This window comes from Carassius auratus, chromosome 18 (genome assembly GCF_003368295.1).
Source record: "Carassius auratus strain Wakin chromosome 18, ASM336829v1, whole genome shotgun sequence".
Classification (NCBI taxonomy): Eukaryota; Metazoa; Chordata; class Actinopteri; order Cypriniformes; family Cyprinidae; genus Carassius; species Carassius auratus.
This window is the reverse complement of record NC_039260.1, coordinates 13,566,632-13,710,810: the sequence shown is the minus strand read 5'-3', so window position 1 is coordinate 13,710,810 and position 144,179 is coordinate 13,566,632. Positions and strand designations below refer to the sequence as shown.

The following is a 144,179-nucleotide window of genomic DNA, read 5'->3' as shown; positions in this document are numbered from 1 at the left end:
CAACAGGAAAGGTGCTCACACTGGACGAGGAAGCATTGTACTGGAACTTTGAGACAAAAAAAGTAATTAACACTGCATGTTAATCATCTTTTTTGCAGATACATAGTCTGAATACTGGTCAAAGTTATGATAAAACAAATGAGAATAAATTAATGAAAAGATGTTATCATGTAAAACAGATGACAGATACATGACAGATTATGTCTCTTTCAGCCCCCACGGTCTGTGTGCAGTGAGAGCTGCCCCCCAGGAACCAGACGTGCCAGGAGGAAGGGTCTTCCTGTCTGCTGTTTTGACTGCTTGCCATGTGGAGATGGAGAAATTTCTCATACAACCGGTGATGACAGTATAGACAGTAAAATAATAATAATAATAATAATAATAAATAATAATAATAATAATTTCCTATTTTAACATTCAAATATATTTTATCAAATGTAATTATTTTTCCCTCCTTCAATTTTTGTCTCCCCAGATGCTGATGAGTGTACTATATGTCCTGATGATTTCTGGTCCAATCCAGATAAAGACAGGTGTGTTCCTAAAGAAGAAGAATTTTTATCATATGATGATGCTCTGGGAATCTCTCTGACCACTGCTTCCCTGCTTGGCACCTGCTTCTGTGCTCTTGTGTTGGCCATCTTTGCTCATCACCGTAACACTCCCATAGTACGCGCCAACAATTCAGAGCTCAGCTTTCTGTTGCTGTTATCACTTAAACTGTGTTTCCTGTGTGTGCTACTGTTCATTGGTCGGCCAAAATTGTGGACATGTCAGTTAAGACATGCTGTGTTTGGCATAAGCTTTGTCCTGTGCATCTCCAGCATCCTGGTCAAAACTATGGTGGTAATAGCCGTATTCAAGTCATCTCGACCAGAGGGTAAAGGTGCAATGAAATGGTTTGGAGCAGCTCAACAAAGATGCACAGTTCTGGTCCTAACAGCACTCCAGGTGATAATATGCATTGTCTGGCTTTCAAATGCTTCTCCAACACCCCATAAAAATAGCCAGTATATTAGCTCCAAAATAGTATATGAATGTACCATTGGTTCAGTGGCCGGGTTTGCAGTGCTTCTGGGATACATTGGCTTCCTAGCAGCAGTTAGTTTCCTGTTAGCTTTCCTGGCAAGGAACCTTCCAGATAATTTTAACGAAGCGAAGTTCATCACCTTTAGCATGCTGATCTTCTGTGCTGTGTGGATTGCATTTGTCCCAGCATATGTGAGCTCACCAGGGAAATATGCAGTAGCCGTGGAGATATTTGCCATCCTAGCTTCTAGTTTTGGATTACTGGTTGCCATATTTGCCCCAAAGTGCTACATCATCCTTTCACATCCAGAGAAAAACACTAAAAAAAACATAATGGGAAGAGAAACACAAAATAAGTAGCTCTACATTACTGTGATAAAAATAAAAAATAAAAATATTAGAATTCTAATTTGACTCCCTCTTATACTTTTGAGTTTCATCTTCATAAATAAGCAACACCTTTTTGTGTGATGTATTAAGCACTACTTATTCTGAAGACACTTTTAAACCAAGCAGCTGTCTCAAGCACTCAGTCTTTAGGCAATAAAGTATTAAAGCAATAAAGGTAAATGGAATGCAACACATAAACCCACAAGGGGTAATACATGTACAGAGAAAAGGCAAAAATAGGATTGCTTGAAATATTTTAACACGGTTAAATCTAGAAATAAAATGCATTTTCTGAGGAATGTGGAGTGATGAAAGGTATGAAAGGAAGAGCTGAAAATGTTCCTCTTCCATCAGCACTTAACTGTATCCTGATCAATAAATAAATAACTAATCTTTCTCTGTTTCCACTATTTTTTAGTCCCTCTTTTTCTGTTTGTACTATTCTAATGTCTGAAGCATTGTCTCATGTTTATTGTCATTTTATGAACATTATCTTGTTGTATTTCTTATAAGTAGTTAGTAAGTCACTTTTGATAATACAAAAGCTAAATTATTAATTAATTAGTTAATACTACTACTACTAATAATAATTATTATGATGAAGTAGTGAAGAGTGGGGCACAACGTAAAACTTTTAGACATTTCAAGTTTGTGTAAATCCACTTGGGGTTCAGAGTAAAAAAAAAATATCCACAGTAATATCACACTTTTCTAGTACAAATATGTCACTTTGTTTCATAATAACAGTGTATGTTTTTTCTTTAATTACCATATATATATATATATATATATATATATATATATATATATATATATATATATATATACAAACTAATATAATATATATATATATATATATATATATATATATATATATATATATATATATATATATATATATATATATATATAAACTAATATAATATATATATATATATAACCAACTCTTTACAAAAGTGTTGAATCATTTTCAGGAGGGGATTTGACTATTGTTTCCTTTTGCTCATTAGTCAAAAATGTAAAACACAGAAATAGCATGTTTGCAAACACGGATATGAGACAAATTAGACACTTGGTAGACAAAAGCAAATATATCACAATCTGTTGACACTTTTATAAACCCAAATGAAACATGCATATAGCACAAGTTCACGAGTAGGCTTCTTGTCCACAACTCTACAGTTTATATCCTTTTAAGCTAAACTAATAATAATAATAATAATAATAATAATAATAATAATAAAGATGTTACCGAACAGGGGGGATTCCAAAAAGCAGGTTATGTGACATACCTGGGTATGTTTAAGGGTAAGTTCGTGGATAACCTCAACGTTCGGTTCCAAAAACAGAGGTAACTTTCTGGGTATGTATGTAACCATAGCAACTGACTCTCTGAAGATAACCTGCTCGAGAGCAGGTTATGTTTCAGTGTAACTTCGTTTCAGAAGGTTGGTGAGCATGGCGTGCCCTTTTGACGAGGATCCTGTGGACGTTGAAGCACAAATTATACGAGGTTTTTTTCATCGGGAGAGGGTTATAAGACCGCGTATTGATGTGTTTGCTTACCCTAATGAATATTTAAAAGAGCGTTATCGTTTTTCAAAAGATTCATTAGTTTATTTAACACGTCTTTTAAAACCGCATATCGCAAATGTGACAAACCGCGGCTCTGCGCTTAGCACAGAAAACATTCTGTGCATAGCACTTAGGTTTTTTGCGTCTGGCCATTTTTTGTACAGTGTGGGCGATTCAGAGCATGTGGGAAAGGCAACTGTGTGTAGAGCCGTTCGTACAGTGTGTCTGGCACTTAAACAGTTGTTACCCACGTTTGTACAGTTCCCTGGCCATAAACCTCTGCTTGTTATTAAAGACGAATTCCACAGAGTGGCAGGTTTGTCCTTTGTAGTAAAATATATGACGCATATTTAATATTTAGTCATATTATTAATATCTATACATGTATTCCTTATGCACACACTTCATACTTCCAAAACTTTCTGTTTCAGGGTTTCCAAATGTAATTGGGTGCATTGATGGCACTCACATTCCTATTAAAGCTCCATCAATAAATGAGGGAGACTATGTTAATAGGAAATCTATTCATAGTATCAATGTGCAGGTAACAACTTAATTTTTTCCCCTTCTTAAAATCATCAAAGTCATTACTTTTTCCACTAACTATAGGTAATATGTGAGGCAACCCAAATCATCACCAATGTCGAGGCAAAATGGCCAGGATCTGTGCATGATGCCAGAATTTTCCGTGAGTCATCATTATGCCAGACATTTCAGCAGGGTATGATTTGCTTTATACAATTTTTGTTTTTTCGTTTTTACTATATTTGTGTTGTACACTTCAATCATTACAGGACAGTACAATGGTTACTTGCTGGGGGACAGAGGATACCCTTGTCTGCCCTATTTAATGACACCCTACCCTGAACCTGAGCCTGGACCACAGACACGGTTTAACCTGGCTCACAGCCGAACACGGGCCAAGGTGGAGATGACTATAGGGATCCTCAAATCTCGGTTTCAGTGTCTGCGTGGGCTCCGGGTTAGTCCAGAGAGGGCATGCGACATTATTGTGGCTTGTGTTGTGCTTCACAATATTGCCACTATAAGAGGAGAGAGCCACCCTCCTTGTATTGAGGAAGATGGCCCAGAGGAACACCGACAGATTTTAGAGGCCAACAGAGACGGAAGACTTTTGAGAGACAGGATTTGTCAAAATTACTTTTATTAGTTTTTTTTTGCACTGGTCTGCCAGGCAGTTTATTTCTTCATTTCCTGAAAAACAATAAAAGTAAAATTCATTAAAATGTTTTTTTTTTTATATTGCTTTACACATACATACATACATACATACATACAGATAGATAGATAGATAGATAGATAGATAGATAGATAGATAGATAGATAGATAGATAGAGACAGACAGACCACTTTTAACATGCAACAGATTAATATTCAGACAAGTTCTCACCTTAAGGCGATTCTCAAGTAATTCTATTTCAAGTGCTGCTTTTTTAATGAGGAGCCTTTTCTCTTCCATTTGAAGCTGTATAAGGTCCATCTCCATGTCACTTTTTCTTATTTGTTTTTGAAGATGGACCTTATACAGCTCCTTTGCTGGCAACTAAGGTGGAAAAATGTAATAAATGAGATTGTTTGGTCAGACAATAAAATTAAAATATGGACACATGGACACAAAATCTTACCCTGCTTAGATTGTGTGCTGAGGCTGAAGGACCCTCATCTGTGGGCAAATCCCTAGGTATGTACTATGAAAGGACAATGACAGTTTGTTACTCTAATGCAAAAAGGGGCCATACATCATAATGGTATGCATCATACCTCAGTGGATCTACCAGCATTGTCCACTTCTGTCACAGCAGATGTGGTCTCTTCATCGTCATCATCATCTTCATCCTACAAGACAAATATTCAAGTATACATTATTTGGCAAAAAAAAAAAAAAAAAAAAACCTAAAAGTACCTGACAACAAATCACTTACAACTGTGACAGACTGTGTTCTTTCTGGAGAGTCCAATAATACAATCCGTCCATCAGTATCTATAAGAACACACAACCCGTTAAATTCTCAATATTATCAAAGAAAATAATACATCATATGCAGTTAAATAAAATAAGCCTACATAAATTAATCTTGTTCAAAAAGCCTTTAAGTGACAGAGATAGTAATTTATCAGGATAAAAAATGAAAACAAATCATAGAGGTAAACTTACATTTCACCCTTTTTTCACCATCACTTGTGGTGCATAGTATGTGTGATGAACTGCCCCCTGGAATGCCAGCAACCACTGGTCGCCCTTTATTAAGGGACAGAGCCAGCTCCTCAGATGGGGTGAGGGGAGGTGGTGGTGGCCCCCCGCCAGTTAGACGGGCTTCAGTCTTTTTTCTGTTAGCTGCATGACAGAATGAATATACTAAATCCTGTTATAAAAATAGTTCAGTAATTGTGTAATCAAATATTACCTTTTTGCAGAATGTTTTTGTGTTTCATTTTGACTTGGCTTAAAGTTCTTGTGGCTCCAGAAGGATTACACCTTATTAAATAAGAAATATACATTATTATTTCAAGCTAAAGAAATAAAATGGCAGGAAAAGTAAATGCTTTCATAGTGATTTAACATATTCAAAAGTATGTATAAGTCATACTTCATTATTTTGCATTTCAATAAAACGGGAGCCAATACCAAATTTGTAATTTAATACACTCACGCATTTACTCTGTCCGTTATTTTTTGCCAAGCCAACTCTCTTGCTTTAGCCGATGCAGCTGTATTGCTTCTTTTTAATATTATTGGCTTAAACTCCTCATAAGCATGCATTAAAACTTCCAACTCCGCCTCTGTGAAATACGCGGCTCTCTTTTTTTCGCTTTGAGTTTCCATGGTGACTCGTGAAATCGGCGATCCATTGAAAATGTCTTTATACATGCACCGTGCACGCGCATTAACTCTGGGTAACCAGTCAGAGGTTGATTAAGCTAACTCTTCTCAGGTGTTTTGGAACCGACATACTCATGGTATGCCTGTTTGGGGTAAATCAACCCAGAGGTTATAGTTTATCAAATGGTAAGTTAACCAAGCTTTCTGGAATACCCCCCAGTTCTTTCTGCTTTGGGGTAGGGAGGAAATTTAAATACCTGATGAAAAAACGAAAAAGAATGTCCCCAAAAAGAGAAAATAATATAAATCCACTGGATCAAGGCCCCACCAAAAAACTGGTTATCCTCCAGCTGTCAGAAAAAGTCCAAAAATGTATATCTTTTCAATGAACCTTTTAAATCAGATCGCAAATCAGACCAAACGATTTGTTTACAAATTAGAATGATCCGATTGCAGCTGTTCTCGAGTCAACAACTCAACGGATTTAAATAAACTGTTTAGTGCGAGTCTCCAGTGAACTGAATTCACAAGTAAGAACCTGGAGATCTTGTGAGCGCGCGCATCTGATGCTGTTAAAACTTATAAATGTTGAAATGTATTTACAATTAATTATTATAACTGAAAATCATATTTAGGTCAAAACTCAGTTGTTTGTGAACTAAATCTGCTGTAAAAAGTGATCTGTTGAAGCCCACTGAAATGCTTGAATGCAGATAATGCCATCACATCGTTCGGTGGTGTCTCTATATGTTTTAGGTAAAATAAAAGAAATAATAAAAAATAACAAAAACCTTTCAATAGCACAGATTAAATAAAATAACTCATGCACATTCAAATCCCCGCTGCCAAAATGTTTTTTCGATTAACTAGACGAGTAGACAGATATGAATGTTTATTCATAACTGGAAGTTAATAAATATTGTTAGCTGATGCTAACTGTCTAGCTAACAAGCTTCCTTGTGCTAAGTTGAGGTAAGGGGAGGGGGGATGTGATGTTCAGAACATGGTAACTACAGTAATTAAGTGGAAAGTAATGCGCTCTGGGGGCATTTGGCCAGAGGTGCTTTTACACCACAGGCAAGGTTTAAGAAGGAAGAAATCATTATGAAAATATAATCATATTTTCCTTAAAATGTTCTTCCTGATCAGACCTTATTCTCATGCCATATATAATTGTGATGTTCTGCAAAACAACAAACTTTAAAACACTTTTTTTCATACTGGTGAAAATCAGATGGTCAACTCTGTTTTATCTTAGGTACATCGCAGTGTAAGCTTCTAAGTGAACATTAGGCCCAATTCTACCCCTTAGCCGTTCCCCTTTCCCCTACCCCTCTGTTTCGCACGTTCATGTGAAGGGGTAGGGGTGTCTCGATTCTCTTTTGGTTGGAGGGGTAGGGCCCCTCAAATGAAAATCTTCATTTGAAAGGCTATCTGGTCCTTTCCCTTACCCCTACCGTAGGGGTAAGGGAAAGGACCAGATAGCCTTTCAAATGAAGATTTTTTGGGAACACACTTCAAACGAAGGGGTATGAATTATCTCAGCAACATGGCTGCTACAGCGAACAAAAAGACACATAAATGTAAGCTTTTTTGGCATAAATAAAGATTTTACCGAAAAGTAATCATTAGTTTTATGTTAAATTCAATTGTGAGTTCATATTAACAGTCATGTTACTCAAAGACGTTTGCAAAAAATCGCTAACATTTGCTAACGTCATATCATTAAAGACTGCGAGATAGTGCCACAGCATATTTTCTTGTCTGATCAGGGTGATAACTGCCGTAGACACTGATGGGGGCAAATTCCCCCAATAATTAGAAATCGCTAAACCATTTTCTCAAACAGAGAGAGAGAGAGAAAGAGAAATGGAAGTAGCATGTATTTGTGTGTGTGCGTTTATCTTTTTAGAGTGAGTTTACTTAAAAACAGCAATTGTATTCTCCCTTTGCTGGAAAATATAATGTAGCAATTCTAAACTGTATTTAATAAAAGTCGCGGGGCAGTGTTGACAAGTTTATTTTCTCCTTGATGTGTGAGCTGAACGATTTCCGATATGTGTGTGTGTCAGTAAGCAGCTCATTAATACAAAACGATTTTAAAATAATAAAAAAATATAAAGAAATTAAAGGCTCTAATGCACACCAGTATATGTGTGTATTGTAAGAGCTAGACGACGAATGATGTCGTGTGATGGCATAGTAGTGGTGTCCCAATCCTTATGGGAAGGGGAAGGGGTATAAAATAGAATTGGGATTGGGCCTTTCTCCATATCAACAACAACTTATATCTTGACTCCATATAGTGGTTATTTTGGGAAAATCCCAGTTATTTTGAGCAGTAGGATTATAAAAAATATTTGATAATATAAAATTAAATTAAGTATCCTATATAAAAATTAGGGGAGCTCCGATCACGATCGGCCGATCTTTAATGCGCATCTCATCATTAAAGCCGGTTTTCTAATCAGCGGTTAATTCCATCAGGTGCGTGATTTCACATAGAGCAGCTGTTACTACACAGAGCCGTTGTTAACTGAGAAAATGCGCCAAAAAACGCTGAAAATTAAGTGGATTTGCGCATCTTCTCTATTAACAACAGCTCTGTGTAGTAACAGCTGCTCTACTTGAAATCAAGCACCTGATGGAATTAACCGCTGATTAGATAACCGGCTTTACTGATGAGATGCGCATAACGATTGGCCGATCGTGATCGGAGCACCCCTAATAAAAATGCTAAATCTATCTTTCAGTGCTTTTTTACTTAAGTACTTAAAAAATCTAGTACTTTGGTACTTTCATTTGAGTAAAATTTAAAAAGGAGTATATTTACTATACTTTTATTATACTTTTACAGTTTAGTCAAGTACTTGATTTGTGTACTTCGTCCAGCACTGACAATAGGGCTTTGGTGCCGCGTTGCATTCTGGGACGTGGCGGCCATGTTGATGGCCTCGCGAATGTACATTTACATTTACATTTAATCATTTAGCAGATGCTTTTATCCAAAGCGACTTACAAATGAGAAAAATAGAAGCATTTAGGTCAACAAGAGAACAACAACAGTATACAAGTGCTATGACAAGTCTCAGTTAGTCTAGTATAGAACGCATGGCCAGGTATTTTTTATTTTTTGTTTATTAAATGAAAAAGACATGAAAAGGAAAAGTGCTGGTGTTATTAGGTTAAGTGCAGGCGAAAAAGATGAGTCTTTAGATGTTTCTTGAAAATGAGTAAAGACTCAGCTGTACGAATTGAGATTGGGAGGTCATTCCACCAGCTGGGCACAGTCCAGGAAATGGTCCGTGAGAGTGATTTTTTGTATTTCTTTGGGATGGCACCACAAAGCGTTGTTCACTTGCAGAGCGCAAACTTCTGGAGGGCACATAGGATTTAACCAGTGAGTTTAGGTAAGTTGGTGCCGTGCCAGTGGTCGTCTTGTAGGCAAGCATCAGTACCTTGAATTTGATGCGAGCTGCTACTGGTAGCCAGTGTAACCTGATGAGGAGAGGAGTAACATGATCTTTTTTTGGCTCATTGAAGACAACCCTTGCTGCTGCATTCTGGATCATTTGCAGAGGCTTGACAGTACATGCAGGAAGGCCCGCCAGGAGAGCATTACAATAGTCCAGTCTGGAGAGAAAAAGAGCTTGTACAAGAAGTTGGGTTGCTTGCTCTCACAGGAAGGGTCTAATCTTCCTAATGTTGTATAAGGCAAACCGCAGGACCGGGTCGTTGTAGCAATGTTGTCAGTGAAGCTTAATTGATGATCCATCACAACTCCTAGGTTTCTGGCTGTCCTCGAAGGAGTTATGGTTGACGAGCCCAGCTGTATAGAGAAGTTGTGATGAATCAATGAGTTAGCTGGAATCACCAGGAGTTCAGTCTTTGTAAGGTTAGGCTGAAGGTGATGGTCATTCATCCAGCTAGAAATGTCACTCAGACAGGCTGAAATGCGAGCAGCTACCGTCGGGTCATCTGGCTGGAATGAGAAGTAGAGTTGGGTGTCATCAGCATAGCAGTGATAAGAAAAGCCATGCTTCTGAATGACAGATCCTAAAGATGTCATGTAGATGGAGAAGAGAAGTGGTCCAAGTACTGAGCCTTGAGGAACCCCAGTAGCAAGGTGGTGTGACTTTGAAACATCACCCCTCCAAGACACACTGAAGGATCTGTCAGAGAGGTAGGACTTAACCCAGAGGAGAGCAGTTCCAGAGATGCCCATCTTTCTGAGGGTGGACAGGAGAATAATTCAGTAACCGAGAGCAGAGCAGTCTCAGTTGAGTGGCCACTTTTGAAGCCAGATTGGTTGCTGTCCAGGAGGTTGTTCTGTACAAGGAACATAGAAAGCTGGTTGAACACAGCTCGCTCAAGTGTCTTTGCAATAAATGGAAGAAGGGATACCGGTCTGTAGTTTTCAAGAAGCGCTGGATTCAGAAATGGTTTTTTGAGCAGTGGGCTTACCCGAGCCTGCTTGAATGCTAGAGGAACTGTTCCAGAGAGAAGAGAGTAGTTGATAATGTGAGTAAGTGAAGGTATGACTGAAGAAGAGATTGCTTGAAGGAGGTGAGTGGGGATAGGATCAAGTGGACAAGTAGTAGGATGATTGGACAGGAGAATTTTAGAGACGTCCATCTATGAGAGTGGGGAGAAGGAGGATAAAGAGTGTGTGTCGGTCATTGTGAAGTTGTCCTCAGTCTGCGGTGTGGAGAATTGGTTAATGATGGATCTTGTCTTATTTGTGAAGAAAGCTGCAAAGTCGTCCGCTGTAAGAGTCGATGGAGGAGGTGGAGGCGGCGGATTAAGAAGAGAAGAGAAAGTCTTGAAGAGTGTCCGAGCATCACAGCAGCTGTTAATTTTGTTGTGGTAGTAGGATGTTTTAGCTGTGAAGACATTTGCGGAGAAGGAAGAGAGGAGAGATTGATACACACTGAGGTCCGTAGAGTTTTTTTTTATTTCTGCCATTTCCTCTCTGCAGCCCTGAGTTTAGAGCGATGTTCACGGAGAACCTCGGACAGCCAGGGGGCAGATGGGGCAGTGCGTGCTGGTCTAGACAACAATGGGCAAAAGTTGTCCAAGCAAAATGTTAAAGTGGAGCAAAGAGTGTCCGTAGCACTGTTCGTGTCCAGAGCAGAAAACTGAGAGAGTGCAGGAAGTGAGGATGAAACCACAGAAGATAGGCGAGATGGAGAGAGTGAGCATAGGTTCCGTCAAAAGGTGACCTGCGTTAGAGCGTGTGCCACTTCAGAAGTAAGTGCTAGGTTAGCAGTAATGAGGAAGTGGTCAGAGGTGTGCAGTGGAGCAACTGAAGAGGTGTCCACAGAGCAACAGCGCGTGTAGATGAGGTCCAGTTGGTTGCCCGATTTGTGAGTCGCTGTAGTAGACACTAGCTTGAGATCAAATGAGGTGAGCAGAGTTTTGAAGTCAGCAGCCTGGGGTTTATTTAGGTGGATGTTGAAGTCACCAAGCAGTACCAGAGGAGTACCATCTTCAGGAAAGTTTGATAGCAGCACATCCAACTCCTCCAAGAAGTTTCCCAGTTGACCTGGGGGACGATAAATGACCACAAAGTGAATTTTAACAGGGTGGGTTACAGTAATGGCATGTGATTCAAATGAACCAGTACCTGTATGGCTGAAGATCAAATTTCCATTCTTTGGATATAAAGAGACCCGTACCTCCACCCCTCCCAGTGGTAGGAGGAGTGTGGGAACAAGTGAAATTAGTGGAGAGGGCTGCAGGGGTGGCAGTATCTTCAGGTTTGATCCAAGTTTCTGTCAGTGCCATGAGGTTGAGATCGGAATGAGTAGCAATAGAAGAAATGAAGTCTGCTTTGTTAACTGCAGACTGGCAGTTCCATAGACCAACTGGAATAGAGAGTGTAGTAGTGGAGGTCAGAGGGACATGTCGTAGGTTTGTCAGACAGGCCTTCCTGCGACCTACATAGCGTGCTCTCCGAGTGTTAGTAGTGATAGTAGAGATCTGAAAGCACATAGTGACTACAAGTGTAAGATATATTTGAGAACAAGCTATACAAAGAGTAAAAAAAAAGAGAAAAGCAATACTCAAGTGCCCTGTCGGTGTCCTCGCTCGTGTAAAATGTAAACATTCAGCAAGTCCAACGAGAAGAAGCAGAGTTGGGAGAAAGAAAAAAGATGTTAAAATCTTGAAAAGTTTGTGGGATTTACAGGGATGGGCTAAATATGGATGACAGGGACCAGTACGTGGACAAAATCTTCACTATTAATGGTTTGGATCCATATTAAAAATTCCAAACAAAGAGTGGAGCACAGAAGATGACTTGCTGCCGCACTTTTGCATTACAGATATCTTCAGCTACCTTGTTTGTTTTGTGAGCGCCTACACTTCAGAACAGTTCCGAAGCTACAAGTCATTGGAATCTCATGTGCAGCTGCAGATAATAAAGCCGGCAAACAGTATACAGTAATCCGGACAACAGTAAGCTTTGCTACACCTAGCTGCTAGTTTAGTAACTGTTAGTGCTAACAACCATTCACAAATATACTTTTAACTATGTGTTTCAAAAGTATAGTTAGTAACCGTGAACCCTCCTGTTTTTTTCCGGGGTTCTCATGTATTTGAGCTCTTTTCCCGCTGTCTTCACGTTTTAGTATTTTCCTGTAAAATATCACGTCAGCCCTTCAATCAGACCGGTCAGTCTCTGTACTGTTGTCCTGTTGATTTACCCTTGCCCTTCCAAGGGTTTTTTTTTTTTAAAGATAAAAGCGTGGTTGTTGTGAGAGCATGATTTCACGCCAATCTGTAAGCAAAGTCACGTTAGACCTAGCTTTACAACGAATTTTTGCTGTCAGCAGAGGGATAGCAACAGAAAGATGAATGTTAAAGGGGGGGGGTGAAATGCTCATTTTCACTCAATATCCTGTTAATCTTGAGTACCTATAGAGTAGTACTGCATCCATCAAAACTCCAAAAAGTCTTTAGTTTTATTATATTCATAAGAGAAAGATAGTCTGTACCGATTTTTCCCAGAAAAACACGACCGGCTGGAGGCGTGACGTGTGGGCGGAGCTAAAGAATCACGAGCGCCAGTAGGCTTTTGCGTTGAGAGCGTTTGGAAGCTGTGACATTACCGTGAGGACAAAACCAACCAAAACAAACCATGGCTAACAGTCAGATTCGGCGTATATTTATGATCCAGAATCAGATCCAGAGGCTGAAATTTAACAAGAGCAGCATCAGCAACGACGTCTCTATGTGGTATCCCTTACGAAAATTAACCATGGTTTTACTACAAATAAAACCAAAAAACCATGGTTACTGTAGTTAAACCATGGTAACCACAAATTAACCATGGTTTTGCTATATTAACCATAGTTTAACCATGGTATTTGTAGTAAATCTGTGGTTTTACAAATGGCAGTCAATACGCCAAAAAAACATGGGTTACTACAGTTTTACTATAATAAAACCATGGTTATTTTTCGTAAGGGATGTACTGAAACTGTATATATTTGCTTAGTGGTTTGGAAAATGACTAAGTTCCACTTTGTCGTCTTTTTTTTTTTTTTTAGCTGTACATGTGGAAAGTGCAGTTTGATGACAACATCGCATGTTGTTTACTTGATGTGCTTACGCGCCGATAGCTAAGAACAACAACACAGAGATATATGAAGCAGTTTTACTCACCGCATGCGGTTCCAACACACGATCGTGACCCTTTTTCGTTGGGACTGCATTATCCTTAAGAAATAAACGATGTGCAAATCCGGCGTCAAACTGGGCCTTGTTTGTAAAACAAGCATCTTCGAAATGCAGGGAACAAACAAAAACACTTGCACAACTCCGTTGATGCTCTGTAAAAATAAACTCCATCCACTGGTCCCTTAATGTTTTTTGTTTTTTTTTTGGTAATCTGTGCAGGGTTGTCTTGCCCTGGCAACCAAAAACACACTCCTTTTGTGACATTTCGCGACGCTCTTGCTCTGATCAGTGAATGTCTGTTGTGCTCTCAGTCAGTGCTCTGCTATACGGGAGCGCGCGCTCTTCCGGCAGAAGTGCCCTTAGGACCCATATAAGGAAATTCCACTCCATCTAACGTCACACAGAGCCATACTCGAAAAAAACTTTCCGCAACTTGTGACAAACCGGAAGGAGTATTTTTGGAACAGAAATAATCCTTCAAACGTACAACTTAATTTTTGAAACTTTGTCCATGTTTAGCATGGGAATCCAACTTAACAGTGTAAAAAACTCAGTATGCATGAAATAGCATTTCACCCCGCCTTTAAAATTTTCTTGCATTTTGGATGATTAACCCGGGAAATTTCCCTGGTTTCCAATGTTCAATGTTGAGAGGGAGTATGTCTAAACACTGCGCAGTAGTCCGAGTAGCAGTAAAGGAGGCCATCAACATTGTGCCACGCCACGTAATGACGTCACGACGCCCAAGCCCTATTACACAGAGCTAGGTTAGCCCAAAAAAAAACACCTCACCCCCTCTACAAAAAACAAAAACTTCCTCTTTAAAATGACTGGCCGTTCCCCACCATAATAAGAGTCCTTAGAGGCCAACAAAAGTCCCCCTCAAACAAAATGCATGTGCAAATTCTCAATATCAACAAACATCAGTGAGCTGCGTCTCAGGCCAATGACATCACTTCCAGGGAGGCCTCTTGTACACACCCCTTTCCCTTGACTCCACCCACACGTCAAAACAGTGTCACAAAGTGAGACACGCAGAAAAGTGAAGCACAAAAGGAAAACGTTATCGCAAGCTCAAACTTGATTGACACACAATATAAAAGAAGCGTTGCAAATAAATTCGTTGATATGACCATGGGAAATATGTAGTGCAAAATTATTGCTTTCGCACTGTTTCATTTATGTTTTGCAATTCTTTATTTTTTGTTTGTAAAAAGCTAAATTATTTTCCTCAATACTTTAATTTTCATTCACAAAACTTTATTTTATTTTGCAAAACTTTATTATTTTGCGTATATATGCGGCATTATATTGACTCCATAGGCATTCCAATTTTCCAAAAAGAACTTCAAATTTGAATTTGTTTGACCACAGAACAGTTTTCCACTTTGCCACAGTCCATTTTACATGAGCCTTGGCACAGAGAAAACCCCTGCACTTCGGGATCATTATTAGATCTGGCTTCTTTTTTGACCTACAGTATAGAGTTTTAGCCGGTAGCAGAGAATGGCACGGAGGATTGTGTTTACCGACAATGTTTTCTGGAAGTATTCCTGAGCCCATGTTGTGATTTCCATTACAGTAGCATTCCTGTATGTGATGCAGTGCCGTCTAAGGGCCCGAAGATCATGGGCATCTAGTATGGTTTTCCAGTCTTGACCCTTACGCACAGAGATTGCTCCAGATTTTCTGAATCTTCGGATGATATTATGCTCTGTAGATGATGATATATGTGTTTTCTCAAGAATCTGCTGTTTATTTCTCTTAATGTGCAGACTTTTATAGCATAAAAATGTGTATTGTTTTATTTGGTTGAATGCATGTGTATTAACAGTGTTTGTTTAAAATCTGTTAACCTGTGGGATGACGCCAGCGCACATAGGTGTTCTTTGTTCACAAAACACAAGAAAAGTTATTCTGATTCAGCCATGATCGGTGCATCACCCATTAATAATAATTAAAATTACAAGCCTCAGATTGGAAGTAGAATCTGAGATGTCTTTTCCAATCGATTCTTAAATAGGTAGATCTCGTCTTTCATAAAGGCCAAGGTCAGGGATCTTGGGCTTAAAAAGGTTGGTGACCACTGTTGTATGCTATATGATAATATATTCAGAATTCAAATATATTTTTTCATGCTTGACAAGCGACCATCCACGACACAGAGATAGCTAACTACTACACTATATAGAAAAAGTTAATAAATTCAGATGCACAGCCACAGAGTGATATGATTCTGCAACCGAGTCTGACCCAAATGTTGAATTTAGGTAAATAAATTATTAAATATTTTATAATGCATGCCATGCCAAAATCATGCACACCTGCTTGCTTGTCTGTTTAATTGAACTGTGTTTTGTTAACGTATATAACAAATAACTGAGTTAATGTTAGTTAATGTATTAATGTTAATTAAAGTGTTAGTTAGTTAGTTAGTTAGTTATTGTAAAGAGTTACCCAAAAAAAAATTTATTTTGAGCGTTCACTTGAAACTAAGCTTGTCCCCCGTTTGTTTAAATTTCAATTGTACTATTGCACTATACTCCTTCACAACTGCAATCTTGCGCTACTTGTTTACATTTCCACTGCACTAATTGTACATAGGGTCACACAATTCGAGGATGTGAAACATATACATATACCTCACTAGCCATTGTATCATATTGTATTATTTTATCACATTGTCCTATTGTTACAAATATATATTAGATCCCGCAGTTTAAATTTATACTGTTCCAATTCCTCTTGGTGCTATATGTGTGAATAACACCAAGGATTGCTACCTAATTCCGTTGTAGGCTCTGTAAAATGATAATAAATCCATGACTGACATCTAGAGGACATTCTGTGGAAAAACATTGTTAAAAAGAAGACATGGACAAGTATAGCTGATCCTTATACTTAAGTTTATAAAACCAAAGCTCAGCATGTTTAAAAAAGCAAGCCCAGAGCAAGAATTCCCTGTGCATGTGTCCATTATTCCATCAGTACTGTTTCTTTGTCTTTGTTGGGAGGGACAGGAGAGTGACGTCCTGGTTTCTAGGAATACCCACTTCACACATACTAATTTAAAGCAACACACACAATGTTCATCATAATTTAGTGAGCTGAGTGGGTGAGAGGCTCAGGAATAGAGAGAGATGTGGTTCACTCTGTATTTTTCTCTATGCATGTCATTTTATTGTATATCAGCAGATTCGATCCTCAGATCAGGTACTTGTTTGCTACAAGGACGATTCAAGCTGAATGGAATGTACAAGGATGGAGATTTTATACTTGGAGGCCTGTTTCATGTTCACTTTTTCACAGTGTTCCCAGATCTAAGCTTCAGAATGGAACCAGAACGACCATACTGTGAAAAGTGAGTTAGAATGACTGCATGAATATAAAAGTGAAAGATAGTAAGATTAAAAAATTTTAAATTATTTTTGCCCACATTTACCTTAGTTAATTTGCGTTTTATTTTTTGAAAGCAGTAATGTTTCTTTCACAAAGAAAATCTGTATTGAAAGCATTATTTATCCAAGTTTGCAAAATTGGAAGAGACATGAAATATTGTGTGAACTCTGAGGTATTATTGCTTGTTTTAGTCTGTCTTTTTGTTATTAATCTCTTTAATATCACTTTTTTTTAATAGATTTAATATGGAAGGTTTCCAGCATGCACAGACCATGGCTTTTGCAATAGACGAGATTAATAAGAATCCCAGCCTACTGCCTAACATCACTCTTGGATACCATCTTTATGACAACTGTGTGATGCTAGCAATGGCATTCCGGGCTGCCATGTTCCTAAGTAGTGGAACAGAGGAGTCCTTCCATGATCTCAACTGTACTGGCCCTCCTCCGGTGGTTGGAATCGTGGGGGATGCAAGTTCAACTCCTTCCATTGCGATTTCCAGTGTTCTCGGGCTGTTCCGAGTACCTATAGTAAGATAGGATGAAAAAAGTAAAAATACACTTCATGCTTATTTTATTTAATTTTTCTTTCATTCTTTCTTGCTTGCTTTCTTTTTTGTCCTTTTCAATCCTTTATAGCCATATTAAATTCCTGTCTCAGTTTCTTTCACAATTTATTCGCTTTTGTGTGTCTGTATATATATATATATATATATATATTCCCTGACATTTTTCAAGCTGAAAACTCAGCTTTTCCATCACTAACTTCATCCTGAAAAAAAAGTTATATATATATATATATATATATAATGCTTGATTCTTGGTAAGACGAGCACTTCCTATTTGCTGTGTATTTGCCTCTTTAAGATGAATCGCTTGATGTATTGCCCAGCTGTAAGTTGCTTTGGACAAAAGCATCTGCTAAATGAATAAATGTAAATGCAATACAATTTTGCATATATATATATATTTTTTTTTTTCTATGCCTTCACCTCTCCTTTTTTCTTCCCCTAATTAGGTCAGTCACTATGCCACCTGCTCCTGTCTGAGTGACAGGAAAAAGTACCCCTCTTTCTTCAGAACGATCCCCAGTGATGCCTTCCAGGTGCGAGCTATGGTTCAGATCTTAAGGCATTTTGAATGGACCTGGGTTGGTCTCCTCTACAGTGATGACGACTACGGCATCTATGCTGCTCAGTTGTTCCAGCAAGAAATGCAGCTGTTTGGACATTGTGTTGCCTTTTCTGAACTCCTACCCAATGATCACAACCCTAGAGATATTCAGCGTATAACAGGATTGATTCAGGCCTCTACAGCGAGAGTGATGGTTGTTTTTGCCCTTTCATCCTATCTGCTGCCTTTGATGGATGAGGTGGTGTTGCAGAACATAACAGGCAGGCAGTGGATTGCAAGTGAAGCTTGGGCCACTTCTCTTGAATACCACACTCCACGTTTCCTGTCATTCCTGGGGGGCACACTGGGCATTGCTATTAGGCGTGGAGAAATTCAGGGGCTTCATGACTTCTTGCTACATCTTTATCCCAGCAATGATCCACGAAATAACATGTTGAGAATCTTCTGGGAGAACATGTTTGGGTGCAGTTTTGAAACTGGGGATAGAAAGTCAGATGGAGAGCATTTGAAAAAGGTGTGTACAGGAAAGGAGGATCTGAACAAGACACACACAACATACACTGATGTTTCTGGGTTGAGGGCATCTTACAATGTCTATAAGGCAGTTTATGCCCTGGCACATGCACTTCATGACCTGATGCAATGTGAGGAGGGACGAGGACCATTTAGTGGGAACAAATGTGCGGACGTAATTAACCTGAAACCTTGGCAGGTGAGACCCAGAGGTATAGTGCAGATGCTCTTAAAGCATATCGAAGAGCTGAATGTGGAAAAGAAAAAGATATGCTCTATTTTAATTCAAATTTCAGATAAACATATGACACCTGTCCTGTCTACAATCTCTACAGTTGATTCACTACCTACAGAAAGTCAACTTCACCACAGGCTTTGGGGATAATGTGTCATTTGATAAGAATGGAGATGCTCTGGCCATCTATGATGTGCTGAACTGGCAGCCAAGCTCTGATGGGTCAATAGCAGTCCACAATGTAGGTGTTGTAAATGAAGGAGTGGCAACAGGGATGGTCCTCACACTGAATGAGGATGCAATATACTGGAACTTTGAGACAAAAAAGGTAACTAATATTGCATGATAAATGTCATATTTTGCAGATAGTCTATAATAGTCAATGCTATCAAACAAGAAAAATAAAAATAAAATAAAGGCCAACGTATCATTATGTAAAGAGGTAACATCACACATGACTAAATAACAGATGGTTTCTCTTTAAGCCCCCACAGTCAGTATGCAGTGAGAGCTGCCCCCCAGGCACCAGACGAGCCAGAAGGAAGGGCCTTCCTGTCTGCTGTTTTGACTGCCTGCCATGCAGAGATGGAGAAATTTCTAATACTACAGGTAGGAGTCATATTCCAAAATTTTCATATAATTAAAAGGGAATTTTCTTTTCAACTTAAATTTTTCTTCTTTTTTTATTGTGTCATTTGATAGATGCTATTGAGTGCACAGTGTGTCCAGAAGACTTCTGGTCAAGTACAGATAAGGACCAATGTGTCCCCAAAGAAGTAGAATTTTTATCCTATGAGGAACCTCTCGGAATCTCACTGACAAGTGCCTCCCTGCTTGGCGCCTGCTTCTGTGCCCTTGTGATGGTCATTTTTGCTTTTCATCGTAACACCCCCATAGTACGGGCCAACAATTCAGAGCTCAGCTTCCTGCTGTTGTTGTCACTCAAACTGTGTTTCCTGTGTGTGCTGCTGTTCATTGGACGGCCAGAATTGTGGACATGTCAGTTAAGACATGTTGTATTTGGCATAAGCTTTGTCCTGTGTGTCTCCAGCATCCTGGTCAAGACTATGGTGGTTATAGCCGTGTTCAAGTCATCTCGGCCAGAGGGCAAAGGCGCTATGAAATGGTTTGGAGCAGCTCAACAAAGATGCACAGTTTTGGTTCTAACAGCCCTCCAGGTTGTGATATGTGCAGTCTGGTTATCAACTGCCTCTCCAACACCCCATAAAAACAACCAGTATACTCGCTCTAAAATAGTTTATGAATGTGCTATAGGCTCAGTGGCTGGTTTTTCTATGCTGCTGGGATACATTGGACTATTGGCTGCAATAAGCTTTTTGTTAGCCTTCCTGGCAAGAAATCTACCAGATAATTTTAATGAAGCAAAGTTTATCACTTTTAGTATGTTGATCTTCTGTGCTGTGTGGATTGCATTTGTTCCAGCATATGTGAGCTCACCAGGAAAATATGCAGTGGCTGTGGAGATATTTGCCATTTTAGCTTCTAGTTTTGGATTACTGGTGGCCATATTTGCCCCTAAGTGCTACATCATCCTTTTACATCCAGAGAGAAACACTAAAAATGCAATAATGGGAAGAGAGACACAAAAGAAATAGTCTTACCTTGCCATAATGCCATAACTTTGGTTAAAACTTGTTTTGGTCATACAGACTTTTATACATTTGTCTGCTTCACATGTTTATCCACTTGAGATGTTCATCTTTATGAAATTGTATAACTTCAAAAAATAAATAAAAAAATAAGAGAACATTTGTCAGAACAGCCTGAATAGAGAGAAATCAATTAAAATTAAAAGTAATCAAAAAGTATGTATACTTTACATAAATTATTTACATATATTTTAAACACACGCACACATACACATTTTGGACTGACACAATTTTCAGAATGTTGGCTCTGTTTGCTACCAGAATACATTTAAAATGAAACAATTAAGATGACCCCGACCATACACACACACACCTTTTCAGGCACTCAAATATAATTGGACAAATAAATACAATCATAAATAAAACATGAATTTTTATATTCTGTTGAGAAGCCTTTGCAGGCAATGACTGCCTTAAGTCTGGAACTCATGGACATCACCAGAGACTGGGTTTCCCATAATGAAGAAATAGCCCACATATGTTCATGAAACGGCTTTTGAGTGTTTTTTCCATTTACTCATGGTCCCTTGAAAAAAGGGCATGCACATATTAGAGTACTGTTATTCCTAAACCTTTCATCCAATTGTGATGATAATATCCTTAAATTAAAGATCAGAGTGTGCACTTTAAGCCTGAATTCATTAAATATGTATCTGTAAATTGAAAATGTTTTGGGTCCCACTTTATATTAGGTGGCCTTAACTACAATGTACTTACATAAAATAATAAGTTCAATGTACTTATTGTGTCCATATTGTATTGTAAAACACTTTTGCTGCTATTGAGGTGGGATAGGTGTAAGGTTAGGGAGAGGGTTGGAGGTATGGGTAAGTTTAAGGTGGGTTAAGGTGTAAAGTATGGGTCAACAGTGTAATTATACATGTACACAGTAAAAAATGGGGTGTTAATATCTCAGAGTAAAGTTATTTTAACCCAGAAAGAGTATTTTCAACATTTTGGGGAGTAAAGCTGCTCAATCGGTGGAGTTAAAAGTGAGTGTAAAAATCTGCAGAAACGCAGTGACAATTTCAACTCTATAGCAGTGATGAATACCCGCCACTCTTCTGTGCTTGTTATTCGGTTGGCACGCATTTCGGTGGAGGAAGATTGAGAAGGAGCAACTCTATTGCTAGGTGAGTATCCTGTGCTGTCCACACCAAAACGCTTTTTTATTTTATTTTTTATTTACATAATTTTAAAAGTGTGTTGATATTAGTTGAGGTCATATTAACGTTACAAGTTATAGCAATCCGTATCGGTAACGTAACTGTGTTTCTTTATGTGTTGCAATATGTTCACGAATGAAGTTTGTCAGAATGATTTATGCTTAAAATAACGTTAACTCGGTCAATATAACAACAAAAGATTTAATACAGTTAATAGCTATTCTTAACTAACGTATTTTTTAGCTTCCCAGGCAACGCATGTAGGTTTATATATAACGTTACTGGTAATGTTAGCATGCCTCTGATAGTTAACGTTAGTCTCATTAAACGATAACTTAGATCACTGATTGCGTGACGTGTTTGTTTAACATGGCTTAACAATTTTAAACTGGTTACGGTTTGAACTAAAATAGCTAATGAGCTAGCTAACTTTGGCCTTTGGCACAGTTATTTGGTAGCTAATGGGACACTAGCCTAATTTGCTGCAGAAAATATATATTACGTTATATTTAACCAGCACAACTTTGTCTTCTTCAGTCGCCATTTATAACTGCAGTGTAACATCTAAGTAATGCATAGTGCATGAGAGAAATGAATAGGTAACTCTTAGTTGAACCAGCCCTAAATTATGATTTTGAATACATATTTTCTTTGTTAACAGGGACAAAATGCTGTTGCGTGTTCAATTTGGGGAAGAGCAGAAATACGTGAAGGTGTCTGAGCTGACATTCGATGCTTTCTTGAAAGAAGGTGGGTACATTAGGTTAAAGCTATAGCCTATATATTACGCAATGACAAAATAATACAGCTTTAACCAATTATGTCATAATATATAGTTAGGTCAATAATCAATTGTGTTGTGCTTTATATTTTCATTTTCATATAATTGGCTGCAGATACTTGTCTTGCTTCATTTAGGGAATACATGAGGCAAACTTAAATATGAACTTGGTTTCTTGTGAGAAGGGAATGCATGGTTTTTTATTAATTTTTTTTTAAACAGCATGTCTAAAATTCAACATACCAGAAAGCAGGCAGCCAGACATTAAGGTGTATGACCAGTCAGACACAGAAGTTGACACAGAGGTTTTTGAAGAAATAGTGAAGGAGTCACCTGGAACTCTGAGAATCATGCTGGGCAATGGAGGGCTTGGTATTCATCCAGACAATTCACAAATTAGTTTATTTAGTTTAAAGGCCGAAATGAGAACATTTATTGTCTTAAAACACCGATTACATTTCTTGTAATATGTTTCTATATTTTGTACCAATTTCATAATGAACAGGTGCCTCTCAATCATCATCAGGCTCGGGTACATCTGATGACACCGTCATCCTGAATTTCACAATGTGTGACCCTGTTGAAGAAGAAGCCGCTGCCGAAGGAAGCCAGCCTAAAAGGCCATGCCACATAAACTATGAGGCGAAAGCGGTAAGTAGTGGAAATTGCTAAGTCAAAGTTGCTTATATTGTTAAGTCCAATCTAAATGTTGTTTCACCATGGAAAGTGTTCTTTAGATAACAATTTTTTCCATCATTATTACATATGGTTTTACAATAACGGAAAGCACATTTTATTCCATCTATAGTTGATTGAAAAAATCTTAACATCAAAGCCTGGTGGTGAACACATTATGCATGAGTATGATAAAACCAAATCCCTGACCGATGCCACCAGAAGGCAGATGATAAACATACTTGCTGCTGAGATGACAGAAACACATGGGTAAGCATATAGCTGGGCTGTAAATAAACATTGTTATTATTTTACAAATATTAATTATGTAAAGTGTGTTGTGCAATGTAATTTGAGTGTAATGTTAACTTTGAATTCATATGCTAGAACATCCCCCCCCAAAAGTGTCAGAGTGATGTATGCACAGGGGATAGTAGCTTTGTTCCCCTATCTAGAAGACCCATACTCACAACATGGATATGTAAGTAAATGGGTTATTGCAAAATTATGCAGATATTCACTCTTTGAAATGTTAATATTACTCCTTTATAATTTATTTATAATTACTTAGGAACATTACTATGATCCAGAGAGTGGTTCAGGATACCTTGCATGGAGATTGAAGACAATACAAAGAAAAACAGCAGAGGAAAGGGGTGCCTCAGTCAGCAAATCTCCTAAAGGTATGTTTACTGATCAGTGACGTGATTATATTGGTGACCTGTGAATTGTACAGAAATTCGTTTTAAAAAATTTATTTTGTCTTAAGTTGGAGGGCCAGGTCGTGTTCGTCAGCCCTTCACCTTTGACAGAGAGCCATCTGATGAGGATGTGGAAGCAGCTATTGCCGTTTTGAGACACTCTGCTGATGAAAAGACTGTCCGTGAGAAGATGAAAATGACCTTCATATATCGGCAAGCAATGGTCAACGATGAAGCCAAATCATCAGATGTCTTCTTGGTCTTCCCACGATTTCTGGACACACCAGGACTGGTATGACATCTTAATTCACAACATCACCAAAATATCCAATGTAGCATTAGGTATCACTCATCACTTCTGTGTGTTACATTGCAGATAGAACAAGATTTCAGATTTCTGTTTGGTGAGGCCACGGCCAACAAATTCTTGGAGAAGTGGCCAACCACTTTTAAAGCAAAAGTAATAAAGGAATGCCATGGACTTGTACCCACCACAGAACTCTTGGATTTGATGCGCAATGCTGAGTCAGCTGCTGAAGTTGAGAATGGTATGAATGGAACTGTTTTACTTGTTATTGTGGGTTATGTAGGTGTGTAGTTTACATTTTTGTAATGGTGCAAGTTTGTCATTTTGAATGCTATGCTATGGCATAATGTTAACCAGGTTTTTATTTACTTATTTGTAGGCTGGGACAGTGACATGTCGGCCATCTTGCTGCTGCTACATCTGCTGCCACCATCTGCACAAGGTAGAAAGAGACCGGGAAAGCTTTCTGCATATCAAGCTGTAGATCAGCTCATCAGATTTCAAAAGGTATGCCTAAAGGGTTAGTTCACTTATAATTTTTATTTATTTTTTTGCTGATGATTAACTAACCCCCATGTCATCCAAGAGGTTCATGTCTTTCTTTCTTCAGTCAAAAATAAATGTATGTGTTCGAGGAAAACATTCCAGGATTTTTCTCCATATAATGAACTTCAATGGTGACCAACGGTTTGATGGTTCAAAGTCTCTCAATGTTGCTTCAAATTCTAGATATGATCCCAGCAGAGAAATAAGGTTCTTATTTAGCAAAACAATCAGTCGTTTTCAAAAAAAAAATACAACAATTGCATGTGTTGTAGAATCTCAAGATGCGCCACGCAATACGTCATGATGTCGGAAAGGTCAAATTTTGGTTAAAAAGTATATTATTTTTAATTATTAGGCGATCGTTTCTCTATATAAGACCCTTATTTCTCTGCAGGTATTGTCAAGTCTTTGATGCTACGTTGAGAAAGACATTTGACCCTTCATTTAAACACTCAAACCGTTGGACACCATTGAAGTTCATTATATGGAGAAAAATCCTAGAATGTTTTCCTCAAAAACCTTAATTTATTTTCCACTGAAGAAAGAAAGACATGAATCTTGGATGACACGGGGGTGAATAATTATCAGCAAAAACATTTTTCAAAGTGAATGAATTCTTTAACAGTTGTTTAAAATATATCTTTCCTCAGCTCAATCTTGTGCACAGTTGGTAGTGATCTGATCTATTGTCAGAAGTTAGTCACCAAAACAATTCTGTTGAATGTATTTTGTTGTAGGTTGGAACCAGTGTGCAGCAGCATCTAGACAACATCACCCAAAGCAGTCAGCCCTACCTTCTCGCCCAGGGATCCACACAGAGCACCATTCACTCCTACTTCATTGTGGTTGACAAGCATGCACTTCCATGCAAGGCAACAGGTTCAGTTGGAGCTTTTGACGAACTCTTTAAAGCCCATTACGTCTTTGGTACGTCATACAGTTCTTCCCTAAGCAGCTTTTTCACATTTGTGCAAACAACCATCTATAACATCGACATGGGGGAAACAAAGGAGACCCCTAGAGTTGCAGAATTGCGGGCAAGGATGGTGCGTTAGTTGAGATAGAGCTATGAAGTGTTTTCTTTGCAAAAGTGAACATGGAAGTCCAAACAACCTTGTTAAGCACTTTAAGGTAATTCATGGGCTATGTACGGGCAGGACTCTTTTTTTGAAGTGTGGACAAGAAGGATGCTCACGTTCTTTTGGTAGTTTTTCTGGTTTAAGAAAGCATCTTAATAAGTGCCATGGAAGCAGTTTAGTTGATTCTGTAGAATATGATCTTTCATATCCTCAATGTACCGTCAATACAAGTAATGTGTCTCATGTTGAACAGTCGACTGAATATTTAGAGGCTGAGTCACAGTTATCTTCCCCATACATTGTAAATAGTTGTTCAGCTGTAATTTCTGATCTAAAGGCGGCAGGTGTTGGTCAAAGTACACTGAATTCTGTAGTGATTTCCATGGAAGAGATTGTTCAAGATATCCATCAGCATGCTAAAGAGACAGTGATAAAGCATGTATTTAGTAATGAAAGAGAAACGGAAATGTGCAAGAAAGTTGAGGCGTGTTTTGAGGGGTTAGAGAATCCTTTCACAATTCTAAATTCGGAATACAAGCGATCAAAATTTATGACTGACAAGTGGGAAATAGTAGAACCACTTGAATGTGTGATTGGTTCGAGATTTGACACAAGACGAAATAAAAAGACTGGTACATATGATCAGGTAGTAGTTCAAGATAAATTCATGTATATTCCAATTTTATCTACACTGCAGTCAATATTTAAAAGTCAGTATGTTGCAGAAATGTTGCAAAGCTCAGCTACCAGCGACTCTAGACTGAGAGATATTTGTGATGGATCTTTTTTTAAAAGTCACCCCCTGTTCTCAACTGAGAAGCAGACAATACAGATCCAGATGTTCTATGATGACTTTGAGGTCGCCAACCCTCTGGGTCCTAAGCGAGGTATTCATAAATTGGGTGGAGTATATTTTACTTTAAGAAACTTCTCTCCAAAATGGAATTCTTTCTTGGCTAACATACACCTGTGCGCCTTATTTCATACTCAAGATGTTAAACGGTATGGTTTTAATGAAATTTTTGCTCCCATTGTTCGAGACATTAAACTGTTAGAGAGTGATGGTATTGAGATTCCATTATTCAATGGTTTTGTTCGTGGCACTGTAGTACAGGTTACAGGTGATAATTTGGGTTTGCATAGTTTGTTTGGTCTGGTGGAGTCTTTCAGTGCAAGGTACTGTTGCAGGTTCTGTTTAGCAGAAAAGGAGGACTTTCAGACAGAATTCTCTGAAGATTCTTCCAAAGTAGTTTTGCGCACCAAAGATATACACACTGCTCACTGTCAAGAAATGGCTTGTAATCCATCCCTTCCATACGTTTTTGGCGTGAAAAGGGCATGCATATTAAATTCATTGGAGTATTTTCACACGACAGAGAATTTCTCAGTTGATGTGATGCATGATGTGTTAGAAGGGGTGGGCCAGTACGAATTGAAGTTATTATTTCTGTATTTGAAGGAAAAACATGTTACATCAGCAGAAATAAATTCAAGAATACAAAGTTTTGATTATGGTTTCATGGAGAGAAACAACAGGCCTGTAGCTGTTAATTTAGGTGAAGGATCTAATGATTTGGGACTGAATGCAGTTCAGTCCTGGTGCTTACTTCGAAATGTTCCTCTTATCTTTGGAGATTTAGTAACTTCTATTGACCAACACTGGGGCCTGCTTCTTTTACTGCTTCAAATAATAAACATTATATTTTCGCCCATGTTATCTCAAGGTTTGTGTGTATATTTAAAACATTTAATTGTGGATCACCACACACTGTTTAAGAAGTTGTATCCTCAGAAAAACCTTTTACCAAAGCACCATTTTCTTATCCACTATCCCCGCTGCATCCAGAAAATTGGGCCTGTCCTGCATAGTTGGTGTATGAGGTATGAGGGCAAGCATAATTTTTTCAAAAAACAGCTTAAATCATTTAAAAATATTACTAAAACACTGGCAAAAAAGCATCAGAATCATATGGCATATAGTTGGCAAAGTTCAACAACTTTTAGTCGATTAGACATTGGTCCAGGAAAAATGGTGTCTTTAAATATGGTAAAAGGAGGTTCTGAAATTGCTATGGCAATGCAAGTGCCCAGTAGCATTCAGGTTATGAAGGTTAATTGGGCTAAACATAATGGGTTTGTTTATCGCCCAAACTTGGTTATCTGTGGCAAAGTTGAATCTGAAGTGCCCGTGTTTTATCAGATTGAGTCAGTTCTGATAATGTGTGAAAAACTGTTGCTACTCACAGTGCCTTTAGGTACAATTACTTTTCAAGAACATTTCCATGCATATGAGGTGATCAGAACAAAGCAGGATTTTGTTTTTTTTCATGTTGACAACCTGCATTACCCTAGGCCTTTTGACATACAAATGTCATATGGAGGGAATGACACAACTCTCCTTGTCGTGCCATATTGCTTTCTCTGGTAACATTTTTTATGATTTTATACATGTTTTTGTCAGAGACGAGGCAATGGGTTTGCAATGTAATTTCAATGACACTGAAATGCTTTATTTTTTCACAATAAATTGTGAGTTCTGTGATCTACTGTTATTGTGCTCTGTTTTTATTTGGATAGTAGTTGATATATATATAATTCATTAACACTGCATCTTATGATTCATATATTTTTTTTAAACACTGTAGAGAAATGAAAAGTAAATATTACACTTAGAAAGTGTCATTTTTTAAAATGTAGATAAATAACTCTATACTGTGTAATTATATTACTCTTAACAGTGTGATTAAACTACAGTGTTAAATAATTTTACACATTTCATTGTTATTTTTTACACAATATTGAGTAGAATTAACTCTAAAAATTTGACACTGACCAAAGAGTAAATTTTACACTGATTTTGAGTGGGACCAAATGTTATCTGAAACGGAGTCAAATTCAACTCTTTAGGAGTTAAATTAACACTTCTGTTTTTACTGTGTAATTACAGAAATTAAATACAGATGTAATTACATGTTTTTTTTTTAAATATAAGTACAATGTAAAAACATGTATGTACACAATAAGTACATTGTACTAAATTATTAATTAAAATGTAAGTACATAGTAGTTAAGGCCACTTAATATAAAGTGGGTCCCATATCTACCATGAAGGACATACACAATGGGAATAAATGCTTTGGCAAAATTAATGACAAATTGATCAACTATTACACTCCGAATAAAGGTTTCCATCATGGATGCAGCCTCATCCTGTCTCTGTTAAATATCAATATTAATGAACTGGCAAAAACTATTGAAAAGTCCTCATGTCCTGGTCTGACCCTATAGGGCTCAAAAATCAAATACACTAATGGGAGTTGATGGGCCACTGCTTCGTGTTTGTCATGAAAACTTATCATTCAAGAGATTTTAAAGTATTCAAACAAAAGTAGATGCAAAAGAACTTGACTCGACGTCTCAGACACGCAAGCACCAAATTTAGTTCTTGTCTTCTTGCAATTGAAAAACAAATAATAATAATAAATATTATATTATATATATATATATGTATATACACCTCATCAATTTTGAAAACGTTTAGGCACAAAAAGACATTAAAGAGCTTAATGGGGGAGGGGGGGGGGTTACAATGGTGTTTCGTGTATTCAGAGTTGTTCACAGTGTTAAAGAGATGGCTTCTCATGCTAAACATGGCCAAAGTTTTTTTACAATCATGGACGGAAGTCCTTATATGAGCTCGGCTTTTTTTCCGGAATGAATCGGAAATCTGTATTTTTCTTTTATATATATGATAAAACTAAAGACTTTTTGGATATATGAAGGATGCAGTACTACTCTATAGGTACTCAAGATTAACATGAGATTAGGTGAAACTGTGCATGTTATGTACCCTACCCTTTAATTCATAGCACCATACTGAGTTTGCCTGTTTTCACGCTTGTACTGACAAATACATACCAAATCACGTCGAAATACCTGTCTTGGCAAGTATCTTTGAAAAACTGTTTAGCCGGGTGCACACTGTGTGATTTTTAATAGCCTTTATGACTGGAGTTTATGCCGGTTAGAATAAATCGCTAGCATTTCATGGCCACAATTGCACAGTGTGCTGTGCTTTAGTTATGTCTTAAGTGAATCTAAACAGTTGAGAAAAAAATCAGATGTGTATCCTTATACTGTCAATATATAATCAAATTTGAGTGAAAATCATAAAAATCACCGGCGGTGGCTGGCAACTTTTTTCAAAAATGCTTATGGGGAAAGAGTTAAAGACAACCACTCACTGCTCTTGAGTGAATTACTTTGTAGTTTTAACAAGAATTTATCAATATTTCATTCATGCAGTGAAGACTATGCAATGATATTTTACATTTTATTATTCTGTTTCTGTACTTGAATGCCTCTCGAAAAAAAAAAAAAGTAAGATGAAAATTCTAAGCTTCCTATCACTGTTTATAAGTCCTGTACAAAAGGTTTAAATCCATCTAAGGTTAAAAAAACATTGTCATTTTGTCAAAATATCATTTTAAAATTACCTAAATTCTCAGAGATCGCCAAACGGTTAGCGCAAAGCTGTTCAAAAGATTCAGTTTCCTTAAACTCCACCTTTCGGTAGCATACTGTGTTCTAATTGGTCAACTGACATAGTCGGTTTTGATTGGTTGTTCCGCACACAACTGCACTGTAAACAATGCGTTAGCATCTTTTTGGGGTGAATTATGTCTTATTCCTCTCACCGCGAAGCAAACAATAAAATAAAAAACTTTAACAGTCTCGCTGCTTTTTCTTCTGTGTGGGTGTATTCAAACCACACGCTTCAGTTTGAATCTGAATAGTGCGTTCAGCGCGGGGGCGTGGTCACATTAGATATAATGAAGGGAGACGTGAAAAACGGACATCGCGTTTTTTTCATATGGATTACTTTATCACAGAATATCTGTTAGCAGCTCTTGTTTAGTTTTCAAGAAGACATGTCAAGCTTTCTATAGATATCTCTCTCATGTCTCTTCGTTGAATATTCACGGAGTTAAACTTCATTTTAATGACGTGTTTGTAAATGAAGATCAGCGCAAACAAAGGCTTAAGACAGCACACATACTGATACGCTCGGGAGAAAACAAACACATAACTTCATAATCATACTTTGCGTTGTGATTCGGAGATGCTTGTTGGTCCAAATAAAGTTGGTAATGAACCCTCTTTTATGGCCAAATGCTTTGAAAATCCCGCCTTGAACTCACCGAGATTAGAAAAGCAGTCATCAGTGAAATGTTGTGAACACAACAAAAGGGATTTGTTGTACTGCTCTGGTATTGTGGTAAAAATGAATTTTAGCCATTGGTTCTTCTGATCTTCATTCTTTGGCAGTGAAAATAAAACAAACTTGCCTTTACAATTAAAAACACACTGTCTCCTCGACATGATGCTATTACACCAACCAGAGCGTCTGTGTGGGGGGTGGGGCAGGTCGTTTTGTTTCTCCCAAGATGGTAGGCGGAGATTATTATGCAAAGTGTTCTAGTGACGTACATAGAGATAGGCAAAAGATTTGAAATCTATAACGACTCGTTTCAGCGATTCAGAGTTGACTCCTTACTTTAGAAGCCAATAACTTTATAAATTGTGCACTTTTTGGTTTAATTACTTTGGACATTGTTTACACTGATGGACAGCTACATCATACACTGTAATACAGGTAATTTTTGACTTCCCATCTGTGTGGCTCTTTAACATGGTTTAATTTTTATCTTTGTTCTAGGCAATGTATTTATTTGTGCTATTTATATGATTTCATGTAGGACACAATTACAACCTGCACTCATTGAACTATAGCTGTAGTGTTGTTTTGGTCACTCTAAAATGCCTTAGACAATGTCTGTCATCAAAGTGGTTTGGTATTTTTACCTCCCAGTCTGTCTTGACTGGCTGCGCTACTAAAGAACAGTCTCCCAACTCCGAAAGTAAGATGACATGACTGTGTTCATTGCATTTCCTCTACTTGTTCTGAGATGCAAGTAATTTATTATATAGGAAAAAAGGCCCACAGTTTAAAAAAAAAATCCCATAAAAAAAAAAAATAAATAAAAAAAAAATTACACAATAAGTAATGGTAATTTTCCGTAATTAAAAAATACGTTTTTTTTTTTTTTTTGCTGTAATTTTACATGAGATTTTCTGTATTTTCTTCAGATTTTAATGTTCAATAAGATGTTTTATATATTGTGGAAAGTTAAGGGAAAAAAAGCATTAAATTATCATAAAGTTTGAGCACTGCTTTAATAAAAAAAAAAATGTGACAATGCGTTTTAATAATTTGTTGACCTATCTGCAAGAATATACCAATAGTTTACTCAGGGCTGCAATTTCCTAATATTCTTTTTTCAAAACTGCAACAATAAATCCAGTATAACGATTATAGCACAACTGCAACTATATTCCAATAATTTGTCCATAGCTGCAATAGTATAGAAAATATTATAACAAATGATCATAACTGCAACCATATTCCAATTAAAAAATAAGCCCAAAAGTTAATATTAGATCATAACTGCAACAACACACAATAAAAGAATTGTTAAAAACTGCAACAATATAGCAGTTTGGTAAACAAATAAAAATTAATAATTAAATTGTCCTTAAAGCTGAACCACCTGTGAACAGATTAATCTCGACAACAGATGATGCATGAAAAGAATAAAATAAAATCAACCATGAAAGCAAATAATCATAATAATAATCGGCCGATATTTGTCATTTTTTTATATATCAGCATTGGCCGATATCAGTGTTTAGTAGCGCCGATTTAAAGTCAGGCACATAGACAGGCAGCCCAGTGTTATTGGTGCTGTAGAAAGTGCTGCTGCCGCATGTGAAGGACCCCAAGCCAAAACTTTTGGAAGATTCAACAACAGTCCTGGGCAGAGTAACGTAGCCCTCAATTACACTGCAGTGTTTGTGAGAGCAGCCAACTATGAAGGTATTTTTGAGACAAAACGGCTGAACACGTGTGACAGTGTGATTTGTAGTTGTAGAGAAAAGCCACACATGTGTATCAGTAAATTTGAAGTCACAGAGAGAAAAGTTTCTAAGAGTTGCAAACCTGTAGACTTTTTTTTTTCTCTCCCACAAACACAACACAACAGTTACACCTTCTCAAATTCTTCATTGCAGATGCACAAATCCTATTCTACAATTCACAAATTAAGAAACTTGTACGCTCACATTTTTTATACAATTGCTGCAGTGAATATGGAGCAAAACACATTTACACACCCGCATCAAGAAAAGTGAAGTCGTGTGAAAATTCAGTGAAATTGAACCTTCTGCATGTTGCTGTTTAAAACTTAAAAGTGTTCTATAATACAAACATTTTCAATGGTGCTTTCCACGTTGTTAAATTAATTGACGTCATAAAATTTTTGTCTTCACCTGTTTAAGGCAAATAAAAGCTACTGAACGCATTTTTAATAATGTTTACATGAGGTAAAAATAAAAATAAAAATTTGTACATATTGTGCAGTATTTACTTGCTACAAAAGATAGGACTATGCTATAAGTTTTTTTTTTTTTTTTTTTTTCATCTGTGCATAACTGATTTTCTGTTTATGGTATGGAATAAAAAAAATTTTAATCTACAGAATTTTCTGTTTTAATGTTGAAGAAAGTGTCCATAAATTTAACAAAAAATGTCATGGTAATTTTCTGCCAGTACATTATCTGTTTGTTTTTTCACAGAATTTTTTTTTTTTTTTTTTTTTTTTTTTTTTTTTTTTTTTTTTTTACAGTGCACATCAAACAATGGATTTTAAATGTTTTCACTCTATTTTAATGTGAAATATTGTATTTATAAAAATTTTTTTAAATAAATGAAGAGATATATTACATTGGTTTTCCTGAAGAAAAAAAAGTTACATTTCAAGGCTTCAGTCATCTTTGACCGCGAAGAAGGTAAGTGTGAGCCTTAAACGAAGAGGGCTAGACGGTTAAGTTTGTTCCTTTATGTGGTGGGCCTTTATGTGACAAGCAGCTTTTGTGACCAATTGTAAAGACCTTTCGTCATTCATGTCCTTTACTCAGATATGCAGACCCAGATATGGAGGAACTACACCATGCTAGCATCCTTAATCTTCCAACAACTCTTCTGGTCTTAAAATAAAATTAAATAAAATTTTAATGAAATTAACATCAAGTGAAAATACAGAGATCCCTTGTCATGTTTATTGACCCTGACAATCTCTGTAGTTGCATTTATCCACTTGTTAGCAGCCGTCTTTTTAAGGAAAATAAAAAAATATATATATTTAATAATAACAAGGGTCTAATGTGTTTCATGTCATCGAATGCTGATGTGCTGACTCAGACTTAACCTTCTCAGCTTGAGCTGGAACAGAATTGAATGAACTGACACCTGTTTTCTGATACTATCACTGTACCATGGTAATGCTACAGCATGTTTTTGCTTGGACAGTTTTCTTTTTTAAATGCTCAGAAAAACGCAAATACATGACTGACATCTAGAGGACATAAATATTAATTATTGCTCAATTATCTCATAATACAATATATATATATATATATATATAAGAAGAAGTTACAGTTTTGTTCAAAATAATAGCAGTACAATGTGACTAACCAGAATAATCAAGGTTTTTAGTATATTTTTTATTGCTACGTGGCAAACAAGTTACCAGTAGGTTCAGTAGATTGTCAGAAAACAAACAAGACCTAGCATTCATGATATGCACGCTCTTAAGGCTGTGCAATTGGGCAATTAGTTGAAAGGGGTGTGTTCAAAAAAATAGCAGTGTCTACCTTTGACTGTACAAACTCAAAACTATTTTGTACAAAAAAAAAATTTCTGGGATTTAGCAATCCTGTGAATCACTAAACTAATATTTAGTTGTATGACCACAGTTTTTTAAAACTGCTTGACATCTGTGTGGCATGGAGTCAACCAACTTGTGGCACCTCTCAGCTGTTATTCCACTCCATGATTCTTTAACAACATTCCACAATTCATTCACATTTCTTGGTTTTGCTTCAGAAACAGCATTTTTGATATCATCCCACAAGTTCTCAATTGGATTAAGGTCTGGAGATTGGGCTGGCCATTCCATAACATTAATTTTGTTGGTTTGGAACCAAGACTTTGCCCGTTTACTAGTGTGTTTTGGGTCATTGTCTTGTTGAAACAACCATTTCAAGGGCATGTCCTCTTCAGCATAGGGCAACATGACCTCTTCAAGTATTTTAACATATGCAAACTGATCCATGATCCCTGGTATGCGATAAATAGGCCCAACACCATAGTAGGAGAAACATGCCCATATCATGATGCTTGCACCTCCATGCTTCACTGTCTTCACTGTGTACTGTGGCTTGAATTCAGAGTTTGGGGGTCGTCTCACAAACTGCCTGTGGCCCTTGGACCCAAAAAGAACAATTTTACTCTCATCAGTCCACAAAATGTTCCTCCATTTCTCTTTAGGCCAGTTGATGTGTTCTTTGGCAAATTGTAACCTCTTCTGCACATGCCTTTTTTTTAACAGAGGGACTTTGCGGGGGATTCTTGAAAATAGATTAGCTTCACACAGACGTCTTCTAACGGTCACAGTACTTACAGGTAACTCCAGACTGTCTTTGATCATCCTGGAGGTGATCATTGGCTGAGCCTTTGCCATTCTGGTTATTCTTCTATCCATTTTGATGGTTGTCTTCCATTTTCTTCCACGTCTCTCTGGTTTTGCTCTCCATTTTAAGGCATTGGAGATCATTTTAGCTGAACAGCCTATCATTTTTTGCACCTCTTTATAGGTTTTCCCCTCTCTAATCAACTTTTTAATCAAAGTACGCTGTTCTTCTGAACAATGTCTTGAACGACCCATTTTCCTCAGCTTTCAAATGCATGTTCAACAAGTGTTGGCTTCATCCTTAAATAGGGGCCACCTGATTCACACCTGTTTCTTCACAAAATTGATGACCTCAGTGATTGAATGCCACACTGCTATTTTTTTGAACACACCCCTTTCAACTAATTCAACTAATTGCCCAATTGCACAGCCTTAAGAGCGTGCATATCATGAATGCTGGGTCTCATTTGTTTTCTGAGAATCTACTGAACCTACTGGTAACTTGTTTGCCACGTAGCAATAAAAAAATATACGAAAAACCTTGATTATTCTGGTTAGTCACATTGTACTGCTATTATTTTGAACAATACTGTACATTTCAGGTGTTCATTCACTTTTGACCACAAAGACTCCAGCTGCAACTCCCAAATGAGTAGCACCAGTGGGTTATTGTACTGATGGAGAACCTACTTTGGTGAATTGTTTAGGGCTCTTCTTTTCCTGCTCTATTGTTTGCAGAAAAAAAAGCCTATTAGATAAATCAGAAAACATAACCCAGTTGTTGAAAGGTTTTTACACTTGCACACACTTGTACACCTATAGACTTAATTTTTCTTCATTGAAGAGAGATAAAGCCTTCATGAAAAGAAAAGGCCTATCAAGAAAAAGGGGGGAAGTGGGTTATCCAAAGGGAAACATTGCACATTGATAATATATGATAAATCCTGTAAATTAAATATTTAATAATGCATTAAATAAATCCAGTGAAGGAAGATTGACTCATTGATTTTGTTTTTGTGAGTTCTGGTCTTGTGTTTTTATTTTACTCAAAGGTGTTTAACAGATTTTTCCCATGCCCCCCTTACAGCTACTGTATACCAGGCTAATGCCCATTATATGCAATTTTTCCTTGCTTTTTTGCTTTTAAAAATCTTATAAAATGCATGCGTGTGATACTAGCAAATAAGTTATATTTCCTGTTAGTGGTCAGTCAATAGCTGTGTGTGGTGTTTGTTTTGCATTTAAATAATTTCTGTGTTTTATTTCTCGCCTAGTAGTCTATAGTTTCTATAGTTTTAGTTCAAAGTGTGTGTGTGTGTGTGTGTGTGTGTGTGTATCTAGGTATCAAATACCAACAGATAAAAAAAGTCTAAAAGTGTCTTTGTTAGAAATCTTGTAATGGGCCATGTTTGGATCCTCCAACTGGACAATAATCTAAAAACAAACCTTAAAAACAACACAAAAATGGGCTTCTGCCATTCCAGTTGCCTGTCTTGCACCTTATAGAAAATTAGTGTGGTGAACTGAAGAGGAGAAGTACCATCATGGAGCTGGCAATCTGAAAGATCTGGAGTGATTCTGGATGAAGGAATGGTCTCTGACCATGTGTGTGTATGTATGTATGTATGTATGGATGTGTATATATGTGTGTGTGTGTTCCTAAAATGCGATAAATCCATTTAGAATAATTTGAGTAAAAATGTTTTCTTTACCAAGAAAGTGGCAAGATGAAAACCACTATTTTCTGTTTTAAACTTTCACATAGCATATTTAGGTTATATAAATTAATTACAGCAATAAAATAAAATGTCATCAAGAACATGAACAACATCACATTAGACCACAGAAATTGCAAAATGACATTTCCCTTATATTCAAATTCCAATAGTGCATTCATCTTTGCCATGTTAATTTCTTTTAGTTGTCTAGTGCTATGTGCTGTTAGCCTGCACCCCGACGCCCGCCTCCTCAACGCCCCTCAACTCGCACGTGTCAATGTTCTTCTTATTGTATTTTTCTAGTGTTCAAATAATCACTTATATGATGTCTAATTTTCTGTTTAGTGTTTTATAATTGAAAAAAAACAATATGCAGAGGTATGTTTAATGACTAAAAAAGTTTGTAGAAGCCTTCAATACAGTTGGTAAATATTTTATATATATATATATATTGTGGGGGGGTCTAGACATAGTCAGAAAAATATTTGCAGGAATCAAATTTTTCATTAACTCTTCTTCAGATTTGAAATAGAAACTCATTAGACATGTGACTTTCAAACCATTACTTTTCTAGATTGCTCCAGGACTGATTTCATGTATTTTTATATAATATAAACTAAAAATACAGTGTGGTAAAAAAAGAAAAAAAATGTCAAGGGACATCAGTGTCTATAACTTTTAATATTTTTGAGCATTATCAAATTTGGTTGATAAAAAGCACAAAAAAAGCCCAAAGGGTCTTTTTTCCAAAGTCACCAACGCTGGCTAACAAGTTAACAAAATCATAAATGGCATTAATAAAAACACTAAGACGGACAAGGTATAGGTATAGCTTTCATAATCGAATGTGATTCATCTATTGAACGCAATGTAAGGAAATGTTAGCTCTTTTCTTTAAGATAAGATTTGAATTGCTTTAATTGAAATGATTCCAAATGTAATTCGTGTATACTTCAGCGAGTGTGAAAATCTTTACACTTCTGTTTATTATTTCATAGACAATGAGAATACAAACAGAATGATAATTTATAAGCTACAAGCTAGGTAGCACAGGATATGGGCAAAGTTTAATCTTAAAATACACCACACAAGACAATATTTCTTTATAAATTAAACAAGAATTTATTGAGTTACTCTATTACATCGATCTAAAACCTAATGAACACACACACACACACACACTCTCTCTCTCTCTCTCTCTCTCTCTCTCACACACACACACACACACACAACACAGTTACAGAAGAGGATTTGCATGAAGTCCCAGGAGTAAGTTATTTGTTAGATTGCACCAAGAAAATCACAAAAAGAGATGTGCCTTATCTTTACTGCTTAAGATCAATTTGCACGTATTTCTTCAATTTCCTCTGAGCGTTTTCGTTGTTTGCAAGACTTCGAAGATTCTCAGCAGTCATGAAGTTACAACTGAATGGTTTTGAGTTCTGGATGACAAGAACGCTAGCGGCGTGTTGAAGTAGGTAGTTCAAGCCATGGCTAAGAAGGAGGCGCCCTGACTTAGTTCAGGCATTGGGGTTTTATCCAAGCGGATTTGGTCCATCCCACGACGTGATCTTCCAATCGCCTTGTTGCAAGGCGGAGCAAGCATTCCTTCAACTTATCACATGGGGCAATATCTTTGCAGGCTTTTGTTTAATAACTTCTATAACACGTCATACAACCACTCAAAAGACCATCTTTAATTCACTTCACAGTTTTGCATAGATCGCCGCCATTTGTTCAACAATAAACTTTCCATATCTTACACACATTTAAAAGCACTATCTGCAACATTACCTTAAACACATCAAACATATATAAGACATAAAATATATTATTTGTGAATATAGGCAAGGCAAGTTTATTTATATAGCACATTTCGTACACAATGGTAATTCAAAGTGCTTTACATAAAAGAAAGTAAAATAATAATGAAGAAAAATAATAACAAGAATAAAACTTTGAAAAACTTTTAAAATTATTTAAAAAAAATACTTATTTAAAATGAATTTAAAAAAAGTAAAAAAAAAAAAAAGATTTTACATAAAATAAAAAAAGGAATTGAAAATATAGTGCAATCTGTTCAGACATTGCACAGTGCTCATTCAATAAATGCACAGCTAAACAGATGAGTTTTAAGTCTAGATTGAAATGTGACTAGTGTTTTAGCACATCTGATCTCTTCTGGAAGCTGATTCCAACTGCGGGTCGGCATAGTAACTAAAGGCGGACTCCCCTTGTTTTGTGTGAACCCTTGGTATTTCTAGTCTCGATCCTAATGATCTGATTGGTCTGTTAGGTTTATATTCAGTGAGCATTTCTGAAATATATTTTGGTCCTAGGTCATTTAGTGACTTATATACGAGTAAAAGTACTTTATAATCAATACTAAATGTTACTGGAAGCCAGTGTAAGGACCTGAGGACTGGTGTGATATGCTCAGATTTTCTGGTTCTAGTCAGAATCCTGGCAGCAGCGTTCTGGATGAGCTGCAGCTGTCTAATGGTCTTTTGGCAAAGGCCGATGAGGAGCCCATTACAATAGTCCACCCTGCTGGTGATAAAGGCATGAACAAGTTTCTCCAAGTCTTGGCTGGAAATAAAACATCTAATTATTGCAATGTTTTTTTAAATGATAGTATGCTGATTTAGTTACTGCTTTGACATTGACTACTGAAACTGAGGTCACACCAAGATTCCTGACTTGATTTTTATGTGTTTGACCCCTAGAGTCAAGGTATGCATTCACCTTGAACACTTCACCTTTGTTTCCAAATGCAATGACTTCAGTTTTTTCCTTGTTTAACTGAAGGAAGAAAGTTCTGGTATATCCAACTATTCATTTCATCAATGCATTGGCAGAGGGAGTCAATGGGGCTGTAGTCATTTGGAGATAAGGCTAGATAAATCTGGATATCATCAGCATAGCTGTGTTAGGCAATTTGGTTCTTTCTCATTATTTGACTTAGTGGAAGCATATACAGGCTAAACAAGAGCGGTGCAAGAATTGACCCTTGTGGGACTCCGCATGTCATGGACGTCCACTTAGACTTATGCTCTCCTAGACTCACATAATAGCCTCTCCCTTCTAAGTATGACATGAACCATTTGAGTACCATCCCAGAAAGCCCGACCCAGTTTTCCAGTCTCTCTAGTAGTATGTTATGATCAACAGTGTCAAACGCAGCACTGAGATCTAGCAATACCAGCACCGATATTTTGCCATTCACAATTTAACCGAATATCATTTATAATCTTAATGAGCACTGTCTCTGTGCTGTGATGCGGTCAAAAACCAGATTGAAAATTGTCCAGGTATCCATTTGAGTTTAAGTATTTGTTCAGCTGATTAAAAACTACCTTTTCTATAATTTTGCCTATAAAAGGAAGATTAGATATTGGTCTAAAATTGCTCAAAATTGTGTTATCGAGATTAGTCTTTTTCAGGAGGGGCTTAACAACTGCAGTTTTTAGGGAGTTTGGAAATGTCCCAGAAAGAAGTAAGGCGTTCACCACTTCTAAAAGATCTGCTTCAAAGCAGTTTAGCACACTTTTGAAAAAAGATGTGGGAAGTGTGTCAAGATAGCAGGTTGATGATTTTAGGTGCTGCACTTTGTCTTCCAAAATTTTGCTATCAATTGCTTCAAAAATAGACATAGTATCTTTTCGATATTGTGGCCTATTCTGTCTGACATCTGCATTACTTGAGGATGTGCTAATCACCTTCCTGATATTGATGATCTTCTCAGAAAAGAAGGATGCAAACTCATTGCATTTGCTGTCTGAGAGCTTTTCACTGGGAATCTGACTTGGGGGGGTTGTCAGTCTCTCAACAGTGGCAAAAAGAGTACGAGTGTTGTTTAAGTTACTGTTTATAAGGTTTGAGAACAAATTCTGTCTAGCTGTGGCTAGTTTCACATTAAAAGCATGAAGGCTGTCTTTATAGATGCTATAGTGAATTTCAAGTTTTGTCTTCCACCACATCCGCTCAGCTTTTCTGCCTTGTCTTTTCATAGTCTGAACTGCTGTTGATCTTCTCCAAACTGATTTCTGTTTGTTTGTTTTCTTAATTACTATTATTGGAGCAATATCATCAATAACCATCTTAACTTTTGAGTTTAAGGAATCAAAGAGAATATCTGCAAAAATGCTTGGTATTAAAGATATAACCTCCATAAATAGTACACTTGTGTTCTCGTTAATGCATCTCCTTCTGACAGAGACCGATCTAGATTCAGTTGTAGCAGACATCAAAATATCAAAGAAAATACAGAAGTGATCAGATAGTGCTATGTCCCCATTAACAATGGATGAAATGCTTAGACCCCTACTGATGATTAAGTCTAGAGTGTGTCCACCTTTGTGTGTGGGTCCATGTACATGCTGAGTCAAGTCAAAAGTGTTTAGAACTGTTATCATTTCTTTTGTAGTTTTGTTTTCTGCATTATCTATGTGAATATTAAAATCCCCTGCAATAGCAAAACTGACATTCAGATAACATTCTTAGTGTAACACTGTTAAGTAGAAGACTTAGACCATTTAGCTAGAAAAAAAAATTGTTTCTAAACAGCATATTTAAATAAGTCCATTTCCTTCCAATTTCATAGCAATTGAATGTGCATTCATACATTTACCATTATTCGATTAGTACTGCTTTTTGCCTATGTTGGAAGGGGAGGGAAGGGTGACGTCCTGATTTCAAGGCATACCCACTTGGTGCCTGCTCGCTCACAGCAACACATAACCTTCATAATAAAATAATCAGCTGAGTGGGTGGCTGGCTCAGAAATAGAGAGATGTGGCTCACTCTGTGTATTTCTCTATACCTGTCATTTAACTGTATATCAGTAGCTTCAGTCCTCAGATCAGGTACATGTGTGCTACAGGGACACTTTAATTTGAATGGAATGTACAAGGATGGAGATTTTATACTTGGAGGCCTGTTTGAGGTTCACTTCTTTACAGTGTTTCCAGAAATGAGCTTCAGAACAGAGCCAGAATCACCATACTGTGAAATGTGAGTCAACTATATACAGAGGGGATCAAAATGAATAAGAATTGTGATGATAATAAATAATACTAATGAATACTGTTAAATAATAATGAATTAATTTGTAAGGGTCCTCCAATGATGTGTGCACTTTGATGTATTTGCAATGTATTAATGCTTGTATTATTATTTTTTTTATTTTTTTAATATATTTGATATCACTACATGTCAACATTTATTTTATTTCATTATTGTATTTATTTAATTATTCCATAGATTTAATATGGAAGGTTTCCAGCATGCACAGACCATGGCTTTTGCAATAGAGGAGATTAATAAGAATTCCAACCTACTGCCTAACATCACTCTTGGATACCATCTTTATGACAACTGTGTGATGCTAGGAATGGCTTTCCGGGCTGCCTTATCCCTGGCTAGTGGAACAGAGGAGACTTTCTCCAACCTCAACTGTACTGGCCCTCCTCCAGTGGTTGGAATCGTGGGGGATGCAAGTTCAACTCCTTCCATTGCAATCTCCAGTGTTCTGGGGCTGTTTCGAGTACCTATAGTAAGATGGGATGAAAAACTTAAAATACACTGTATGCATATTATTGCATATTTCAGTTATTTTTATTATTATGATTGTTGTTATTATTATTATTATTATTATTATTATTATGGACCCACTTTATATTAAGTGGCCTTAACTACTATGTACTTACATTTTAATTAATAATTTAGTACAATGTACTTATTCTGTACATACATGTTTTTACATTGTACTTATATTTAAAAAAAAAAAAAACTACATGTAATTACATCTGTCTTTAATTTCTGTAATTACATTTATTATTACACTGTTGACCCATACTTTACACCTTAACCCACCCTTAAACTTACCCATACCTCCTACCCTCTCCCTAACCTTACCCCTATCCCACCTCAATAGCAGCAAAAGTGTTTCACAATACAATATGAACAAAATAAGTACTTTGTACTTATTTTTTTATGTAAGTACATATTAGTTAAGGCCACCTAATATAACGTGGGACCATTATTATTATTATTATTATTATTATGTAAGTTTAGCTTTATGTATATCCTGAGACTGTTTCTTTTGAAACTTTTTCATTTTCTTGTATATAAGGGATTTTTTGATCTTCACTCTATTTTTCTGTTCCTAAGCCCTCTCTATCTGCCCTAATTAGGTTAGTCACTACGCCACCTGCTCCTGTTTGAGTGACAGGAAAAAATACCCCTCTTTCTTCAGAACGATCCCCAGTGATGCCTTCCAGGTGCGGGCTATGGTTCAGATCTTGAGACATTTTGGATGGACCTGGGTTGGTCTTCTCTACAGTGATGATGACTATGGTGTCTACGCTGCTCAGGCCTTCCAGCAAGAAATGCAGCTGTTTGGATTTTGTGTTGCTTTTTCTGAAATCCTGCCCCATGATAATAACCTGAGAGATATTCAGCGTGTAATGGGAGTAATTCAGTTCTCTACAGCTAGAGTGGTGATTGTTTTTGCCCCTTCATCTTTTTTCATACCTTTGATGGAGGAGGTGGTATTGCAGAACATGACAGGCAGGCAGTGGATAGCAAGTGAAGCTTGGGCCACCTCTGTAGAATCTCACACTCCACGTTTCCTGCCCTTTCTTAGGGGCACACTGGGCATCGCTATAAGGCGTGGGGAGATACAGAGGCTTCATGACTTTCTGTTACATGTTAACCCCAGAAGGGACCCAAAAAATAATATGTTGAGGATCTTCTGGGAGAACATGTTTGAATGCAGTTTTGAAACTGGGGCTAAAGAGACAGATGGAGAGCAAGTGAAAAAGGTGTGTACAGGACATGAGAATCTGATCATCACAAACACACCATACACTGATGTTTCTGGCTTGAGGGCATCATATAATGTGTACAAGGCAGTTTATGCCCTGGCCTATGCACTTCATGGCCTAATACAGTGTGAGGAGGGGAAAGGACCATTCAGTGGGAACAGATGTGCTGATATAACAAACCTTAAACCCTGGCAGGTAGGACCCACAAGTGTAGTAGCGATTCTCTCCAGGCATATAGAAGAGCTGAATATGTGCTCTGTATTATTTCTAATTACACATGTAACACCTGTCTTGTCTACAAACTGTACAGCTGGTTCACTACCTACAGAAAGTGAACTTCACCACAGGCTTTGGGGATCATGTGTCATTTGATAAGAATGGAGATGCTCTGGCCATCTATGATGTGCTGAACTGGCAGCCGAGTTCTGATGAATCAATAAGGATCTACACAGTCGGTGTAGTAAATGAAGTGACAGAAACAGGGATGGTGCTTACACTGGATGAGAATGCAATATACTGGAACTTTCAAACCAAAAAAGTAATTAACTTTGCATGCCAGTATCATCTTTATTGTCAATATATAGTGTAAACATGAGTCAAATCTATTAAAAGGCAAATGAGAATTAAATAATATAAAGGTCAAGTTTATCATTGTGTAATTATTTATCAATATCAGACACATGATGGGAAACACATGATTAATAGCAGCTGATGTCTCTTTCAGCCCCCACGTTCTGTATGCAGTGAGAGCTGCCCCCCAGGCACCAGACGAGCCACACGGAAAGGCTTTCCTGTCTGCTGTTTTGACTGCCTGCCATGTGGAGATGGCGAGATTTCTAATACAACAGGTGAGGAGATTATTGTTGGCAATTTTACATCTTTAAATATTATATTTTGTCATTATACATCAGTCGGTCTAAATACTCAATTCTGATATCTAATAAAATGGCTAAAATCTGTTTTAATGCAGATTTAAAATGTGCTGCTTTAATTGATGCACACAAACCCACATACATCACTTGCACACACTTGGGGGGGGGGGGTCGGAAATCACTCTCTCTGCACAAACATACAAATTTGTCAACGCTGCCCTGCGACTTTTATTAATAAAATAGTCTAGATACGACATAGCTACATTATATTCCTCAGCAATGAGGTGTAAAATCACTGTTTTTGAAGTAGTAGCTTCATTGTTTGTAGAGAGATGCACAGACACAGGTAATACACAGCTGTCATCTCTCTCTCTCTCTCTCTCTCTCTCTCTCTCAATCAATTGATAATTATGATAATTATGAATTAATGCTGTAATTCATTCAAATAAATGTGATTTTAATGCAATATTTTATCTCTGTGTCTGATTTGAAGCAAACAGAATGATGAATATAACTGCACCCTTCCGGTCAAATATTGCACTGTAAACATCATTAAAAGCTTTAACTTGTAAATACTGGCAAATGACCAAGGTATAAGTGGGATAATGCACAGCTAGCTGTGCATTAAACAATTTTAAGACAACCATGTTGTGCATTACAATCATTTAATTAACCCTTACTCACAAAATAGTTTAATTTTACATTTTCATCTTCTCTGTTTTTCTCACTCACAGATGCTGTTGAATGTACAGAGTGTCCAGATGAGTTCTGGTCTAATATGGATAAAGATAAGTGTGTCCCCAAAGATGTAGAGTTTCTATCCTATGAGGATCCTCTGGGCATCTCTCTGACCACTGCATCTCTGCTTGGCACCTGCTTCTGTTCTCTTGTTTTGGTCGTATTTGCGCATCACCGTAACACCCCCATAGTACGTGCCAACAATTCAGAGCTCAGCTTCCTGCTGCTGGTGTCACTTAAACTGTGTTTCCTGTGTGTGCTACTGTTCATTGGCCGGCCGCAATTGTGGACATGTCAGTTAAGACATGCTGTGTTTGGCATAAGCTTTGTCCTGTGCATCTCCAGCATCCTGGTCAAGACTATGGTAGTAATAGCAGTATTCAAGTCATCACGACCAGAGGGTAAAGGAGCGATGAAATGGTTTGGAACAGCTCAACAAAGATGCACAGTTTTGGTTCTAACAGCCCTCCAGATTGTGATATGTGCAATCTGGTTATCAACTGCCTCTCCAACACCCCATAAAAACAACCAGTATACTCGCTCTAAAATAGTATATGAATGTGCTATAGGCTCAGTGGCTGGTTTTTCCATGTTACTCGGCTATATTGGTCTTTTAGCAGCAGTAAGTTTCCTGTTAGCCTTCCTGGCGAGAAACCTTCCAGATAATTTTAATGAGGCAAAGTTCATTACTTTTAGCATGCTGATCTTCTGTGCTGTGTGGATTGCATTTGTTCCAGCATATGTGAGCTCACCAGGGAAATATGCAGTGGCTGTGGAGATATTTGCCATTCTGGCTTCCAGTTTTGGATTACTGATGGCCATATTTGCCCCAAAGTGCTACATAATCCTTTTACATCCTGAGAGAAACACTAAAAATGCCATCATGGGAAGAGAAATACATAAAAAATAATTTAACATTACTGTGGTGTAAAATTTGAAATGCTTTCTTAACACTTTCATATTGTATAGAGTCATTCTCATACTCTTTTGGTTATGTTCCCGTGTTGCCATGGCTGTTTACCTGATCATCCGCACCCCACACTTTAAGAACCAGTGGTTTAGGGTACATTTTCATCAAGCAAATATGACATTTTCTGCAATCCCTGCTTTTTGTTCTGTTGTATTTATTAACATCAATTCAAATGCTTTAAAATGACACTGTTTATTAAACTTCATTTACTTGCTCATCCATGTAAAATTGCTTGACAAATTTATCTTAATGAATTAGGAGAAAATATTTGATTTTAGAGAAAAATCTGTTTTTTAACATAATTTAAAACATGTCCTTCCTATTAGAAATGCATTTGATTTATTTTCATTAGTCACGTTGTCACCTTGGAATTATAAGGTTCTGTCTGCAGTTTTGAGATACTTCAAAGTTTTTGCATTCCATATACTTTGTAGATAGAAACTTTTTGTTTTCTAAATAAAATGTCCCAAAATATATACTACTTTAAAACATCACACAATGTAAATAGGTTGTCACAGAATAAGAATATTTGAATTACTAAATAAAATTAAAAAAAAGTTAAATAGAACCTTATAATTCCAAGGTGACGTTGTAGTAACACTGAATATTTTAGTGCTTTTTTGTATATACTTTAGTTACCATCAGTACACAGAGCTATAGGTGCCTTATGCTCATTTGAAGGAGACTGTATTTATTATCAGAGATTGAGTCTTGATCTAATCTTGAGATAACATCAAGTCTTGGTCTACTGAGAACATGCAAATGAAAAATGATATGTCCACAAGAGGTCCTCGGTGTACAAATATAAAAAGTAAAGCTGCGTTCTTTAGAAATAAAATGTATTTTCAAATAAAAAAAATATTGTCTTATAGGAATATTAGTGTTATCATTGATCCCACAGTTTCTTTCTTTTTTCTTTCTTTCTTTTCATAAAAATAAGTGGACCACTGACAATCTGCAGAGATTTCTAAATAATTTTGATAACACATGAATTTCAGTCTCGCAAGTCTTTTGATTTGCCACCCAATTATCAATTTATACAATTGTTCATGCTCTGTGTGTCAGAGTGGTGTCACCTCATCACAAGTTTTAATCTGGATCTTTATTCAAAATCTAATTTTCCACCCACCATGACTTTGCCATGACTTTAACAAGATACCCAATTGATGTCCAAAAATCCCACATTTTTAAATATTTACATAACATTTTTATATAATTGAATGTAAAATGTTTAACTATGCAAACAATACAATAATGTGCTTAAAGTCATGTAAGTCCAAGCATTAACTCTTGAAAAATTAAATAATTGAGTGTTTCAATAAAGCTATTACATGTAAAAAGTTTTTTTGTCTTTGTTGCTATATGTGTATTTGTATATGTATCGATATAGGGCTATACATGGTCCATGAATATAATGTATTGCAGTGTATGGAAAAATATAAGGTCTAGTTTCCCAAGTAAAGAAATGTATTATTTAATATAGTGCATAATTGTTATGGTTATATTTAGTTCAGTCTTTTTTGGTTCCAGTTTCATAGACTTTTAGTTTGTTCAAAGTCACTTTCACAACACTTTCAAAATATTTCCTGTTGGACTTTCTGGCTGGAAAACCTCAGGTAGAATGGGTCAGCAGCAACACATCCATCACCATTACACTGAACACTGAGGCCCCCCAAGGATGTGTGCTGAGCCCCTTCCTCTTCAATCTGCAGACCCACGACTGAACACCATAACACAACTCCAACCTCTTCTAGGGCTGTGCAAAAAATCAAATGTGATTTTCATGCACATCTCATCAGTAAAGACGCTCCTCTAATTAGAAGTATATCTCCAGCACGTGCGTTCAGATCAGGGTTGCCAGGTTTTCACAACAAATCCTGCCCAGTTGCTTCTCAAAACATGTCGCTTCCACCCGCAGACATGAAAAACAACCACAGACTTAGCAACACTGGTTGGCACTGGAGCGTCTTTACTGATGAGATGTGCATGAAAATCGCATTCGATTTTTTGCACAGCCCTAACCTCTTCATTAATTTTGCGAATGACACAACTATAGTGGGTCTCATTAGCAACAGTTCAGTGGTAACTGGGGCAAAATAGGGGAGGTGGTGCTAGGTTGGGAATGCTTCCTGACAGCCTGATGGATGAAGCTATCCTTCAATCTGCTGGTCCTGGCCTGGGGACTCCGCACTCTCCTCCCTCGTTGCTTTGCGAGTGAGACAGTTTTCATGAATGTCTTGGAGGGAGGGTAGAGAGACACCAACAATCTTCTCAGATGCTCTCACTAGTGTTGAAGTGTCTTCCAGCAGAATGCCTTGCAGGCACCATACCACACAGTGATGCAGCTAGTCAGGATGCTCTCGATGGTGCCTCTGTAGAAGGCACATGATGGGGGCAGGGGCTCTGGCTTTTCTCAGTTTGTGGAGGAAGTAGAGACACTTATGTGGTTTCTTGGCCAATGCTGTGGTGTGGTCAGTCCAGGAGAGGTCTCCTATGCACACCCAGGAAATTGGTGCTGCTCACTCTCTCCACAGTCGCACCATTGACAGTCAGAAGAGCATGTTGAGTGTGCATTCTCCTGAAGTCAACAACAATCTGCTTCCTCTTCTCCACATTCAGAGAGAGATTGTTGTCATTGTACCACCCAGCCAGGTGGCTCACCTCGCTCCTGTAGTTTGTCTCATCAGCAAAACACCTCAGACACCATACACAGCGTTTCCTTTAGATTGGCAGGTTTGAACGCAGGAAAATAGTTTATGCATTCAGCAAATTAATTTAACATATAACTTATGGTAGAGCAATAAGGTTAAGCAATTATTAGCATATTTGGCATGATGTCCGGAGGGAGGGCTCCAAACCCAGAGAAATCCGCTAAAGAAGCTTATGGTATGAGACAACAGCTAGACAGAAACCTGTCAGTACCCCCCAAAAAATATGCGTGTTGTGTAGAAATGTGGAGTGTGCACGGAGGGCCAAAGGAGGAGCACAGGGGGAGGCGAGGTGAGGGACTCTCACTGTGACCGATGGGAGCTACGGCTCTGCTGCACCAGAAGGGAGAGCCCCTTTTGAAGCTGAATACGTGGCGTGGTTTAAAGAGCATGATGGAGGGCTCTCGCTGCGTCTGAAGGGAGCTGCGGCTCTGCTGCACCAGAAGGGAGAGCCCCTCTTGAAACTGAATATGTGGCGTGGTTTAAAACGCAAGATTGAGGGCTCTCACTGCGACAGAAGAGAGCCGCAGTTCTGCTTCACCGGAGGGGGGAGCCCTGTTTGCTGCTGAAGGCTCAAGATGATGGACAAATGGCATTCACTGCGACAGAAGGGAGCTGTGGCTCTGCTGCACTGGAAGGGAGAGCCCTGTCCGATGCTGAATAAACCTAAAACTCGAAATCGACAGATGGAGGGCAGTATCAAATTAAGCAGGGCACTGCAAAGGCAGTATCAGATGAGCAGGGCACTGTAGGGGCAGTATCAAATTAAGCAGGGCATACAGCGGTAGCTTCAAATTTTATTTATAGTTAGATGGCAGCCTCACACTAACGTTTGCCGCCAGATGTAGAAGGATGGATAAGAGTTTATGGAGCCACACCAGCGAGTGACATTGCATGTGCCACAGTGATTGGTTGAGAAGAGGAGTGAGGCAATGGAGTGTGAGGAGCAGCCCAAACTTGCTGATGATCTGCTGCATCTTGAAGCTTGAGGGGAGCCGGAACTTGATCTGGAAGACAATGTAATTTTAAATGAAGTTGGGAGCTATGAGGAAGAGGAGCATGGGCTGCAATTGTTAGCAGAGGCAGCCTGACGTTTAAACCAGCCTCTGGGCTAGTGTCTGCTATGGATGCTGGAGGCAACTGAAAAGAAAAAAATTGGTGATTAGAAACGTGAGGAAAAGCCTGAAATGTGTGGGTCTGAGTTGCAAGCGGAGACAGCCTCACGCTTCCTTCAGCTGCTGTAGGCCACGGGAAGGGATTGGGACATTCTGAAATCCTGTGCAGTCTGCATGGCTAGCAGAAGCAGTCTCATACTAGTGTCTGCTATAAGACCTGGAAACCGCTGAAAAGGATTAGAAGTAACAGGAGAAAAGATGAAGAGATGTGAGGGCATGTGTTGCAAGTGTAAGCAGCTTTGTGCTTGTTTCAGCTGCTGTCGCTGTAGTCCACAGGGGCTTGTGACAGTGTTGAGTACTCGAGACTCGGACTCGGTCTTGGACTCGGTCTCGAGACCGTATTTTAATGGTCTCGGTCTTGTCATGGACTCGTGTGCATTTTGACTCGGTATTGACTCGGACTCGAACATATTAGGAATCGGACTTATGACCGAGTCCACTCGAGTCCCAATCAAAATATTTCATGATTATTACTGTATGTTAAAACCCTCTGGAGTCGTTTAACCCAGGATACGCGTTATGAGTTATTTTCTCCTGATAACCCCGAAAATAACTTAAATTACACTTTCAGTTTTAATCGTACAGATAAGAGCAATACATCAATCGTATCTGTAAAGGGTCTTTTTTTTGGATACAGACATAATAACAACAAAACTTTGTGCACTTCTTCATTTACAAACACGTCATTAAAATGAACTGTAACTCAGTGAATACTCAACGAAAAGACATGAGAGAGATATCTATAGAAAGCTTGACATGTCTGCTTTTAAACTAAAAAGTGCCACCGAAAACAAGTATTCTGTGATAAAGTAATCCATATGAAAACAACGCGATGTCTGTTTTTCACGTCTCCCTTCACAACCCATTATATCTAATATGACCACGCCCCCGCGCTGAACGCGCTAGTCAGATTCAAACTGAAGCGCGCGGCTTGAATACGCCCACACAGAAGAAAAAGCAGAGACTGTTCTTAATGTTCTTTTATTTTACTGTTTGCTTCGCGATGAGAGGAATAAGACATAATTCACCCCGAAAAGATGTGATGTGGTTGAGGATTTGAGATTTGGATTTCCTCCGAAAAAAAAGAATGAAGCACTTTATTCAGCAGAGATCATAAACATGAGTAAGTCTCTTTTTATTTATTTATTTATTATACTTGTACTAGTTTTCAAATAACGTGTAAACATTTTACTAGTTAGACTTTTTCCAAATACTTTTTCCAAACAAAATTCCTGACTAAATGTATAATCAAGTGAAATATTATGAAGTTTCAATAACAATACACAATACTATACCATTCAAAAGCTTGATGTAAATAATATAAATGTAACAAATAAATGTAACTGTAACAAATGTAACACAATGCTGTTCTTTCAATTTATCCCCCCTAAAAAACCCGAAAAATTATTCTCAGCTCTTTTCAACATTAATAATAATAATAATGATAATAATGATAATAATAATAATGAATGTTTTTTGTAGAAAATATATGATTTTTTAAATAATTTCTTAAGGATTGTGTGACTGGAGTAATGATGCAAAAAATAGTTTGAAAGTCAGCTTTGATTTTCCCTAATAAACTGTTTAACTGCTCCCCCAAGTGGATATTAAATTATGTTGTGAGATAATTAAATATATTCTAAATAAACTACAAACATAAAATTATATAGATTTATTTTGTCCTCACATTCTTTCTTGTAACTCCTCCCTTTCAGTGACACAAGCTGACTGAACGGCTCATTATGCAGCTCATTATGCAGCTCATTATGCGGGCCTTTGTCTTTTCAGGTGTAAATCACAATGATATTCATGGTAGTTGATGCCTACTCGCATATGACTTTTACCAACAAAAAGTGTCTTAGAAAATTTAAATAAATATATTGTTTTCTGTGAGTGAGTAAACAAGATGATTTCCACATAATTTAGAAAGAATAATTCTAGGCTACAAGCTCCAGTTCTCAACAGTCCCGGGAACCAATGTTATGTATGTGTTTTTTTTTTTTTGCCTTATTCAAGTGATTTAACATTTTTAGTTTTTCACTAAGCACGCATAATATTTTTTTTCTCAAAAATACAATCATGTACATACATGCATTTCACATATTATTATAGCCCAGTTTGTGCTGATTACAGTGAGATTAGAATTTAGCCAATTAGATATTTATAAGAAACTGAAAAAAGCACAAATGTCAGGGCATGACAAAACTTCTCCAGGCCCCAAAAATAGCCTTAGACTCCAGAGGGTTAATGTTTCTTTAAATTGATGTATGATTGACACATCCAATGACTGGTGATTTTCTTGTGATGTGAGACCATTGACTGTATAAAAACATGGACGTAGTGTCCGTGACGTCACCCATAGACTCCTGAAGTGTGTTTTTGAAGCCTAAAGTGTGTAGAGCGGGCCGTGTTATGTGAAAACGAGCACTTAATACTGACAAGTAACAATTCATAATTCTAATAAAATTACCTTTACACCACATACTATGTGGCCCTTTTACCCTTTATTGTTTCCCCCAAACATTTTACATATTCTTGAAGATTTCTTTAGGTCTTGTCTCAGACCCAATCTCTCTGGTCTCGGTCTTGACTCAGACTCGACCCTTTCTGAACTCGGTCTTGACTCGGACTCGACCCTTTCTGAACTCGGTCTTGACTCGGACTCGACCCTTTCTGAACTCGGTCTTGACTCGGACTCGACCCTTTCTGAACTCGGTCTTGACTCGGACTCAACCCTGTCTGGACTCGATCTGGACTCGCACTCGAATGAGCTGGTCTCGACTACAACACTGGCTTGTGATATTTGGGGGAAAATGCTGAAGATAGCTAGCAGAAGCAGCCTCATGCTAGCATGTGTTACAAGAGCTTGAGACCACTGAAAGGAAAGATAAATTACAACTTTGACAACATTAAAAAGTGATAAAAATGACAAAAAGATGTGCTTTTCCTCTCAACCCTTTGGAGACAATTAACGCGTAAACACGTTATGAGGCATTTTCTCCTGATAACCCCGAAAAGAACTTAAATTACACTTTCAGTTTTGATCGTACAGATAAGAGCAATACATCAATCGAATATAAATATAAATATAAAAAATAATATGTGTGGTCTGCAGCCTTTGTCTGTGGTGATCTTCATTTACAAACGCCATTAAAATGAAACGTAACAGTGAATACTAAACAAAGATACACAAGAGGTATATCTATAGAAAGCTTGACATGTCTACCTTTAGACTAAACAATTGCTGCCAAAAATAAATATTCTGTGATAAAGTAATAAATATGAAAACAGCGTGAGACTGATCTTCAAGTTTTTTTATTTTACTCTTTGCTTCGTGATGAGAGGCATTTAGACAGTGTGTACATCCGTGTCTGCGTTATTTGACACCTGATGACACACAGTCTTTGCGTCTCTTGTTTGGGCAAAGAGCACGCGCGCGATGTTCTTGAGGAAGCAATCTGTGTGCATTGCGAGCGTTTTTCTATGAAAAAGCTCCACTCTCGTCTGCCTCTCGAGGAAAGAGGGACAGCTATCTGCTTCCTGTGGTTTAGGACCCACCGCTGCTGAGGCACGGAGGAGAGTGAGCTCGTAGGGATCGCAGGTGGATCTCGCTGAGGAGTTTAGAGAGGGACTTTCCCTTCCGCGCTCTTCAGCGGCAGACGAGAGTGAACTTCAGGAGGAAGATGTGTTGTCATTAACCCTTACTGAAGTTAGTGCTCTGATGGGTTCTGCCGGGAAGAGCAGGAGATGTCTGAGGATGGCGAAGAAGCTGAGGCTGAGCCTTCTCAATCCTCCTGCCCTACGTATGTGGAGCTGTTAGAGGTTATGGATCGCGCCACGGCAAAGTTGGATTTGCCATGGAAGCGTGCCAGCAAAGTGACGCCACGAGGTCGCCTTGACGAGCATTATTTGTCTGATCATAGACCTCCAGCCTAGGTAAGCCTTCCATTATTGGCTGATTTGCATGCAGAAGTCAAAAAAGAATGGAAGAGGCCATTTTTTTCTCGTATCCATCGGTTTCAGCATACAAGTTATGCCAACATCAAGGTGATGTGTGAAAAAGGCTATGAGAGAATGCCCCCTGTAGAAGAGATGCTGGCTAGCTATCTCTCGGTGGGGAAACATCCTCTCTTAAATCTCCCTCTTTGCCATCTAAGCCTCTCCAGGATACATCCCCCTTAAATGAGCATACACAGTAGCAGATCAGGCTGTGGCTGCATTGCACACGATGGCAGTGCGTCAGGCTTATCAGGCTGATCTGCTGAAGGACCTGGATTAAGGCAAGGGCCTTTCAGCTGACCAGGTAGCCGAGCTGTGCTGCACCACAGACCTTTCTCTCCCTGCTTCCAAGAAGGCCGCCTCTGCCATGGGTAGGTCTATGGTGGAAACGGAGAGACATCTGGTAGACATCGGGAGGAAAGAAAGGGGATTTCTTCTCGATGCTCCGGTCACTCCTTCCGAACTTGTCGGTAACTCCATCGAGATGGTGGTCGAGAAGTTCAGGGAGGTAAGGGTGTGCTTAGCCTCCTTTAAATCCTTCATTCCACAAACATCCAGGTCCGAGCCCAAACAACAGAAGGGTCCTGGCCCGTCTCGATCTGAGGATCAAAGATGGGTACACAAGGCTAGTGTCGCAGCTCATGCTCCTCTCCCAGGGCAGGGGTAAGAGGAATCGTGGGTCATGTTGAAATAAGCAGGACCTGAGGGATGTGATTCAGATGAGGCAGCATTCTCGTCCGAATCTGAGCGATACCTAGATAGCTACTCATTCCCTTTGAGTGTTTTTAACTTCTGCTTTTATCCTCCCCTGCCTAATTCCCCTGTAACCACCAGCTCTCCACCTGATCGAGGTTAGGTATCATATTGGTATCACATTTAAAAACTTTTAGCAACAAACAACCTACCTTTAGCGTATTTACCTTAAAACTTGATTTGCAACACAGCCTGTAATGCTAGCCTTGCACTAGTGACTGTTTTACAAGAGCTGGAGACCTGGATACATGAGGCGCTGCGGCAGGAAGAGCCGTGGTGAAAAGTTGAGCCGAAGCGGGAAATGAGTGAGGTTTTGCTGCAGTGAGAACTAGGGCACTGCCCAGGCTCATTTGACGAGAGACGAGTCTTGTGCGGGACAATGGCATGGGCGTAGGTTTGGTCTCAGCTTTGGTGGTACTATTTGGTACTATTTTCCACAGACTATGCATTTGAAAGCCTGGTCAGTCACTACTGCTAGTTTTTTTTGTGGCTAGCTAGTTATTTTGCCTACTTACACTCTGACTCTGCTTTATGAAAAAGCTTCTTATGTCCCCTTTCTTCTTCTTGGGTGGCATCTACAAAGTACAAGTAAGTGGTCGGCATCGTCAACATGCGCGCGCACACAAACCACCCGCTCGCTGCTAGTGCAAGGACAAAAGTAGTCCCAGCCCGCGCGTGTAGCCTGTCAGATACCCCGCCGCCAATCAAATTACAGCGTTTCTTGTACTATCGTCGTCCTGGCCGTTAGAATCGATCCAAATAGCAGTGCAAAAATCCAAATAGCAGTTCAAAGGAGCTCGCTAAATATTGGTGGGAACAAATTTGTCATCTAAAATATTGATAGGGACTAGTACCTAGCGTCCCCCCCTAAACCTACGCCCATGGAAAATGGTGTTAACGAGCGAGGCGAGTTCGGGGCTTTGCTCGATCTATTGGCCGATTTGGATAATTTGCGGGGTGAAGAATAGATTGTATAAATCCGCTTTGTTTACCCTCCGCAAGAATGGTTCAGCTGAATAAAAAGCATTTGCTTCAGGCTTAAACACTATCCACTTTCCAATTGGATGATATATTGGCATGGCCGAATGATACGAGGAAGTTGGGGAAGATGTTGGAAGTCTCGCCGGTGGGGGTGAGGTTAAGCTTTGGCACTGTGGAGAGTGTGTTGCTGGTCGAGTAGAGAGGTTGCTGTGATGAAGCCTGGTGCTTGGCGGCAGTGACTAGCGGAAAAGGAGTAAGCGACGGAGGATACAAAAATCCCCAGTACGGGTCTCATCGTTGTATGGAAAAAGTTGAGTCTGTGATATTATGGCCAAAGGAGCAAAACCAAATACTGAAAAACTGTTGTGGAAGAGAGGTAAATTGATGAGAGCCAGCTGGGCCAGACATAATCTGATCGTGCTCGTCAGTACCTCATAAATAGGACGCGGCAGTATACTGTGGGAATTTGTCATGTCGTGTTATGCTGCATCCAGTCTAGCATCACTGATTATAATGAGTATTTTGTCATGGCGCGCCACTCGCATTCATTAGACAGGGTGTATTTAACTTTCTTATTTAGGCTACTTTCTTGTTAACTGTATTATTTATTTGATATTTATTTGAGTATTTTGCAGGCTGCATATTCACTGACGAAAGTGCTAAAATAAACGGTGAGTTAAATAGGGTGAGTTAGATGAGTGAGACAGTGTTGGACTGATTTCAGAGAAATATATTATATATATATATATATATATATATATATATATATATATATATATATATATATATTACATGCATGCACAGTTTTAAGGCAGCTTTAATCACTTTTTTGGTAACTCCATGACTTAACTTACCCCGCCTCTGCAGGCACATAGTTTATTCCGCAGTTTGATGTGAAAGGATATGGCAGAAAGGAAGGAACTCAGTATCAGTATCACTGGTGCTGAAGTAAAGTGGAGGGTGCGTCTGAAATGTTTCCCATTCTCAGTCATTCTGTGACTGAATAAAATAACTTCTTGCCAAGAGAAAAAGTGACAGAGGCAGTAGTTGTGAGTGGGGTGGCTCCTGGTTCTCCTATGGCCAGACAAAACCAGCAGTTCAATTCCAGGCTTCAGCAAAGTCACATTGTGCAGAGGACTCTTCTGGTTTCTGTAGTCTTGTCCCAGTGGCCGTCTAGGAGACAAGGTCTTTACTGGAGATCTGTCTCTGGGGCTCATCTAGTCAGGGTGTCCAGATGTCCTGTTTTTCCCGGGACAGTCCCGTAACTCAAATTTTAGTGTCCTGACTTATGCAAATATAAAGTCCTGTATTTCATCGTTAATATATATATATATATATATATATATATACACACACAGTGGGGATCGAAAGTTTGGGCACCCCTTGCAGAATCTGTGAAAATATGAGTAATTTTCAAAAAATAAGAGAGATCATACTAAATGCATGTTATTTTTTATTTAGTACTGTCCTGAGTAAGATATTGTACCTAAAAGATATTAACATTTAGTCCACAAGACAAAAAAATTGCTGAAATTATTAAAATAACCCCACTCAAAAGTTTGGGAACCCTTGGTTCTTAATACTATGTTCTGTTACCTGATGATCCTCGACTGTCTTTCTGTTTCGTGATGGTTGTGCATGAGTCCCTTGTTTGTTCTGAACAGTTAAACTGAGCAGCAGTCTTCAGAAAAATCTTTAAGGTCCTGCAGATTCTTCAGTTTTCCAGCATCTTTGCATATTTGAACCCTTTCCAGCAGTGACTTTATGATTTGGAGATGCATCTTTTCAGACTGAGGACATTTTAGGGACTCAAACACAACTATTTAAAAAGATTCAAACATTCACTGATGCTCCAGAAGGAAACAAGATGCATTAAGAGCTGGGGGGTGAAAACTTTTGGAATTTGAAGATCAAGGTAAATTGTACTTAATTTGTGTACCGGGAAACATACAAGTATCTTCTGTTGCTTACGAAGGGCAGAACTAAATGGAAAACTATTATATTTCAACAAAATAAGAAAAATTTGGCCATCTTCATCGTGTTCAAAAGTTTTCTACCCCCAGCTCTTAATGCATCTTGTTTCCTTCGTGAGCATCAGTGAATGTTTGAATCTTTTTAAATAGTTGTGTTTGAGTCCCTCAAACACAACTATTTTTTTACCATTTAGTTTTTTTTTTAACTAAATGTTAATATCTTTTATGTATAATATCTTACTCAGGACAGTACTAAATAAAATATAACATGCATTTAGTATGATCTCTCTTATTTTTTGAAAATTACTCATATTTTCACAGATTCTGCAAGGGGTGCCCAAACTTTCGATCCCCACTGTATATAGATAGATAGACTTTTTTTTTTTTTTTTTTTTTTGCTGAGGGATAGCGTGAGTAATCCTCTCATATGGAATAATCTAATAAAACTAGCAAGTCACCTCATAGTATATTTTAGAGGGAAAAAAAATTCCATCCAATAAGAGAAGGCAGAAGGACAATTCCATCCAATCACAATTCCCTTAATCAACGTGCAGTTAGTGAAGGCGGAATAAGACGTTATAGTTAAGTGTATATGAGACGATAGGACGGAAGCCGGAGGGGAGCTTGCCTCAGGTGCAAATATGTCAAAGAAGCGTGCGTGTACATTTAACGACGATCTTTAAAAAGAGTTTCAATTTCTCAAAAGAGAGTCACTATCAGAGGCAAGTAAATTAAGATGCGACATTTGTGGGGCTCGCTTTTCCACTGCCACGGAGGCCGAGCCAACATTACGCAGCATATGCACACAAAAAAGCACATGGACGCTGCTAAAAGTAAGTGTGCTACTCCAAGTGTCAGCCAATTTTTTGTGAGGCAAAGTTGTGAATCTGATAAAGTGCATGCAAGTGATCGACTTTTTGCATATCATTTTGTTATTCATAGCCATAGTTTTCAGTCAGCTGACTGCACTGCAAAATTTATTAAATTGTATGATCCGAAATTTTCTTCTGCTCGCAGTGAATCTGAGGCTATAAAATGCAACGTTCTTGGTGCTTTGTCAGAGGAAGTTTAGCATGATTTGGACAAGTGCTCCTTTGTCACATTAACTGTGGATGCATCCAACCACAGAGACATTAAATTGTTCCCTGTGCTTCATCTCTGCCGTCGGAGGTGAGACGTCAGATTTACAAACTGCCTACATTTCTCATGTCATTGAAAAATATGGCCTTGCTCAGAAAATAATTGCACTTTGTGCTGATAACACTAACACAAACTTTGTCGATGTTAAAAGAGCTGGTAAATGCAACATCTGGAGAAAGCTGCAAATTCAGCTAGGAAGGGATATTCTGGGCATTGGATGTAATGCACATGTAGCAAGAGAGGGCCATAGGAATTCTATGGGAAATTAAAATGCCCAATCAACATAGCCTGACTACGCCACCCTGAATCTCTCTCAGGGAGAGTTAAGTTAAATTATAGACACAGGTTCATTGTGTACTTATCAACAGAAGGCACAGAGACGTGTTTCTCAAATATAACATAATTCACAATTTATTGACAATACATGATATAGAAAATGACACCCCCAATTATGGGCCTGAATTTTTAGTCAGGGCAATCACACTTGGAGCTGTAGTGTTAAAATAGAGAACACCAACTTCAAGAAACGAAAACCAACCCAAAAGAAAAAAAAAAAAAAAAAAAAAAACTAATGGACACTCGAGGAGGACTGACCGACCGCTGGCGTGAGCCCACACTATCACCCCTGTGACATTCACCAGTACTCGTGCCTAAAAGAAAACACACACACAGAAATAAATGTGCACCACAGTGTACATGCAGCACCACAGGAGAGTATCCACCAAAGAGGCCACACCTGCGATCCTACCAGCACCCCTCAGTGATCCACTAAAACAAAAGAAAAAAAAATAACAAATTAGCTGGTCACTTTAAGAGACCATGAACGCATCCAATATAATACACATCCCATTTTTTTCCTTAACGGTTTACTTTCACTTAAGAAATAACTGACAGTTTTTTCGAGCATAATTTCCAAGGTGGATATTTTGACATATTTTGCATGTATTTGTCAGCACAAGAGCAAAAATAAGCAAATTTGATGTTCTAGTGTTTTGAGACGCCTTTCTCTGCGCGAGCCCTGAACACCATGGTGTTGAATTGGGCTCTTTCACATTTTTGTTTGTTCAAACTGCGATTTGCATTTGTTCGTTCCAGTGCAGGAGGAACTTAGAGGTGAACTTCGCAGAAGAGAGCTCGCTTCAGTGTCGCGGTCCGGTATGCGGCTCTCTCTCTCTCGTGCGCACCTAACGGCACGCGCTACTCTGTTCAGCTTTTCCGTGTCTTGTGTTTAATCCAAATAAACAAGACTGAACATCTAATGCTTCATGTAATTGCTCAATCAGTGTTTCAACAGTGGAAAGACATCGACAATACAGCATGGAAATAAAATGTCACATAGTATTTAATTTACCTCAGCAAGTCATCGGTGTCCTCAGCTCATTAATTCACTAGAGAAATGTTGTCTATTTTATGAAATATTACACCATATACTAATTTTACTAAACCTGTTAGTCTTATTTAAAATGTACAGTTCACAAGCTAAGAAACTGATGAAGAGTAGAAAGAGGATGAAAGGGTTGAAGGAATGGGATGATGGTCGGGTTGATCAGGGCATCTTGAATTGATGGTTTAGAGAGACTCAGAGTTGGGGGTACAATCTCTAGCATATTTTTAGGCCAGACAGTGAGGAAAAAAAACTATTATTAAATAGTACAATTAAGAGCCACACAGTCATGGTAGAGGCACAGTAGTTGCAACCAAAAGACTTGGCCTACAGAGGACGACCAGGACTAGTTTTGGCTGCTACCAGGGACACCATAATTAGCAGTGTAACAGGGCCATATTAATTCCCTGTCAGGATAGGTGACCGGTCTGGGATAGACGTGATACACTCAAAAGCACACACATGCAAGTAATTCAATCAATATTGTGAGGTGCAGTTTACCACTACAATATGTAGTGCAGTGTATGAAGATAGACCCAGGACCATCTCCTAGAAGCAGCTGCTTTAATACTCTGGAAAAAGATGGGAGGCAAGAGGTCGTTATCACTAGCAAGATGGATAAAAGGTATAGAGCTAGACAGAATCTTAAGACTATGTATAGTACTGGAACAGCCAATACCACAACGGTCCGCCAGGAGCACTAGACAAAAGGCCACAACAAAATAACAAAAGAAAGAAAATAAGGCACAGCTATCAATACACTTAAATTTAGGCAAGGCAAAGCAGCAGTAGCAGTCTGCCTCCATGTGACATACAAGATGACCAGTGGAAAAAGAGCCCTTGTACCAGTCTTCACGATCCTACATAAGTTACATACAATATATATTCATTTAATACATTTCTATTAAGGGTTAACAATTAACACAGCCATGCAATATAACAGGACAACACAATCAAACTCATTTTACATGTGTTCAAAGCTAGCATACTGGCTAACACACTGGTTCTACCTAAAAAACATTTACTTTTTAGATGCTGTGGCTTAATTGTGGTACAGCTACCCAGCAGGTGCTTTGCCCAAGACCTATGTGCAAATATGCTTCTTAAACTACGAGGCATGTCCAACCATGACACCCACGTAATGAAGCAGTAAAATGCACAAAAATACCTTCAGCAGAACACCGCACGACTACCCAGAAGTGTCTGACAACCCAGTATTAAACAAATAATACTAAATGCTTAACCTGCTACATCGTATAGACATCTACAAATACCTTGTTACACAAAGGAGCCACACATCCAAACAGCAACAAAACTGTAGAGCAGGGAATCTCTCTTAGCCCAACAGTGAATACTATTATATAGCACCCAGCCTGGCTGCTAATGAATTGTTAATCACTCAGCATCCAGCTGGGCACTATGACATCAGAGGGCAACCGTAGCTGCAGAGGGACAAACTTCACCCAGACTGTGACTACTCTGTTGGTTATATATGGTTAATGGTTGGAATGATAGTGTCATGGAGAGAAGATAAGCTGATTAAATTCAGCCTCTTTTTCTAGTGGCCTGACGACTATGTCAGGCTCTTGATAGGAGTTCGGAGGTGCTTTGCAAGTCAGTCTGCTGGTGTCGTAGGGTTATGAGACCAGGAGTGTGTCACGGGTGACAAAAACGCTCAACCAGCGGAACCCTCTTGACGAGTCATGAGTTTCCAGAGGGAATGATTTTTGTGCGACGCATCCCACTCCGGTTCCGGGTGTGGCAGAAACATTGTTCCGGCCTGATTAGCGCGAATGCACTGCAGGTGCAAGAGAGAGAGGAGCAGCGATCACATAGGCTTCCTGCTTTACAAGCTACAGATAAAAGGGCTATTCAGAGAAGTTTCAGGAAGTTGTTTTCTTTCCCGGAGCAGAGTGGGGCACAAGCTTGTTCGGGGAAGTTATGGGGGTGTGCAGGTTTCCTCTTGAAGTCTCCAGGGAAAAGGTTCCCTGTTGAAGATGTCGGCATTAGGAGTGTACTGGACTCTGGCGAAGCCTCATTGGGGTGAAGGCCGCCCATTGAAGTCTGCTGGAACAGAGTTCGCTTGTGGGAATTTGCTGGACTGATTTATCGATTGGATCTGCGCTGTGGATTTGTGGTGAACATCAGTGTGGTGTTTTTTGCTGAGAAGCGGTCCTCAACCCTTGTTTATACGTTTGTGGAAAGTTATGATATCTACTCCCCGTCAGAATGCCAGAGTGATACAGCTGAGCTGGAAGGAACATATTGCTGTGGAGAAAATCCCTTACCTGTCTACTTACCGTTTGAGTCCTGGAAGCATGCAGCATTGCTGTCTGGAAGTACGCAGCATCACTAAAGAAGTAAGCTTTTAAATCACTCTTTCTCTAATGTGCCCCGACGAAAGTATTCTGTGCTGTGAAGGATCCTTGCCGGTCTACCCACTGCCTTAGTCCTGAAGTGAGCCGCCCCATTGGTGGAGTCGCTGTCAAGGTGAAACTGTGACGTATGATCAGTATCTACTCGTAGCTGAGGAAGAACTAGAGGAGACTGAAGTCCATCACGCATGAGCCCATTGATATACTGTGTTCAATATTGTTATTCCTTGGAAATTACTTTTTGTCTGCGTTGTCCATCTGTTGCGGACCTGTGGTGTCGGCTCCTCATGGTGGGGTCGGAGTTAGGGGTGGCCGGTCGCCCGAGAGTCCACCCCGGTGACCAGTGTCTTGCTTGGCTACATCACAGAATGCACAGATGTGAATGCACCTGCATTTAGAAGAGAAGCAGCCCTGACAATGGCTGAAAGAAGGATGGAAGAAAGAATGAAAGAGGCGCTGCCGTTGTGGTGCTGTTGTTAGCTGCGAGCTCGTCCACCTGAGGCGCTGCCGTTGTGGTGCAGTTAGCTGTGGGATCGACCGCCTGAGGCGCTGCCGCCGTGGTGGTGGTGTTCGCTGTGGTTTTAATAATGCTATTTGAGCAGCAGTAACAACATTATGATGCTGTTGATGTCAAGTTTGTTAGAGATAATTAGAGACACAGGGCCATCTTCCTGTAAACCGCTTAAGTTAGCGTGGGAAAAAAGTATGTTCGGATGAAAGGGTGTTTTTGAGTAGAGTGTGTTGCAAGATGCAGGGAGGGAGGGACTTTGGAAGGTAGAAAATGAAAAGATTTGAAAATAGAATTGGAGGTTGAAGGGAGACCGGCTGGTCTGCGTGAGCAAAGACCAGAGAATACCGAAGACGTGTCACTCCTTTAGTTTGAATGGCATGAGGGACAGTGAATGGGCATCTGGAATTTAGAAGTAGCTATAGAGAATTATTAGAAAACATGGAGCCGTATTGCTGATTGTTTATTTACTTCTCAAGCCATACCAGCATATGTGGCTATATTTCATGCCGAAAATCAGTTGATATTTAATAAATCAAGTCAAGAGGGAACAATTTAGAATGTTAAATTTAACCAGCCTGCGTGTGTTTGGCTGTGAGCCGTATTGCTGTAATCAGCTGAAAGGAAGGGTATAGCAATGGATGTTTGGACGAAAGGATCTTTGTGAGTGTAGTTTTATGAACAAATTGTGAGTATAGAGAAGAGAGATAAGGTTGAGCGAATGCAGGTGAAATTAAATCTTGCCTGCCGCTAAGGGGAGCTTTGGTTTGATGCTGTGGAGGAGAAAATCTTGTGACATCACTTGTGACAGAGAGTATCTCCCTAGGAGTTGCTGGAAGTGATGAGAGCTCAAAGTTTGTCATTACAGAAGTTTTATTGATACTGAATATAGTATAAATAACGGTTTGTTATCTCCACGATTGAATTGGATACCTTGGATTTAAGTGCGTGTTGAAGGCGACCCATGGTTCCGTTGCCCTCTGCTCTGGATTCTAAAAGATGTGCAATGAGAGCGCTGAGGAAGCATCAGAGAAGTGGCTTGAGATGGGAGTGAGAATTCAGTTTCTGCGTCCAACAGCTCAGAATCCTCCCGAGATGAGATTGCTATGACAGCCATTGCGTAATTGAATATATTTTACCAAATAGCTTAGAATTTGTATTATAAGTTTATTTAAAAACTGCATTATGTGAAGTTTACATGTTTGTATACAATTTCTACAAAGGAGCGTCCGTTGGGCTTGCGGCAACCACAACTGACGAGCCCGGGCTGGACTCTGCTTCATCCATGTTGAAAGCTGATCTGGTGATCCACAGTGCAAAGTTGATGTATTTCCTCAGCAACCAGCACCGATCAGCTCCAGGCATGACAAAGTAGTTTCACTTTCATAATGATACACACAGCGTCTATGCGACATGGCAGCGGCGGCAATAACAATACTACAGCAAGAATAAAAGGTTGGGATTCTTTCTTTGTATGAACATCTGTGTGACGTTATGTGGGGGTTTGTTAGAACGAGCCGTTTTAGGGGTGTCTGGACAAGTCTTAATGTATATCTCTTTTGATTTGAGACTTTAGTCTTTGCAACTTTACAGATCCTCTTTATGCACCAAGTGCTTTTAACACTCCAAAGACCCCTTTAATGGATTTTAATTAAACACATGAAAGTGACCAAAATTACATTCTATTCCAGTTTTAACCTTAATCCTTCCCTCACGGGTCAAAACATGATTTCATGATTTTCAAGGATTTTCCTCTGAATCCTTGGCTCATGCCGATATGCATGAACAGACAGTTTGTATGATTCTTACCAAAATTGGTTCAGATCATCTTCAGATCATGGTGGCAAGTTTATTCTTCAAACCGTTCTTGAATAATGTGAAAACGAATTTGACAAAAAGCATGCAAAAATGGATTTGAGGCTTTATCTCTGTAACAGTTTGGTGTATTGAGACCAAACTAGGGGTGTTATTACAAGCATGTCCTGAGTCTACCTGCAGTGTTTTGGCACTGTGCCACCTAGTGGTCAGGAAATATGAAAAACGTATATAAATATGTTTGCTTCTGAATGGTTTGGCCCCCCAAAAAATCACAAAACTGGTCTTCTTAGATTAGGTGCAGCATTCTGAGTCGAATGATAACCAATTTTCCTATAGCAGCCATTTTGGGCATCGCCATTTTGAATTTTGTAATAAAATGCTATATTTTACAAACACATTGACGTATCATTATAAAACTTAATATGCTTATTTAGCACCATGCCCTGATGTTTTTTTTTTCTTTTCTTTTTTTCTATCTGGGGTGCCGCAAAGCATAACTTTTTTATATATAAATATACAGTAGTAAATAATGATGGAATAATGCAAATACATTAAAAACTTTCTTGTAAACACACACAAAGTGACTGCAGATAAAACTAAATTTAACTTGAGATCAAGACAATGGAGATGTCAAGTTTTTTTTAAAATTGATAAACTACAAGGGTAACACTTGTAACAATCCTGACTCACTGTCATCAAGTCAAGTTTATTTATATAGCACTTGAAACAAAATACATTGCGTCAAAGCAACTGAACAACATTCATTAGGAAAACAGTGTGTCAAAAATGCAAAATGACAGTTAAAGGCAGTTCATCGTGGGGAAAAAAAAACCTTGGGAGAAACCAGGCTCAGTTGGGGGGCCAGTTCTCCTCTCACCAGACGAAACCAGCAGTTCAATTCCAGGCTGCAGAAAAGTCAGATTGTGCAGAAGAATCATCTGTTTCCTGTGGTCTTGTCCTGGTGGTCGTCTGAGACAAGGTCTTTACAGGGGATCTGTATCTGGGGCTCTAGTTGTCCTGGTCTCCGCTGGCTTTCAGGGATGTAGAGGTCATTTCTAGGTGCCGAACCACCATCTGGTCTGGATATGTACTGGATCCGGCTGACTGCAGTGACCCTCTGATCTGGATACAGACTGGATCTGGTGGCTACGGTGACCTCGGAATAAGAGAGAAACAGACTTATATTAGCTTAGATGCCATTGTTCTAATGATGTAGCACGTACTTTGGGTGTTATGGGAAGTGTTCCCGGTTCCGGTTTACCTAATTAATGCAGCCTAAAAATCCTTTAACGGATTTGGATATTCGAAGCATGTGTTATGTTATGTGTAAGCCAGGTTAAAGAGATGGGTCTTTAATCTACATTTAAACTGCAAGAGTGTGTCTGGCTTCCGAACAATGTTAGGTAGGTTATTCCAGAGTTTAGGCGCCAAATACGAAAAGGATCTGCCGCCCGCAGTTGATTTTGATATTCTAGGTATTATCAAATTGCCTGAGTTTTGAGAACACAGCAGACGTGGAGGATTAAAATGTAACCGGAGCTCATTCAAATACTGAGGTGCAAAACCATTCAGGGCTTTATAAGTAATAAGCAATTAATTTAAAATCTATACAATGTTTGATAGGGAGCCAGTGAGGTGTTGACAGGACCGGGCTAATATGGTCCTACTTCCTGGTTCTAGTAAGAACTCTTGCTGCTGCATTTTGTACTAGCTGTAGTTTGTTTACTAAGCATGCAGAACAACCACCCAATAAAGCATTACAATCTAACCTTGAGGTCATAAATGCATGGATTAACATTTCTGCATTTGACATTGAGAGCATTTAAAGAAGTGGTTGGCCCATGTAGGCAGGCCTCCAAGCCACAAAGTGGGAGGCAGTATTGACAGTAAAGGAATGCAAAGCTGCATTCCAAGACCTGTGCTTAGCCACCCAAAATGGAGTTATGTTTCCTGTGACAACACTAAACAGGCTCGTTGTCAGCAGGGATGAGGCTTTGGGGCTCCTGAGATGTCATGGTAGAGTCCAGGATTTGACCCAGGGAGAGATTGGTGTACCTTTGGTTCCCTACAAGGCTTGGATCAGCACTCTTCTCACGAGAGAGTCCCATAAAGATAACCACAAAAGGGTTGCTGGCAAACACCTCCATGTGAGATCTAAAGCATGGCTGGTGATGGGTTCAAGGATTGCCAGAAATATTGTTGATTCTTGTATGCATTGTTGGAAGATCAAATTGAGAATGTGTAAACAGGAGGTGAACTTTCACTTGAACAAACTAAAGCCGCACCATTGTACTGTAAAACGAAGAACGGAGATGAAAATCTGGAGTGTGGTGTTCAGCTGTATGGCTTCAAGAGCAGTACATGCTGACATTGTAGAAGATCTGTCGACGGAAGGATTACTGAAAGCATAAAAGTGCTTCACAGCTCTCAGGGGTCACCCAAGAAAGCTCTGGTCTGACCAAGGGACCAACTTTGTGGGTGCCAGACCAGTATTACAGGAGCTTTATGAGTTCCTAAGTAACATCGACAAGGATCAGATCCAGTAGAAAGCAGTAGTTAAAGGAACCGACTGGACATGGGCGTTTCACCCGGCACTCTCCCCATCAAAATGGAGCAGCTGAGGCAGCAGTTTGTGTACTCAAGAGGGCGATAAGTTGTGTTGGCAAGGGATGTTATCTGACAGCGCTGGAGTTCCAGACCCTTCTATACCTGGCTGCTAATCTGTCAAATGACAGACCTATAGGTGCCAGAGCTCGGGTACAAGATGAGAACGTGGAAGTAATCACTCCCAACTCACTTCTGCTTGGTTGTGCAGGACCCAATGGGGACTCCTGGGGGTTTGAGTATCCAAATTACCCTGCTGTGCATCTGAGAACAATCCAGATAGAGGTTAATAAGTTTTGGAAGCAGTGGAGCCAGCTGGCAGGTCCAAACCTCTACATCCACCCGAAGTGGCACGCGCCTGCTAGAAATGTTGCAGTGGGTGATCTGGTATGGTTAGATGATCAGAACACACTGAGGGGCCAGTTCAGGCTGGGTCGAGTCATGGAGGTGTTTCCTAATGCATGGGGTATAGTACGAGATGTGAGCGGGACAACATGTCGAAGTTGTCCCATTTCTGGCGGAGAGTCCAAGAGGAACTGAGGTGAGGAGAACTATCCCTCCACCATTCTCCACAGGGATGTTAGGAGGTTAGTGGTTCTGCTTCCAGTGGAGGAGCAGTAAAGGATTCCCACCATGGTGCATTTCGGTAAAGGATGCCCATCATGGTGCATTTCGGTAAAGGATCCCCACCATGGTGAGTTTCAGTACAGGCTCCCCACCATGTTGTGTTTTGGTGAAGGATCAAGACTTTCCCCGCTACCATCCTCCTTAAGCTGGTAGTGTGTTTCGATAAAGGAGGTCGTAGTATCATCAAGAACAATGTGTGTTGTTTTGGTAGCACTTTATTTTACAGTCCTGTTCCTCATGTACATACTATGTACTTATTATAGTAATTACAATAACTATGTAATAACTAGGTACTAACCCTGAACCTACCCCTAAACCTAACCCTACCCCATGTAGTTACCTTGTATTACCAGAACTTTCTTAGATAAATACACTGTAAGTACACTATAAGTACATGTTAGTACACGTACTGTAAAATAAAGTGCAACCGTTGTTTTGGACATTGATACTACCTTGAATATATAGTAATTCATGTTATAACATAATACGTTCCTTAATATCGAAGTGTACAATGTTATTTGCATTGTCATGGAGAACATTTAATATCTAAAAGTGTATTGATCTGATTAGTTAACTGATGAGCTAGACGTATCATATAATGAGCTGTGTATGTGTACTCAATGAATGCTCAAAATGTGGCTCGAGTTGTATCCGACATGCTTGTCCTGAAACGCTTCCAGTGGAGAGTTTATTGAGCTATAGCAGGTAGCTTAGTAGAAAACTGGACATTGACCAAGTTTGGCATTACCAGCTCTTGATGCACCCTTGTGCATCAGTGTAGGACAAAAAGTAAAAAAAACAGGGCCAGGAAAAACAACATGGGGTCAAATTGCACCTCTCCTGAGTTGCAGCTTTAAAGACAATTACATTTTTGATGAGTTCACAGTTAAATAGAGCTGCACAGGGACATTCGGTATTCTTGGAAGTATGGGGCAGAGAGACACAGTTATATTCAGACTTAAAACAACAAAGCCCCATCTGTGAGAAAACCTGATCTTTAATTACAAACTCTCATCTGAGTTTTCCTGACAAAACAGTCCTGTCTAACATAATCTTCAGGCTGTTTTTGTGTTTGTTGTTACTGAGATACTAACATTATCATGGAATACAGCAACTTAGTTTACAACTTTTTGCAGCCAAGGAATGGGCATTTGCATTCAGGAGGTACACATATGTGAGGCAATGCCAAAACAGAGAATGAAAGAATATAGAATAAAAATTACAATTGGATAAACCAAGTACAGCTACCTCCATATTTAGCTCTTGAGCGTACCGCAACTTCTCCGTGCGCCCAGAACGTGCTTTTAGCATACCGTTATAGTTATTGTCTGAGAAGCATTAAAAACTGTCTGCGGAGGAGTCATCCTGCAACCAGCCACCGCCGGCTGCTCATTGGCTGCAGCATCTTTTTTCTAAAAAAATACCGTAGGTGGCTAGGCACGAATTTAGATATTAATTTATCTAATTGATCTATATGCACAAAGAAAATACGACCTTTTTGTCCCCTTTTTGTTTTAAAGCTTGAAGAAGAGAGCGCAAGTTGCTGCAGCTGCGAGGAGGACAGTGATGCACGCGTACAGGAGTGATTGACAGTTCGCGGCACTGTGTACAAAAAATAAGTTATAGCTCATTAGCGTAGTGTTACAGAAATGTCTGATTTACGCACAACAGTCATTGTTTTTTGTTTTGTTTTTTTTACAATGACATTTGAGTTCATGATATATACAAACCTTAACTAAACACATTTTTACTTAAAGCTCATCCGTCTGTCATTACTAAGAGTAACCACACACACACAAAAAAAAATTTCCTCATAGCAAACATTTCCTAATTTTATTGCATTAGTAGGAAAATGCTTACACTCATCTTGGATGAGCAACAATACAAAGAACAACAGACTAGATGTCTTTAAGCACAGAGGAGTAAAAAGAAAAAAAAATGTCTCTTTAAAAAGACAACTAAATATTAAGTCTAACAAATTTTGTTTTTGCTCTCTGTATCAAAGCAATTATAAAAATAAAACTTCAACCATACAGCTTTAGAATATGAAGAAGAGTTTCAAACTTCTTTAAATTCATGACTAATAAAAAGCAAGCAAGTCAGAGCAAGCAGGTAAATGTGCTGTATTGCATTCAATACAACAGAATCATTCTGTGAAAAGTGAGAGCACAGCATCTACAGGTCTGTGCATAGTCATGCTGAAAATGTTCACGGTTTACATGCTAAAGGAAAAAAAAGTAGTTAAAATTTAAATGACAACCAATACTGCTTTGACTGAGGATAAATTTAACAACATATGTACAAACACAGACATACAAATAACATAATATGCAGGAAGACTGAATAAAAAGAGAAGCCCCTTCATAACTTTGTTGTACTTCATAGTTTAAAAAATAGCTGACCACAACAAAAATGTCTGCAAGAAATACCCAAATCAATTATTTACTGATATTATTTTTTGTAATCTTGAGACAACACACATTTTGAACAACATTTTTTTTTCAAGCATGACAGGGACCACATGTATATAAAATAATCTGTTAAATACAGCAGGAGTAGCACATTTAGGAGACCATGTTATATGCCATATGTACACAGTTCTGGAAGTGTCCTGCTACATGTACTGTAGTTGCAACTGTTACTAGGAAATACATGCACAGTCAAAACAGCAGGTGAGATGAAAGGGTCAAAGCCTAAGTAGGAAGAAGACCTCAGGTTCTGATGAGTTGGAGAAGTCAGGAGGTTGTACAGGATCATCATTACAGTAGCAATCTCCGTATCCATAGTGTAGTGAGGTGCAGGCTCCTTCGGGCAAGCCCCGGGCCTCAGGACTCCGCTCTTCCAGGTAACCAGCGATATAGGAGCCTGTAGAATGCCTGTTCAGTGGAGCATTTTGGGAGGAGACTGGCTTATTACGGAGTACTACATCCATGGTTCCCTCAACAGGCCGGTGTTTGAAGGCCTCCTGCTGTCTCTCACGTGCACGATTAGCTATATGACGTACGCGACTTTGACTGCGGGACGACAGTCGCCTTGACAGAAATGGTGGAGGGTCTTCAGGATCATCAGCAGGGCTCTGAGAAACCAAAGGGATCACTGACAGGGGTTTTGGGATGGGTTGAGAGCAAGTGGGGAGGGAGTGCACATAGTCTTCATTTTCCAATGTTACAAGCTTGCGAAGCTGCTCAGTTAAGGGATCGGTGGACTTCAGACGACCAGACAACCCACATATCCGTCTTTGGTCTTTCATTGCAGGAGTGACAAAACTTCGGCTGATTGACTTGTACTTGCTCTGGAAGCTACATGAAATGTCATCAGAGGTCAGGTCTCCCAGGCTCTTGGACTTGGAGGAAGATGGAGAAAGTCTGTTGTACATCTGAGGAGGAGGTACAGGAGAGGCCTGATTGTGTGAACATGGCAGGGAATAAGAGTCTTGCGATTCAACTGAAATCATGTTGTAGTCTGATACAGGTGTGTACAAGTCCCTTTTTAACAAATTACGATAGCCTTGAGGTTTGGCAAGACATTCTGAGGACAAAGAGCTTTTGTGTTTATGTTCTGCCCTGCTGACCAAGCTGTTTTGGTGTCTTGTCTCCTGGTGCCTTCCCTCTGTGGCATTTATTCTGTTGTCACCAAGTGTAAAACTCCCAGAGTCATTACCGTTAAACTTCCTTCGCTGTGATTTGTTAGTATGGTAGTTGTTAGAGTTCAGACTTTGGTGTGGAGATTGGTAGTGTCTGTGAAAGGGTGATGTGTCTGTGGAGTATGAGTGAACAGGAGAGGGACTGTATGAGGGTTTGTGGAGATGGGTTGGTTCAAGTCTTTGTACATGATAGGGAGAGGTATGGTTTAAGCTGTGAGCACTTTTTAAGCTGTGATAAGGACTCAAAGGGGTCAGTGTGTTGTCTAAGGGATCCCCGTCTACATTGATCTCCACCTCCATCAGACTGCTGCTTGCAGAGTTTTGGCATAGCAAGAAGCAGTCTGAGGCTGTGCTGTTGATAGAGGTTTCTCTGTATCCTCCGAATTCAAAGTTTCTAAAGGAACCAGTGGAATGGAATTCACTGCCATAGTTTTGCTTTAGATTTCCATGTGCAGACCATTCTACAGTCATCTTGTTGGGTGATGATCCTTTGCTGACCACAGCAGAACAAACCAAGTCATTGTGAAAGTTGGTTTGACAAAGGCTGTTTGTAGGAACAGGAGAAAGCACCTCCTCATCCAAGATGGTAAAGAATGCTGGTTCAGTCGTTTTAGGACTAGATGGTCTCTCAGTTAGCTCGGAGGTTGCGCACACAGATTTTTTGATAACTTTTAGTGGTGTACTGGAAAGCTCAGTGTTGAGATGAGTAAGGTCAGACGGAGGAAGATAATTTTTCATGGGTTGTGTGTTGGATGGAATTAGGGAGCTCTGCTCAGGAGTGAGCTCAAATTGGCCAATCAGAGCAGATATGGACCCACAGGTGTCATACTCGTTCTCTAGTGAGACAGCGTCAATAAGGCGAGAGAGAGCACTGTCCTGGAGGGACACTTGACTCTTCTGGTCTGGCAGAGTCATTCTAGGAGAAAATTTGGTGATGGTTCCTGAAGATGAGGAAGAAGAGGAAGTCGAGGAATACGTGGCTGCCTTGGCTATTGAAATGTTCTTTTTAGGGGCTTCCAACTTGCTTAAATCTCTATGACTTACTTCAATAAGTGAGCGACTGCCACCATTACACTGATTTGTAGGACCTGATGAGTGGTCCGCTGGCTCTTTGGAAGAACATAATTTATCAGCTTCGGTCTGGGTGAGTCCACCTCTTGAGTGTTCCTGGTGAGGATTACCCAGACTTTCCTTACTGCCCTCAATTACCAGGTAAGGAATTTCTTTTGTATCTTTGGGCTCTATGGTAAAGTCTTGAATGTTGTCAGCTGAAAGGGCATGGAAATCAGGTTCTTTGAAGGCAGAAGTTTCAAAGAGAAGATCCACTGAGATAGATCTGGGTTTCTCACTGAGGAAGGAATCTGTGGAAGATATTTTACAGGAGATGATTGTCAGTAAAAAAGAAAAACACCTCCACTGACCTTCAAACACCAAAATCCAATACACGCCACTCTAAACACAGGACAAATGGAATGTACCACCAAGTACGACTGTGAGAAGGAAGTTTGATAATGGCACTGTGTAGATGCATGGCAAACATCAAGGTATTTGTTGCTATTTTTTACATTTTCACTTTTTTTATGAAACAAAACTAAAATAGATCAAAAACATTGGTGCAATGGCTTAAAACTTAAATGTTTTAGATGAGTCAACCCGAGAATGGCTTGTGGATTACCTGCAGGGATTTTCCTAGTCAGTTTTCTACTATAGAGAAGCATATAGTAAAGACAGAACAAGACAAAGGCAAGTTAAGGTATTAAAGAAAGAAAAGCCTGCATGTCTGAATACTTCAAAGGGTCCAGTAGACGAACAACATATAATACTTAAAGGTATAGTTCACCCATTATTATTTTATCTTTTTTTAAATCTCTGCGCAGGAATGAAAGTCATAAAGGGTTGGAACAAGGTGGAGTAAATGATGACAGAATAAACATTTTTGTTGAACTATCTCTTTAAAAGCACTTAAAAAAGAAAATAGAGAGAATGTGAAAAGTGTTAAATGAAATTATTAGTAGAAAGAAATTATAGAAAAATAATGAAAATGTGCATATATAGTAAATTCTTCTCTGAGATAAAGGCAGAAGCTAAGGGGAAAAAATATTTCTTATCATAAAACTTGTGTTAATCTTATTTGGATTTGACTGAAACTGAAGAAAAAGCAAATGTCAACATCCACTCTAATTATGCCTCATAGCTAGAGTAACAATATAAACGATTGCATAGTGTAACAGTTCTCATTCTGATTCATTATGACACAGCCCCTAAGGTTATGTCAAGATAATTATTTAAAGAACTGACCAATGACTCTGTCAGCTCCAGGATCAGGGCCATCCCGATCTGGGTTGGACAGGCTGAGGTGGCTATGTAGGAGCTTATCCAGGGGCATGGATGCTGGGCGGTGTTGGAGGCCTTTTCTGTTTTCTGCTCTCCTCTCTACACAAGTGGTTTGAGGGTCCCCAGTGCTGTTTTCTCTGTCACTTGTAGCTTCAGTCAGTGGCATCTTTATCTTTTTGCGGCCCTTAGCAGGGGCACTGGCAGTCCTCCGAAGGAGGTGGTCGGTTATGGATCGCTTACGAGGTGGAACTCCAATATGTGTGTCCACTGAGGATTTGGAACTTTTATTAAATAAGCCTTTAAAACCTCGCAGCTGACGACCCTGAGAAACAGACAGGGATAGAGAGAGAATTCAACACGTGATATTTATTTAAGCCATTTAACCTTCTGGGACCCAGAAAAAAAAAAAATGTTATCAGAACGATAAATGCTGCATATTTTTTACTTCCTAATGTGACACACGAAAATGTATTTTGTCTTGTATTGTCTACGTACAGATAACAAGACATACGTCACACATAATTATAAAAATTTACTAGTAGAGCAAATCAATATTTTTCTTAAAATAATACTAACTAAATAAATATTAGCATTTTCTATTTCTGTAAAATCAAGATGAGAATGAGGAATGCATATGATATTCTAAAAATCCCAGGATGTCTTCCTTGGATATGTATTTACATACGTGATATCAAAGAAATTAACCAAAAAACAAAATGTTTTGCTGGGTCCCAGGTTGAATCAAACTGTCACAGACCAAAACACATACATGCAATTTCACATGTTCATTTAAAACAGTCAATGTCAACATAATCTCACAATGAAAATATTTTTATTGACCACAAACAATTCTACAAACAATTGCATTACTGACTAAAGCCAACAGATGGAAGCATGTTCATTTGTAACCATTAATGATTCATTTGACCATCTTTCTAGCCTTCAAAATACAACATTTATCACAAGACAAATCCAACTTTAAAACCAAAGACAGAACTGACCAAAACAAAATGACTTACAAAACAAAATTAGATGGACAAAATAAAAGGCGTATCCATACAACCGCACATTTACAACAGCTTAGTGTTCACTGAGCAAGAATAGGATGGCACAATGACGCTCATGCAGTATCATGCAGCACACTACATAGCCAAGGTACCTTATTAGCTCCTAGCAAGTGCATTATGGTATAACTTGGGTTGAGGACTAAAGGACTCCACTGGAAAGTAAAAAGGTTGGAGGAACTTCAATAAAATGTTAACGGGGGGAAATGTCATTAAGTATTTTGCTGTTTGAGATCTCTTTTTCAGTTTTTAGATAGAAATGAGACACAAATGTCACAATCAAGTGTTTGGTCACACTGTAGTAGAAACGGACAAAAAGGACAGCTTGCATAAAAGATTGTTATGATTACCATCTGAGCTTTTAAAAACATTTTTATTCGATCAAAACACCACTGTTCATGGAAAATGTCTCTTTAGTAATGAATACCCTAGTGAAAAATAAATACACTTATATGTATTTGAAATACATTCATTTAATGCTAAAAATACTAAAAATACATTTTAATATTTATGTTCTTAATAAAATGTACTACAATTGTACATTTAGAAAATACTAAAATGGTATATTTAAAGTCTGCTACAGTAAATCGAAACTCATTTTGTACTTAATGCACTTAAATTGTGTGGAAATAGTGCTGAAGTCCAATTAAAGATATACTTAGAATAAGTGCTGTTACACAATCCAAAAATATGTGTGTGTACTGTGTAAATTTATTATGTATATATAAATACACATCCACTCTTGTATTTGGTGTCCATTTCCATTCCCAACTCCATTTCCCCAAATCCCATGCCATGTCCCCCATTACCATTTGCCTGTATATAGTGCTGGGCAGTTTGACCAAAAATGTATATCACGTTTTTTTTTTTTTTCTAAATTATACCTTTTTTTGGTTTATGAAGGTTTTTTTTTTTTTTTTTTTTTTTTTTTTTTTTATGCATAATCAGGTGTACAATGCATTTTCTGCTGGTTGATATTCCAAGACGTGCTTGCGGCTAAGGTGCTGGAGCAAATTGCTCATGTTGCCGCCTTTTGCAATAATTTTAGCCCGACAGCACTTGCATAAAAAGGATGTTTTGTCGACGTCGGATTTTTGGAAACCAAAAAACCTCCAAACAAAAGACCAGGCTCCTCTTTTTGGCCGTAACGCCTGTTTTACATATACTCCGACTGCAGTGCATATGCAGTCCGCAGCACGTACTCATTGTGCTTTCACACAGGACGTGCACGTTTGCATTCCGGTACTGATCCGCGTTGGTTTAGTCCACAAACACAACATTTATACATTGTTTTGATTTCATATCATGTTTTTTCAGCATTGTAAGTATTTGATCACAGAACAGTAACAATCTTTCATATAGACATTAGTTTAAACTCAATAAATATAAACAACGTATTATTCATGCATTTTACTTCTATGTTTGTATAATAAGCTGCTCAAGCAAACGGCAAAACATAGAAACACAATAATTAGCCTACTTTTCTTGTTAAAATATTTAAAATTAAAACACCACAGACAGAAACAGTCTCACTTTGCATTTAAATCTTTACCACAAAGCAATCCCACAGGTCTTAATGAACCTTGTTTTTCTGCTTCCATAAAAGTGAACATATATAAAGTTTTCCTTGTTTATCTAAAAGTGCTCTTTTTCTTGTTTTAAACCTAGCCAAAAATTCATGTGACTGCGTTTCCATGTCAATCCATGTACATTTTTCCCGCGAACAATGCGCTTTCACTTTAATTCAGCGCCTGCAGCACAGCAAAAATAGCCTCAGTACACGACGCACCCCAACCTCATGCAGTATGAATCTGTTAATACGCACTGCAGATGGACAATATAACACCAGAGCACTGCTGTGTTTACCCTCATCACCACCACGCCTCGCGCAGTCGCTGCTTAGAAGTGCAACATTGTAAAGGGTCCACCTGATACAGTTTCGCGTGGCCACGGAGCAACCTAACGTTCGTTTTGAACGATTAGTAATTAAATACACCGCTATGGCGGTATATTCAAAATTAACATATAACGAAAATATACACCGGTTTTCGGTATGAACCGGTTTACCGTCCAGCACTACCTATATATACTGTGTTTGGACTCGCAATGATTGCGAAGTCTTGTTTTGCCCCCTCTAGCATTTTCGAGCAGTTTTCCGCTTCTGTTTCATCATTCACCTTGCGTACACGCAGCGTCCGCGAGGTCTCAAAAATATGCATGCACGTGGATGACGAAAATGACATAATGCATATGGTGCGCGGATGGCCGAAGTATATTTGACCTTTATCAGTGGGACACGAGATGCCATGACAATGTAAGTGTCATTGCATTGTAAGGTTTATGTTAGACTATCCAGTTAAAGCCACTAGAAACAAAAGCCGCGTTTCCACCGCAGGAACTTTACCCAGGAACTAGGGACTTTGGCCTGGTACTTGGTGTGTTTCCACCGCAGGAACCAGGAACTAAATAAAGTTCCGGGTAAAAAAATGCCCCTCAGAAAGTCCCTGCTGGCGAGGTGGTACTTTTTCAAAGTTCCGGAACTTTCGGGGGCGGGACTTTGGCGCTAAACATTCTGATTGGTTGAGTTCACGCAGCATTGGTTGAGTTCAACCACCATTTATTTGGATCAACATTTTCAAAATATTACTGTTATTGTGTCATGAAATTTAATTTTAAAAGTATTTCAGGCGAGAATGTAGTTGTTTAAAACTCAAATCTGTTGTTTATTTATAAAGACAGCGCCTATTTAAAAATGTGTTTCGCCGATCTCTGAGACGGTGAGCTCCACTCGATCAGCGGGAGCTCAGTCCTCATGTATCCGCCGAGAAGCAGCCTCACCTGGGATAGACCTTCTGATATGTGCCGCTGGCTCTGATGTCTCTTTAGTGGTTGAACATAAAATATAATTCAGCTGCGGGGTAAATCAAACAGGTTTTCTTTGGTCTGTATTCAATTTATCTATATGTTAAAATGAAAATAAAAAAGGCAAGTCTATATTTCGTTTCATTGTAATGGCTGTATATAACGTTACACATATCCCTGAAGTAAGTACATTTCTGCAGCTGTTATTATGTTTAAATGAAAACGAAAGGAGGCAGTGGTATTTTATATCCTATTTCGTGTTATTGTAAATATACTGAGGGGAAAATTGCTGTAGCCAAAGCCATCTGAGTTCACGCAGCATTGGTTGAGTTCAAACACCATTTATTCAGATCATTTTCAAATATTACTGTTATTGTGTCATGAAATGTAATTTTAAAAGTATTTCAGGTGAGAATGTAGTTGTTTAAAACTCAAATCTGTTGTTTATTTATAAAGACAGCGCCTATTTAAAAATGTGTTTCGCCGATCTCTGAGACGGTGAGTTCCACTCGATCAGCGGGAGCTCAGTCCTCATGTATCCACAGAGAGCAGCCTCTCCTGGGATAGACCTTCTGATATGTGCCGCTGGCTCTGATGTGTCTTTAGTGGTTAAACATAACATATAATTCAGCTGCGGGGTAAATCTAACAGGTTTTCTTTGGTCTGTATTCAATTTATCCATATGTTAAAATGAAAATAAAAAAGGCAAATTTATATAATATTTCGTTTCATTGTAATGGCTGCATATCCCTGAACTAAGTACATTTCTGCAGCTGTTATTATGCTTAAATGAAAACCAAAGGAGGCAGTGGTATTTGATATCCTATTTCGTTTTATTGTAAATACACAGTAAGGAAAATTGCAGTAGTCAAGACGAGCTGACTGAAGTTATCAAGTACGCTGCTGTTTATAGATTTACCGGACTTGCGTCGTTGCAGACATCACACTCCCCAGTCGAATGCACAAAGTCTGAACTAACTACCGATGATGCACGTCCAAAATCAGCTTACTTTTTTTTTTTTTTTTTTTTTTTTTTTTTAAATCAGTGTACTTTGTATTGAGAAACACGCGCGGACCTACGTCACCAGTCATTTGCCTAATCTTCCCGGTACTTTACACCGCGGTGGAAACACATAAAGCAACAGGTCTGGGGGAAAAAAAGTTCCTGGGAAAAAAAGTTCCTGGTAAAAATGTTCCGGTTAATTTCGGTGGAAACGCGGCAAAAGAGAACATAATGTGGAGAAAATCTTGTTTACATCAAAACTGAAACCAAGCCGTTCACACAGAATGCATATTTTACACAGGGATACTGTTGGACTCACGTCTCGCACAAGAGAGCCGCATTTTTAGAAAGCCTAAAAATGAAAATTCAATTAAAAAAATTAAAAATTCAACTTTTTAAAAACATATCTCAAGACTTAATGGTGGGTTTTTGTTCCCCATACCACTGCTTCTCGTATTTTTTTTATTAAAAAAAATGTATTCTGTGTGACTGGCTTTCCGCCCTTTGTATTTAACTATGCATCTATACATGACGCTGTTTTGTTTATAGTTGTTTAAGCAATTAATTATAATTGGTTTATAAACATTATTTTAAATATAATGTTTTTTTTTGTTTGTTTGTTTTTTTTCAGTCATATTTTCTTATGCTTTGAATAAACGTGCATTATTAATATTTTGCTCAGGAGAGAAGCAAAAAGCTTTTCTTCACCCTAACTGAAATTATGCATTTTAAATTTTTGAATATAATTTTTAATTTTTAATATAATTAATTAAAGGGTTAGTTCACCCAAAAATGAAAATCATGTCCTTAATGACTTAATGGAGGTCTTACGGGCTTGGAATGACATGAGGGTGAGTCATTAATGACATAATTTTAATTTTTGGGTGAACTAACCCTTTAAGTGCAAAATTTGAATTCTGTTTTTCAGCTATTTTGACAGCCCTAGTGAGTAGAATTTAAATTGGTAACATGCCCAGTGGAAATGGCTGTGGATCTTTATTGGACTGATTGGGTACAGCTGTCTGTGTAGTTCATAAGCTCACCTTCCCATAGATGTCATGCACTGTGATATGGACAAAAATCGATGCCTCTGTCATTCCTTCCAAATAAACGTGTCTATATCCTGCAGGAGTGGGAAAGAGGAGGAATGATTGAAAATGGGATGGAAGAAAGGCATTTGCATTTGTGAGAACATTCAAAGAGTGAATGCAACTAAAAATAAATAAATAAAAATAGGAAGAAAGACATGGTGTCATAGCTTTAGCACAGAAACATGTCTTTCATTGGTGAGACCGTGTGACTGTCTGTATGAGGGCAGAGAGAGTTCAGCAGCAGACTTGTCCAAAGGCAGCATCTCAGGCCTCCATTACTCTAATGACATGCTTCACATGACACCACTCCAAGACAAAGGAACCTGCTGCTATCTCATTCTACATTCTATTTAACGACCCTGAGTTCTTTAGCTCTTCATCTCAATTTTTCTCAGTCTCCTCATGGTCTTTCTTGTCTTTTTAATCTTATTATATCAGTCATTTAATCACCTGATAATGTGACAAGTCCAAAAGTACGGTTAGTTGAAGAGACAACCAAACATAGAATTTCTTATACCTGGCATGAGACTGCTGAAAGCTACGGTCCTCTGGCCAACAAAGTCTCGTCCAATGGGATCATGATCCCAAACCAGGAAGCGTACTAGAGCCACCTCGGGCATGTGAAGTGTGAAAGACAGAGTCTCTTCCCACACAGGGTTAAATCCTGCATTAACAATCACACAAAAAGTTAGCAGGGTTTAAAACTTTTGCCCCAAAACTTTATTTCTGTTCAAATAAACTCAACAAATCCATGGACACATGAGAACAAAGCTGTACCATTATCATCCACAACTCTGGTTTGTTCTTTACAGCAGTCCACCGGAAGTCCGATAATCTCTACCTCAACGAAGGGATCAATGATCTATGGATGAAGTCCATTAAACATTGAATGTATTAACTGCATTTCAACTCTGAACCCTATTGGAAATGTGCTCTTAGCAGAATGCACCTGCTTACCTCACCACGGTCTCCCAGCATTGAATCGGGAGGTTTGGGCAGCTGCTGTCCACTAATGATTTTTATCACCAACTGTTTCTTCGGATTAGCAGGGAGCGGATCATCATTCAGTGGGTTGAAGGAGCCTGGAATAGATTTTCAGAGTCCAACAAAATACCTAGAGTAACTGAATAACTTGACACTTAAGAGTTAGTAATTATTACAGTTAAGTCTTTAGTGACAGAGTGGTCTTATATTGTGATGTACCAGTACTTTGAATGCACAAGTGTACCTTTACACATTGGGCCAGGTTTGAGCACATAGCCACTGCCTCCATTCACCATAAACTTGGCTCTGTTCAGCTGCATCATACGGCCATCAGTCTGGTAGTTTAAAGCCACTGTGGGTTAAAAATATATAAAATAATTAATTAAAAAAACTGTGGGGGGGGGGGGTGCCTAAAGCCTGGCTCACACTACAGGATTTCTAGTGCGATTTAGCCCTGATTTCCACCTCCCAAGAATCGGAGCAAACATCTTGTCAAGGACCTCGGTCTGTCCCAATGTTTTGCGCGGATTATTTGGTAGTGTGAGGCATTCAGCAATCGAATATTGCACCTCCCGATCTGCTCGCACACAAATCGGGATGATGATGGCTATATGATTACGTCAGTACTTTTATAGCCTATGCACAGAACCACAAAACAGCTGATGTATGGCTTCTTTGAAAAGTGGAGCTAGAGGAAACTGTTTCTTGACATTTTGTAGTAACATGACTGTCTGTATAATGTGTCAAACGCATCACAACTGTAATGAGAAGAAGCGCTGGAGTGAAATCGCCTCAGTTTTGAATGAGTGAGTGCAGAAAGCTACTAGCATGAAAAAAATTAAATAAAATCAGTGACGATCTGCTACGTGAGATCATAGCACACTCTCTCCAACCTCAATACCATGACCCCGAACCCCCAACTGATCCCCGGGCGCCACAGAATTGGCTGCCCACTGCTCCGGGTGTGTGTTTATTGTGTGTGTGTGTGCATGTTTGTTCACTACTCCCTGCTGTGTGTGTGCACTTAGATGGGATAATGCAGTGCACAAATTCCAAGTATGGCACAAACCATACTTGGCCACACCTCACATCCTTTCCTTTTAGTCCATCCTTTTTTCAATCTGTCTAAAGAATTGTAAAGCTAAATAAACTGGATGGCTAACAAATTATGAGGTTTTATCATGACCTGGTAAACATCTTTTTCAATAAACAATCAGGGGGCAGAACTCAGCTGCGGTTCCACAAGTTCCAATTTACTCTTGTTTATTGAACCCCTATGATGGCACACACACAGACACAAGCACACGTACACACACACACACACACATCTTCATTTGCTATGCTTCTGCATCCCCTTTTTCATCTTTTTTTCTGTCTTGGTCCTGATTTAATTTCTGATTTCTGTCTTCACCCTTTCTTCTTGTCTATATGATTCGTCACTGCTTCTTTTCTGTTAGCTGCCTCATCATTAACACTCAATAATAGTGTCATGTAAATTGCAAACTGAGTAATAACGGCTATGCTACAACAGATCAGAACAAACTGGGAACAAACTGAGACGAACTAAATCCAGAAGAACTGTGTCTCCAAGACACTTCAAGAAACCTACCAGCAAAGCTACCTGAAAAACTATGCACAAGTGCACCTAGGGCAAAAGCTTCTTTAAATGCAAAGTATGATCACACCAAATGCTGATTGAATTATTTAATAGCAGTTAATTGATAAAGCAAATCTATTTGTGACATTATTTTAACAGCATTCACATTTTACATTGTTTTTACACAAGTGCTTTGGAAGTAGGTTTCTTGAAGTGACTTGGATATGTTGCCACAGTTCTTCTGGATTTAGTGTGTCTCATTTTCTTCTGCTTCTTCATGTTATTCCAGACAGACTGGATGATGGTGAGATCAGATCTCTGTGTGAATCACTGGCTGTTGTCAGAATCGCGGGATTATTACAATTAATGACAAAATGAATGTTTATAAATGTAAACTGATTTTTTTCCTACTGACACCACAACAAAAGAAAGCTGGTAAAAATACCAGTGTTCTACTAATTTTAGCCACCACTGTACATTATAGAAGTGCAAAATGAATGCACTTTCTCTAATAGGCTCTGACTTTTGCACCACATTGTATGTGTGTTTGTGTATGTAAAAGCTTTGTCACTCTCTCATGAATAGTGCTTGTGTGTGCATGTGAAAAGTGCATTAGTGCATTGTCTTACATGACTTGCACAATTGGGCCAACCTGCCAGTTTTTCTGCACAACCAAGACCCAGATGGTATGCACAGCAGAGAACATATGGCATTACAGAAGGGACTGCTAAAACACACAGCATGTGCACATACACTAACAAAGTAGGGTCAGAGGGTCAACTGGGTCATAGATGCATTTGGGCATTTTTATTTAATAGATCTTAATTTTTACACACCATACTAGTTAGTGAGCTTACAAAAATCTTTATGGATGGATCCTGAATAAGCATAACAGAACGCTTGTTGCTTAGTAAAGTGTACCCACTGTCATATAAGATACATAATAAAATGAAATGTTTAGCACATTAATTTTAATCTTTGTTTTTTTTTTTTTTTTTGTAAGCATTATGTGATATACTCTACAATAATGACTGTTTGTCAATATACAAGGTGTATAATTGAGGGAGACAGTTCATTCTCTTTGAAAATATGCATGGGCAACCACAGATGAAGATTTTTGTTTGTATTCATGTTTGTATCTATGTGAATTTCATGAGTGTTTGGCCATCTGTGTGTCGTTCCTCACCAAGTTGGCATCCCATATTCCAGTATGTCTGTGGGTTAAAGTTACTGGAGTCGATCCGGTAGGCAGAGGGATAGATCCGAGAGAGCTGTCGTTGGTTGAAATTCAAGAAGCGCTCAGATCGATGGTGCACCAGGTGCTGAGCTCGTGTCTCACTAAACGACAGAACATTATAGGGTGATCCTGAGAAAGAAGGTGCAAGAAAGCTTAGGTTAGATGTGTGCTCTTGAAACAGCATATTTTTTATAGTGAAAGCTATTTTTTAAACATCTCTATTACAAAGCCTTGACAGCAGGGATCAATAATCAGATATGGTAAAATAGGAACATTTCTCACCCTCGTCTAAACACTCCTGAGAGGCCACAGAGTTGGTGAACACCACCAGATCTGATAGATCTCTACTCATCTTTATCGTTTTCCTTCTCCTTCCACCTCTACAAAGAGACACAGCAAAATATAGGAAGTTTGTAAAACGTCTGACTGTTAGATGCAATGACATGCTCCAGATCCAATTGCAATTACAGGAATATATGACATGTTATAATATATTCAAATAAAAAAATGGTATTTTAAGTTGTTAGAATATTAAATGCAGCATTGGTGAGCTTAACAAAACATTAAAAAAAAATCTTACCAACCCTAAACTGCTTTCATACATACTATAAACAAACGAAAATGTACTCATAACTGATTATTCAATGCATCTTCAAACACTTCATGTCTGAAATGCAAATATGAGCTCAAATGCTAACAGCATCTTTCCTGCACGTCTAGACTAGGAAATCATTGTGAAAATAAAGATAAGAAAAGCCCCTTGCAGAGTGACGGTTTCATTACAAATGACTTTCCTCGTGGTGTTAATGTAACCCATTGAGCATACAAATGATGGCAAATTCTCATTAACATAAGACATTAACAATCTCTTCATGACTGCCATATGAGGTGAGTTTATGAAACAGTTGTACAGCATTTGCGATTATTGCAATGCATTTCAATGTAAAGCTTTTCAGCACAAACTCACCTGCAATGCAAAATCGGCTCATTATACAGTAGATCATAGTGACTTATTCACAAAACTCAGGTCTATTTGCCAATTAACGTGGGTGGTAATTCGAATTTTATGATTTTATTATATGTTTTTACACCTTTTCTAGCAACCATGGTATCAATAGTTCATTAAATAATGATGAAATGAAAATTTTATTTAAAAGTCTAAATCGCAAGCGGTGGAGGGATGCCTTTTTTAACATAGTGTTCAGTGCTTGTCCCTCTTTCTAAAGCACAAAATCAGCATATTAGAATGATTTCTGACTGAGTAATCATCAACTTTGCCTATTTATATGTTGTAAATGAGGTATTTAAAAAATACTATTTAAAAAAAACAAAAAAAAAACATTAAAAAGCGGACATAAACAGAGTCACACCTGTTAAACTGTCCACCTGATGGCTCCTGCTGCCCGTCATCGTCTGTCTCAACACTCTGACATTTCAGCCTTGATTTGGAGTGCCTCTGTGGAAACACACACAAACGCACAGCCAGCTAAATAAGTGCATGGAGCAAACGTTTACTCCTTTGCTTTGGACGGGAGGTAATGGAATTCCTCCTACACACAACAGAGAGGAATAGAATAGCTCTGGCCTGTTTTAAAGAGCATACTTAACATAACCACATGAGTCTGTGTGTAAACAAGGATTCATACTTGCCAGACGTGACTATTGTCCCAATCATGTAACTTTTTCAGGGCTACGAGGAGCTGTGTATAACAGCTAAAGTAATTACAGGCTTTTGGCTCATTACTAACAAAAGATGAACCTCTGAAACCTCATAAACACACACTCAAAGACAAATATCGAGAGTGGGAGGAAATATCATGTGCAAATAAAGAGGCGTGCCTGGCTGCTTCCTGTAGGAATGACAGAGAAGACGGATGCGATCTAGAGGAGACAAGAAACCACAGCATAACTTTGACAACCCTGATTGCATTTTAATGAAAAAATCAATAAAGTTTAGACGGCCCAATACAATAGCTGAAGATCAAACTTATGGGGAGGCGACCGCAAGCCTTGTTTACTCGCTTCATTGATTTGCTATTGAGGTGTTAAATTACACACCGACCAGATTCAACATACGAGATGGAGATTAATAATGCTCTCAGTGAGTTTTTATGCAGAGGACGGAATATGAGAATGCCTGAGAATGAGCTGAGAGCTGTCATTAATCGTGCACAAAATCATATGGGATCTTGAGGAATAAATCACCATCAGATATCATGTCAGCAGGTGTTTTTAACCAATGTATGAATTCAGTAAATATACACTTAAAGCAAAGAGATTTAAAAGCACATTTGCCTGCTGGAACTGTTCTGAGAGCAGCAATGAGCACTATAAGCACAAATATCAGCTTCTTCAAATAACCAGGTTTCCTCGTTTACATGCACATCAGTAACCTGGCAACGCAAGTAAGCTGCGTTTACATGACTTCAGGTTAATTCCCTTTAGTGATGTCCAAACATAATCATTTGCATATTTGACTTGCATATTTGGGACTATCATGAAAGAATCTGCTTTTGTGATATATTTCCTTCCTTCCTTCTTTACTGCAAAACATTTGCTCTGTCTAGATGCGCTTAAATCTGCACTAATGATGCATTCCTGTCACATATCATAACATAACATGACCGTGTTTTCGGCTTATTAAGCATAATTGGCTTAAGAACGTGCATGTAAATGCGCCCAATGTCTATCAGATATCTGATTAGAAGTACTGATGCATCTTTATGATCTGTCCCATGCTTTAATCAATCAATAGTGATAGCTCTTTAAATCTCTCTGCCTCTGGGTAGTGAACCAGTAGTGAAAAGTACACATTTGTGTAACATTTGAGAGTGCAGACATACACAAAGATGACGGGAAATAGGATAGTCCTGATTCTGTAACAGAGACAGAGAAAATGGAGAAAGAGAAAAAAGAAAGAGCGAGAGAGAGGAAGAAAGACAGAAAAAGATTGTCTTTATTCTGACCTTGTGCTTGAGGTTGCTAATGAAAGAGCGGCTCTGGGATTTCTTCATTCCGTCTTTGGAATTCTGGATGACAAACACAACACATTATAATAATTTCACAGATAATTAAAAAATGCATAATACACAAAAATGAGATGTTTAATAAAATGTCTAAGCTGCTATTTAGTTTTTATTTAGTAAAACAAAAAAACAAAAACAAAAAAAAAGATGTTGCCGTAACAATCCATTTTGGTGGCCTACATTATTCCCTGGTTCATATCGGTATTTAAAAAAGTAAAATAAAAAATAAATACTAACTGCAAGGTGTTTTGAATAAAAATAAATGTACATTTAAATAAATAATGCATTTAAATAATGCATTTAATAATTTAAATAAATAATGAAAGATGTATTGTTGAATGAAAGTTTTTAAAATTTTGCATCATTCTGTGGATCAAATAAAATTAAGTAAATTAAATTCATAAATTAAAAATTTAAGGGGGAAAAATAGATTTGTTTACTGTTTTAAGTTACTAAATCATGTATTATATTGCTGAAGCACTCGTTCATTTAAAAAATCTATAATTTCAGTAAACACTAAAACAAATATTTCTGATAACATTTGAATATATATGTATACTTTCAATATGACATATGATTTGTTGTATTCAGATGAAAAATGTCTGAGCTACACCTGTTTGAAGTCGACAAAGTCAGCAAATTCAGTTCTAAAAAAATGGAGTTGAAGTTTTCTGAAGGTTTCAAAGCAAAATCACCTAGCAACATTGCATTGTTTCCTCAACTTCCTTTCTTAATATGAATTACTATATTAACAATTATTTTTTATTTATTTTATCTTTGCTATTAAAATAAGAAAAACTACAAAAGTAGAACAAATATAAGAAACAAATAGGTACTATTTTAATTTTACATCTAAACACAAGCATTCAAGAAAAACATATACGAATAACTAATGACTCTTAACTAACAAATAAGAAAAACTAAAATGCCCTTGCCACTGACTATGTTCCAAGCCTATCTTCCAAGGAACAGGATAATATTCAGTAGTCACTGTCTATTTTCACTGCATTCAAAACAGCAGCTTGTTCATTCTACAAAATATTTGTTCCGCTGTAAAAATAGAATGACATAAGGGTTTGTAAATGATGTCTTCATTCCCAGCTATGATTGAACTGTTTCTTTAAAATGTATCTAATTCTAACGCAAAGACTTGAGTGTCAAAATCTGTTCAAATGAGTATTTGTGGACACACGTGGTCAGAGAGATGCTTTTACATTCAGTGATGCATAAAATGATCACAACACTGACTTAACATCATCTCCAGACATACAGTACTTAATTTCAGCGCTCGCTCAAATGGATCTTTTTTTTCTTCATAAATATTATGCAGGAACACTGGAGGGGAGAGAAAATCCCTCTGTGCATTACAAACGGCACATCAAAATGAATGTTTAGAGAGTGCAAAGTCTAATAATAGGGCAAGGAAAGAGGCAGAATGAATGCTAATTAAGGGATGCTCCATGTCTTTTTCTGGATTGCAAGACTAATGTGCGCACACTGATTAGGTATTCTAATTCTTTTTTTTTTTTCTTTCTTTCCTTCTGTAGAGCTGCTTATTTCAGTAGGGGCTGCAATGGGTTTGTGTTTTGTTGTTTTAAGTGCTGCTTCATGCAACATTACATCTTTGCACAGAATCTGGAGATCACACAGACTTCAGAATGTAGTATCACAGTTCGAGCTACTTTACCTTGCGCAGGTTTCTTTGGATTCCCTCATGGGTGGCACGGAGCAGCGCTCGGATAGAGAAACTGTCTGTGTCCTCTTTGTCCCCGATTTGAGACTCTTTCATCAGCGAGTCTAGTTTCTTCCTGATGTGGGACTCCACCTGCTGACTGGACCCATTGGACTGAAATTCAGCAAGTAGAGTGTCACAATCTGCAGTTTATAATTCATCTTTTTTAGAGAATCAATACAGAAAATAGCATCTATTATTTCTAGGAAGAACTTCCATACAGCAAACTTAAGATATAAACTTCTTAACTGTCTTAAAAAATAATATTTACAAAAAAGAAACTCTATCCTGTATCAACCTTGAAACTGAATTTTCTTTTTCTTTTTTTTCCTCAAAATAATTGATGAATAGCCCGAGATTTTATGTTGCTTATCAAGCCTTGATAAACAGGTTTATAGATCATTTTCAGTCTGTTTTCAACTGACTATGACAAAAATAGACTCAACACTGGAACGTTTCTTCCATGTTCACTTTTGCTATGCAGAAAAATGCTGCTTGGCCTTGTGAAAAAGAAATGATTTTAAAACTACTGAATGTGAACTTTTAGTATACTTAGTAAATCATTGAAGTACTGCAAACCACATAAGTGTACTTAAAAGTAATCGCTCAGCTGCAGTTTTTAGTCGTCCAATATTTAAATCGTTATGTTCTAATAATCTTTTGCCGTGCTGTAAAGTACACAATCTTCTGACAAACATACTAAAGCAAAGTAAAGTATTTGATTTTAGTTTATCATAAATACACTCAAGAGTACACCCGCAATATGAATTATGCAATTTCTTATTATGAGTACCCAAATAAATATGCACAGCTTGCGCAGTGTGACAGGGGCCTAATCGATGTGTGTTCTCTCTCTCTAAATTTCAATGGCTATTCATGAGTCGTTTTATTAAAAATCAAAGCCTGGCATACTGATCTGAGAGAGCAATAAAGGACGAGTTCTAAGTATTATAAAAGCCAAATATGCAAATAAGAGGATCAGTTTTGTATTTTGTTTGGACAGGTAAATTGATTTAAAACCTGTCCTCAGCCATAATGGCCCTCAAAATACAGCAAGGGCGGCATGTTTCCTGCATTTCCTGACATGTTTAAGTAGGCAAGTAATGAGATAAAGCATTAAAAAAACTTTGAATTGGCTCCCAGCAATGACTTGTTGTCTGAGTGGATCATTAAACATTAATTACTCCTAAAAAAGCAACATTTTGCAAGGGTACATGCTATTAAAGCATTCTTCATTAAAGATAACAAAAAATACTTACATAGGAAACCAATTTGTTGTTAATAAATGATGTTTGGGAAAATAAATGAATGTGTTAAATATCGCTGGACTGATTGTAAAGGTTGTCTCTGTTAATAGCAGCGCTGCTGGATGGATCTTTTGGCAAATGGCCATGTTGTCACACAAAGACTTTCCGCTGCCTATATAGAGGTGTTTCCACACAAACAGAAGCTTGCCAGGGGTTCGGGCTGTGATTGATCGGCTTTTAGAGACTGACACCAACAGCTCACTGTGAGCCAGAATGGTGTGAGGAAGCAGCCAGACAAAATAATGGCTTGCATCAAAACTAAGAGGTTTTCACAGAAGCAGAGAGAGATGCATAAGACGTGATAACATGTGAAAAGACGGCGGCATAGCAGCACATGGAGAAAGGGAAACAACAGCTGAAGTAGTGGAAAAGTCAAAAACGTAACATTTAAGAGTGCAACACAATCTTATTTGTAATTTCAATAAGGTATTTGTGTAGTTGCATTCTGTACATGTGGATTGACACTGAGTGTGTATAAATATGTGTGTGCTCAATCCTGATCAGTGTGTGTTACAGTCTTACCATGCTATTCTTCAGCTTGAAGTCATCTTCAATCTCATCAGCACTGTCGTCATCAGACACCTCACCCTCTTCAGCATCTGCAGACAAGTACGGAGGAAGACGCTTCCCCTACAGACAAGAAAAGATTAATCAATGCTTCCATAATCCTTTTTTACAATATTTGACAGCAAACACTATCTAACCCCATTATTGAGTGTTAGATAGTGTTTCACATCTCTTTAAACCGGCGACTGTGATTGTGTTGACACAGCAAGTCAAGTCAAGTCACCTTTATTTATATAGCGCTTTAAACAAAATACATTGCGTCAAAGCAACTGAACAACATTCATTAGGAAAACAGTGTGTCAATAATGCAAAATTATAGTTAAAGGCCGTTCATCATTGAATTCAGTGATGTCATCTCTGTTCAGTTAAATAGTGTCTGTGCATTTATTTGCAATCAAGTCAACGATATCGCTGTAGATGGAGTGACCCCAACTAAGCAAGCCAGAGGCGACAGCGGCAAGGAACCGAAACTCCATCGGTGACAGAATGGAGAAAAAAAACCTTGGGAGAAACCAGGCTCAGGTGGGGGGCCAGTTCTCCTCTGACCAGACGACAAAACACAGCACCTCAGATATTGATACTAGAATTGAAATCATACATCTGACTGCTGGTCACAGGTGAAAGAGAAGTGTAGTATGCAGTCTTAAGGCCAATGAAGAAAAAAATTCTTTCAAGAAAGCCTGAAGTGTAATGTTTTGTTTTAGTTTTGAGTTGGTAAGCATGTCATTTCATTCCTGATAAGACACATAACTCACTTTCACCCATCATTCAGACATTTAACAGGCAAGCCAATGACCCACAATGCACTGAACATCTATATAGGATAAACAGTGTCTTAGACACTTCAGAGCACTGAAACCCGTTTAAGGATCAGTAAACCTAAAACTCCAAAACAAACACTTGTCTCCTCCAGTCTTTCTCACAAGCACATTTGTGTGAGGGCTAGTGGGAAATAAAAGTTGCTGGTGGAGCGACAAATTGGAGTGAAAATCAATCCCCATGCTTTTGACCTCCAGAGTTTGCAGGAACACAGGATGAGTGCTCTCGTCTGGTGGAGGGAATCGTCATTGTGGCACGTTTAAGTGTGTGTGTGCAATCAAAGGAGACCCGTGTTCAAGTGTGGGGGGATTTACTCAAGTGTGCTCCAATCACAGAGGGTCCCTGCTGGGTTTTAAGAGTCAGTCGTCACTGTTTGCTCTACTGGGAGGGTCCTGTAATGTAGCAGGCTGGCAGTGCCATCTGTCTTAACATGTTTTACTAATGCCAAGCTCCCTCGCTGGCACAGTGACGTCGGTATTTACACGAAGCAATACTTTCTTCTCATGTGACTGACCACCTGTCATCCCATTACATCCTTATGCAGTTTAGCTAAAATTAAAATTCTGTCATCGCTTGCTTTATAAGATCTAAAAAAACAAAAAACATAATTAAAGATGTCCATGCATTCTTTGTCTTCTGAAGCCACATATAATATCTTTGTGTGGGGAAAAGACTAAAAGTTGAACTTTTTTAGAGCATGACAGCCCAAGGCTATTTTCTTTTTATGGAAAATAGCAGCAAGGACATTCTTCAAAAGAACTTATTTTATGATGAACATGAAAACGTTGGACAGTTTTGAAATGGTGTAAGTAAATGATGACAGAATCTCTTTCTCTACCAACTTTCTCTTTTTCAGGCAATCCATCTCTATTTTTCTGTTGTGAAATGGTATATTTGCTGACACTCTTAATCATATCTGGAGGATTCTGTATTAAAAAAAAAAAAAAAAAAACATTGGTTCTTTAAAGGTTCTTTACAGATGGGAACAGTTCTGTATAGAACTATATCTTTCTGAAGAACCGTTTTATGCTAAAATTATTCTTTGTATTTGAGTTTGGATTCTTCAGTCTCTACTCCAGATGCAGTCCCCAGCCCACAACGTCATCATCTACAGACAAAAACTGCCCACTAAATTACACCAAAATGCAACCAATAATGTACATAGATACATTATAGAGGATCGTGAAGCTATTTCATTAGCCTTCATTACATTTATTTTCTGTTTCTATTTTGTGTTCTTTATATATGTGACTTTCAAATCATTATGTAAATGATCTATTTTACTTGTCTAAAATCTGGAAGTCCTGTATACTGGTAATTTTTTGGTGAATACTCAATAATGTGCTGGTTCGCCAGTTATACCAGCAACAAACCAGAGCTTACTAGTCCATACCAGCATCAAAATTTAAGTTGGGTTTAACAAAAGACAAAAAAGAGAAGAGAGTACAGTAGACAAAATCAGGAAAAGGAAAAGGGGGAAAACATTAGACATTTAGAAAAGGTGTCTTCAGTTCATGCCAAACCTTTATAAGAATCTTGCCCTTCAGGGAGTTCGGACTGGGGAGCTGCTTTGGGTCTTTGTTCAGAGCCTCCCCCACATCCAGCTTGTCTCCGAAAATCTCTTTCAGGTGCTGAGCTATCTTCTTCTGCTGCTGAATGTTGCAGTGATTCTCTATGGACAGGATCACGGGAAACCTGATGCAGCAGGAGACAGAAGAGAGAAAGGATGAGGGTGACAGTAATCACAAACCAGGGAACAGTTAGAACAGTCAGCAGCTGCTCCCTGCCTCCAGAGCCTTCCCCTGACATTAACCTTTTATCCTTATTTCTTTCATCTCGACTCATCTTCACTGTCTTGTGCTCTCTCTCTTGCTATCTCACTACTTCCTTTTTCCTTGCTTTCTGTCTGTCTGTCTGTCTGTCTGTGTCTCTTTTTTTTTACTTTCCCTTGCCGCATGCTGTCTGGCTGTTCTGTTTACTTCATCTGCACACTCATTTTACAATGCAAAAATCTTTCTCCTAATCTGTGTTTGTGCCTTGTTTACCAATATCTATGAAACCTCCATGAATCATGATAAATTGGAAAAGTAATACATATTAATGTATTATACGTATCTGTAGTAGATAGTGTGTTTTCAGAGAATAAACAACTGTTGATTTTAAGTTCCTTTTTCTTACCTCACTGCAAATTGTTTAAGGTTTTATTTCAACAGTTAAATAATTTCTAATAAATGTAGCTTATCCTGTAAATGTATCTTGTTTTAATGATTATTGTCTATCACTGAAATCTAGCAATTCAATATTTTAAAGCAGAATCTAAATGGATAAATAAAACAAATACATACATACATATATACATCAAATATTCATTATTATTATTATTATTATTATTATTATTATTATTATTATTATTATTATTATTATTACATTTTCAAGCCTGGAAAGCAAAAAAAAAAAAAAAAAGACATTTTCAGGTCTTTCTTCTATGAACAAACAAGACAAAAACACTCTTTAAGAAAAAAGATATGTTGTGAATTTGATGGCTACATGTGACAAAAAAAGTGTGATCTCAGAAATTTCTGAGTAAAAAAAAAAAAAAAATTAATAATAATAATAATGTAGTGCTCCATGAAAATGACAGAATTAGATTCAGACAAGCTATACCTAAATGACAGATACCTAGCAATCAGGGAAACCCTCCTCTCGCACATGACCACACATGAAAAAAATATATACTCTGAAAGTGGAAAGATAAAAAGATGCCCTGTAGGGCTACAGTGATGGGAATGCTGTCTCAGCAGGTGTCATGGGATTTGGTGAGTGTAATTTGCATGTGATGTGCATGTGCTAAAAGGCTCATTTGCTCCATTATGTTGAGCCATTAGCTGAAACAGGTGGCTGTTTAATGATAAAAACCATTAAAGAAACAGACAGGTAGCTTTCTAGGAGCATCCAGGCTCTGGTACAGGAAGATCTCTTCAGTTATTACTGTACTTATCCTCATGGTGATAAACAAAACAATTTTCCACTACAAATTAAATATAATTTTCTTTGTCATGCACCTCACTGGATGCCTTGTCTGGTAATAGTAAGAGAAAACAAACATAGGGGCTGCAAGCCCATCTAAATTGTTTCTAAATTAACAGTTTAATACAACAGAAAACAGATAGCAGACAAAGATGAACAAACATGTCATTCCCTTGAGAAGACGATTACTGAAATGTGCAGTATTTTAGGGGGCACTAAGTATTATTAATTTTTTAATTATGAAGCTGTATTGTAATGTTTAACGGAAAACTATCTTAATGCTTGCTGCATATTATATATTATAGTATAGTATATATATTATATATTTTTTCTAAAATAATATTTTAAACTTTAAGAATACTGTATATACTTTTTAGGTCTAATAACTTACAATTTTTGTAGTATAATTAAACTCGTGTGTACATCAGAGTAATGTTCCTTACTTTAAATGTAAAATTACTTAAAAACTTTTAAAAAGTGAACATAGAGTATGGTTTATTTAAATGAGCTTTAAATGGCTTTAGTATGCCCACCAGGGATAGTTTCGAAAAGCTACAAAGAAAATGATGATTGATTTCCTGACATCGACTAATGACTGATCATAAGCAACTATCATAAAAGAGAAAAGAAAAGCTGAAGAGAGGAGGAAGTACGCACTCATTGTTTACAAAGGCGTATTTGTTGATGGTCTCAATGACAGATTTAAAGGTGATCTTGGAGGTCAGTGTGTAACCGTGTTGGACCATAGGCTCCCCGTCTGGACCATCCCAACAGTCCACTGTAACACAAAGCATAGTCACAAACAAGGCTCTAAAAATAATTGATTTACAACCACTGGAAAATATATATTAGACTTATATCCAGACATGTTATCTCTTACCCTCCACACAGCGGCAGCCGGCCTGCAGGACCCAAGCATACATGTCCGTCTTTGAGTTGGACAGCAGTTGATCTCCAGTCAGGTAGGTGTTGTGGGAAGAGGCTATGTAATAGTTACACAGAGGCTGATCCATGTCTTGATTGACCTCGTTGTGCTGAGGGTTGAACACATCACAGACTGGGCTCCGCATGTAGTTGGTGAACCCTAGATAGTGAAAGCAAACCCAAAACAGCTGTATATTTCTTTGCTTATTTGAGCCGTATATAATATGGTGCTACAGAATCAAAAACAAGCCAAAAACAAAACATGAAACATGTTTTCCAAAATCTTAAAATTTAGGCAAATGACTAATAATTATGCACTGCTAAAATATCAGTTGTTACAACCTTGCACAATCAACTCAATCAAAGACAAAAGGGGTGATGGCAAAATCACAGAGAGCAACAACTGGAGAGATCATTCCAGTGAATTTTAAAAGCCTAAATGTCTTGTTGTCTTTCGAAAATGCAGTTTTTAGACAAAAAGAGCTGTGTGCGAGTGGTATGCAGCAGATGTGTGCTGAATAAATTAGTTTCAGCTTGACAAGCCACTAATGGAAAACAAGTCACTAAGAAACACATCATACATTCAATTATGGAAGCGACACACACACACATAAAAAAAAAAATAAAACAAATAAAACACTATGGCAAATTTGCAGTAAATACCATGTATAAAAAGGACAGTTATATAGGACATGTTTACGTTTGGTATTTAGATATGTTTTTGACAATCCAATCATGTGGACGATACTTAATAAAGGTGTCAATGGAATCTGAAATGTTTTGGGATTGTTCACTTCTGGCCACTTCCAGAGGTAGTCGAAAATACATTTGACTGGATTGTTTTCGCAGTGTAGATGCTCATGTGGTCAATTGTGTAGGAACAGCAATTAAAGATTGCCTGCTCTCTGCCCACTGAACTAATTCTTAAACAGATGGGATTTAATCTGCAAGCTTAAATCATAAGTTTGGTTTGAAGATGAAAAGATGTAAAAAGCACAATGTTCTTCGACTGGTCCTGATTCTAGCACAAAGTTCTAGTTCTGCGGCTATAACAAAAGCTGATGCCAATTGTGTCATATTCCATTGTCTCCTTTATATGTATATTGCACAAGCTTATTTCGCAATACTAAATTAAAAGATCAGGAAAGGTCCATATATACACCTGCCCATAGATACACCCTCCCCTCAAATAAATCAGGAAAGTGGTCAAAAAGAGAGGGATTAAAATGCCAGGTATAAACAGAAATATGTCTCCCTCGTCTAACTTGTGATCTGACTGACCAAAACACAGACAGACAGAAAGATAGACAGATATATAGATAGATGATAGTCCAAAGTCTGCTCTGACCAGAGGATTATTAAGGGCTCACTCACAGCAGGCAGGATCAATCAGTTCCACCAGCTTTGCTCTAACAGGAAGCCAAGCTGAACTGAGCCCCTGTGTCTTATTTAGCTTAGGAGAAAATGGGGTGGCCAGTGCTTCACTGTCAGTGGACAGTGCTCATGGACCCAATCAATAAAGCCCCAAAAAGATCAGATGAAGTTTCACGACACACACACACACACACACACACACACAGACAGACAGGAACTTTAAGATCCAGAAGAACAGCCTGTTCTGTTCTGAGATTAGTTTGGACCTTAAAGGAACAGTTGACCCCAAAAATGTTTATGTTGTCATCGTTTTACTCACCCTCAAGTCATTCCAAATCTGTATAAGTTTCTTTCAACAGTTGTTGAAAAAATAATATCCATCAACCATCAACTGTTTGATTATCAGCATTCTTCAAAATATCTTATTTTATGTTCAGCATAAGAAAGAAACTCAGGTTTGGACCGACATGAGGGTGAGTAAATGATGACAATTTTTTTGGGGGGGGGTGAACTATCCTTTTAAAGTTTGGTAACAGCATAATTAGATACATTATTATTTTTTATTTTTTTATTTTATTTATTTTTACACACATGATCAAGAATACAGTAGTTTGAGTCTAGTTATTCAGACATTCTGTGAGGTTTTCTTCAATAAATATAGGAAAACAGGGAGGAAAATAAAAGCTGAGTGTGGCCAAACAAAGTCCTCACCTTCAATTCCAAGAACTCCATTCTGCTTGTTCTCCTCAGAGACTTCAAACTTATTGATTATGTCCAGACAGTACTCAGGGGTCACATTGGACATCTGTGAAGAAGCAGAAAAGAAATGAAAAGAGAGGGTCAACCTCATGTCACTCTTCCAGATAGGATCCATAGCATGCCAATCAGTTGGTCTCTAAGGGTCACCTCCTTTTAAAGTAAGATCACAAAAAATCCTCCAAACGGCCTTTCTGTCACTAAATGACTTCATCCTTCTGTTTTGTCTGCACTCTTTCCCTTTTTTCACAACTTCCCCTAGGGCTTCACTGCCCGTGCGTGGGCAGAGAGAGGGAGCAGGGGCACAGAGAGGCTTTTTTAGCATCACACTGGGGTTGTTCATAGCCTCAGCTGGAAAGCCATTATAATAGCAGATAGAGAGGCAGAGCCTTTCACTTTCTGAATCTTAAAGAATGCCCAGGAGCTGGAATATTGAGCTGGAATAGGGAAAGAAGTACAATAAAGGGTGTAACACAAAAGAAATACAGAAAACAGAGTAAAACAATATATTGTTTATATATACACACATACTCATAGTAAATTTAGAATGTGTTATTAACAGTAGTTCTGTATTACTTGTATGGGTTTTTAATGTAAGAACCAATAGGAGGAACTTATGCCATACTAAAGCCTATCTAAGGCTTTGATGACTTAAGTAGTTTTTTTTTTTTTTTTTTACATGCAAAATACAATTTTAACTTGATGGATAAGGACCTTAAACTCCTGTCTAATAGTGACAAGGCAACTTTGGACCATTTTACTATATAGACAGCACATAGTAAGATGCAATTAAGACTTTGTAAAGGAAAAGGAAAGATCTAAAAGCCTGACATCAGAAGGGGTTAAAAACATCAGTCAGGACAGAGCTTATGGGATTTACATTTAAAACACTATTTTAAAAAGCTTATGCAATAATCATGTACGTTCATAAAAACGTGAAAATATCTTAAAAAGACAGGGTCACTGGAACATGTCTAGCATACTGGATACAAGATACAAGTTTCCATTTCAGATGAGAATGACACAAATATGGTAAATGAGAAGAGACACAACAATCGAATGTGAGAGGTCACAGGTTTTGATCAGGAACAGATGTTACACTGACCTTTTGCTCGACACGCAGAAAGTTGCCAAGTTCCTCTGCGGTCAGGTGATCCTTCTTCTCACTGAAACACATGAGCAGTAGATAGAGGTCTCGTCTTAATGACATCATCTTATAGAAGACAGTGAACTCCTCAAACGTCAGTGTGCCCTGCTGGTCATCCGTGTCTGCTTCCTGTGAACACATGCAGAGAAAGAGCAAATATACATAATGCCTTTACTATCATTGTGCATAAAAGGAAGATTGCATTAACACATCAAATAATAAATTGTCTCTTCATGCCTGTTCTATGACAATAAAGTATAAACTGACCTTTTTGAATAACAGTCTAAGTAAAAATTCTTAATTTTTTTTATCCGTATTATCCTCCCTTTTTGCACAATTCTCCCTCTCTGTTTTACTTTTAAAAGTACTAACGCTCAGTATTAGCTCAAATTCATTGTCTTGCAAGTTAACTAATGCAAAAACAGAGATACGACCTTAATCACAAGGTGCTATATAGAACACAATGGTGTTAGCACAGCTCCACTGAACAAATAGTACAAAGCAAACAATGTGATATTTAAAATTATAATTTGTACCTTGCCTTGAGGGAACAGCCTGAGCCTGATTAAATCACGCTTTCTACAAAGCAATACAAATACTGACTGAATTTCATGAGACTTAGAGACCATTTATATTTAAAGGACAGTTCACACCAAAAGATTCTCTCATTATCAACTCATGCCTTTCTTTTCTTAAATGAACATAAACAAATACATTTAGAAAAATCTTTGTAAGTTTACATAATGCAAGTGAATACTACATCATTACAGTAATCCATACAACTATACCAGCATAGGAATCAATGTCTTCTGAAGGGAAACAAGAGGAGTGTGCAAGAAAAATACTAATTTTGGACTTTATTTATATCAACATAAGCTCACTTTTCATGTGAGCTTCGGATTGTGTTCATATGGACTCGCAGAGACTGATTATATTACTAAAAATCTTAATTTGCATTTCACATTTGATGACTTAATGAAAACTTTTCATTCCAGTCTTCCCCACATACCTGGAACATCTGTTTGACTTTTCTGCGAGGCAAGTTGACGTTCAACTTGTGTAAAAGCTGGTAGATCTCTTCAATATTCAGAAGACCATCCCCATTCTTATCAGCCTCCTCGAAGGTCTGCTTCATCCACTTACAGCAAGGTTAAGAGAAAAGACCACCAGAGAAAAAGCTGGACAATGAAGCCTAAGAATAAAGTTACACTGACATGTATCTTGATCAAACGCTTTTCAGGATGGCAACTCTTGTTTAAACAGCAATGGCTCATCGAAAAATGAAAATTGTGTATGCTTCTAATTTCTGGTCTGTCTCTTCAAAACAAACCTGATTAGGAACACTATTATCGGTATTACTTTTCTGGCTGTGCACATCAGGAGTGGATGAGCTCATCCTTCTCTCTTCTCAGAGCTGTAACACAATTAGCTCTAATGCACAACTGAGAGAATCCCATAGCTGACAAACACACAGTACAGACACACAATTTTTATTATGCAAGTGCGCACTCATTGATTTTTCACGAAAAAGAAATAAATAAAAAATACAGCCACACTGAGAGTTAAAATAATTATAAAAGCTCTGTTTTAATGCATCAGCCCATCTGTTGAGTACAACTGGACTGCTTTATTTGACTCGTAAGGTGTAAAGGTCCTTAGTTATGAGATGTTGAAAACAAAGAGCTGGATCTCAATCCGCTTAGAGGGCAAATTAATGATATGCAAGACATTTATTGTGTGGATAATAAGTTTCTTTATGTAATACTGTATGTAATTATGATAAATTTGCTAGGGTATTTGCAAATATGTGTGCATATGGGTGTGGAGGAATATTTTTTTGTAGTGACAAGGTGTCATGAAATAGATAATCTATACTGTGGAGGAAGAGATGTCTTGTTTTATGAAGTATGACAGTTGGCAGAGAGCCTTGATGGATGTAATTACAGGCAGGAGAGAGGCAGTGCTTCTGTGACTGAAAGGAAAACATTGAGAGGCTACTTGGAAGGGTCTGCAGACAAGGGACAGTGTTTGAAAGTCATCCAAATATAGCAGTCGATTCAGGTAACAGCGGCACAGTTAGGAGGCTAATCAGAGGGGCATTAACATTTAACCAAAGCTGTACGAAGCAGAATATCTATTTTATATTACATGCCATTTAATGTTAATCCATTTTCTTTGATCTGTTAAGCATGTCTTGTACAGTGGGTGTGAGTTGGGGAAGTTTGTATGTCTGTGTTCCTGACTGTGGGGTTGGGAATCGTTAGAAATTTGCCGGTTCCGGTTCTGGTTCCACTTAACAGTTCTGTTTCCGAATCTGGTTCCATTAAAATCAATAAACAACTGTTAAATGATAAAAGTGATGAGGAAAAATGTACAATATGCAACTACTCAATGCTCAATACTGTTTATTACTTAGTGTCAACTTAAAAGTAGCTAATGTCAAAATTCAATATATGTTAACGTATACAAATTTTCAGGTTCTGATTGTGGTTCCATTTAAATGAACTATTATTATGTTGTTTTTTTCTATTTTACCTTCACTGAATGTAGAGTGTGGCTGGAGGGTAGTAAGTAATGTTGAGTAATGCTAGTCCATCAATCAGCATGTGCTTCGAAGTTGATGTTTTTTTTTACGCTATCAATAACATTTTGCTTTTCGAGCAGGAATAAGCTGGTTGGCCAAATAGTCCCCTGAGGGCTGAGACACTTGTTCATTTCCTTAAATTATTGAACTATAAACTTGGTGGTTATACTTATAGCCATGTATAAACACTCTCCATAAAGCCCCTATTTTACAAATAATAATGCAGTCAGGAGATGCTGTGACGCAATGAGTGGTTTTCTATCACTTTATCGCTCATGAAATAACCTGTACACTAAATAATCTATCCCTCATACTTACATATCAATAGCAGTCTATTTATTTAGTGGTCCAAGTTGAAGTCAGTGTGTATATTAATTACAATATGGGACAAATATAATGTAATTTAGTGGCGGCAGGTGCTGCGCACCCCTGGTGCATGTACAGTCAGACAAAATGACGTGCACAGTTATCAAAGGTGCGAGTGCGCGTACGGTCGTGGGAAACGTGTTCGGCAGTTAAAGACACTATGTACTTGGCGACTGTGGAGTGCGCATCATTGGAAACAATGTGCTCAGAAATTAAAGAGGCAGGACGCCATTTCTGTTATTCAGTTTGTGACATCCTTTACAGGAAATGCTGAATCATCAGAACACCAGCGCAAGGCTGCTCACAGCACTTGGTCATGTGTCACACCAGAACCGTCACGGTTCTGGTTCTTTTCAAAGAAAAGGTCCTCGGTTCCCAACCCTAACTGTGTGTGATAGAAATATTATTATTATACAGGTTTGCAGCACAAAATAAATGTGGAAAGATGTGTATAACAAAATAATGGCACATATTAAATGTCCTTATGAGCTATACACTAACACACAAGGAGGTCATATTCACAAACAAATGAAACCTTTTCATTCTTCGTAATTAACCAGAAGCATTCAGAGCAACTGACTTTTCACTTAAAAAAGAAGTGTTTGTCTTATAGTCTGCCATGTTTTGCATCATCCTCAGTCTGAAGACACTTCAAAGTCTTAAAAGACTTTAGGCTGCTCTCTTCTGCTTGTCTGGTTCTCGATGGTTATGTTTTGAAAAGGAAGGGCACTGGAATCAGTGTCTCTTTATGCACAACAATAAAACGGGTCACAGTTGAACTGGCGTCTAGATTGAAAGTGAAATTACCAATGGCCATATGCTGTGTTTCTACTGTTATGGCAGATTATAATGACTTCCTCCTGATGACTCAAGCCTCTTTAATGAGAATAACAGACATAAACATAAGGGAGGAGAGGATGAGCAGCTCAGGCTTTTTATCTCCTTTTCCTCTAAGGCCGGTCCTTTCATGTGAGGCTGTGCTTCTGTAAGAACTCCCTGCGGAGGAAGACTCCCTGAAGCAGTGAACTGCTCATAGGTAGACTGACTCAAAGAGCTCATGCTATCTCCCTCTTTATACATCAGTCTAAATCAATAAGTCAAAATCGATCACAAATCCTTCCTTCCCTCTTTGCCTCCATCTATTTATCCAATGATGTATGCGACTCCTCCTCAATCCCCCCTACAGTGTGTTCTGTTCTTTTGATTTCTAAATGTAAAAAGCTGTTCTTTTACAAACAACAAAGCCAGTGCAAAAACAGTAGTCTGTACAAATGGCCACATGATAGTTTAGTGTGAGGAACAGAGTGAAAATTAATAATAGTATTTGAGATGAGTGGGGCGGGGCCGAGAGACATGGGAACAGGAGCGAGGCCGGTGGAGTGATTGGAAATGAGCGACACCTGCTCGACCCACCAGTCTCGAGTCCCACGGAGGAGATGGAGGGATATAAAACCGGAGCGACGACAGTAACGGACGAGAGAGGACCATGCCTGGGTTTTAGTTGTTTTATTTGTGCGCGTCAGTCGTCCGTGAGGGGCTGACGCGCTGTTTTGTGTTTATTTTGATTATTAAAATGTAATTTGATTGTCCGCCGGTTCCCGCCTCCTTCTTCCCGATGATTATCTCATCTCATCTGTTTTTTATTTGGGCATCAGAATTCCACAAAATCAACATAGTAACAACTAACAATCCTCAACACAACAGGCGAAACAAAAAAGGATACATGCGCAGATGATCAAGTACATTAAAACAAATAAATAAAACCGTGGATCTGATGCTCAAAAGGAGTAGGCAGAAGCTTAAGCTTATTGACGCCTACCCCCTTTTTTTTAACATTTAAACCGTAGGTATCTACTATAATCGATAAGACAGTTGCCACATATTAGTGTTGTCCTATTCCAGTGACAGTACAATCAACAATATTAACTCACAATCATTCTGCTAATTCCAAAAAGAAGAATCTTCAATAAGTACAAAAAAAACACACACACAAAAAAAAAAAAAAAAAAAAAACACCTCATTGCCGGTAAAAACTCGCTAGTCACCAATCTTTTAATTTGATCTTTTGTTCCTTACTTGTTATGAGATCAATACATTTACTGGCCACAATTGTTTATAATTATAAATAGTTTAATTATATTATCTTGATTAACTTATATTATCTTTTTAGTTTGTCAGTCAAAAAAATACAACATAAATAGATTGCTCTGCAGCTAATTCCATTTCTACACCTAAGGACATTCTTCTGTCCTGTACTTAGACAGTATAACTTGTTTATACTTTGATTTAAATTGATAAATGAATGGGCACTGCTTGAGTTGGGCTCTCAGGTTATTCCAGAGCCTGGCACCACACAGAGACACACACATACTTTTCTTCGTCGTTCTGAAAGCCGGTACTTTAAAATGACCATAACCTCTCAAATTGTAACAGCTATCTCTTTTTATGAATAGTTTTTGAATATTTGCAGGTAGTAGGATCCAATTTGCTTTATACATTAATTGTGCAGTATAAAAAACGACTAAGTCCATGAATTTAAGCATATTACTTTGAAAAAACAGTATATTTGTATGTTCTTGGTATCCTACCTTATGAATAACTCTGATTGCTCGTTTTTGGAGAGTTACAAGGGAATGCAGGGAACTCTTATAATTATTACCCCAGACCTCAATTCCATACGTTAAGTATGACAAAATCAGACTGGAATACAATATATACAGCGCCTTGTAATTTAAAACGTACTTAGCTTTGTTTATGATTGCAATATTTTTTGATATCTTCCTTTGTATGTGTCCAATGTGTGATTTCCAGCTCAATTTGTTGTCTATTGTGATTCCCAAGAATTTAATTTCTGTTACTTTTTCTATTTCAATATCATTTATACGTATCAGTAGTTCCGGAGTTTCCTTATAATTGCCAAAAATAATCATTTTTGTTTTACTTAGATTGAGTGACAATTTGTTTAAATCCAGCCATGTTTTAAATTTGGCTAATTCCTGATTAACATCCTTTATAAGTCTATTATAGTTATCGTTGGAATAAAATAAGTTGGTATCATCAGCAAATAATACAATTTTTAATAAATCTGATACTTTAAATATATCATTAATATATAAGTTGAATAGCAAGGGAGCCAGTATAGACCCTTGAGGCAGCCCACAAACAATGCTCATACATTTTGATTCAGTGTCCCCCATTTTAACAAATTGTTGTCTCTCATCTAAATAGCTTTTAATCCAGTTCCCAGCTACTCCCCGAATACCGTATTTTTCTACTTTTTGTACAAGGATAGAATGATTGATGTTATCAAATGCTTTCCTTAGGTCTATAAAGATTCCAACAGCATATAAATAAATAGCAAATATGCATTTTTTTGCATGAAAAAGAGCAGTGTGAACATTTCTCAAAACATCTCTTTTTTGTGCTCCCAAGAAGAAACCACTGAAGATGAGTAAATGATTACTGTAATAATCTATCCATCCATCTTGCGGTAAAGGATATTGGTCATGTGTGCGCTGTCGCTTAGCTAGCGAATCTTCATCACTGATACCTGCCATCAGATATCGGAGTCCGGTCACCCATGTCCTCGCTTCCTCTGAATTAGAGGTGACCAAGTCCAGGGATTCCATGTGATTGCCATGGTAAATAGTGAAACAGCAACTCGGATCAAAGTTCCCTTCTGCATGGCGATGGAAAATGTCTGACTGATGACCTTCTGTGACCTTGTAGAGTGAGTCGATGGTGACTGGAAGGGAGAGAGAAAAGAGAACATGATCTTTGAACCCCTAAAACTATGAGCCACTAGCTATGGATGACCAACACGAAGAGATACATTCATTAGCAAAAGCCTTGCCAGCAGCGGTCAGACCCAAATTACTCCACTACAATAAAAGATTTCCTTGGGTGAAGAGTTCAGTTTAAAATGAAATGAATAGAAACTGAAGTGTAAATGGTGTGTTAATGATACTTATCTGATTCTGTAACTGAATGAACAATTATTTGGAGTAGCAACATCTGACAGTTATCACCTCTACTTCCCCATCTTCCTTATGTTTGTCTCTCTTTTCACTTTTAAAGCACTGAAGCATAACAATATGTAATTAGATTTCAGCACTGTTTCCTCCCTTATGCCTTTTGCTCTCTGTTGCTCTTGTTATCCATCACTCTTTCTTTGGTTTCCCATAAGGGAGCCTAGGCTTTACTGTTAATGTTGATTTACATGAAAGCACAATTCTTGACAGCCTCTGCAGGCACTGTGTGCTTTCTGTCCACTTTAGTCTTATCAACATCTAAATCCAAACCAGCCTCTGAATCTTTCAGCAATCCACTTTCAAAGGGAATTTTTTTTATTATTATAATTATTAATTATTTTACACAACCTCATGTCATTTCAAACTAGTATGCTGTTATCATTTCGATGAAAAACAAAACTCTTGACATACAATGACAGTTCATAGTGGCCACAGCTGCCAAACTCCAAAAGTAAACAAATAACTAAAATTAGGAAAGAAAGAAAGAAAGAAAGAAAGAAAGAAAGAAAAGAAAAGAAAAGAAAAGAAAAGAAAAGAAAAGCAAAGCAAAGTTAAGCACCATTAAAGTTTCATACAACAACTTGCCTATCTTTATTCCAAGTCTTCTGAAAATATAGCTCTGTGTTAAGGGGGTCGCACACCGGACGAGAAGCGCATTGCTGCGTCACATCATGCCACGTCTTTAAAATTTGAACACATTATTCTCTATGAGTGTATGCACACTATAAATTCCTGCCGCGCCATAAACGTTGAGGAAGATAGCGTTTGTAATCGTTTTTTCAGGTAAGAATGTCTAATTTTCGATCTGAGGTAAAACGTTCAGTGACAGTCCTTAGAAATATTAAGAAATAAGCATAGGCCTACCTATAAAAAAATATGTAGCTTCTTTGTTTTTTATTGAGCAAAGAAAACAGTATTAGTAGCTACAGCATAAGAAATGTTGAAATTGCTTATAATAATACAAAACAATACTAATAATTGATGAATAGCAATCTAGAATTCTAATGATAATCTAGACTAGCCTAAACTATAACACATATTCTTTTAATCCATTAACGTTGAAAACTCTGCTAATATCAATTAAAATAAAAGATTTAAAATAATAATAATAAATGAATTAAAACTCATTCATCTTGCTGCCCAGAACATGATTTGATATTGAGCTTTTGTGTTCCACTGAAAAAAGGTTTAGAATAACATGAGCAGAACATAAAATACAGAATTTGTAATTTCTGAGGCAGCTACTCCTTGAATGCAGATCTTTAACACTTCCTGTTAGGATGATAATCTTATCAAACAGCCCCGCATGTGTTCTGGAAAGCAAAGTTACATCAAAGCAGTTGATTCCAGCACTGATCCCTGAACCTGACAATGAGCTGGGCACAATCTGTCTTTTTTTAATTATGCAAATGGACTAACAAAGAGCTTATCTTATGAAGGCAGTTCACAAACATGGCAGCGGCAAAACAGAGAGAAGGTGAGGAGAAAGGGGTGAAATGGAGGGGACAATAGCTCTTGTTTTTTTTTTTAACCGTACAGTGTAATAATCCACCCATCTGGGCTACGTCGGATCAGCTCCGGTAACAAAAGCCTAAAGTGAACATGGAGAGGAGTAAACAGGAATTATTTCCAGTACACTAACAGCTCATCCAGGAAAAAAAGGAGCGCTTGTGCAGAATTCACTTCACCCAAACAAACGAAGTGGAGTGCAGACACAGATGGTGAGAGAGCGGTGTGTTTCTGGAAGCCCCTGGCCTGTGATTCATACACAGCCATTATGTAAGCGAGGAGAGCGGTGCTCAACATATCAAAATCTACATGGGTTTCTTTGATAGAGAAGCAGAGGAGAGAAAGTATTACACAGGGACTAAAAGAGGGAGAGGAAAACAGAAAAGGAGAGCCAGCGAACAAGAAAAAGACATCAAGAAAGTGACAGCGAGAAAGAGATCAGTATACAACAGAACATTGAAAGCAGATTGTTTCTCACTCTGATTTGTCACTAGCTATGTTTCCATCAACAGTGAATTTAATACAAATAAAATAAAAAATACAGTCCTGTTCCTCATGTACATACTATTATATGTACTTATTATAGTAATTACAATAACTATGTAATAACTAGGTACTAACCCTGAACCTACCCCTAAACCTAACCCTAATCCATGTTTTCAAGAGGACAAAATACCAGTGGAAACTATAGCAAAACAAGAAAGTATTTTGGGGCAGAGTAACTGATGCTCAAATACAAAATGTATTTCGTAAATGTGTTTGCATTGCATTTTATTTTATTTTATGCACATATTATTTGCATCTTGTTTCATACAGCATTGGTGTGCAATATCCAGAAATAAAAATAATTCTGCTATTCTGTGGCGCACCTGCAATTTTATTCCAATGATTGCCATTTAAATTCTATAACTGACTTTTGTTCTTTAAAAAATGTGCTAGCTTCCTTTTATTATTTCACTCCATTTTCCTTCTCCACTTAATTTTTCCTCATATAAGATCATTTTAACTGAAATAAATGTTGTTAATTTAATGTATGTTAATTTATTAGCTGTCTGTCAGCAAATACAATTCTTGATCACACTGTTAAGGTTTATTTTCAGATGACTGCTAATCACAGTGATTAAAATTTAAAAACTATTAATTATGGAATAGCTTTCTCACAGCTATGGTGAGATAAATGCACGAAGAAGATGATGAATGCAAATAGTCTTTAAACCTTTCACAGGTCAGTATATTCTAGTTTTTTTTTTTTTAGGTGACCGTTATTTTAGAATGTATAGCCTTATTGTTTGTTTGTATCTATACCTGGTGATGGGTGCTGCCATATTTTTATTTATTTATTTTTTTTTGTGCTGGATGTGAGCTTTGGGATTTACAACACATAAATTCATCCTCTCCTCCCAAAAGACATTAAAGTAAGTCTCCTGTAAACTGGGAAAAGAGTAGATTAAACTTTATAGTTATCAACCCAAACTGTATATGCTATCAATAAAAAATGTTGTCAGATTATAGCCTATAGCCTACTAGCTATTAACAAGGACCATTATTGCTGCTTCCTTAGACATCAGCATGCATTTTAAAAACTATAAATGTATGGTTTTGCTAATACTTATGTGCATTTAAATGTGTAAATGTATATTTATCTAAAATAAGCATTATATGGTTGAAAACACTGAATAGTTGCGCGAAAGCAGATTTGAATTCAGAAGTCGACTGCATCATCATTTCCATGTATTAAACAAAATCTTTCAGCTGTGTACATTCTTATGTTTCCATACTTTTTTGTGTGTTTGACTTACTCTTGGCTTTCTCACTCTTGCGGGACGGTCTCCAGCGGATGCAGGAACGGTGTTCATCCAAATAGAAGAGCCGGACCAGACCTTTAGAACCGTTCTTCAGCTTCACCATCTGAGTCCCCGACTGCATCACACTCATGCATCGCTCAACTGCCAGTACAAAAAAAAACACACACATACACATTGAGTGGGCTGATGCACACTTAAACAGCGAGGTGAAAATGTAAAACGGCATAAAAATGGATTCTATCACTACAAATAAGTACGAGTTGATGGAGGGAGGTTATAAATTGGCTGATATCAGCACTAAAGATATTTTTAGAAAGTGTGACGATGGGCGTCATTTTAATTGTGACACATGTAGAGCACATTGAGTGGTGGGATATGACAAAATTAGACAACTGGCAGGGTTTGCTCAAATACAACCAAGGCAAAGAAAAGAAGAGCTTGAAGAAGGTTCAGGAACCCTGCTGAAAACTCTGTGAGAAGTCCAACAAAAGCTGAAATGATGCAACACAGCAGAGGTTGTCTGCAACCCAGCTTATCTTCTTGACTGAGTGAGATGGCAACTCCCTGTCCTAATGGGCCACAGGGACCAATCGGCTGACAGATCTGAAGGTCTCTAAATAAAACTTCTGCCTCGGCTGAGGCTGGCTTGCTGCAAATCAGAGCTGCAAAGACAAGAGCGAGAGGAAAACATGTGCATGTGTGTATGCAGCATGGTTGCTTCTCCTTCAAAATCACTCTACACCATGACACCAGTGTGCTTCAGCTCATCTCCTCCATCAGAGGGCTAACAATAAGGGCATACAAAGACGAACACTCTCCCTTCAAACCTGCTACTACAACATTTGCAATACTGACAAGCAGTACTTTATGCTGTCAGTTAAGTTCAGGGTGAAGTCACCAAGAAGAATCAAAAATGTGAAATCGAGCAGATAATAGTTTTGTATGTGAGGAGTATGTATGTTCTCCATCTGACACGATCGAAGAGGGATGGCCTGAGGGGGTGGTAGGAAGAACAAGCTCTTGGATGGTATAAAGTGAGGGTGGAATGTGACTGACAATGATTTATACAGGAGAAAAATGAAATTGATATACTGTATCCAAACAAAGAGCAACTTAATTGTTCAGAAAACACAAAATGACTAAAAATATATATACATGACCAATGCTTCCATGTAAAATGACTAGGGATCGTTTTACTAAACAAAGCAAATTAGCACAATACCGCAATTGCAAAACACCACAGATGAGAGGGGAAATTTCTGCAGGTGATTTACAGACAACACACACATTAAAGAACACAAATATAATGACCTACAATCTACCAAGAGCAGCACAAATTACTGCCTTTTGGGGGTGTTAAATGATTGTGCAAAATACCCTTACATGCATCTGACAAGGAAACGCATACAAATGCGGTCCCACTTTATTTTAAGGTCCAATTCTCGCTATTAACTAATCATTTACTATGACTTTTGCCTCAGATAACTCCTAATTTACTGCTTATTATTAGTTTATAAGGTAGTTGTTAAGTTCAGGGTATTGGGTAGGATTATGGATGTCATGCGTTATATGTACTTTATTAGCACTAATAAACAGCCAATATGTTAATAATAGGCATGCTAATAAACAACTAGTTATTAGTGAGAATTGGACCCTATACCAAAGTGTTACCTGCATCTTTACTAAATCCTGACAGTACTATTTTAACATCATAAGACAGTTTGCGGTGAAGCAGATGTTTAGTTTATCTGGCCCCACGTATTAATAATAGTGTTTTCCCTCTTTTACACACACACACACAAACAAAGTGAAAAAGAAAAAGAAAATATGTCATCATTTTTTTTCACAAAACTGATTTCCTTTCTTTTGTGGAAAAGTCAAGGACATTAACTTAACTGACCCTTCGCAAAAAATCTAGTAGTTACTGTTGCTACTTCTGAGAGTAGAGTAAGAATTTACTTAAAGCAACATCAGAACACTTTTTATTTCAACCGTGGAAAGACATCAATATTTTTCAAGTTTAAGTCCACGGAAGTTAATCTACTGAGGTTAATTTACGGACAAAATGGCAGTTGTGGCTTTAAGATTTGGTCAGACGCCTTTCAATTAAGCTCTTTGCGAAGAATCAAATTGAATGAAGAATGGAGTGGATGTTATATGTGCTCAGTGTTGTTGTTAGCTAAAATAAAAACTATTAAGAATTGTTTTTGTTAATTGAAATAAGTCTGAAAATGTATATACTAAAAATTATATAAATATTAGATTAAATTTATTTGAATAATACCCCAGTACTTTGGTAACATTCCCATCTATCTCAGTTCTTGTCGAACACGCTTGTAGACAGCAGTACTGGGAATGATATAGATCAACTTGAGCAGGGTTTAACATAATGGACAGGACAACTGAAAAGGATTTGAAAACTAATCTCACTCTCAGAAAGCAATGTCAACGGGATGAAGATGCACACACATATTAACAGCTGAAACACGCTTCTCTGCTATATAGATGATTAGTAGAACATAAGGGACACAGGCTCGGATGCTTTGTGCCAATTCACTGTTGATGATGAAGTGGAATGAACAGTTCTGAAATTAATTGAGGGATAAAAAGCCTGACAATGGAGTACAGTAGAGAGAGAATACACAAGAAGAAAAAACTATGCTCCAATTCCCACAGGATAAGCTGAGCTAAGATGCTTATGGAGAATCCATGTTAGATACGGGTCTCCGGGTAAAAACAGTGATTCTGACCCAGATTATAGAGGCCAGACATTGAAAGATCATGTTGTACATTGATCTAAATCTACAAAGAATCCTCTCTAACTTCTATCCCTTCCACCGACTCATCTATTCATCCAAAATGAGAGCATAAGAGAGGCAGCATCCTCTTCCGGTCCCAACCAAAACTCCAGCCCAATTTCACTATCAGCACTTTACAGACTGGGACGCAATCCACAATCCAATTAGATTTGAAATGACCATGAAAGACAATGCTTTCTATTCCCCATCTGAAACACCCTCTAACCCTCATTCGTTTCCTTTCTCACCATCTACAAATGCTGATGTTATATTGCACCAAGATTGAAGACCGGAAGTAAGTACTGTGTGGTGGACTTGTTAATATTGCCCAAAAACACTACACATTATTAGTACTATTGCTCAGGTGTTAGAGATTGACTTTAGGTAATACATTTTGGGATGTAATATTTCCTGCACCGACTGTACGGACATGTGTGAGATGTTGATGCTGCAGAACTTGCCCTGTGAAGAGTCAATAAAGATTTCCACTTCTACCTTACACGGTTTACCTTTATTAATTGTCCTCAGACTTTGTAAATCCCACAGATTTAAACTGAAAGAAAGACTTAGTCCGTAACTTGGTGGGTGATTCTGACCATCTGCACTGGCAAAAAAAACTAAAAAGTGGTTTGTCTAAATTAAGTCAAAAATATTATTTAACATCAATGAACCACCCAGATTAAAAGCTTGGAGCTGGTATGCTTTTTGTTTTTGGAAGAAGCATTTAATTGATTAAAAATACTGTAAAACAGCAATGTTGTGAATTTTTTATCAAATTTATTATATCTCCTTTTTTTCAATTTAATATACTTCCAGACTTCAGTGTCACATTTGTTAGTTCCATTAGAAATCATTTTAATATGCTGATTTAGTACTTTTGAAAACAGTTGTGATGCATAGTATCTTTGAGGAAACCATGCTATATTTTATTTTTAATTTTTTTATCAGGAATCTTTGATGTATAGAAAGTAAAAAAAAAAAAAAAAACAGCATTTATATTAAATAGAAATCTTTAACAAGTGCACTAGCTGAATAGTTCTGTCTCTCAACGTCTTTGTGTGGTGTCCTAACTAGCAGTGATAAAGCAATAATAAATAAGAAGGGCTGGTTTAGAGAGGGTGAATCTCTCTCCTTTTTCTATCTCTGAATCCTGTTTATATATATAAATAGGATTCCGAGATAGAAAAAGGAGAGAGATTCACCCTCTTTAAACAAGCCCTTCTTGTTATGAAAGATTCAGGTCACTCTCCAAAGCATATTAAGATAACTGTGACAGAATAACACGCTCTCTGGTCTTGCCTGGCATTCCAATTTTTTTTCCCCTCTCTATTAGTATTATCATCTAGATACTTTTAATCCACTCTTTTGCCTTTGTGGCATCTTGTCCAGATATTTGGATCTTATTTCTGTTGTTCCACAGTTTTAGAAGTAGAAAGTAAAGTAAAAACAAAGAAACTTCTTGAGAAAGACTGTCAAACAGCATCCAGTAAATCTGAATATATATTCACAGATAATAAAATAAAAGTCCATTTTCAGTCCAGAAAGTTTCTGCAAAACTTTCCCAATACTTTTCTCTCCTTCTCTCTCTGTCTCTTATAGACTTACAGTGTTCATAAAGTCACTGTCAGTGAGCGTTACTGTCGAAGAAAACTATTGATTTTCATTTTCATGAAAGCAGTGGCTCCACCTTTGCCCAGCAACATACTGTTTGTTCTTTAATAAACCCTCTCTCAGGTTCTCGCTCTCTCTCGGGGTCACACTGTTTCTCTTCCCTCCAGCTGGGTTTCAACATAAGTTTGCAGCACATGTTGCAATACAGACGTGAGCAGCAACAAAATACATTATAATCTCTGAGAGGAAACTGCTGCCCGCAGTTGATTTTGATATTCTAGGTATTATCAAATTGCCTGAGTTTTGAGAACGTAGCGGATGTAGCAGATTATAATGTAAAAGGAGCTCATTCAAATACCGAGATGCTAAACCATTCAGGGCTTTATAAGTAATAAGCAATATTTTAAAATCTATACGATGTTTGATAGGGAGCCAGTGCAGTGTTGACAGGACCGGGCTAATATGGTCCTACTTCCTGGTTCTAGTAAGAACTCTTGCTGCTACATTTTGGACTAACTGTAGTTTGTTTACTAAGCGTGCAGAACAACCACCCAATAAAGCATTACAATAATCTAACCTTGAGGTCATAAATGCATGGATTAACATTTCTTCATTTGGCATTGAGAGCATAGGCCGTAATTTAGATATATTTTTGAGATGGAAAAATGCAGTTTTACAAATGCTAGAAACGTGGCTTTCTAAGGAAAGATTGCGATCAAATAGCACACCTAGGTTCCTAACTGATGACGAAGAATTGACAGAGCAACCATCAAGACTTAGACAGTGTTCTAGGTTATTACAAGCAGAGTTTTTAGGTCCTATAATTAACACCTCTGTTTTTTCTGAATTTAGCTGTAAGAATGACTCGTCATCCAGTTTTTTATATCGACTATGCATTCCATTACTTTTTCAAATTGGTGGTCGTTGCAAACATGTATGGTTTGTTTTTTTTTACCTCCAACCGCCAAGCAACAGATCGCAGCACCATCTCCTCCTCCCTGCTGCGCTGTTAACAAAGTCTACTCAACAGTGTTCAGCACAGAAATGGTTCAGTGCTTAAAATATTCCCAGAAGAAATGGCCAAACGAAAAGTGGACTTTGAAAACGGGGGTTTTCAAAAATGGTGGGGGGCAGAGTATATTTTTGTTGACATTTGAGGCATTGCTTGCAGTGGTAATGTGGCCATAATTAAAGAATATAACATAAGATGGCACTACGAGACAAAACACGAGGACAAGTACAAAGATCTCAACATAAAGCAGAAGCTACAGAAGGTAGTGCCACAGCATACTTAAAGTGAAGCTGTCATGAAAGCTAGTTATATGTTGGCAGAAGAAATCGCTAAATCCACCTGGCCATTTATAGGAGTGTTTTTGAAGAGCTGCATGATTAAAGTGTGTGATGTCCTGTGTCCAGACAAAAAAACAAGCATTTTTATATGTTAGCTTAAGCAGAAATAATATTGCTGATTGGGTGTGTGAGCTTGCCACTGATTTACAAGCTCAGCTGATAGAAAAGGGAAAAAACTTCATTGCATACTTCTTTGCAGTGGATGAGAGCACTGACACGACTGACACTGCACAGCTGGCTGTGGAGTGTGGATTTCAGTTTATGCATTACAGAACAACTTCTGGGTATTAAGTCAACGCATGGCACAACCACAGGAAAAGACATATTTGAAGAAGTATCTAAATGTGTAAATGACATGAAACTGCCCTGGGACAAACTCATGGGACTGATGACTGACAGAGCATCTGCAAAAGAGTGGACTAGCTGGAAGGATGCAGGAGAAGATGCAGAGGGAGAATTCTACATGTGAGCTGACAGTTTATCACTGCATTATTCACCAGGAAACGCTGCGCGGTAAAGCCCTTAAGATGGAACATGTTATGAGCACTGTGACACAGACAGTTAACTTCATAAGAGCCAGAGCCTTAAATCACTGCCTATTTCAGTCCTTTCTGGAGGAAATACATTCTGAACTTGGTGAAGCACCTCCTCACACAGAAGTCGAGAAAAAGTGCTCGACAGATTTTTTGAATTCTTTGGGGAAATCTGTCAGTTCATGAAAAGTATGGGAAAAGACTCCACAGTTATCCGGGATGAAAAGTGGTTGCATGAGTTTCTATATGACATAACTTAAGTATCTTACTGCACTAAACCTCCACCTTCAGGGATGAAACCGTGTAATCACAGACTTGTTTGATGCAGTGAAAACTTTTTAAGCCAGCCTACACCTGTGGGAGATTCAGATGCAGAAAGGAAATTTATGTCACTTTCCGTGTTCCCAAACAATCACAAATTTTGTCTCCAATGCTGCGTACCCAAATGCGCTTTTAGCTGATAAACTGAGCACACTTCACGCTGAGTTCACACGATACTTTGCTAAGTTTGAAGCACAGAAATTTAATTTAGAACTGTCCAGTAATCCATTTGCAGGTGACATGGAAAAAGCACCTGCAAACATTCAGACACTGTGGGGCACGCACAATTCCCCAGCTTCATTCCCGAAACGATGTCTCAACTTCACTTACAAGCGGCTTGAATGCTCTGCATGTTTGGTACACCTTTGTGAGCAACTTTTTTCTTTGATGAAGATGAACAAAAATGCAAACAGAAGCCGTCTCACTGAACACCTCCACTCTGAGAGTTTCCACAGCTCAGAACCTAACCCCAAACATTAATGAACTTGTAGCCAAGAAAAGATTCCAAACATCCCACAAGGACAAAAGGACTTGACAAAGAAAACAAAATATGTTTTTGTGTGTTATTTGTTTATTGTTAATTTATTTTATTTTTTGTGCCTTTTCCTGAAATCAAAATACAGTTTTATTTGGAAGATTTGCACAATTTGACCAGCTTGTTTATATCTGAAATATTCTCATTTTGTGTGAATGTATTGTTTATGAAAATTGATTTGAACAAAACTATTGTATCATTTGTATTTAACTAATTTTATAAAATGTATTAAATTATTCAATTTATGTTATTGAGAAGATTTACAGGATTCTGGCTGTTTAAATTAAAACAAAATGTAATTTTAGTCTGTTCACTACAAGTAAATCTGTTTGGCCCGTGACATCCACTGTGTTTTAAATTTTGGTCCCTTCTGTCATTGAATTTGGCACCCTTGACCTACACCTCATTTTTCGAATGCATCACAATTCTTTCTGCAACCAATTCTGATCTTAGTTTTTAAAAGCAGAAGGAACACTAGGCACTTAAATGCTCACAAAGAAGAGCGCTTGACTTGTGAGTCATGTAAGTGGTAAAATGTACTTGCACTTCTGCTTTTATGCTTTTATGAAGCAAGATTAATGTAAACGCAGCCCACTGTGAACTCTTTTGCAAGAATAAGAATTCTCATAGAATTGCGATGCATTCAGAAAATCGCAGAGTCGATCCACAAATTGATTTATTGACGCACCCTTAACACCTAACCCCGTTCCTAAACCTACCTGTCACTGGGGTATACACAAATTGTACAAAATGTACGAATGAGGTCGTACGAATTTGTACGAATTAGCCATCTCATAAAATACGCATTAATTGGGCTTGAGATAGCATTGGACTGAACATGTTCATCTGATGAAAAAAGCACAGATTAAAGCCTAATTCACACCAAGAAAGATAACTATAAAGATAACAATATTAGCGTCCACACCAGCGAACGATATCATCTGTTTATTCTAAGCGCATGTGCGTCTGCCGCTTTAAATCCTCGTATAACCCAACGAATGTGTCTATAGCTGTTGATCAGCATTTGTGTGTGCACTGTGAAGCTCCCTCTCTAGGCAGCAGACAACAAAGGCAGCTCACCAGCTTGAGATTGAGCGAATGTTAATGCAACATATAAACAAAGTATTTATCTTCCTTTGCTCTTTTGTTTAGCCTCCAACTCCTGGTGAGCGGTTTTGTAAAATGTTGACATTATGGATCAGAACATCTCTAGGCTGCTGTTCCCCTAGCAAGCAAAACTATACTTGGATAAATAGTCGTTGGCTTTCTGCAACCCACTTTAAAAAACACTCACACGTTTTTACCTCACAGATAAAGACCAACTCAAGTACAAACTAAAAATTGTTTTTATGTGCTTCTAACAGGTTGCCGAACAGACTTGTTTTGAAGGACCAGAGGACTGTGTGCTCTTGTTGCGGACTCATGGGATTCTGTGGACCCAAACAAATGTGATTGGAATTTTAATAAAAATGGAAACAACACAACCAAGGTGTACATCAACTTCCGCAAGGACACACGACATCTGTGTACACCAGAGGACACGTGCTATCCACTTGACTTAGTATGAGAAAACATAACTTGCAAACCAGAGAATGGAGCGTGTGAAGGAATGCCCAGGAGGGTCAAAGGTCACAGACAAGCACGTTCCCACTCTTTTTGTTACATTCAAGGGTCGTCAATTAGATCTCTAAATTAAGAAATCCATTTTAATGAGTGGTCAGAACTAATAAACAGTTAATGAGGGTCTCTCTCCCTCGCTCATTCCTCTCGTTCCTCTGCATCTCTCTGTTTTAGCCTCTTGTCCTCCTCTTTGGACTCTTATTATTGTTATTATCAGGAGTCTCCCCAGCTCATTTGAAACAAATTAGTCTCATGTTGAGTAAACCTTCACGGCCAATTACTGCGCTCAGCAGAGTGGGGACTCTTCACTGATCTTGAGGGAAGGAAACGTGTTCATTAGGCTGCAGAGAGAGGTGAGAGAAGGTAAGAAGGAAAGGAAGGAAAGAAGAAACACTTGAGAGAGGGATTGACAAGATCCCCTCACTTCCAGGACGCCAGCCTCCCCTGCCACTTCAAGACATGATAATAATGCGTTAAAGAGACGATTCAACTGTACTCTGGGGCAGAACTTTGAAGTAAGTTGATGAATTTATTAAAAAGAAAAGTGAATAGTAAACAGTACCATTTATTTATTGCCTGTACATTCATTTTATTATATAGATTTTTTGGTTTTACAGTACGTGTACTTACATGTACTTATAGTGTACTTACAGTGTATTTATCTAAGAAAGCTCGGGTAATACAAGGTAACTACATGGGGTAGGGTTAGGTTTAGGGGTAGGTTCAGGGTTAGTACCTAGTTTTTACATAGTTATTGTAATTACTATAATAAGTACATAGTATGTACATGGGGTACAGGACTGTAAAATAAAGTGCTACCGATTTTTTTCTATCTTTGAAATAAATTCCTGCATGTCACACCACGGTGAATTAGTATATTAGATTAGTGAAGTGGCTTCCCTCAATAAACTCCTAATGTATTAATATTAAACATTTAATTTATTCATAGTTAGTGAGGTAGTTGTTAAGTTTAGGAATGGGGTAGGCTTAAGGGATGCAGAATATGGTCATGCAGAAAAAGGTTTAATCAAAGCTATTGGCTGGGAACTATATTTGTTCTGTGGGACAGATGGATTTTGGCAGGACTGTAGCTTAGTAGAGCATCGCAAAGCAGCCAGAGAGGAAAACAGAAGCTTAATTCAGAGGCCAGCTGAGAAAAAGGGAAAAGCTCAAGACTGGAGTGTCACTATTTTTACCTGCTTTTGACTTAGGAAAGTTAAAGCTGACAGGAGGGAGAAGAGTTAGAAAGCGTAAATAAGAAAGAGAGGTATCGTTGTATTATAGGTATCGGAGGCATACGAGAACTAAAAGTGTTCACCAGATCAGCGGTTGAAGACGAGAGAGCAGATCAAAGCAGCGTGGTGAGAAGTACAAGGAGATATCAAACACTGAATAATTGGTTCGTAGAGGCTCAGGCTCTGTGAAGCCTAAATCACAAAGCACGGCGTGTTCAGAACCATCAGAGCAGAAACACTAAACAGAGGATGGGACATGCATTATGCAGGCAGACACCTGCGCACGGGTTCAACAAACTGATCGGTCCTTCAGATCTGGATATATATTTGCAGTTCTTCAAAAGAATGTTTCTAAAATATAGGAGTCAAACAAGGCTGTCAATAGATTCAATAATAATTTAAATTAGTTCATAATTTGAATAATTATTCTTGATGATACTGCATTTCAATATTATTATTGTTGCTGTTGTTTTAAAGGAATAGTTCACCCCAAAATGTAAATTCTGTCATAAATACGAACCCTCAAGTCATTCCAAACCATACTGATTTCCTTGCAACATTTCTGTGTCTTGATCGTGATAAAATCCTGTACTTATCTATGGAGCTTTCAGATTCCATCAAAAAATGTATTTGCATTTGCATCTTAATTTGAATTTCGAAGATGAACAAAGGTCTTATGGATTTGGAACGACATGAGGGTGCGTAAATAATAAAATAATTATCATTTTTGGTGAACTAACCCTTTAACACAACAAAACTGTATCATATAAGCATCAGCCATCAGTCAAGCAGCTGTCTAGATACCAGCATCAGTATCAGCTATTGAAAAACTCATAACAGTCAACCTCTAATCGTAGAGGGAGAGATCAGGTTAGATTATAACCAAAACACATATCGCCCCCTGCTCTTTCCACAAGAAGAGGATAAAAGACTCCCTCCAGAAGGCAGATCTGAGCCACAGCCAAGTCTGCGAGATGGTTTAGCAGCACTGTCATAGCGTTCACAGTGCCTCAGAGCGCTGTGAGGAAGAGGATCTGGATGGGGAACATGTCACACACACACACACATAACAATAAAGCAGATTAAACTGTGTATGTGCTATAAATACCCAACAATATATCTGTGCAAGCTCGGTGCTGTCATTGTTCGGAGACAAATATCTGATAATAGATTTACTCCGTTCTTACGAACACTTCAATTGCATCTCATCTCATGCATCAAAATCAGACTCATTTTGCTGTTGCTTAATTAACTCCACCTCAAACAGGACCGATGAGAACAGGCACTCATGCAGGAACAAATGCAACCCTTAAAGGAACACACCAATTAATTTTTTTCATTATTATTATTTTTTAATAGACTAATTTTCCAACTCCCCTGGAGTCAAACTGTTGAGTTTTACCATTTTCAAATCCATTCAGCTGATCTCCGGGTCTTGCGGTAGCACTTTTAGCTTAGCTTAGCATAGATCATTGAATCTGATTAGACCGTTAGCATCTCACACAAAAATGACCAAAGAGTTTCTTTATTTTTCCTATTTAAAACTTGACTCTTCTGTAGTTACATCATGTACTAAGAACGACGGAAAATGAAAAGTTGTGATTTTCTCGGCTGATATGTCCTGGAACTATACTCTCATTCCAGCGTAATAATCAAGGAACTTTGCTTTTGTACCATGAGTGCAGCAGATGCAGTGATATTACGCAGTGCCTAGGAAATACTCTGGTGTTTCTAAAAAGCTGTGCACCTTTTAATAGCACAGACCTTTCTCGAACTTAAAATAGCCGATATGCTGGTTTGTGTTTACATTTCTAGGAGAACGCTGCATTTCAAGCCATCTGTTCCATAAAACAGAGACTTTAACACCAAACATATTCAGTCAGGTAGTATCCCAACCTGTTTTCCGCACACACCATCGTTCTCACACCCTCTCTTGGGCTCTGAATCCCTGAGCAGATGTCTTCCACTATTTCTGAGAGGTGATAATAGGCAGGGCATCATTTTTGCTCTTTTCCAATTGACTCTCATTTCTGATGCAATGTACCAGTAAAAACACAAGCTCACAAATGTCAGTCTAATGAACATACAAGCTAATTTTAGGAGGGAGTAGGAGGTTCGTGCTTTCCGCCCAACTGACAAACATAAAACAATAAAGAGCAATAAGACAAATTGATTTTGAGATCTGCTGCTGCATCATGTATCTCTGGCTGAGCAGTACACACATAAACACAAATACAGATAATGCTGATATTAAGCAGATTATTATATGTAATGACATATGAGTATATTATTACATGTAGTATATTATTATTATTAGTAGAAATCCAGAAACAATGTATCCCACTTTTCATAAAAGTATTAAGCAACGCAACTTTTTCAGCTTTGCTAATAACAATAATTTTTACCTGAACACCAAATCAGCAGATTAGGATGATTTTAGGCTCATATGATACTGAAATAAATTATAATCATATTTACCAATATTAATGTTTAAAATAATTACTTTTTAGAAAGCATAAGAGATGTATTTTACATATATATATATATATATATATATATATATATATATATATATATTATGTTCAAAAAAAATAAGTTAATGTTATAATATACAGTAGGTAAATAATATAAAAGATAATCTATTAGATGAGGGCAAAGGTAACTTAATATAAAAACAGAAGGAATTGGCATGAACAATTAAATATCCAAATAACACAAATAAATAGTAAATAAAATAAAAATCAATAATATCAGCTGATAACCAATACATTGTTCATTTATTCTTACGAGAAACATCTTACCTATGTATGCCAAACGACACTTTTGTGGCACCGCCACGCTGCCTCCAACATGGTAGAACCTACGGGCCAAAAGAGACGCCACGTTGGCCACGGCCGAGCGCTCGGATGTCATGAAGCAGGGTCCCGTGCCATAAGAGCACAAAGGTGGCCGCACGAAATTGAGTGGCATCCCTGAAGAACTCTCTCTTGCTTCCTTCCCTTGAGACTGCAAACTGCAACCTCTCTTTGAGTGTCCACATCTAAAGCCCACGTCTTAACCCGGAACCCCTCACTCCACCCTCTCTTTGGTCATCTATCTTCTATTCCGCTAGCTATTCACACGGAGCCTTTGAACCTTTGTGACAGTAGAAAGCAGTACCGAGCAGGGATTTACACGGAATAGCTAATGTATTGTTGTGGGGGAAATGTGCACGATGGTGGGGCTTTGAACAGATGTGTTTTTGTCCTAGAGGGCCAAAGTGAGCAGCATAAGTAATGGAGATGGAAGAGAAAGCTGATAATGTTAATGGTATGACATAACACGGGTACAACTGAGTGTGATCCCACAAAATCTGATGAGGCTTTTTTTGTATTCAAAAGGACACGTGGAGCACAGGATGCATCAAAACCGTTACAGCAAGGCATAAAGAAGCCAGTGCGGGTCAAGAAAGATGTAACTTTAAAAAGACAGATCTAAAGTGAGCTCTTTGAAAACCTAAGAGGGGGATTTAACATAACTCTCTCCGAGGTCCATTGATCTGAATTGTGCATATGGGGAGCGCAAGAGTGGAACTGGAGGGGAAAGTCACTAATTAATTGAAAACTCCTCCAGTTCTCATGATATCAGCTGAACATCCACCATAAATCATTTAGTCTCACAATTTGCAATATGAATGACGTCTTCACATCTTCACGTTCTTGGTGTCCTAGATTTCTCTCGCTCTTCTGTGCTGCACATGCTGGAGTGAAGATGAATTCATCCACATATGAAATTGTATTAGTCTGTGGCACTGGTTTTTGACCTATGTGTCCTGACTGCTGGTCAGATGCAGGAAGACGTCTATCTCAGACGCAGCAGGCAGAAGGCCTGTAATGTGGCATTTCAACTCTCTTGACTCCAAAGACTCTTCTGAAGTTAGAAAAGGGGAAAGATTAAATGGACGATATTTTCTGCAGGAGAATCAGGGTAATCTGCAAAAAAATAAACTCAATCTGGCTCTTCAACTTCATCATACATATTTACCAGGGTTTTTTTTTTTTTTTTCAGGGCATGCACATGGTTGTTACCAATGAAAAATAATGGTCAAATGAAACAACTTATTTTCTTTTTTTTCTTTTTTTTTTTTACAGGATAAATAAATAGCAGACCAATTCTACATATGATGAAGCTTAATTAATAGAGAAAACAAAAGATCATGATTAATATATAACTAATTGTGCAGTCCTAATAGAGAACACTCATAAACTAATCATATTATATGAAATTACATTTTACTCAAACTTTAACATTCTATCATGATTCACTCATTGTGTCATTTCAAACCTTCAAGACTTAATTTCTTATGTGGAACACAATAGGTGAAATTGTTTATAATGTGATGGTCACTTATTCACACACGATTACAATGAAGGGAAAGTTCACAAGTCCCAAAAAGGCCACAAATGAACAATAAAAGTAGCTCATATGTACTATATTTCATCTTTTGAATTTGTAAATGTTGTTCATTGAAAAATAATAACTTGAAATGACTTATGAACATGCCAAGCAATGTACTTAAGAAAAGTCGTTTTAATGAATAATGACATAGGTTTTGTCCTGTTTGTCACACAAAGCTATTGAATGGCTTCATAAGATATATAATGTGGTGTCAAATAAACGCATGGACCATTTTTATGGTACTTTTGTAGTACTTTTAATGGTTTTGGAGCTTAGAGTCATTTCAGTCCTTATTCGCTTTCATTATATTGAAAGAGTGAACAGTACATTCTTCAAAAACTCAATTTTTTTCAATTATATGGAATAAGAAAAGCCAAATTTGTTTAGAAGATTAAGTAAACGATGACAGAACTTTTTTGGCTGAACTATCCATTTAACAGCAGTGTCCTCTATGCAAGTCTGCACTGCCAAATATCACATACAAGATGGATTATTTTTCATCTGCTTCTATTATTAATTTGAAAAACTTGGGTATTCAAAAAAGCTGGAGGTATGTCTTGTGGTTATCGAGGGAAAATATAGGAAGTAATTAAAGACCAATGATAGAACCCTGGTGGACACCATTCAAAACTGGTTCCTTCCAGAACTCTCTTGAGAGAACGGCAGGTCCCCAATATCCACGCACCAAATGGTGGATCCAAAAAGAGGAAATAACCACTTACCACATCTTCCCTATCTTAATTAGTAACAATGATGATATAACTGCCTTCACTCACACTGCACCACCACACGTTCAACAAGAACCCCCACTGAGCCCCCACAATCCATCAGAGCAAAAATAACTGCGGTATCTTAATATATTCATGACTGCTGCTCTGACAGCGTTCCCTCCGTGTGTTCCTAGTATTGACATCAAAGAAGCACTGTAAAGCAGGCTGGCGTTTGGGGAGATGTTCAGTACGGTATTGGGCCAATTGGGGAAGCCCCTCCCCTTTGCCATTTACCCAGCACAAGGGTGCTGCAGAGCTGATACGGGTATCTCACAGAACAGAAATGAGTACCCCTGTGAACTGTCTAATCTTCTCCACTTCAGTAAGAATGGCCATGGAGACACATTGAATGGAAATTTGCCTCCAGCTTGGCTCTAATGGTGCTTGTTGTTCAACCAAAGCCTATTAGCTTCTACAGAGTGGATATACATGAAAAGTCATGTCCATTCTCTTGAGCTCACAACTCTCGAGGGATTCCTTAAGACAGCAATGGGGGCCACTGTACATCCCCAAAACCACCTCTTACATTTACCTCATTACACCAAGTTAATGGACGATTAAGCTTGTCTCTTATAATTAATAAAGTTCAATTCACAGACACTGAGACAAAACATCTACACAGACAGAATGGAGTAACGACAGTCAGTGCACAAGGGAGAAAGTAAAAAAGGAAAGGAAATCAAATCAACTAAAATGAAAGGAAATAAAAGGGAGGGGTGAATGTGGGTGAGGTCTGTAAATAAAGGGAATACTGCAGTGAATCATCATCTCTTTTTTCTAGTAAAAAGACCTATTTTCTCTTTGCAGAGGAGTACCAAACAGTCACTGCAGTCAAAAACAAACATAAACTTACAAAACAGGAGCAACCTGTTGACATAATAAAGCAAAACAGCAAGGTCATTCCATTGTGGTGCAGGGATTAATTTATTGCTATTTACACTTTTAGTTTTTTTTATATTTAATATGTAACTACTGATAAATGGCACTATTATAAAAAATTGCACCCAAAATATCTACTGACAATTTAAATCCTTTATCAAAGTCTCTACAAGTATGAGAAGAAAAACACAAGAGATACTTAAAAGAAACATAAAAGAACTGCAGAAAGCACAAAAGGAATGACCCTAGGAGACCCTGGTTATCATCACGGCTCACACACACTCATAAACACCTTTTTAGTTCAATTACATTTAGCATAATTTCCCTGTAGTCAGAGGCAGAGGGGATATTTTCACCTGGAGCACCACTAAAGCACTGCACTCCTCTCTCAGACACGTGTTTGATCTCATTTCACTCTTCTATGTTTCTGACATAAATACACTATATGCAAACAAAATGCTTGGTTTTGAACCTTGAACTACATCTTAAATGTACATCTGTATAATTGTTTCACAGTGTTTGCTTTGGTTACTAGCACATATGCATACCACGAGTACCATCACAAGGTTTTCAACATATACATTCATGCATTTAGGAGACACTTTTATCCAAAGTGACTTTTAATCAGCATTAATCTGATGTTAATGCATTCCCTGGGAATCAAACCCATGACCTTACTTTTTGTGAGCACCACGTGTGTTCAGTCATTTCAGAATCACCCCCGGAATCCCATTCTAACAGCAGATCACGACACAGATGGCACCAAAAACTAACCCTGTCCTAATAAATCAAGGCTTTAAGGCTGGAGTTAAAATCCCATCTATTTTATAGCTCCAAAATACCGATGGAAATGCTCTTCATAATGAACCGTAATGGTTTTAATGTAATTGGTATCACAAATCAGATCCTCAATTATAAAATCAGAACATTAAGTTTCACAGCTTGAGAACTAAATAGATGGCAAACATTCAATTAGCCACAGCCTGTAGATTCGTGTTTTGGAGCGGCATCTCTCACCCCCTCCCACAGTCCACAGAGTACAACAGCATTCCTATGTAGTACCCTGGACAGCTCCTCTCAGAGAGCACAGCATTTAAAGCCATGTGTATACAAACCGCAAAAGACACACTGCCAACATCACTTACATTAAAATGCCTCATATCTAGTGTCTAATTGGTTAGCCTGAATAACATGCCTAATCATGAGAATAAACAATAATATAAAAAGAACAGTTATGTGATTGATATCATAGCAACGTAATGCATGACTCACCCTTCTCAAAAGCGATATTTTTCAAAACTTCCAGCTCTGCCATTATAGTTGATAACAGGTAAACACCGCATCAAGACCGAATGCCTGTCGGTACGACGATCAGAAAACAAAACGCGCGCTTCGGAATGCAGGTGCCTTTGCACTCTTCCATTAAATATAGGCTATCTGTAATAGGACACCCTTCCTCAGGAATTTATATGCGGTTACATTTTAATAAATAAATGCTGGCTATAAATTCTAGATGAATCATTTTAAGAAATCCATTTGATTCGTGTAATCAATGCGCGCGGAAAGGAGCTCTCCAGTCTCCGCTCAGTGAGGCGCGCGCGCTCCTCTTCTCTCACTCGCGCTGGTTTCGCCTCATTCTCAGTGACTGATCTCTGCACGAGGCATCTTTCTGCACATATTCGCGAGCAGGAGGAAGGAGGGGACACGAGAGGTTATGTGGATGTTATGAAAGCGATTAAGAGATCAGTGGAACGTAGTCCAACTATTAGTTTCCTTAGTGAGTCTGTCTTTTAAATCAAACAAGGAGCAAATTACTTGAGGAGTCATAGGTCACCTGAGGTGCTTTCGTTTAAGGGATAGTCGTCGTCCACCCCCACCCCCGGGAAAATCCTGTAATTCCCTCATGTCATAACAAACCTGAAGGACTTTCGATGTTATGCAGAAACGTTCGCTTCTATCGCGTCTTTTTCCAAACAGTGAGAAAGAGTGGTGTCTTATACAGTAGTATCTCATCTACACAGAATAAATAAAGTCATAGACGCTTGGAAAGAAACACGAGGGTGAATATATGACAGACTTTTTTTTCGTTTTGGCGTTAACTTCGGCCAGTATTTGTTGTTATTGCAAAATGTAATTCAGAGAAGCATCATAGTTGTCTAGCAGCAACTATTGTTTTGTTAGGGAGAGTTCAGGTAAACTAGCTCACTTTTTGACACTGATGTATAAAACGTCCCAGTTTACCTGAAATCACCCCTATTTCACAGGTATTTGAGAATTAACCGATTAACACACCATCTGATTTAGTTCACTTCTGTGATAAATAAACTTTATTTCTTTACAGATGAATGCGCATGGATACATGGTTGAGATCCATTAGTGGAAGGTTTCTAAAAGATGAAATTGTCATAATGTATTTCTCATTGATCTGTGTGCTGGAGTGTTGGACTGCGGACAGTGAGAGGAAATATGATGTGAGAAATTTGTAAACAGATTTTTAGCAGGCACGTAATGGCCTTCATTACACATTTATCACAAATTTTCAAAAAATGTAAATAAACATTTGTTTTCAATGCTTCAGTGCAAAGTTCAAAAATATCCTGTCATTATTTACTCTCCAAGGCCGTTCCAAACCTGTATGACCTATTCTCTACATTTATATTTATGCTTTTGACAGACACATTTATCCAAAGTGACTTACACTGCTTTCATGCTACGCATTTACATTTCATCAGCTCTTGCTTTCCCTAGGAACCCCTGACCCCACACTTCTGCTGTGTGAGATAAAATAAACTACCGTTTCTTATGCGGGAATCCAAAAGATTATTTCTAGGTTGTTAAAACTGCTCATTACCATACAACTGAAGAATGCAAAATTTCAAGCCTCAAAACTGAAAAGAAAATCACAATAAAATTAGTCAATTTGAAAATCTAAAAGTCTTTTAAAGCCATTCTGTTTTCTATTTTAATATACGTACAAATTTTATTTAGTCCATTATTTGTAAGCATCCACAATCATAAATTTGCTGAACGGAAACGAGCAGCATGAACATTCTGCAAAATCTCTTATTATGTGTTCCACTAAAGAAAATCAAAGAACTTTTGAACAATATGAATAAATAATGTATAAATGCAGATATAAAACGTAAAAACAAAAAAAAATGACAGAATGTTTTTGGTTGAACTACTCCTTTTCACAGTTATTAAATTTGTCGCAATATCTGACAGATGTTGAAATCACCTCTATTCGGACTAAAATGGCTGTTAAATATGCTCAGTGTGATGTACCAAGTTAAATATGCTCACTCAGTGATTCAATTGGCGAGTACTTCACTGTGAAGTCTCCGTCACACTCATCCATCACACAAGCATCAGTGACAGACGGAAATAAAGCCTCATAAATATAAGCAAGTCTGGATCTTGTCGTTGATTCCTTTGAGGGTTTCATATTCACAGCACATAAATAAGCAGAATTTGTTCCAGACTGTGTGTTTGTGTGTGTGTGTTTTAGTGCCCCGCAGAGTGCTAAATGTTAAATGGGACATTGTTGCTGAAAAAAAGAATAAATCCCGATGGATGTAGAGTGAAGTAGATGTTCCCAAAGCTGTACAGTAGTTTGGAATGAAGCTAGACCAATCAATATTGTCTGAGGATTTTGTTAGGTTAGTATAATGATAGGCTTCCCGGTTCTATGTGTGGCAAGAAAATGTGTCTAAGAAACTGGAAACCTATGCAATAGAATAAGGGACCTGTGGAATCGAAGCAAACACACTGGCTTTTGTCATTTTCCACGCAGGTTGATCCATCTCTGGCTGCGGGAGGAGTGAAAACGTTTAAAGAATGAATGGGGGTAAATTACTGCAGCAGTGCAGCCCAGCATGCCACGCAAAGAGAGCCAGACAAAACACCTCCTTCAGACAGAGGCGGGCTGCAGCCCACAGGGATGATGGACATCGTGCATCAACTGCCCAGCCACTAGACAACAATCACTCTCTCTCAGAGGAGCAAACACACCGACACCAGCATACCAACACACAAGTGCCTCCGGTTCATGTCAGTATATCCCACTGGAATATGGGTACAGTAGGTCTAATTAAGCATTAATTTACATTAAAAGCGTTAATGCAGATTAAATGCTGATTGTACTTATACATAGAGATTATAGCTAAAAAGGTGAAAAGGTAAAACAATGTAAACACAAAATTTGTTTCAAGTGTTATTTTTAAATTACATTAAATAAATCAAATATTTTCCAGTTGTTTGTGACTGAAAAAATATTTTTAAGAACTATTTTATAGCGATCACAAATACATATATATATATTTGTTTATTTCTTTACTTTCTATTCAATCTTAAAACAAAAAAGACTTTTCACAAAATATTACACTGCACAAATGTTTTAAATATTGATAAGAAATATTACTTGGCCACCAAATCAGCATATATATATATGTATATCAAGCTGTCAGTTTTGTGCTCAGCGATGTGGCCTTGGGGACTCAGTCCCATTTAAACAAAAGGCATCAAGTCAAGAAGGACTGATTTCCTTTCCTTTCAGTACCAAAGATGGCAATCCCCAAACAATCCAGCACCAGTGCTTTAATATCATCATGCTGTGAGATACAGCACCACCTTGTGTATACCAGTCCCAAATGCGTCTGATGGTCAAGTAATCAAAAACCACTCTTCACATTTCCTGAGATTTGGAGAAGCGCAAAAATGTTCTGTATAACAACAGCACACTATGATATATCCATCATACGGACATAAGCCTACCATGGAAGATACTGTTGTCAGCAAGAAAATGGCGGAAATACTGTGGGCTTCCATGCTTGTCCATCTTCCTGTAGCTCATGATGGGATCCAGGAAGGATGGAGAGTGGAATATCTGTAATGGAGAAAAAAAAAGATGTTTCATTTCAGTTGTTAAATATACAGTAGAGCTTATCAAACAGTTTCCAGCAATAAATTAAAATATGCATTTTGCATACATGAAGACATATTCAAATGGTAAAGGTTTTGACCCATGTGCTGTGACAGCTAGAGGTTGATGTCAGTCTCACATCTCATCAGACAGCGCTCTGATTGGAAATGACAGGTGCAGACCTACAGTTACAACACTGACTGTACTGATGGGATTACAAAAGAGATTGTGGAGAAAGAGATGAGAGGGACAAATAAGCAGGGAATGAAAAGGAGTGTGTATGTGTTTTGGGAAGCCTGAGGGCTTGAGAGTGCCTTGAGAGAGTTCATTACACATCCATGTCCATTATAAGTTCAGAATACATAGATGTGAAATGATATGTTGAGATCTTTCCATAGGTGTAAATTACGACGTGCAATATCACCTCTTTAATATTCACACATTTTCTACAATTACTTGAACTGAAAGATTTGTAATTACTTTCAAAACAGTGAGGAACTTCTCACCTAGGAAATGTAACCACAAGTGGTCTTCTGCATTAAACCAGATACATTTTTAAGGGGAAAAGATGACTCAAAATAAAATAAAATAAAATAAAATAAAATAAAATAAAATAAAATTGTAACTGTAATGCTCAATACTATCGCTATACGATTAAATGGAAATCCCATAAAAATCTAATAAAAAAATTGCTTGTTATTTCAAACAAACAAACAGAGAAAGAAATAAATGAAAATAATTAAATTAGTTAATTTATTATATTTTATTATATTATGAAATATTTTGAAAATGTGAAAAAAATGTAAACGATTGTCAAGAAAATAAATAATCCACACCATACACAGTATATGCGAACATTCTAATAATGTGTGTGTGTGTGTGTGTGTGTGTGTGTGTGTGTGTGTGTGTTTGTGTGATTGCTCTTGTTTTTGTGACATATCAGGACACAACTCTGTATAATGACATGGGTATGACACAGGTATTACAAGGAGAGGGTGACTTATGAAGACATAACCCATGTCCACATTTTTCAAAACACTTATAAATCATACAGACTGAGTTTTTTTTAGTTAAAGAGTTTAATTTTCCTGTGAGGGTTAGGGTTAGGTGTAGGGTTGGTGTAGGGCTATAGGATATACAGTTTGTAAAGTATAAAAACCATTACGCTATGGGATGTCCCCAACTTTTCACAAAAGTGTGTGTTTATTACATTACATTATAAAGTCTTAATTGTATGCATATTTGCTGAATAAAGGCATAAAAGCATTAATTTCTTTTGAAATAAGTGAAAAACTTTTGAAACACTGATAATAATAATAATAATAATAATAAATGTTTCTAGAGCAGCAAATCAGAAATGACATTATTTTCTGAAGCAAGCAGAAGAGACTTATTTTTAAAACCTAAAAAATAGATATATATTACATTCTAAAACTTGCGGCACTTCCATAGATAAAAACTAATACAATATGCAGTTTGCTACCCATAATTGGTGGAATGAAGAGCATGTGTTGCTGGATCGTAACAGAAACTATTCACTCTAACAAGAGCCCCCCACAAAGTCTATGCCTTTGACCCTATGGCCTCAGTCTGCACTAATTTCCTGAAACAAGCTGAAATCAGACACTGAAGCAGAAGCCGACGGGGGTCTCGCCTTTTCCGGAACTTTCTCCCTCAGGATGTTCCCATAAATCCCCAGCAGACAGACACGCAACAGGTGCTGCTGGAGAAAAACCCCAAAAAGAACAGAGATGCAAATGAAAAACAGTTACTTTAAAACTTACAATACTGTACAAACAGTTCAGGAAGCGACTGCATGGGAGGTATTTCAAAGAGAAAGGTCATAATCGGGGACAGTGTCATATTCAGAGCATCCCTGATGTGTATGTGAACCTAGATTCTCGACAAATCAACAAAAACGCGGATCTCTAAGACTCTAAAACATGCTGTAAATGCGATCCATGAGACCTGTTTCAAACCCCTCGCTCCATTCAGCTCTCCTGGTTTCTCTCATCTCGTGATTTGTCGCTTCCTGTCAGGATAGCTGGAATATAAATGTGAGGGTAATCAAAAGCCGTCACGTGGGCTTGAGAAATGTATTCCTGTGACTATGAGGCACATCAGCTATGGGATAAGAGGCTAGCAGCCCCTTTCAGCAGGCATTATCCACACAGGGGGAGCAAATTGAGAATGATTATAGTGTCAGAGCGTGGTAATGTGAGCGCTTGGCTTTTCAATAAACCATGCTGTTTGTACAGTCATAAGAAAGTCCCATCTGCCCCTGAGGAACACAATCTGGTTCAGTGGCGTCCCATTATTAGGAAGTCTAAAATACAACCTTCCTGGATTATGTAAGGCCTGCGTCTCTAGCTTCCGTTGCAGAAGCAAATCAAAGATGGGCTCATTTCAGTAACAAGGCTCACTGAGGGGGAGTTTGATAGACAGTGGTCATATTTCTGTGTAGAAAATCAATACAGATCACGAAAGGTTTTATGCGCATTCACACTGACAATTAAATAGCTGGATGTTTGGCAAATCGCTGTGTTGCTGCCTTTTGTTATTCAGATGCATTAACCATATCTGGGGGTAGATCAGATTGGTAGGCAAATCGTCGCTGCACATTTGCCTAAATTAATAATAAATGCATATGAGAGAGTTTGAGCACAGGGGATCGGGGTGACAGCACTTAAAATAGGTTCTACTGTGGGGGTGGGGTCTAACCCTGTGACCCCACACCCCCTCGGACTGTAAAGCAGGACACTTTCCCCCAACAAGCCCCCTCTTCAGAGCCCTCCCATATCCTGCAGAAAAGTGGACGGCCTCTCTCACTCTCCCTGTCAAGAAGAATACATATCAATCCAGCCGAACTGCTGACTCGTGTTTCTGCATCATCATCTGTGTCTGAAAGTCTGTCTCACTCTCAAACATATTTCTAAGAGACAATGCTGTCGTTTTATTCCCAGAATCTGTCATCTATGAGAGCATAACAATATTTGCTATCGATCTCTTCAAGCTTTTGTTTTCAGTGCCCACTCGCTCGCCCCATGGAACCACTTGCCCTTTCCTCCCACCACACCATCTATTATGCATTGGATTTCCAGAATGTTTACTGTATAACAAGTCTCCTAGAAGGATATGATCACTCTTTAAAAACAAGTTAGTTATACATTACTTAGAATAGAGAGCTTTGTTATGAATGATTACCAAACTTTTGGAGAACAATACACAGGCTATTTACTACATGCATCGCTGTTAGAAAAAGAAGGGGTAAACATAGCTGATGGACCAATGAGATTTGATACATAGAGAGAGAGAGAAAGAGAGAGAGAGAGAGAGAGAGAGAGAGAGAGACTCATTATGTGCAATCTGTACCTTTAAAGTCTGAAAGAAATGCTCATTTCCAAAAAGTATATTAAACATGATAAAATGCAACAGAAAACTTTAGGCACTAGAAAATTAATCAGTGCTGTGCTATATTAATCTATATTATGTGTCATTCATTTACTTATTCTTACATTATCAAAACATTTACAATAGTCAATTATGGGAAATATTAAACTTAAAATAAATAACTGCTCTACTACATTTCATGACTGAAAGTTCCTGCCATTTCGAGTGTTTCAGTATGACCTTGCGATGGTCAGGTGGCACAAGGTGGAGTTCTCTGAAGTTGCACAATGCAAGTTCTGCAAGAACATGTCATTATTTATGGTTATTCAAACACTGAACGAAAGCACCTTAATGATTGCTACTAGGAAGTGCCTGCATTAAAGTGGCCCTGACGAATTCTGACTGTTCTGCTAGGCTGAAAATGAAACACTCAAGTGACAAACAGATCGACAAGGAATCCAAAAAGGTTTAAAGTGAACTGAATGAATGCACTAAAAGTCTGAAACATTCTTGGCTTGGACTGATACAGGAGGAGTGGCAGGCACATTTACTATGACCCAGGACTAGTGACAGACCCTGGGATCTGTTTCAAGGCCGCAGAGGACTAACTTCACTGAAGGCACACTGAGAACACAAAGAAGACAGTTAACATGTCTTGTCTTCTGTTCTCGGAGAATGAAAGCTGAATAATTAATCGGGTCTCCGCTTCCAAACAGAAGCTTGTTTGCCGCTCCACGCTCCACCCGAGCAGGGGAGCAAAATGATACGCTGTGCTTGGAAAACACTGGAGTCATTTTACCCCACACGTTCCAATGCACAGAAATATGCATCCACTTTGAACAGAAGCTCTTTTGCAGTGACAAATACAAGACTGTCTTGGCTGCAGAACCTAACATTTTCTCAAGTGTGTGTCTGACATGTACTTCACCATAATGTGATAATCTGTATGGGGTGTCTTTTGTGTAGCCAAATACAGGTCACTTAATCATTCAGCAAAAATAACGTCAGTGTATCAATTTATTATAATACTTTTAAAAAAAGGGATTTCAAAGAGATTAATCAGTTATGGGTGGACCCTCAAGAGTGTCATCTTTTTTATTGAGCACCCTTTTGGCAGATTTAGAGACAAAGACGGCACACAATAATTCTAGGTCCATATTTGTCTGGTTAAAGTCTGTAAACAATATACGGGATTTGGAGAAATGTTGAACATGAGCAACAGTGATTGTTTCAAGGCTTCAGGGAACAGCACACACCCAGATAAATTTACCAGCCTGCAAAGTCAGAACGCTCCGTCAACAAGTGTTTCAACAAGTTTTGACTTACTTACCCTCTGAATATTACATATAACATAGAGCAGTCACCTCTGCACATGAGTCAGGATTTGAACAAATGCCCCCTGGATACTGTAAATCCCCTCCACTGGAATTGAAGACCACCTGAGTTTTTTTTTATTTATTTTTTTTATTTTTTTTTTTATGCAACACTCTGGATATGTAATGCATTTATAACGTCATTTCAATTCAACCATCTGCCAAACTGTACACCAAGATGAGTAAGTAAATAATAAGCCTAAATGCACTGTTTAAAGTTATTCCTACAGGATTTTAACATTGCACAACGCTATGTGTGTGTGTGTGTGTGTGTGTATGTGTGTGTGTATATATACTGTATATATATATATATATATATATATATATATATATATATATATATATATACATATACATATATATATATATATATATATATATATATATATGTATATATGTATATATATATATATATATATATATATATATATATATATATATATATATATATATATATAATCGTTCACTGAAACTTTACAATATATAGACAGTTCATAACAGTAAAACAGAAAGGAAATAAAAGAGGAAAAAGTTAAACTGTTTCGCATGGTACCGTTCAAACGTGCACCTGCTCTCAAAAAAGAGTTTAGACAAATCACTTACTTCAGTTTCTCACTCAAGAGTTTGCTTATAATTCCGCTTTGGTTACAAAGTCAGCCTCGACTCTTTTCATTGAACATTGTGTACTTTTTTTCCTCTACACACGCGTCTGCAGGGTTCTTCTCCCCATGTACAGTGTAACTAAAAGTCTCCGCTTTCATTCAAAAGCTCCGGACTGGTGACTGAACGGATTTGAGGGGAGCAGTCGGAAAAACAGGTGAGGACTTTCAGGAACGGACTGAGAATGCGCGACCATACGCAGGAACAACAAATATCATCACGCGAGAAATGATAACGAGGCATTGTCGTTTCAATTTGCCAGTAGTATTAATCGGTTCCTGCAGTATTTTAAAGGCATGTTTCAACAAAACTCAAACCCTAAGAACTTACACGTGGACTTTATTTATTTAAAAAGATGTTAACCCTTTATTCACTTTAGTATAGGGACCGATTCTCACTATTAACTAGTTGCTTATTATCAATTGACTGTTTATTAGTACTTATAAAGACCATATTCTACATCCCTAATCCTAACCAATACCTAAACTGTATAACACCTTCCTTTACTAACTATTAATAAGCAGCAAATTAGGAGTTTGTTGAGTCGTTGTTAATGGCTTGTTAATAGCAAGAATTGAACTATAAAATAAAGTGTTATCAATCCTTATATTAGGTATTATTGATAAAATAAAATAGTATAAAAATAAAATAAAACGTATTGCTTGTTAGAAAACATTGGCTCTATTTTTTTGACCAAATTATATAATAAGAGAAACTATGATATAAAATACTATTTTATTTTATCCTGTTTGTTATTCTATTCATAGATGTTATATTTAAATAGGCTACATTTGAATTTCAGCGTGCTATCACAAAACCTAAAATGTTTGGGTTGGGGAGCTTAACATTCCAGGCTTAGAATTTGATCAAATGAGAAGAGAGGAATTCTGTTCCCTCTCCCGCATGAAAACAAAGGGCATATTTAATATCTCTCACTCGTTCCACAGTGTTCACAGGTCTCTCTGTGTAACCGCCAGTGTACTGAGTCTGGGTTCAGAGTCTGCTGGTCTCGTACCGAATGCACCTTTACAATTCAAAACCGTCTGTCCAATAAGAGTCCAGCATCTCTGCCATAGTCGCAAGGGACATTTGCACAATAAAGACTGAAAGGAGGGGGCAGGCCCCTTCCCCAGTCATTTCCTCCCCCTTCTGCCCATTAAGAGTAGATAGACTACTGCCATTGAGAACTGATGCGAAAACAAAACCTCTACCAGAGGACCCCCACTCTATCTGTTGAGCAGATCACTGGGAGGCCCATTAAATGTTAGTTAAACCTCTTTTTAGAGTCTACCAAGTCTGAGATTACATATTCTCTCCCAGTTGCGATTTGTTTGTTCTTTTACAGAGAATTAAACCCATCAGGTATAATTTTGAGACAATAATCAAGAATGACTTATGTTGAGATGCCATATTTTTGTAGTTGGTACATGCAACATATGCTGACATATTCACTTTCACAAAAACATTGTTGACATTTCAAATGTTTATTTAGTCACTGTCAATGAAACAAGTACAATTCAGCTGTACAACTGTCTTCTGATAATACTTCTGCATATTACTTGTCTTTTGAACCTTTATCTTCATCTTTTTCAGCTTCCATTCAAGCACCTTCTTCTAGCCTCTTTTCCCGATCTCCAAAGTACTACGCCCTTTGGGACCCTGAGAAGGTGGCACCCCCGATGCACTTTGTCTTCTGACTGTGATGTTTCTATAGTAATGGGGATCCCTCCTTCTCATTCTATCCATAGGGGCATCGGTAGACCCCCACTGCCATGTCATCGTGACAAAGCACTCCCCCGAGAGGTCTGTGGGATGTGGATTTATGGGAGGAGGGAAGAATACAAAGGCTTTCCAGTTGTCAGGAATATGACGGTGGTGTCAAACGCTACAGGTGTAGGACAGCATGAATAATGTGATGGATTACACAAAAATGCAACGTGATAAGAATGTCCATCTTCGTGTTGTGTAAATAAGGACATGTGTGAAGAGACAGGTCAAAGCAATGAGCATAAAAACACATGGAAATTTCAATAATTTCAAGTTTAATTTCTGCTAACATCCTCCTTGGCAATCAGATCTGAGATCAGAAATATAGCGCATTTAGAATAAATACTTCAAACAAAACAACTCTGCACATATTTCACTTCTCTTTAGCCCCTGACATCCATTTGAAGAGTTTTTTTTTTTTTTTTTTTTCACTGAGATGAATGTCATATTGTTCCTCAAGGTATTAGCAGCTCTCTCCCAGCGACTCTCTTCCTTCCACAGGCCTTTCCCTTTTTTCTCTGCTCTGCTCTCGGCCCTCAGAAAGTGCTTACAGAGATGCCAGGAGATCCCAGAGTGAGAGTCTAGACCCACAGAAGGAGAAGTCCTAGCCAATCCATGTCTCAAAAGTTCCTCATTCACACAGCTGTTAAAGAATGAGCCCTAGAAAGAAGACCAATGGGTTTCTTTTTTTTTTTTTTTTTTTCAGCAAAAAATTTGACTTATAACATAAAAAATTCTAATATTTATTATTTAATAATTTTGATTTAAAATGTAATCATTTGTATTCATGTTTCCAGTTGCTTGTGATCAATATGTTTTAAAAATCATTTTGTAGAAACTGCATACAGAAATGCAAAGTATAAAAAATGGGTATAGTACCAAGTAGATTTTCTCACTGTAATTAATACTCTTAAGACTTTTCTAGGCTTAGAAACAACACATTTGAGATCCCCTGATATTTCCAGCTTTTCATGATAATGTTCTGTGTTAAATTGTATGATATTAGATCTAAAGTGGTGGTTCTCAACCAAGGGCCAGGACTCACTAGAGGGCCTCAAAACTCAAAATCCTTTATAATAATTAAAGCATTAAATACAAGCTAAACAAATCAAGATATTTCTTATTTCAACTCCATTCAACTGGATCCCAACTTTTTTTGTCTTTGAACAGCTCAGGCTTACTAAAAAACAAGATAGATAGATAGATAGATAGATAGGCAATAATTTTACAAGTGTAAACATTTTTACATCTGGAAAAGTCATACACATTAATACAATCTCATAACTCTGTGGCCATTTTTATAATAAATATACTTCTTTATATGTTATGCCTAGCTTGAAAATAATAAGGAAAAATGTTTGAGTATAAGTAAATAAACAAGGTCTTTTTTGAAAACTGTTGAGAAAAATTGGGTCTTGCAGCCAGAAAGGCTGAAAACCACTGCTCTAAAGTGTCTTTCTTCCTATCAAAGGCTCTAATTTGTCAAGAAAACAACTTTCACAGTGGCATCTGACCCTGTGCTAATCTGGTATATCGCACCTACCCTGTTAACCGACACCAGGCAGTGGAGGGTCTCGCTCTGTCGGGCGATCAGTCGGAGCCACACCGTCTCAGCTGTTGACCAATCCAGTCCTGCCCTTCTGCGGTCAGCTCCACTCCAGCCAGACGCACATCCAGAAGGGTCACGGGCTGACCCGCAGAAGCCGGTGTGAGTTCTCATCTCTAGCCAACAACCCTTTTAAACGCTAGATCAACGGGACTCTATTTCAAAGGGCTTTTACGATGGCAAAACAGTTAACGGAGCCAGTTTAAAGCAGAGAGACATCTAAAGGATTTAAAGAAAGGATCATTTTCTGTGGTCTGGGAGGACCATTATGTAAACGAGACCAATAAGGTCATGCTATCCTGAAGAGTGTTAGTCTCGGTGGTGTACTGGAGAAAGCTAGATACGTCCATATGGTACAAGCACCAAGAGGTCAAGCTTAATAAGAGGCCATCTGTGAATCACAGTGACATTAACAGATATAATCGTCTTGGCTATTCTTCAGGGAGTTGATATGTGACTGGTATCGCACATTTAGATCGCATTTTGAAGACATGGCGGGTCTATAATAGAATTATTCTGACTGTCTCTTTCCACAAACTGATTTACAGCGATCCATTTAAAAATATTAAAACGGCATCTTGTAGATGTGCAAATGTTAACAACTCGGTGGCAATTTGACATAGTTCTTAAACAATTTGAGGTTTTTCTGGGTCTGGAGTGTAACCGTAGAATGACAAGAGAGATAAATCCCATGTGCTTCGTTGACTTAAAGGGTAGTTCACCCAAAAATGAAAATTTGATGTTTATCTGCTCACCCCCAGGGGATCCGAGATGAAGGTGACTTTGTTTCTTCAGTAGAACACAAACAAAGATTTTTAACTCAAACCGTTGCAGAGATGCACAATTATGAAAACTGATAAAATTGCTGTCTAAGAGAAGAGTCATAATTGAGAGCAGCTGTTGAGATGAAGACTGTGGTCCCGGAGACAGCTGTGAAATAAATGTGCAGGCCTACTGAAAGAACATTTAAAAGGGGGGCAAGTGGTTCCTTACGTTTAGTAAGCGGGCGACTGAGCAAAGGGACATAAATTAGAATGTGTCCCACTTCAAGCCCCTTTTCGGTAATATTTTTTAGCCTTCTTCTGATACTGATGTTTCCCTCAATGAATCGTGCTGGAATATCAGCTGCAGAGCCAAATTTTGTAATCTGCAAAACAAAGACAGGAAAATTTTAAGACGAAAAAATAAAAACATTAACATAGTTCCAGGGCAGTAGGAACCTCTGCTGGTGAATGCCATAACTGCATCGTCATATTGGAAGAAAGCATGTTTTCCCATTAAAATATCAAGCATAACATGTCACAATTACCTGACAGATAGCAATAAATCAGTTTCCCTGAGACAGAAAACAAGTGTCTGTGAGAGCACAATGCTCTGCAAACAGCAAGAAAAAAACTGTAATATACCGTGGCTAGCTGGCGTGTGCAGTGTTGCCAACTAATTTTCAGGGGAAGTTGCTAAAGGCAGGACAAATTATTGCTAAAAGTTGCTAAATGACATTGTGATTCCACTGCACAATGCATCATCATGTAATCACAACTCGAAACTGCATATGATTATGAATAGGATTTGAAATGTTAATTTGAATTTGTTGGTAAAACTAAAATATTAATATAATAATAACATATTGTTTAATACAACCAGTGCTGTCAAACGATCAATCGCATCCAAAATAAAAGTTTTTGTTCACATGTGTGTGTAGGCTACTGTGTAGCTATATTTATTATGTCTATATAAATATACACACATACATGTAGAAAGAAAATTATATATTAATATATATATTGTGCGTGTGTGTCAAAACGACTGAACGGGTGGTAATAATAGCTCTAAAAAAAAAAACATTGTTAAAATGGTAGCCACGCCCCAATATAAAAACGAAGGCATTAGCATTAACACTTTCCTCAAACTTACAGAGAAATAAAAGCATGTCATCAAGCATGTGTTGCTTTTTACCAGTCTAATGCTCCTAGCTATGATGAAAAGACCCACGAGACCAAGACATGTGCTGATGTTCTGTTGGCGAGCATATTAAAATATACAAATATAAACATAGCAAAATATAACATTTATTGTGTCTTGCATGGATAGCTGGCATATAATTCGTAGTTCACAAACTCATATCTCAATACAGGGAGCTGTCATTTTTCTACATCATTAAAATTAAATAAAATGACACAAAAGATGTGCAAATCTGTTACTTAACCGGACGAACGTTAAGTTATCGTAAGCAAACTGTGATATATGTACAATGATATTATTAGAGAGCTTGTTCTCCCCGTTCACATCTGAAGGACCCGAGCCTGCAGTCGGAAAGAACTACAAAATGAAGCCACGCCCACTGTTTAAGGGTAGCGACTTAGGACAAAAATGAAACGCGTTTTCAGTATTACATGTGCAAACTGTATAAGGGAAATCCTTAACACAAATGGGTCTGATTTCCTTTCATTTATTTGTATACAAGTTATCTATTCTTTTTTTTACGTAGAGATTGGGAATGTTGATAAAAACGTTCCTTGGAACAGTTTACAAGTATTTACAAAGATCAAAGTCACACTGCAGCTTTACCCTCTCCTCAAACTTCTCTCCCCATTATATGACACAAATTAAGATGGACGCTTAATGAAGAGTACAAATATAAAGACATTTGCAAATTTTACAGTGGGTCACATATTTAGTAATACAGTACAGTATTTTACAGGGATCGTTGACAAAAAAAAGAAAATTCTGGCATTCAGTCCATGTTCTGTCAAACTCATTTGGCTTTTTGGAGCACAAAAGAAGATTTGTCAGTATGATAGCCTCAATCATCATTCACTTTCACAAAAAGATGATGTAAAAGTAAAAACGAATGGAGACGGAGCAATAAATCAAGCAAAAATGAAAATGCTGTCTTCATTTACTGAACCTGAGTTTCTTTTTTTCTGTTGAACACAAAAAATATATATATATTGAAGCATGTTAAGAAACAAACAGTTGACTAGACTTCCACAGTACAGCGGGGAAGAAGAAAAAACTGTTTAGTTATCAGCATTATTTAAATTGCGCCTAATGTCCCCTCTTTTATGTTTATTAAAGAAAGTCATACAGTTTTGAAGAATGGAGATGAGTAATCAATGACAGAGCTCTCAGTTTTGGGTGAACAATCTCCTTAAATATTCCATAGTCAGTGAAAAACAACTTATTAAAAGTGCTGGTGATTGTATATATATCCCAGTCAATGTTTCAGTTGTAAACTCTAAGCATTCCTCTCCACTAGTCTAAATCATTTACAGAAATTCTAATAATTAACTTTGACATGGATTTAGTGCTAACAAAATAAGTTTCATGAATAATAAGTTCAGTCATACACATTCAAAATTAATTGAAACCACTGGCCATAACAACAGAAAAGAAAAAGCAGGGGAAGAAAGTGGTAGTAATAAATATAGTCTTTGACAATATAATTTTTTTCTGGCCTTGCAGAAGTTATAGTTCAATTTCTTCACCTCATTTTTTATCGATACCTAGATCATTTAAGGTAACAGTGATTATATATATATATATATAAAAATAGAAACCAACACCGAACATAATGGAAAACAACATAAAACCATTTCAACTCTAGAACCAATTTCAATAGTACTACAACCAGTTTCACTCACAGTTATGTCAATGATGAGACAATTTTGGTCTATACACCTAAAGAGCTCAAACAGAATTAAGTCTTTCTGCAGAAAGAGCATAAAAACTGAAAATATGAATTTTGCAGCAACTTCATCATACATATGTCATGTATAATATATCAGTCTTTTTGGGAGAACCTTGTATGATATTAGAAACAGAAAAGCACAAGGCACAGGAACTCAAGTATTTCAAAAGACAAATGCTTGATTAAATAGGCATCTGAAGAGTGAATGTCATGCCATTACTGCGTATCATGTACTTCCCACGTAAGCTAGTGCCATCTCTAGATGTACAGATTTCAATTTGGCATAAAAGCTCAGATGCTTGGAGATAATGGAACAGATATGCCAAGAACTGAATAGAACAGTATATTCTACTATTTCTGTCCTCAAAGTGTTTAAGCCTGTCTACAAGCCTGCTGTGGGATGACAAAAAGAAGTATTTACTCAAAGAAGGAAAGAGAGGGCAAGCCATGAAGTAACTTTACAACAAGAGACAGAGTCCAGTAGAGATGCTATTTGGCCACCCTGCAATGCCACGCAGAGGGGCTCTCCTCCTGTAACCGCTTCATTTTTTTCCCGAAGAACATCCACCAGCAGAGACCGATCACAACACACACCACAGACTCAACGTAGTAACCGTCCAACGCTGTCACACACGTGCCCCCATCTCTGACACAGAGCTGAAGACAATATAAGAACAGGTTAAAAATGACAGACATAGTTAAACGTCACCAATGAGTAAATGCCTGGGAATGGGATTCAATTGAACACTTACCCCTACTTCTTCAACCGAGCCGCACGTCTGTCCTGGGGCTCCCTGGCACTCTTTAAAGGTGAAAGGGTCTACCAGCCACAGAGCTAGAGTAGAGGGCCAGTTCCCTCCTAGATTAGTCACAGTGTTCAGAAGGGTCATGTAGGTGCCCCCTATCACAGGGTCACTGACCTTGGCGTGAAAGGCCATGCAGGCAACATACATGCTGTATAGTGCCACCTAGTGGAGAAAGACATTTCACAGTAAATACACAAATACACAAACCTAAATAATTGCTTATCAAAAAAAAAAAAAAAGTATATTTATTTATTTATTAATTAAATTGCATGTTATGACCTGTACGTTACATACAGTGGACTGTTGACAAATATGCCTATGATGAAGGGCAACAAATGCAGTCATGCCCTAAAATTCAAGATATTGGGGCAAAACTGTTACTGTATGAGTTGTTGTCTCAGATTTATGTCATATGATAAGTGACATCACATGAGTAGCGAGAGCAATAGCCATCACACGAATGCTGTTTATGTCACGAGTGCAAATCTGATTTCATAAAACAGCTCAGTAAATACAAACTTAATACTGTGTTTTGTTTTAAACACAATTTTGTCCATTTTTGCCAACAATCTGCGTTTTGAACGAATCATGTTAACCAATTAT

General features: G+C 38.0%; 9 protein-coding genes across 13 annotated transcripts in view; 5 read left to right on the top strand and 4 right to left on the bottom strand.

The window, feature by feature from the left end:
- Positions 1-1,389, top strand: part of LOC113118799 (extracellular calcium-sensing receptor-like) — a 3,369-nt gene extending 1,980 nt beyond the window's left edge. The window contains exons 4-6 of the mRNA XM_026288209.1: positions 1-62; positions 214-337; positions 476-1,389. The exon at positions 1-62 is cut by the window's left edge and continues 166 nt beyond it. Coding sequence (XP_026143994.1) covers positions 1-62; positions 214-337; positions 476-1,389 — 1,100 coding nt within the window. The remainder of the gene's footprint in view (positions 63-213; positions 338-475) is intronic.
- A 1,319-nt stretch (positions 1,390-2,708) lies between these two features.
- LOC113118515 (putative nuclease HARBI1) lies at positions 2,709-4,198 on the top strand. Its single transcript, XM_026287757.1, has 2 exons — positions 2,709-2,727; positions 3,789-4,198. Exons 1-2 carry the CDS (start codon positions 2,718-2,720, stop codon positions 4,163-4,165), a joined length of 387 nt encoding a protein of 128 aa, XP_026143542.1. The 5' UTR covers positions 2,709-2,717; the 3' UTR covers positions 4,166-4,198.
- LOC113118514 (uncharacterized) lies at positions 4,093-6,049 on the bottom strand. 2 transcript variants are annotated; one of them, XM_026287755.1, is made up of 8 exons: positions 5,667-6,049; positions 5,421-5,491; positions 5,171-5,350; positions 4,938-4,996; positions 4,777-4,851; positions 4,641-4,703; positions 4,406-4,558; positions 4,093-4,209 (listed from the first exon to the last, which is right to left on the bottom strand). In XM_026287755.1, exons 1-8 carry the CDS (start codon positions 5,882-5,884, stop codon positions 4,195-4,197), a joined length of 834 nt encoding a protein of 277 aa, XP_026143540.1. In that variant the 5' UTR covers positions 5,885-6,049; the 3' UTR covers positions 4,093-4,194. The 2 variants fall into 2 exon arrangements, with proteins under 2 accessions (XP_026143540.1, XP_026143541.1); XM_026287756.1 differs by lacking the exon at positions 4,406-4,558 and having other exon boundaries at positions 4,181-4,209.
- A 10,721-nt stretch (positions 6,050-16,770) lies between these two features.
- On the top strand, positions 16,771-20,416 carry LOC113118798 (extracellular calcium-sensing receptor-like). Its single transcript, XM_026288208.1, has 6 exons — positions 16,771-16,880; positions 17,157-17,448; positions 17,936-18,763; positions 18,900-19,127; positions 19,294-19,408; positions 19,502-20,416. The coding sequence occupies exons 1-6, from the start codon at positions 16,771-16,773 to the stop codon at positions 20,413-20,415; spliced, it is 2,487 nt and encodes an 828-aa protein (XP_026143993.1). The 3' UTR covers position 20,416.
- A 950-nt stretch (positions 20,417-21,366) lies between these two features.
- LOC113118512 (uncharacterized) lies at positions 21,367-28,271 on the top strand. Of its 2 annotated transcripts, XM_026287753.1 has the most exons (10): positions 21,367-21,602; positions 22,297-22,385; positions 22,922-23,067; positions 23,225-23,361; positions 23,479-23,572; positions 23,663-23,774; positions 23,861-24,084; positions 24,169-24,340; positions 24,479-24,606; positions 25,383-28,271. In XM_026287753.1, exons 2-10 carry the CDS (start codon positions 22,304-22,306, stop codon positions 25,698-25,700), a joined length of 1,413 nt encoding a protein of 470 aa, XP_026143538.1. In that variant the 5' UTR covers positions 21,367-21,602; positions 22,297-22,303; the 3' UTR covers positions 25,701-28,271. The 2 variants fall into 2 exon arrangements, with proteins under 2 accessions (XP_026143538.1, XP_026143539.1); XM_026287754.1 differs by having other exon boundaries at positions 21,367-22,385.
- A 13,553-nt stretch (positions 28,272-41,824) lies between these two features.
- LOC113118797 (extracellular calcium-sensing receptor-like) lies at positions 41,825-46,379 on the top strand. The gene is made up of 6 exons (XM_026288207.1): positions 41,825-42,045; positions 42,295-42,586; positions 43,227-44,054; positions 44,170-44,397; positions 44,584-44,707; positions 45,466-46,379. Exons 1-6 carry the CDS (start codon positions 41,825-41,827, stop codon positions 46,377-46,379), a joined length of 2,607 nt encoding a protein of 868 aa, XP_026143992.1.
- Positions 46,380-70,280: 23,901 nt separating this feature from the next.
- On the bottom strand, positions 70,281-135,834 carry plch1 (phospholipase C, eta 1). Of its 2 annotated transcripts, XM_026287751.1 has the most exons (24): positions 135,650-135,834; positions 130,136-130,247; positions 109,268-109,414; positions 105,430-105,673; positions 99,988-100,117; positions 98,937-99,107; positions 97,787-97,880; positions 95,658-95,861; positions 95,435-95,555; positions 93,274-93,445; positions 90,887-90,994; positions 89,013-89,171; positions 87,266-87,328; positions 85,670-85,755; positions 84,582-84,679; positions 84,249-84,428; positions 81,710-81,817; positions 81,439-81,563; positions 81,259-81,343; positions 80,999-81,145; positions 80,434-80,513; positions 75,621-75,680; positions 74,426-74,783; positions 70,281-73,488 (listed from the first exon to the last, which is right to left on the bottom strand). In XM_026287751.1, exons 2-24 carry the CDS (start codon positions 130,212-130,214, stop codon positions 71,171-71,173), a joined length of 5,337 nt encoding a protein of 1,778 aa, XP_026143536.1. In that variant the 5' UTR covers positions 130,215-130,247; positions 135,650-135,834; the 3' UTR covers positions 70,281-71,170. The 2 variants fall into 2 exon arrangements, with proteins under 2 accessions (XP_026143536.1, XP_026143537.1); XM_026287752.1 differs by lacking the exon at positions 75,621-75,680.
- Positions 135,835-137,589: 1,755 nt separating this feature from the next.
- LOC113118013 (protein C3orf33) lies at positions 137,590-143,026 on the bottom strand. The gene is given in 8 exon segments (XM_074559968.1): positions 137,590-137,900; positions 137,903-138,133; positions 139,017-139,087; positions 139,090-139,188; positions 140,073-140,226; positions 141,036-141,096; positions 141,286-141,398; positions 143,012-143,026. Coding segments are annotated over 8 exon segments (798 nt in total). The 3' UTR covers positions 137,590-137,846.
- The window catches only part of slc33a1 (solute carrier family 33 member 1), a 7,399-nt gene continuing 4,732 nt past the window's right edge, over positions 141,513-144,179 (bottom strand). For both annotated transcript variants that reach the window (XM_026287750.1, XM_026287748.1), the window contains exons 6-7: positions 143,523-143,738; positions 141,513-143,427 (exon numbers count right to left, since the gene is read on the bottom strand). In XM_026287750.1, the coding sequence (XP_026143535.1) occupies positions 143,260-143,427; positions 143,523-143,738 (384 nt within the window). In that variant the 3' untranslated portion in view covers positions 141,513-143,259. The remainder of the gene's footprint in view (positions 143,428-143,522; positions 143,739-144,179) is intronic.

What these genes read in the sequence shown, in the direction of transcription:
- plch1 (XM_026287751.1), bottom strand. Translation starts at nt 130,214, where the DNA reads ATGAGCTACAGGAAGATGGACAAGCATGGAAGCCCACAGTATTTCCGC. An exon ending in TGACAACAGTATCTTCCATG is followed by an intron (nt 109,415 to 130,135) that starts GTAGGCTTATGT and finishes TTGTACTGGCAG; the next exon opens with TTGAGCGATGCATGAGTGTG. An exon ending in TCAGGAGTGTTTAGACGAGG is followed by an intron (nt 84,429 to 84,581) that starts GTGAGAAATGTT and finishes CTTCTTTCTCAG; the next exon opens with GATCACCCTATAATGTTCTG.
- LOC113118512 (XM_026287753.1), top strand. Translation starts at nt 22,304, where the DNA reads ATGCTGTTGCGTGTTCAATTTGGGGAAGAGCAGAAATACGTGAAGGTG. An exon ending in CATACTCACAACATGGATAT is followed by an intron (nt 23,573 to 23,662) that starts GTAAGTAAATGG and finishes ATAATTACTTAG; the next exon opens with GAACATTACTATGATCCAGA. An exon ending in AGCTCATCAGATTTCAAAAG is followed by an intron (nt 24,607 to 25,382) that starts GTATGCCTAAAG and finishes ATTTTGTTGTAG; the next exon opens with GTTGGAACCAGTGTGCAGCA.
- LOC113118514 (XM_026287755.1), bottom strand. Translation starts at nt 5,884, where the DNA reads ATGTATAAAGACATTTTCAATGGATCGCCGATTTCACGAGTCACCATG. An exon ending in ATAACGGACAGAGTAAATGC is followed by an intron (nt 5,492 to 5,666) that starts GTGAGTGTATTA and finishes TTATTTAATAAG; the next exon opens with GTGTAATCCTTCTGGAGCCA. An exon ending in CAGCACACAATCTAAGCAGG is followed by an intron (nt 4,559 to 4,640) that starts GTAAGATTTTGT and finishes TTTCCACCTTAG; the next exon opens with TTGCCAGCAAAGGAGCTGTA.
- LOC113118798 (XM_026288208.1), top strand. Translation starts at nt 16,771, where the DNA reads ATGTACAAGGATGGAGATTTTATACTTGGAGGCCTGTTTCATGTTCAC. An exon ending in GGAACTTTGAGACAAAAAAG is followed by an intron (nt 19,128 to 19,293) that starts GTAACTAATATT and finishes AAGCCCCCACAG; the next exon opens with TCAGTATGCAGTGAGAGCTG. An exon ending in AGAAATTTCTAATACTACAG is followed by an intron (nt 19,409 to 19,501) that starts GTAGGAGTCATA and finishes GTCATTTGATAG; the next exon opens with ATGCTATTGAGTGCACAGTG.
- LOC113118797 (XM_026288207.1), top strand. Translation starts at nt 41,825, where the DNA reads ATGTGGCTCACTCTGTGTATTTCTCTATACCTGTCATTTAACTGTATA. An exon ending in GAATCACCATACTGTGAAAT is followed by an intron (nt 42,046 to 42,294) that starts GTGAGTCAACTA and finishes ATTATTCCATAG; the next exon opens with ATTTAATATGGAAGGTTTCC. An exon ending in GGCTGTTTCGAGTACCTATA is followed by an intron (nt 42,587 to 43,226) that starts GTAAGATGGGAT and finishes TGCCCTAATTAG; the next exon opens with GTTAGTCACTACGCCACCTG.